The following is a 144179-nucleotide window of genomic DNA, read 5'->3' as shown; positions in this document are numbered from 1 at the left end:
TTATTTCAAGTGGGCTCTAGAATTAGCTTCTGTTTTCTCCTGGCAGCCAAGGCAATAAGAAAAATACTGTAAATATAGATTTCATTGTTGGACAAATGGGAATATTAAAGTGCATTTTGAAAGCAAATACATTCTTTGTACTCAAGTCCGTGCAGCACCCACACTGTGCTTCCTAACATCATAGTGAGTAGGGTTTTCAGATACGATTTTGTAACAGATACAGAATCATTTCTAAAAAGGCCATGTCTTCTAATAAGCACTGATAGATAAAGCTCAGGACATGAAACTAAGTGATAACTCAAGAACGACTTTGTATGAGCAACTAAAATAGTATCCAGGTATTTTAATTTATCATGATCTAAATTAATACAAGGGATGTGTTTAGGAAAAAACTACTTTCTAAAGAGGATAACATAATTGACCTGTTTTTTACATTCTTTCTTTCAGATATCACATGTTTACAGAGGTTTTGGCAAGCACTGGATTACATAAGATTTAAAGTTCAAATTTCTATTTCTATAGCTTTCATGGAAAATGGTTGCAATAATCATATCTTATATTTTCATAGTTCTTTAAATTTTACAAAACACTTTCTTTTCTATCATCTCATCCAAAACAAACACACAAAAAAACAAAACAAAAACTCCTTGGATTACAGACATTTTTATTTTCCATTTTACAGATAGAAAAACTGAGGCCTTCAGTAAAAGGTGGATTGCCCAAGATCAGTTTATTTATTAAATTGACATTAAGAATCTATCCACTGCCTTCTTTTTCTCATCCTAGGCACGGTGTTTGCAGTGGGGATACATTAATGATGACAAGACAGACGTGGTCTCTAAGGTGGACCCTCCATGCAGATCTCTCATTCATCAACCACATTATCTGAATTCCCTCTGCAAGTCTCAACACAACCCTTATGTAAAGGCCATGCTCAAACACCTACAGAGAGATCGGAGATAAAGCACCAAGGGACATTTACTGAAAGTTTGTCTCTTTTTTTTCCATCTAAGATCAAGTAATTATTTTTTATTGGTAAGGACCAATAAAAGTCCTGTTTTTCACCTAATTTCTTCACAGCCTTGTGAATGTGAACAGCAAATCTTTACAGGAAGATTCTTCTATTCAAGTCTGAGGTAAGCCACTCTTACCAACTTTCCAAAGTATGAGAATATGATTTTATATACCCAAGATTCAATGACCTCAAGTAAAAAAGCAGATATTAATACTATCTTTTTCATGATCAGATCTAATATATTTAAAACTTAAATCATCAGGCACACAGTAAATGCTCATTAAAACTAAATGCTTATATTAGCCTCTGCCTCCATCACAGCAGTACCTGTGAATCTTAGCTCATGTTAGAATTTAATTTTCTCCAATTCAGCTTAATTGTTTACTCCAAATCCATTCTGCTCAGATGGCTAAACACGTTCTCCTTCTCACCCCTACACCAGCATTGTGCCAGCGGCCTAGAGCCATCTGTGGGGGCGGGCTCTTGGTTAAGGGAGAAGGCTGAGGATATAAGGTCCTCTGTCATCAACTGTCTATATTAACTCTTTTGTGTTATGCTTGTGGCAGGGAAATCATGGTCACGGCTGCCTTGGATTCTGACATTTTCCCTGCCACCATCCCTCTCTTGGGTTTTGTTACCTCTCTGTTCTAGGACCTACGTATTTCCATGTACTTCCCCTTCCATTCTTCCACTACCAAAAGTGACTTTTTTCTAAGCAAGAAAAAATATCGTTTCCATCTCATAACACTAGTTGTAAATTCTCTTCTCACTCTAGGGTTTAATTATTTGGAGAAAAACTATCACAGAGACCACTATTTTCCCGTTTCTTCTAAATAAAGGAAAGAGGGAAAACGTATCCTATAATGCCTCAAAATATTATTTGATCTTATAATTTGGGTCCTTCAAAGTCTGAGACCCAGTGGCTAAGTGTACCACTCTCTGTGGCTAGCTTTCCCTGATGCCTACTGGTACTCCACCTCCATTTAAAAACAGTGTCGAGGGGCACCCGGGTGGCTCAATCGGTTAAGCATCTGCTTCAGCTCTGGTCACAATCTTGGGGTCCTGGGATTGAGCTCTCATCGGGCTCTCTGCTCAGCAGAGCGTCTGCTTCTCCCTCTCCCTCTGTGATCTCTCTCACTCTTGCTTTCTTTTAAATAAATCTTTTTAAAAAATAAAGAAAATTAAAAAATAAAAACAGTGTCGATTCCCAATTGTCTGCCGTATCATCTGCCTGCCTGAGACAAGAACACTGCACCACGCTTGCCTCTGAGAAGTCCGGCTCTAAGCTAAAATTCTGTGTAGAATTTCTCAGGCTTAACCGTGGGCAGTCAGGAGGGCATTAGATGGCAGTTCTCCTGGGGGCACCTTCCCCACCTTCCCCACAGACCTGTGCACAGCCAGTGCATCGCGGTCCCCAGTGCTGCACTGAGGTTTCAGCTACCCCCCACTGCACTCTCCCCGGCCAGCAGTGCTACATTCCTAACCCAGACACCTTCATTCACAGGCCTCTTTATAGGGGCCTTCAGTTGAGGCCTCCCCCAGGTGCATCCACTGAGACCTCCTCATGGGGAAGGGAGTATCTAGAAGCACTTTTCTCCACTCTCAGTGCTCAGTTAGCCCTTCTCTCTCCCTCTGATCAGCCCACAGGTCTATTAAATGGTCTTTTGTGCAGGGCTCCCTTGAAGGTGAATTGATGCACTCCACCTGGGTGCTGATCCACCCGCTTCTCATTTGGTGATACAGCATGAGGAAAAGTAAACACTGTGGGAGCCAGCACCCTCTCCTGTTCAGCCTCTTGCTTATACTGTATCAGTAAGTGATTAAAGGTGTGGCTGTGACTTTCATTTTGGCTGGTTGCCTTAATCAACTACTCTGATACTTGGCAGCTCAGCTCTCTCCAGTTCAGCCAAACTCTTGACAACCCCCATGCGTACAGCAGGTCTGGGCTTCTCTCTATCGCTGTATTCCCTAGAACTACATTTTTTCTACGTTTAAATAACTTAATCTAAATAGTCTTTACACCTGCTACTGTACCTGTGGCCTCTTCTACTCTCCCTATATATTAATCTGAATTTCAGTCCCAGGGTGGTTTGTCCTCTCCTCTGCAGAAGCCAGAGACCTCACCAGTGCTGCCATGAGATTACAGTATGTGGGAGAATAAGAGGTTCTCTTCCAACTCCACCATTTTTCATCTATAAAAAAACACATATGCTCTAGATATCATAAAGTCCCTTTATGTCTTGAAAGCATAGTCAAAAATTATATGGGCCTATTCTCTGTAGGAAATAATACCTTTTTTTTTTTTTCCTCCAGGGAATTTCTCATGTAGTCTCTTGGGTTGAAATTTATATTTGCTTTGGAATCAGAGCAATGTGGATTCTGATCTCAGCTCCTCCACCTCCTGGAGTAACTTTCTTGAGTCTCAATTTTCTTAAATGTAAAAATGATTAATACCCCTTCCGTAGGATTGCTAAAACTAAATAAAAATAAAAATAAATAAAATCAGTAGCATATGTAATATACCTAGGAATGCACTTAACCTTAAGTAAACACTCAACAAATGTTACTAACATTTTGTTTCCTTAAATTGCAAGTAAATAAATATGTATAAGAGAGATGATTAGAATTTTTATATGAGGAGAGGAAGTTTTATTAATTTATTATCTTATCAATAAAATAACTTGTTGAACCATTGTTTTTTTTTTTTAAGATTTTATTTATTTATTTGACAGAGTTAGAGACAGCCAGCGAGAGAGGGAACACAAGCAGGGGTAGTGGGAGAGGAAGAAGCAGGCTCATAGCGGAGGAGCCTGATGTGGGGCTCGATCCCGTAACGCCGGGATCACGCCCTGAGCCAAAGGCAGACGCTTAACCGCTGCGCCACCCAGGCGCCCCGACCCGTTGATTTTTGATGGTGCTCTATCCTAAAGTGTCCATAAGGATGAATTAACTATAAATACACTCTCAAATGCACTTTTGAATTAACATTTTAGATAGATTATTTTTCACTGATGCTCACCTAGGTGTTGAAGAATAACTGCCCCCAAATTTTTTTAGTGGAGTTGACTTGAATTTTCTCTCTGATTGTAATATGGTCACCTCTGTAGTTACGTTTTAAGTACACATTTAGTTCTTCATGATAAAGTATGTCTTTAGTACACAGGGGGATACATGTAATATCTATATACATGCACTTTCTATATATAATCATATGGAGAAATCATTTTGGTTCTTTTAGTAGTTATCTCAGAATCTGCAGATACAAGTTAAAAGAAAGAAAGACTAAGGAACCACCCAGTTCCATACCATGCTAAATTAAAGCATAAAGTCTCAAAGACTTCTTTCCAACTCTCGATCTTGATATTATGGTACTTGGTTTGAAGAATAATTGAACCCTTATCCAGGACCATAAAGCTTGACCAAAAGACAGGCCCAATATATGGAATTGATGAAAAAAAAAGTCAAGAAATATTTTAAATATTCTTATCTGGGACACCTGGGTGGCTCGGCCAGTTAAGCATCTGCCTTTGGCTTAAGTCATGATCCCAGGGCCCTGGGATCAAGTCCTTCATCCGGCTTCTTGCTTAGCCAGGAGCCTGCTTCTCCCTCTGCCTGCTGCTCCACCTGCTTGTGCTCTCTCTCTTTTTCTCTCTGACAAATAAGTAAATAAAATCTTTTTAAAATTTTTAAAAACATATTCTTATCTGCTTTGTGGTTGAGATGAGATGGAGTATGATAGTCACTCTTAAGTAGAATTCCACCTATAAATATATTTGCAATCAACAACAATTTAATAAACTTCTTAATAAAAATAACTTACTAAGCAAAATGATATTTTAATGGATATACATTTTAAAGTGGTTCTAGAAGTTAATGCAATGTCAGATATGTTTTGGCAGTTAACCCCACACCAGGCCTTCAGATCCAGGGAGAGAATGGGCTTTCTACAATTACTGAACTCTGGATCACACTTACCTCTTATTTTTTCAGCAATAGGCACAGTAAGGGCTTCCTGTAATTATTAAAGTCTAAAGTCTCATCCTCTCTTTTGCTTCTCATACCCTTCCAATACTTTTACAACCAATTCTCCATGATAAATTTTTCCATTTTTAATTTGTATAATTGTTTTTGTTTTTCTATCTGGATAATGACAGATGTACTGTGGTAGTTGGTGGGCAATATATAACATCACATCATCTATATCTACCATAAAGGGATTACATGCAAGAGGTTAGGAATAATGTTTGTCAATGTAAAATTAAATGAATTTAGTCTTGTTGGTTTATAAAGTAATTCTCCAAATATTATTTTATTTGTTTTTTATACTGTTTGGAGGATATGATAATAAGTAATATTTATAAATAGGCAAATTGATATGTATGACCCTCAAGAGATTAATTGACCTGCTGATGATCATACAGCTAATTCATTTATGAAATAACTATGGCATCGAGCACTTTCTACCACCAGACATTGAATGCTTCCCTTGGCATCACAGCACATCTGCAACTGGGAACAGGTGGCTGCCCCTCCATGACCAAGTTGAATGCTCCACCTTCCCTGTCCCCATACAGACCTGAGAGCTAGTAACAAGTCCTATATTCATGTTTCAGCTGCCATAAAGTTTGAAGGGTCTTGCTTAGGTTGCAGGTGGGCTCTACCCAACTAAGGCAAATAGAGTAGAAAATTCTCCAAACATAAGAAAGGGATTCATATACTGAATTGAAAAAAAAAAAAAGAAGTGAGAGAGGGAAGGAAGGAGAGAAGGAGGAGAAAGAAGAAAGAAAGAAAGAAAGAAAGAAAGAAAGAAAGAAAGAAAGAAAGAAAGAAAGAAAAAGAGAGAAAAGAAATGGACAATTGTCCTCTATAGCTATTTAACACCAAAGCCTGGGTTTTTCATCTGAAGGTGAAAAGATGAGTAAAACATCATTGCTACATCAATGCTTTTAGCAAGCATTTGAGGGTGGGAATGTTACCTTACTCACCTCTTATATTACCAAACAATTTAATCCTAGGACCAATCACCATACTTAGGGATTTCCTATAGAAATGATATCCAAGTTCTGTTATTCTGTATGAGGATAAACTTTGAACAGATTAAACTGTATTTATCTTCTTTTTTTTTCTCTTAGCATCTAAGTCTACTGAGTTTTTCTGTGTTTCTAGATTCTAATAAAAAAGAGCTGATAAACATAGTGAGTCAAAATAGAAAACTTTTTTTTTTCTGTCATGTAATAACCAGCAAACTAAGTGTTTCAGATGTAATCGTTGGGTAATATATTATTCTTGCCTGGAAAACTGTTCCTCCATGTCACCATTATCAGTCTAGCTGAGTTTTATAGCACATAAAAAGGACTTAACGTCTCTCCCTTCTTTCATTCTCTTTTCATCTTTTCTTCCAATACATAAAATAAATAGGGAGTATTTTGCACAAAATATTACTCTGGAAAGATGTCTGATTTCATTGCAAACATAGTGGGGATTTAAGTACAAACAAGTGCTCTCTAACAGTCATTGAAGCCTATCCATTATTTTAATGATGTTATTTATATTCAATCACACCTGGAATTCCTCATTCAGAAACTGTCATCTCAATAGGTTTAGAGCCTACAATAGTTATTTTCTTTTCTCTAAATTACATTTCATTTTTGTACTAACCGTATAAACATATTACTAATAATAATATAATAATTAGACTTGATTGTTAATAACTTTTGCAATAGAAAATTCCAATTCATATTATAAAAATAATTTTTTGACTAAAACGTATTTTCTTTAAACAGTATTGGCTTTGGAAATAACTCCTAAGTACATATTTTGTTGTGTGGTTTTTAAAACCAGTCTCATTTGATAACACTGTATATCATGGTTGTAGTATTCAAAATATGTAAAATGAATCTCTTAGCTTTAATATACATCTAATCTGAAACTGACTTATTTAAGGTCATATTCCAATCCTGTCTAATTGATTCTGGTCCTGTTTCTAGTTATCTCAAAATACATATCTACCAATAAAAGACAAATATAAATATAGCAAAAGAGAAAAGAAAAGAAAATGGAGTCAAGAAAATAAATGATATAGTCCTGCCATTACATAGACAGCTATTTAACCTCAGAACCTTCACGCCTCCTGGCTAGATTTCTCCGAGAGACAACATCTTGAAAACTAATTCCATTTCCTTAGAACTCTCTAAAAGCTTCAATTAAATTGTGTACATATGCAGAAGCTGAACCAAAGGTCACCTACCCAAGCAAACAGGGAAAACACATAATTGTAAAACATTCGATAAATGTGTTTTAAACAACTGCGGAATGTGTCAGGTTAACTTCCAAATTATATAGTAGAGTGAGGGGCTAGCCTAGAAAACCAGCACATATTTGGTTTTCCCCCTTTCTAATTGAGCCTAGGTTGTTTCTCAATCATTAAGAAATTCCCATCACTATTTAATGTGCTTCTTCGAAATCCAATGAATCATGTCCATTAGCTTCATCTAGATAAGCTCATTAATGAATATATTATCATTATAATTGGCTTTGGACTCCTGAAACAAATAAGAGTGAAACATTGAATCTTTAAGTACCTGGTGTTCTATATTGTGCTGGATCGCTGAAATATGTACTGTTTCATAATCAAACAAAAACTCATTTCAACAAATTCAAGAAGGAGGAAAACTAAATAGATGGGCAGAAAAAACATAACAATCTCTTTCCACAGCAACTGTTTTTACAATATTTGGAAGATCAGAGAGCTGTCACTTTCTCAAACTTTATTTGCAATTTTCTGTAGCCAAGCCTGTTTTATCTACTTTGTTAGTGAAGTATTTGTTTTTGCAAAGCCACGGCAATAAAGACAAAATATGACTAAATGCATCACATTGCAGGCCTACTGTTTTGTCATCTCACACATGTGACAACAGAAATAGAGTTTATATTTTAGAAAGTTAATTTTTCAAGTTGTGTAAGTATGGGCAGTTTTACAAGCAAATTTTACACAACTCTCATTGTTCAATAATTAGGGGCAAAAATGTGAGAAAATGTTGTTTTGGGAAGGGAGTTTAAACAAAACTTTAAAAATATGGTACATCTGGATGGCTCAGTCGGTTAAGCGTCAAACTCTTAATTTCAGCTCAGGTCATGATCACAGGGTCATGAGATCCAAACCGGTGTTAGACTCCACACTCAGCAGGGAGTCTGCTTCTCTCACTCTCCTTCTGCCCCTCCCCCCACTCATGCTCTCTCTCTTTATCTCAAATAAATAAATAAGTCTTTAAAAAAATAAAAATAAAATTGAAGCGTGAATATGAAAATGAGAGATCACATTGCCATGAATAGATATAATCAGTTTAGAATGCATTCCTTGAGGATTTCTGAAGGCCTATGGACTTCTATATGTTAAAGAGAACTGGCATGAGCTACTTATTTCCTTTTAAATCAATCTGGAGAAGCTACAGAAACCAGAGAAGAGCTTGGACTTAAACTCGGAATTAAAGTTATGGACAACAACAAAAACCCAGCAACAACAGAAATGACAAATCCCTATGGAGACAGACAATTTTCTTCAACTGGTATGTGCTAGATGCAACAAGAATGAGGGCCAACCCAGAGGTAAGGACAATCATAGATGGCAGGAAGAGGTTGAAAACAGAGTTTTACATTCTGTTTTTCCCTCTCCCCAGCACAGACTTTAGACATTCATACCTGGCCCTTTCCATCAGAGCAATCAACAGCAGCAGTACAGACAGAGGCACAGAAGTCCATGGGAGAACCATGAAGTGAGCACAAGTCCTGCTCCCTACTGAGATGAGAAGTTGAAGGAAATATGAGAGGATTGATGAGAATACCATGAAAATTCATTCCTCCACACTACTTCCCTTTGAAATATCTGGTATGACTGATTTCAGCCTGGAGACAATACTCCTACAAAGCTGCTTCTCTATAAGGATTTATAATGATAACTTCACTCAAGGCAATTTGGGGCATGTTGTGGCTTTGGAGTCAGGAGTCAGCCACCCTGGCACTCAGTGTTCACTTCTCCCTAAACTCCATGTGACCAACATAGATAATTCCTGGCTTTAGTCCTTTCTAATAAGCTGATATTTCTCCCTAGAAGGGCATGAATCCACCAGCCAAAGTAATTGAACCCTTGAGGTATATGACTACCTTATATATAAAACAACTTACTGGAAAACTTTTTATTCAAAACAGAGTTACTGAAAGGGATGCATAAACACTTTAAAATAATAAATTTGTACTTAAGAAAAGATCAGTGAAAGTAATCTATTGCATAAGTAACAAGATGGAATCTGCTGAAGAACAAATTAGTGAGTTAGAAGATCAGATGCATGAACTCTCCTAAAGGTAGCAGGAAGGGCTTAAGAGACATAGAGGACATACATGGCGAGATAGACAGGCCAATTATCAGATAACAGGAGTCCCAGAAAACTAAAAGCATAAAAATAGACAAATTAAAGATGAAAAATCCCAAATTTAAGTGTTCTATACATTGACAAAGAGGATAGATAATGTGAAATGTGAAAACACTAAAGACAAAAGAAAATTCTGTAAGCCCACAGAAAGGGATCACCTATAAAAGTGCAAGGATCAAAGAATGTCAAATGTCAGTGGATACAGGAAGACAGTATAATATTCCTAAAATAGAAAAGGAAAATATTATTGAGCCAATAATTTGTTATATACCTTAAAAATAATTTAAATGGGTGGCATAACAACAGCAACAGCAACAACAACAAAAATCCCTGACATACAAGGCCTTAGAAAATGTGCCATACAGAGACTTGAACTGGAAATACTTTGGAAATAAACCCTCAAATAATAAGAAAACTTAGAAGACTTAAATATTTGCGCTGGTATTTGAACCTCAGTCAGCCTGCTTATAAAGTTCTATTCTTTTCACTCTATCATACTGACTCTATATTAATAGTAATATTATCTATTTTGAATGTCTTTGTATTTAAAGCATGGTGCAGATGCAAAACTCTAACAGTGGTTTTAAATTCTTACTAGGAGTTACATAATTATTAAAATTAAATTCACTTAAATGACATGACTTCTTTACATATTAATTAGAACACCTTTCACTATATTGATGGAATTATAACATTATGATCATACTGGCTTATACAGACAGTATGTGTCTGAGAATGAATGTGAGATCCCCAAAATCATTAGGCGGAGAAGCAGACTTTCCTATTGAATTGACTATACCGTGTGTGTAGCCCTGATCATGTGCAAGACATTGTGGTGGTATATAATGTGACTGAGAGGACATGATGGTTATGATGGCATAGTGATAAAAAAGATGGTCATATTAACTCTTATCTGCCAGCCCACATAAATCCTATTTGTTCACCATCAAAATATATCCTAAATATAATCACTTCTTACAACTCCACTGGCACCATTTTGTTTTTCACTGCTTCTATGGTAGTAATCTTCTAACTCTTCTCCCTACATCAACACATCTCTTTCTTCTGTATATTTTTCCAGTATCAGCTTGAGTGGTCATTTTAACACTTTGATCAGATGACAGCATTCTCCTACTCAGTCTTCTCCAGTGGCTTTCCATACATTAAAATAAGTACTTTCCACGTACACAGCACTGCTCTCCGTGCGGACATGCACCAACTCATTTGTTCCTGAAACATACCTAGGATCCTGATAAGTAAATTAAGGTATAGAGAAATTAAGCATCTTACCTAAAGTCATCTAACCAGTAGGTAGCAGTCAACTTTGGAATTCATGGTCTTTCCTTCTACTTCATTCAGCTCTATCCAGTCTGCCTTATTGATGAATATATTCTCCTCCACCATCCCATTCCTGTTACTGCTGCTCTCTTGGTATTAGACTCCCACTTTTCTAGACCCGTGGATGCTTCAGATAAAGACCACACTGCCTAGCCTCTCGTGGGGCTAGTTATGGCCATGTGCCCAAGTTATGGCTGAAAAGATTGTAAGAATAAATTTTCTGAGGAAGCTAAATGAGAAACTTCCTCACCAGATGTCAAGAGGGTCCCTTTGACTCTTCTTTTCCATCTCCTCATCCTTTCTCATCTTTTGAGTGCCGACATGATGGCAGGTGCTTGAGTAGTCATCTTGGAGCTGGTAGAAGAGACCTAGACTTTGAGGATTAAAGAGAAAGTCAGAAAGGGCCTGGGCCCTGGATCATAATCAGCCTTGGATATCCTACCTCCAGACTTCTCTTACCTTAAGACAAAAAAAAAAACAAACAAAAACATAAACAAACCCCTATATATTGCTTATGTACTGTTATTTATGTGGGGTTTTTTTTTTTTGGTCACATGTGACCAAATCAACCCTAACTAAAGAATATTCAAATGGAAATGTTGAATGTTGAAGTTAGATATAAGAGAAGTTGAGGCCATTTACATTAGATATGAGTTAGCTGTGTAATACTGAGATATAAATAGCACATAGATACTATTCAAAGTCATGAAATGGATGAACATTTAGAATCCATACAGACATCATTATGACATTTCCTAAACTAATGAAATAAATACATGGATGAGGTTATTATGTTCAAGATATTATGATAAATCAGGATGTTTATAATATCTTTTTCATTTCTGAGATGGTTATTAAATCTAATAAAAATAAAACATATATTAAGGACTTACTTGTGCTGGGTACTTTTACACTGATTATAGGGATTGAGTTTTTTTTTTTTTTTTTATTTACAACAACCCATTGAGGAAGGGATGACTTTTATCTCCATTTGAAACAGGAAACGGAGGCTCAGAGAGGTGAAAAACTAAAAATTACAGTGTTTACAAATACTGGAAGTTGCGGTTGAGCCCCAGCCATCCGACATTGTGTACATACATGTTTGATGCCTCTGTCAGAGAATGCGTAATTCTGGTTTATCATAATTACTTGTTCAGTGTCGGTTTCTCCTTAGCGTGTGATATTCTCCTAGCTAAGAAACAAGCCTTATGCAGCAGCAACTTCAGAACCAATAAAGTACCTGGCACTCAGGAGTCACTGAATAAATGGCTTTGAGTGAATGAAGGGGTTAATTGAGGCAAGTATCCCAATTCTCCCTTTATTAAATATAACCAAAAGAATAGGTTCTAAAGCCATTTCTATTTCCAATATTAAACAGTTGGATTTCCAACATTTACATTGGTTTTTTGGGTTTGTTTTTCTTTTTTTTTTTTTTTTAAGACTGCAGTAAGTCTATTCCTTACCATCAGCGAAGTGAACTAACACGTAACTCACGTAGCACCCTGCTTGACACAATCAAAAATTATCCTGGAGTTTTCATTTAAGAATGCAAATCTGTGTACACTAAGCATTAAAGTCTGATTTCAATTAAACTATGCAACTTGATTACAAGATAGTGTAAAGGAAAAGTTTGCTCCAGATAAAAACCCTGTCAGTAGCATCTCTATGATGCTTATTGCTTTTAAGATAAGAGCAGCATGATAGACGGTCATACATTCAGTTCCGGTTTTGTGGATTTTTAGACATTGGCTTTCTTCCTCTTCTGAATCCTTTTTTTTTTTTTTCAGTCCTGCTTCCTATGGAGGCAACTCCATTAATCTAGCGAAGATCTGAAAGATGCTGAGATTTTTGTTCGTTTTTGCCCATTTGCTCAGTTTTATACCCACTTCCATGCATATATCCACAGAGTCACACAGCTAGATTTTTGGAGATGCCAGTTAATTGCACGGTCCCCTCATAGTAAATAAGAGGCGACATACCACTCATTACTTCCCTCTCTGCCTTTGTTCACAGACTTGCATATGTGGAAGCAAAAACAGCCAGTCTGTGTTGTCAAAAGTCAAATGCTTTCAAGCAGTTGCCCTGGCTCAATTCCTACCTCCCAGCAGATGTAGGAATATTTTTCCAGCCCTCCATTACAAATCAGAAACTGCATACTGCCAAACGGAGCCAACAAATTCCAGACCCAAATTCCAGAAACTGAAGAATGAAAGAATCACGAAATTGAATAAAGCGAAAGTGGGGTTCCCAGCAAGATGGTCTAACCTTTACCATGGTTCACCTGACCCATTCCAGGTATAAACACCTCTGACTAGTGCAGAGGCCAGGCAAAACACAGGCAGAAGTGAAATAAAAAGGCCTTCCATGACCCATTCAGAAAATCCTAATAAAATCTTCATGACCCCCATTTGCCAAAACATGAACAGGATGAATAAACGCAAAGTATTATACGCACTTAGACTAGCAGCATTTTCAAATGTGAGCACTAAAGAAAAAAGAAAAGAAATGGTTCCCATGGCAAGATTTCCATTTTCTTTCTAAAATGAGTTGTTTGAAATTGTGAGGATTCTTAGATCCCCAGATAAAAGACACTGATTTCATTCAGGCTTGGACTCTATTTTTTTTTTTTTCTTTTCTCGATTTGGACATTGAATAAACACCAGCAAACCTCCACTGGTATCATCACACACATACTTCAGGTTCCCCAGTAGGACCCTTTCTAAAGTTTTCTTGGCAGATCTATACCTAATCTATAGTAGCAGTGATTCTTTTAACGCCAGTTCCCTCCCACTATTACTGTTTAGAGGCCGTACTCACCACAGTTCCATACTTTTCCACCAGCCTTTGAACAATCAAAGTCATGAAGTATGGACAAAGGGAGCCCAGGTCACATCTGCCAAAAACAAAATCGAGGAAGGGACTTTTTATTAAGCACCTACAATGCATACCAGTATCATTCTAAGCATTTGGCATTATATTAAGTAATTAAATCCTCTGAACAATGTCCTAATATGTTTGTCATTTTTATTGTCATTTTTTTTACAGATGAAGAAACTGAGCCCCAGAAAGTTTAAGCTAACACCCAAGATCACAGCAAGTAGTAAGTGTATGTCAGGATTCAAATCCAGGCAGTCTCTTTCCAGAACCAAGACTTTTAACTACTATCTATGCTACTACCTCTCATTAATGATGATAGCTAACATTAGGTCAGCACTTTCTAGGTCTTTCCTAAGTGCTTTGTGGAAGTGGGGTCATAAGGAGCTATCTCTATTCAAGGTACTCAGCAGACTGAGAAAGAACCTTCCTGGATATTCAAGTCATGTTAAAATAGTGGAAACTGGTGTAGTCACCAATATGTTTTTCCATAATGGACTTTAGGAATAGAAAGGCAAAAATGGGGCATAGCTGTACGAAAAAAGTGTCTTTGGTTTACATCCCCAAACCTTGACTTAACCATGTCCTTTACAAAGCTAAGAAAAATAGTTTAATATCAATATTTCGATTCACAATGATTTGCGATTTTGTTAATAATTGCTGTATACCACGTGGCAACCCCTTCTTATATGCCCAGTTTAATATTTAAATATGAAGAGAAAACTACTTTGGGCCATCTGAAGGAAAATTAATCCGAATGCAATGTGGTTCCTGTTCACTGCTTTTTAAACTAAGATTATTCAAAAATGATTTAGATCATTGAGTTCAGAACTTTGATTAAATTATAATTGGAATGAGGATGTGGCTAAGAAATCTCAACACATATGAGAAAGAGGTAACTAGAGATGTAGCAGGATTAAGTATTGCTCTTAAGGAAAGAAAACGGTTTTCATTGCTTTCACTATATTAAACACTTAGTAGAAACTTGCTGAATCCACAACATTAGGAAAGTTGAGATTCTCGTGTCTGAGCATGAGTGAGAGCAAGATAGGAGAGAAAATTTTTCTGCATGAGAAAGTAATAGCAATGTGGAGGACTTGAATTTGGTAGCCTAGCAGAAGTAGCAAAGGATATCAGCTTAGAGAAAGAGGCCCAAGGAGACGGTGACAAGCTGAGGTCTAATGAAGTGATATAGTCAGCAAGAAATTCCTTATGGCATGAAAGACCTGATAAATTTTTAGGTTAGTGGTTTCTATTTGAATTTGAATTTTTTTCTTCCTTGGGCTCTAATTACCCTTTGCTTCCCTGTTGGTAAGTATCGGTAATGGGCAATAACCTCGTATGAGTAATTATGTAGGAAAATGAAGGGAAAAATCAGGCCAACTGGGTTTGGCATGATGGCAGTGACAGAAGTTGACAATGAGGATGAGAAAATGATGAAAATGGTAAACCTGGATGAATGAAGCATCTTGTTAGTGGAGCATTGCAAGCCCCCTGCAAGTGACCGGGGACATAGACATGGCCCCAGAGAGTTAGATCAATTGATCTATATACCTATTTGAGAGGAAAGAAGAAAGAAAGAAAAAAGAAAGAAAGAAACAAAGAAAGAAACAAAGAAAGATGAAGGAAGGAATGGACGAACAAAGGAAAGGTAAAGAAAGAAAAGGAAAGGGTAGGAGAGAATGTTATTTTGCCTAGAAAATTTTAATTATTTTAACAAAGGCACTACAAAGGATGATACACATTCCCCTACCACATGCTCACCCCCAGGATGATACTGAAATACGAAAACACCCCAAAAACAATTACACTCACAGAGCAGATGATTCCCACAGTAGTTACTGCATCAAAACAGAGATCTTGATCCTAAGCTAGAAATATAATTACATTATCATCTTTTCTCTAATAAAAACAATGACCTCAATCTACTGGTTTTATTCAAAACAGTGGAAACAATTATTGCATTAGGCCTGTAACTGTTCAGTTTTGTCTGCCAATAACAAATAATAGTATCATATACGTGAAGGAAAGGAAACAAATTTTAAACAGAGTTGACACTTTTAAAGTCTGGCTGTGCACCAGCTTTCATTTAGTGACTACCATGCCTATGAGCACATGCATAAATAGAGTAACAAGAATACATTTTTGAACTGATGGTGGGGATCTTTTAGGCATGTTAGATAGAATAGAACCATACAGAGCAAACAGTTTCTGTCTAGGAGATAAGAGGAAGGAAGAAGTATATACTATTAGATTTACAAGGTCATGAAACCAGGGCATATAGACAAAAACCCAGCTTTAAATCACTGATGGAAGAAAGAAAAAGAAAGAAGAAAGAAAGAAAGAAAGAAAGAAAGAAAGAAAGAAAGAAAGACAAGAAAGAAGGAAAGAAAGAAAGAAAGAAAGAAGGAAAGAAAGAAAGAAAAGAAAGAAAGAAAGAAAGAAAGAAAGAAAGAAAGAAAGAAAGGGAAAGAAGAAAAGAAAAGAAGGAAGGAAAGGAAAGGAAAGGAAAGGAAAGGAAAGGAAAGGAAAGGAAAGGAAAGGAAAGGAAAGGAAAGGAGGAAAGGAAAGGAGAGGAGGAAGGAAAGAGATTTTTATCTGCAAACGTCCATTTTTTCAGGGCTCATAGCATGGTAAAGAATAGGCCAAGATAATACACAGAACTTGCTGAATAGACTTGCTGAATTCTACATATGTATTAGAATTGCATAACTTAGACTCTAACCACACCAAGGTGGATTGTGTTTTAGTCTGTTCTGGCTGTTATAACAAAACTACTATAGTTTGGGGGCTTAAACAGCAGACATTTGCTTCTCATGGTTCTGGAGGCTGGAAAATCAAGATGAAGTTGCCAGCAGTTTCCATGTCTGGTCAGAGTCCAGTTCCTGGCTCCCAGATAGCTCTCTGCTGCTGTGTCCTCACATGGCACAAGGGGCAGGAGAGCTCTCTGGGGTGTCTTTTACAAGGCACTAGATCTTTCTAACCCTCCATGAGGGTTCCATTATCATGACCTAATCACCTCCAAAAGGCCCTGGCTCCTCGTACAATCACACTGAGGGTCAAGGTTTTAACATGTGAATTTTAGAAGGACACAAACATTCAGTTTATAATAAATGACACATGAATAGACATGAAGTTATCAGTCAGTTTCTAGCGAAAGAACATGCAGATGAGTCAAAGCCTCACCTACCAGGGATAACGTGACTGCCCATAGCATGGGGGTAAAACTGATAATTGCCTGTAATTTAGCAAGGAGCCAGGCTTTTCCTAACTCACTGAAAACACAAGCAACTCAGTGAATATGACTTTTCCTGCAGTTTCATATCATTTCAAAATGAGGAATTATCTTTAGTCATGTGTCCTGGCCCATCCTTTACTCTAGTGACTGAATGTTACTGAAGATTCAGTTTCTGAATCTTTAAGAGAGTGCTGAGTCCTCATTTCATCAAGAAGATATACAGTCTTTCTTTTCAGGGATTCAAATATATGTCAGCAGTTTTGTGTTCATCAACCCTGGAAAGAGTTTGTGTTTCTTCTCACTATATAAGACCTAAGTCTCACATGTCTCCTACTCATGGTAATTTGGAGATGAAGAATTAGTTCATAATAATTTAAATTTTATTTTACAAATCCATAGCCACAAATGCTAATGCTGCAGGCCTTGTCTCTGCCTCCGTAATATTCAGGACAAATTACGTATAATCACTTAGAAGAAAGATTTGGTTATATATATATATATATATAGATATATCCTATGACACAATAATTCTACTTCTAGATATTTCCAAACAGAAATAAAAATATGGGCAGTATCCAAAAAACTTGTTCACAATAATTATAGTAGCTCTATCCTCAATTCCAAAAAGTGTGAACAACCCATGTGGTACATTCATATGAGAGAGTAGTACGCAACAATGAAATCAATTCATAGATAGATACATTAATAAATCTCACAGACATTATGCAGAAACAAGCCATACCCAAATGAGTAATACTGTATGATTCAATTTATATGAAGCCCTCAAACAGGAAAAATTAATCTATGGTGAAAAAATAAGAAAAGTATATGTCTCAGGGGATGGGTTATATTTGAAGAGGTAAGAGAACTTTCTGAGTAATAAATTCTATTAACTTCCTACCTGTCTTCTTCCTAATAAATCTTTTTATTTTTCATTTTTGTTTATTCACTTACTTATTGTTATCTCTCTCATTCCTAGTTCCAGAGAGTGATCCCAAGGACTGTAATTGTTGAAAAGGCAACTCAAGTGGACCAAACATGCTTAAAAAGGGAATGGTTATCCAGGCTTGGGCTAGAGCCTTCTCTCTTGCTTTTCTACTGGACACAGACAAATACATATTGCCATAGATATTTCTAGCAGCCGTTTTAAGAATATGATGGGAACCAGTATCAAAATGACGTCTACAAGTAGGGTGATAGAATAGAGATGTAGAAAGAACTCGAATTTTTGGTCACAGTCCAAACCATTAACCCAGCCAACTCTGGAGACTGCCCTAGTCTGTACTTCTTATTGGAACCTTTACATTTTCTAAACTTTACAGCAATCTGAATGAGATATTCTGCTGCAGACAGCTAAAGCATGCTAAATGAAATGGCTTCATTTTTTATTTGAGATTCCTGTTAAATTAGTTCACTAAAAATATTCTGGAACTTGGGTTTCTATTTTGTATTGCCTCATGCAAGATTTCCTCAACTTCAAGGAACTATCTACACTTCAGAATTTTAGATTATGGCCTGACCCAACCAATCTTTAGACAAGAATGGGGGGAAATTTATCTTTATAACCCCAAACCAGCTTCTAAATGCAATTTTCCTTGCCTTTGTAAATCATATCTCCATACTTTCAATTGCCTCTGCCAAAATCTCTAGAAATATCTTTGACTTTTGGGCACCTTGAGTGGCTCAGTCGGTTAAGCGTCTGCCTTTGGCTCAGGTCATGATATCTGGGTCCTAGGATCAAGTCCCACATCAAGCTCCTTGCTCAGCAGGGAGTCTGCTTCTCCCTCTGCCTGCCTCTCCCCCTGCTTGTGCTATCTCTCTGTCTCTAGCAAATAAATGAATAAAATATTTTTTAAGAATTTAGAAAAAAAAAAGAAATATCTTTGACTTTCTTTTACATCCCACAGACAACCCATCAGGAAATCTTCCCACTTCTGCATCCAAAATATTTCCATATTGTTATTATGTAGGTGACTGTTCTTATCCTTAGGAGCTGTACACTGAAGTGTTTAGGAGTGACATACTGTGATTTTTCTATAAAATAATGTTAAGTAAGTTGGGCGGAAAAAAACAGTCGAATGTGTATGTATGTATACATACATACTTACATACATACATAAATGGCTGTGCCAGGATTTATGACCTGATTTGTCTGACTTGGAATCCATTATGCTGAATACTTAATAGAGTACTTTCCTGGTCCAGGTGAGATGTGATGAGGCTAGGAATCAAAGTAATAGAAATGTGACTGGAAAGGAGAGGCCTGATTTGTCATTGGCAAATTCTGAAGAATAATTAGATATGGAAATGAAAGATAAGTTAATGTTCAAGATGGCCTTAATGTTTTAAACCAGAGTGACTATAACATCATTGGCAGAGATCACAAGAGCAGAAGGATTAAGAGCATGGAGGTGAGGTCGATAATGATTTAAAACGTGTTTCTCAAAATATTCATTCCTGATGAAGTAGAATGTAAATTATAGTAAGGCAATTGGAAAGAAAATGTGAAATTAAAGAAAGGGAAGAGAATAGCTTGAGATATATTAATAGGTTATATAAAGAAATATATAAAATATAAAATCACTATTGCTCAGATAATGTACTTGTGCTTATGCGAAGAGGAAAACCACAAATCTTCTCTCTGAACGATTGTTTATAAGATGTACTAACTTACAAGTGGCATGAATAGAATAAATGATCAATATAATATTTGTGGTTGATGATGATGCTTTTTTGGAGGAAATATCTATATCCAATATTTTCTTGAAAAAATACCTTGAAGACAAAGCTTTACATTTTTCCCCTCCTCCAAGAAGCTTAAATTCTAGACTTAATTTCTGGGCAACAGATCTGTAGTGATTAGGCTTTACTATTTTAGATTTACAAAGTTAATTTATTGCTCAGCTAGAGTGGTGGATCATATTCCCTTGGCCATAAAGAGCAAGAATGTAAACCAAATGCTATTTCCACACACACTGGTGTCAATGTGCCCTTCTTAGTCAAATATGACATACATTCTGGCTTTTGAACTTGCTTGTCCAGGTCCATCTGCCACGATGGCAGTGTGCCCATTCACGAGATGCTCTGCCAGGTTTATCTGGACAAAGGTACAGCCAAGGAGAGGTTAGACAGGGAGTTTGTTTCACATGCAAATGGACATATGAAGGTAATAAAATGTGCCTGATCTTTGAAGATCCTACATCTGAACTGTGAACACTGAAAACATTTCACACCACTTGATCAATGTAAGCACTAGCTTTCAAAATTCTTGAAGATCCAATTTGTTCCCTAATGTGTTAATCACAAGTCTCTTTATTTAAACTGCAGGAACTAACTGCTGACTCTTCAGCACATCACTTTGGACTTTAAGAGCAGTAAGTCCTCATAAAAGAAAAATCTATATAATAAAATAAAAGTTATTATGTAAAATTAGTAGTGTTGTAGAACAATAACAGAAAACTCAACAATCACATTCTTCTTGGCAGTGTTGAGAGGATAGTGTTTAAACTGGACATTCTATGTTCTGCATTTTTTGGTTGCTCCTTTTGCCATTTACAATTATATTAGTTCCTCACCTTATTTATCTATCATATGAGGTCATAGGAATTCCACCACCATAAATATGTCACAGAATTTCTAATGAAAGTATAACATTCATTTGAGTAATATTTTACTGGAGCATCTACGTTTTCTGAGAGATAATCAGCATCCCCTTTTCTTTAAGGAAAAAAAAAAGGTTCCTTATGGTATTTGGATGTAACAATTATGTAGGTAGCCAGTTACCAGAAATAAGTCATTATTGCTGGCTCTTCTCTGTTTTCAGGATCATATTTTATCAGTTGACTAAATATCCACCAGTTTCTGCCAAGTTATAGGTTTTACTTATTTAACCACTCTTTTATTTAACTATTATTTTGCTAGTAACTTCAAAACTCACCAGAAGTTCTTAGCGCATCAAGCACATTTTCACCTTCAAACCTACAAAAATGCATCCCCCATCTTCCTACTACCTAGTTTCTTTTCATACTTCAGAGACCCTCTTCCGATCTAAGTGGCTTCTTCTTTTATTATATCACTTCATCTTCCCGATTTTCTTCAAAGCACTAATTATTATTTGAGCATATATTTATTTATTCGCTTGTTACTCTCTCTATATAGGTTTTAGCTTCCATATCTAGGGCTGATGTCTATTTTAATTCACCAGTTTATGCGCAGCATCTAACCAGTGTTTTATGCTCAATAATTATTTTGAATGAATACACATATGAATAAAGATGATCTTATATTAAGAAATTTTAATGAGTCTCCTGTCTTTCAATGTTCAAAATTGCTGTATTACTTCAGGATTCTTAGTCGTAGGTAACAAACTCCACTCTATTTGATTTAAGCAGAAGTACCCTTATTGTAATCTGTTACTAACTCTTAGAATTTTGGGGAAGTCCAGGAGACTAAACTTGATACTAAACAGCCAAAATGATCCATCTAGAAAATATGCCTAACACTATCACCAGAGATGTCACTGATGCTACCATCTGCTGCTTGACAGTTATGAAAACCAAATGCTAATACATTCATACAGCAGGTTCTTCTTACAGATGTAGGAATAAAAGCCCTCCAAGACTATTTTCATTTGTCCCAAATGTTTATTTTTGCCTTCCTAGTCTCATATTTGTGTATCTATTTGGTGGAAGAAAGTCTCGTTGGAATCCTGTTGCATTGAAATCTAATAAATATGGTCTTTAGTTTTTTTAGACTCTGGTTTAGAGGAAGGTGTGCTATGAGAGAGACAACAGGCATTGAATGAGCCAATCTACAATATTTTCCACAATCTCTGTGGTTGAAAAGGGTGTAATGCAATCAAAAATGGAAAGAAAGCCAATGTAGTTGAGGCACAATGAGAGTAATTGTGCACTCTACATACATCTTCTCACTAAATTCTCCCCACAATCCTCTAAATCAGGCAATCAACTATTTAAACCCATCTATACTCCAGAACTGAATACCTAGAAACTCACCTGTATTTCTTGTATTATTATTATTACTAAATTGGACAACACACTTAGAAATTACTTCCATGTTATATAAAAATATAGAAAAAATAGATGTCTTGGGACATTAATAACTTAAAAAAATTCCCATTATGTTAGACTTCTTTTTCCAGTCCCCTAGTTGTCCTCTATTTTAGAATCTAAATTTTTAAATCCCCGTTATTGCCCATTTGTAAGCCCTGAGTAGTCCCACATGATTCCAGAAAATAAGCTGTCAACGCTAGCTCGTCTTGTGGGAAACAGTCCAAAAGTATCCTGTTGGTCTACTTAAACTCAGTCATGCATAATTTATTGGATAATCACTAGTGTCCTAATCAATATCTCTATCTACCTACTCACTAATCCAGTTCAAGAACTATATGATTTAACATGCAACAGACTCAGAACTAGCCCCTGGCAAAATTGAAATGTGTCTGTGGTATCTTCACTTTTCTCTTTACCAACCATCTTTCCCCAAACTCAGACTATTACTCTCATAAAACTTAAAGCAAAGAAAAAAGACTTCAAAGGAAATTTTTTCAAGTCCTCTCTCTTAATGTGAGGAAATCAAGGTTTAGAAGGTGTTATTGGTCTAAGGCCATTAAATTAAACAATGACAAGGTCAAAGCTAACAATCTATGCTTAGAGCATTCTTTTTTTTTTTTACTGATTTGTTTATTTTAGAGAGAGTGCATGCACATGTGCATGGGGGTGAGGGTGGGAGCAGAGGGAGAGAATCTTCAAGCAGACTCCCTGCTGAGCACAGAGCCCAACCTGGGGCTCCATGTCACAACCCATGAGATCATGACCTGAGCCAAAACCAAGAGTTGGATACTCAACCGACTGAGTCACCCAGATACCCCTGTCTAGAGCATTCTGATTCCACATTCCATAACACTGCCCCTGGTCCCTCTCTAAAATGTTCCTAGGATTGTCCGTGAGTCCTGGTTGGCTCTTTGACATTGCTCACCAGTTTAAAAAAGAATAAAGGGGAAAAAAGTAAATCCCTGACAGTGGGTGATGGGATAAGTAAAGTTCTACCCATTCCATTTAAGTTCCAGCTGAAGAAATACACATTTGCCTTAATGCAGCCTGGAATACTTGAAAAAAAAGTCATTGAGATTCTAGTCTAGCTCTGGAACTAACCAGCTCTTATCTTGGGCAAGTAATTTCATCTCTCTGGGACTTAAAAGTAAAATATTTTAAAAACAAAATATTGGAATTGATGGCCTCTAAATTCTCTCCCAGCTTAAGAAATTGATGAAACAGTAGCACTGCTGCTATATTCACTAAAAAATGACCTCAGGCCAATGATGGCAAATCCACATTCTATGTCTGAAAACCATTTATCTCAGTTTGATAAAGACAATATTAGTTTACACGTGTTGTCCCCATGTAATCAAACACTTTCATTCTCAAAATTCTTCTGGTTTTAAAGATAAATTATAAGAATAACATTATATGTACATGTAGGAGTGATCTATACCGGGTCAGACCAATGTATGTATGTATCATGTAGAGTACTGATAATAACATAATTTCTACCGTTACAAGAGCAAATGTGATGTCTTGCACAATTTTTGTACATAACCCCATTTCAGAAATACAGTGTTCTTGCTAAGAGGAATAACTCATGTTTCAGACTGCCAAACCATATTACTATTTCCAAACAAGTATATGAGATAGATCATATTAGACCTATTTTTACAGACTCTCCATCTGAAGTTTCTGGGAGGTTTAAAATCTTACCTAAAAGGTGGCATATTTTCCTTCATTCAACTTTCTACTGAGCTGTCTCTTTCTTGTCATGGGACTTACAGATTCCACTCCCATTGCCTCAATCACTCTTCTTGCCAGTTTCCAAATGGCTGCCTCCATTACGATTCAGAGTCTCAAGTTAAATGCCCCTTCATCAGAAAAGTACTGTCTCATCCATTGATACCAACTGAGCTGCAAACCCCAAATCCTATTACTTTCTTTCACATCACTCTATTCTTCATGGCATGGATCTCAATATTCAGTTATATTTATTTGATTGGCTGCCACCTGGTAGCCATCTCTCCACGAGACTGGACACTCAAGGAGGTCAAAATTCTAGTCAATCTCTTTCATTATGGCATATAAAGTATTAAACAGAGTACCTGGAGCATAGTAAGCACTTTAATGAATTTTTAAAGGGAGTTTGGGTACCCATTTGTTCAATGAATAGATAACTTGTAAGTGCCTAATTTAGGGTTTACATCTGCATCTACTCTTCTCAAGTTCTGTCCCCACTATGCAACATGCTTTGTTTAGTGCCTTCATCACACTGCACCTCTACGTTAATTGATTCATTCCAGAAATCCTGTGGAACCATTAGAAAACCATTAGAACTAAGCTTACAACTAGATTCTTTAAAACACAATTCCTATTTAATCCTCTAGTCTGTCCACACACAGGACAAGAAATAGTTGTATTAGGTTTAGCCACATAAAGATGCCATTTTGTAAGTCAATATCAGTTAAATAATTTCTAGCCCAGAAGGATTATTCATCTCTTTATAAAGATGTCTCTTCTTGGGATTCAATTTTCCACTATATATATAGCTAATATGGTTAGAAAAATAAAATGATTTAGAGGCAGAGAATGAACAAATAAATAAGGGCAAAAANAAAATGATTTAGAGGCAGAGAAATAAATAAGGGCAAAAGGAAATTCTGCAGAAGTGGGTATTTATCGCAAGTCCCTGGGAATAAACTAAAGAAATTATTTTTTTCTAAATCTTCTTTGAGATTTTACATTTGTGAAAATAATACTGTTATGAATTATAACTTTTTTTTGCTTTATTCTGATTTATTTAGGTTAGATTAAGAGACAATGTCTGTATTAATATTGCATTCACGTAATAGGAGAATCATTACTACATGAATGACTAAAATAAACTAAGGCAATTATATCTGAATAAACAATATTTAATGACTAAAAATGAGTAATATATGAGATGGTCATGATTTTACCTATTTTTTAGGAAACATTACTTTTGGTCCTCTATTTTTTAGTAGGCAGTTGGCAACCTAGTTTCATGGTCTCCTTGGGACTGGGGTTCTTTAAATAAAGATTAAATTAGATACTGCAGCTGATTCCTGTGTTTAAGACAATTTATTTCTACATTTTCCCTAATTCTCCACATCATACTTAGTTTAGATCCTAGCATCTTGAATGCTGTACATTTTATATTTTAAACAGATAATTGAATAAAATTGCAACTACAAATTAATTAAATCTTTGAAATGATCTCTCTCCTTCCTGTTCTTCCATGAATCATACACCGGAAGAAACATCCTCTGCAGGATGGGAAGATTAGCAGGAGAGACTGTTTAGTCAGTTTTCACATTAACAGGCAGGCCAGTTGAAATTACTCCCCAGACTTGATTTGGCCTGCAGCCAGATGGTTGATACTGTTAATAGAGAAAACATCTGTTTACCCTAATGTGTTAGTTTACTGTGCTTGGAGGCCATCAACATGAGCTGCTGTGCACAGGTCTTATGAAAGGAGTGAATAATATTTTTTCATTTGGAAGTCAATAACAGATAGAAGAATCTTGTTTTATAGTCCCCACATTAGACATGCTCACACTGAAGATAAAGAATTACAGATAAACCAGGGACCACACAGTGTGCTCCTTAATGCTAAATAAGCATTTCCTTTCTTATGATCCTGAGTGAAATCAGAAGACTTTATATTCTTATGCAATTGGGTAAAATAAAGCAATTAATAAGAAAAATGTATACACTACACATATCAGCAAATTCAACAAAATCACCTATTATTTAGTTCTGTGACTTCTTCTGAATTAGCCTTAGAACATCAGCCTGGAATTTTTTTGCATCTAAAAGAGAAATGCCTAATTTAAATGTTTTCAGAGGCCTCCTCAAATTCACTGGTAGTGCCAGAAAGTCATCACTAGGAATAGAGGCAGCACTGCAACTGTACAATTGTGTGAGAAAAAGACGATGAAGCGGAATATCTCCTCAGAAACTTGGAAATAACCTGTTCAAAGAAGTTCTTATGAAGGTCATAATGTGACCAAACTCCTGTGCTATCTTAGGTAATTATGCAAACCTTCATAAATAATTATTAGTTATTGAAGTACAAGGAAAACAAGTTTGAGTTTATATGGAGAAGGTCATTACTTAAATGTAGACCGTCTCATTGCTTTGTGGGATAGGCTAATGAAAAATGTACTTGCTCACCGCAGCAAGAATCAGGGCATGAACTAAAGTCATAAAACTTTTATGGAGCCTTTCCACAGATACCACAGTGCTTTCTTTGCCTTTGCTCTTTGCAGTACACTTGATAGGAAAAAGCTAAGTGCAGTACCAACATTTCAAAAGGATTGCTCAAACTTAAATTATTTTGCTTTGGGGCTGAAGCAAAGAGTCCTTCTGACAGTTTTACTGACTGCAGGTTTGGTGGGAGGTAAAGCCACGCTTCATGTAGTGTTGCAAGTATGAAGTATAAATCAGGTTTCATAAATATGCCCATTTGGTGTACTCAATTGACTGTAAAATAATTATGCTCTGCTGTGTAATTGTTGTGCTGTGGAAGAAAGCAGGACTTCTAAACATTTAATGGAAAATGATTATGCAACCTGAATTAAGACTGTATTTTCTCCCACCATCTTCTGTAGTGCAACAAAAGCATTTTGTAACAACTTCATCTTGAATATGTAGGGTGCAAGTCTGCCTAGGTATTAGTAGTGGTTTTTCTTTTTGTGTCTTTTCATAATTCTTTTTGGGTGTCTATTCATCCTCCTGTCCTACAATTTTAGATCTAGGACACAATTGTAGCACATTTTAGTGAAAGTATCAGAATTTCTTTTCTCTAGCAACAGCTTACTGACCAACTAAAGGGTGAGATGTAAGGTTTGGGGAGAAAATATTTTTATTAGCTAAAAATTTTGTTTAGTCCTTTTGTTCTGCTTTTTAAAAAGATAAAAACCTTATGCTGGAAATTTGATAGCTCGTATTTCAAAGACTACTCTTCCATCTGGGAACCTTTGGACATATTAACAATATAAACATTTCAGATACACCTTGAAATGTGTGCCCAATGATATAGCAACATCTATTTACTTATCATGGTATAGTCTAAGAAATGTTCAAGTTCTGTGCATTTTGTTATTTTTCCAGATATTTCTATTGAACCAGGTAGGAAAAAAATTACAGTAGAAAACAAGTGAGAGTTTTCGATTGTAAAATGTTCTGCCTCTCTTGTATTCTCTTTTTTGATCAATAAGAACTCATTGTACAAGGGGCACCTGGGTGGCACAGCGGTTAAGCGTCTGCCTTCGGCTCAGGGCGTGATCCCGGCGTTCTGGGATCGAGCCCCACATCAGGCTCCTCTGCTATGAGCCTGCTTCTTTCTCTCCCACTACCCCTGCTTGTGTTCCCTCTCTCGCTGGCTGTCTCTATCTCTGTGAAATAAATAAATAAAATCTCTTTTAAAAAAAGAACTAATTGTACAAAACATATTGCAAGTTACCCACAATCCTATTGTTAATATTCCTATTTGCCAAATGTACATTTTAATATGAAGATATTTTTCCCACATCAAATCATCAGGTTCTGAACATTTGCCAGTCAGTATGTGGTCATTTTTCTCAGTACACTGAGCAATGGTCCGAAAGTGAACCATAGTGTAGCATGTCCTCGTTTATAAATGCAATTATATGGGTATATTAAAGTCCCTTTAGAAATGTTATTTCATTCCCTAGCTTTTCATGCTTAAATTTGGCATATGTTTTTATATTTTTCTCATGAATCCAGAACAGAAAATTAGGAAAACAGCAACATGAGAGCTCTTCTGTCCATTACTGTTAGTTTCCTTAAAAAAAAAAAAAAAAAGAATCTCTCCGGCCGAAGTTTATTGACTCTATTTTATGATCTCTGTTATGACCTGCTACCAGTTGCAACCAATATAATATGGAAATCTTAGGGCTTTGACATTTAATTGCTCCATATATGAAAATCCTATCTCAACCTTTATCTTATTCACCTTAAATTTTGAGTGGCTGAAGAACTTCGGAATGTTTAGTTTGAAGCCATTATTCTCATGTCTAGGTTTCTTCAAAGACCATCACAATCTATGGGATGGTGCTTTGAAGTTTATCTTTTTTTCTACTTGTCCTTTGAATCTTCAGAGGCCTAGCATTTAATATTTCTTTAATCTAAAGCCAAAAAGACTTCCTGCTCCAGTGTTGGCCTAAATTATGGTGCTAGAAAATTATCTTCTCTTAATTAAAGGAATCACAGTGCTATCTTGAAGCCCTGAACATTAAATTTCAAGGGGAGGGATGACCATCTTCAGGTAAATGTAAAATATTTTGTTTTTATATGATTTCTGGCAAGGTTTTTGAAATAAAGATCATTTCCGAGTATTTAATATGTAAATAACACATGTAAATATCTAGAAATCATCTAATTAAAAGGACAGAGGCTAGAGATTCAAAAGAGGGTAGAGGCAAAAACCCAGTTCTCATAGTAATAGTTAATTTACTTAAATTGAATGTGTTATTTTTCTGGAAAAAGAGTATAACACTAGACTAAATTTCAGGAAAGTTATTAGAATTATCTGGTGATAATGCAAGATTGCTGCTCATTTGGACATCGTTTGATAATTTATAGAAGGCTTACAATATGCAAAGTAATATCTGGTATTAAATGGTTGGTTCACCAATTTTCCTAAATATTATTCCCTTAAGAGAAATATTTGTCTTTAGAGGCATCTTCATTTTTATAATCTCAGTTCTTCAGTAAAGTTCTATTAAGTATATTCATGTTCAGTATTTCTGTTACAGTAGTATTCTCCAATGAAATTTCTGTGATTATGGAAATGTTCTATAATCTGTGCTGTTCAATATAGTAACCCTTGGCACATGTAGCTATTATGCACTTGAAACGTGGCTATAGTACAACTAAGGAACAGAATGTTTACTTTTTTTTGGTTAACTATAATTTAAATTTAAATAGTCACATAGCAGCTAGTACTATACTGGATAGTGCAGAGTTAAAAGACATCCATACAAATTCTCAGCAGCTCATGCAGGCATGATCCTTAAGAAAAATCAGTAAAATATTTTCTCTGTGTTTAAAGACCCATCTATACGCTGCCTACACATTTTAGATCTAAAGACACCTGCAGATTGAAAGTGAGAGGATGGAGAAGCATCTATCATGCAAATAGATGGCAAAAGAAAGCCAGAGTAGCAATACTTACATCAGATAAAATGGACTTTAAAACACTGACTGTAACAAGAGACAAAAGAAGGGCACTAGATAGTAATAAAGGAGTCAATCCAACAAGAAGATACAACAATTATAAATACTTATGCACCCAACATAGGAGCAAACAAATACATTAAACAGTTAAAAACAAACATAAAGGAAGGAACTAATCGATAATAATACAATAACAGTAGGGGAATTTAACACTGCACCTCCATCAATGGACAGATCATCTAAACCAAACAACAAGGAAACAATGGCTGTGAATGACACACTGAAACAGATGGACTTAACAGATATATTCAGAACATTCCATCCTAAAACAGCAGAATACACATTCTTTTCAAGTGCACACAGAATATTCTCCAGAATAGATCACGTACTAGCCCACAAAACAAACCTAGACAAATTCAAGTATCTCAAAATAATACCAAGCATATTTTCTGACGACATTATGAAACTAGAAGTCAACCACAAGAACAATTCTAGAAAGACCACAAACACATGGAGCTTAAATAACATGCTACCAAGCAATGAATGGATCAATCAGGAATAAAAGAAGAAATTAAAAAGTACATGGAAACAAATGAAAATGAAAACACAATAGTCCAAAACCTCTGGGATGCAGCAAAGTTCCAAGAGGGAAGTTTATAGCAGTACAGACTACTCTAGAAGCAAGAAAAAGCTCAAATAAACAACCTAGCCATATACCTAAAGGAACTAGAAAAAGAACAACAAACAAAACCTAAAATCAGCAGAAGGTAGGGAATAATAAAGATTAGAGCAGAAAGAAATGATGTAGAAACTAAAAAGCAATAGAAAAGATCAATGAAATTAGGAGCTGGTTCTTTGAAAAAACAAATTAATAAATTGGATAAACCTTTAACCAGACTTATCATGAAAAAAAGAGAAAGGGCTCAAATAAATAAAATCACACATTGAAAACTAATGAGGTACTGTATGGTGACTAGGATATCATGATAAATAAATAAATAAATAAATAAATAAATAAATAAATAAATAAATAAATAAAAAGTAAAATCACAAATGAGGGAGGAGTGATAACAACCAACACCACAGAAATATGAACAATTATAAGAGAATATTGTGAAAAAGTATATGCCAACAAATTGAACAACCTAGAAGAAAAGGATAAAATCCTAGAAATATATAAACTACCAAAGCTGAAACAGGAAGAAATAGAAAATTTGAACATACTGATTAGCAACATGGTGATTGAATCAGTCATCAAAAAACTCCCAACAAACAAAAGTCCAGGACCAGATGGCTTCACAGACAAATTCTACCAAATACTTAAAGAAGAGTTAATACCTATTCTTCTCAAACTACTCCAAAAAATAGAAAAGGAAGGAAAACTTCCAAATTCATTCTATGAGGCCAGCATTACCCTCATATCAAAACCAGTTTTAGACCGCTAAAAATGAAAACTACAGGCCAATATTCTGATGAACATGGATGTGAAAATTCTCAATAAAATACTAGCAAACCAAATTCAACAATACATTAAAAAAATCATTCACCATGATCAAGTGGGATTTATTCCTGGGTTGCAACGGTGGTTCAACATTCACAAATCAATCAACATGATACATCACATAAATAAGAGAAAGGATAAGAACCATATGATTATTTCAATAGATGCAGAAAAAACATTTGACAAAGTACAACATCCATTTGTGATAAAAACCCTTAACAAAATAGGTTTGGAGGGGACATACCTCAACATAATAAAGGCCATATATGAAAAACCAATATTTAACATCATCCTTAATGGGGAAAAACTGAGAGCTTTCCCCCAAAGGTCTGGCACAAGACAGGGATGTCTACTTTCACCACTTTTATTCAACATAGTACTAGAAGTACTAGCCACAGCAATGAGACAACAAAAAGAAATAAAAGAAATCCAAATCAATAAGGGAAAAGTAAAGCTTTCACTGTTTGCTGATGATATAATACTATATATAAAAAACTAAAGACTTCACCAAAAAAGTGCTAGAACTGATAAATTCAGTGAAGATACAAAATCAATGTACAGAAATCTGTTGCATTTCTATACACCAATAACAAAGTAGTATAAAGAGAAATTAAGGAAAAAATCCCACTTACAATTACACCGAAAATAACAAGATACATAGGAATAAACCTAACCAAAGAGGTGAAAGATCTATACTCTGAAAACTATAAAACACGGATGAAAGAAATTGAGTGAGACACAAAGAAATGGAAAGACATTCCATGATCATGGATTGGAAGAACAAATATTGTTAAAATGTCTATACTACTCAAAGCAATCTACAGATTTAATGCAATCCCTATCAAAACACCAACAGCATTTTTCACAGAGTTAGAAGAAAAAATCCTAAAATATGTATGGAACCACAAAAGACCCTTAATAGCCAAAGTAATCTTGAAGAAAGAAAGAAAGAAAGAAAGAAAGAAAGAAAGAAAGAAAGAAAGAAGAAAGAAAGAGAAAAAGAAAAGGGAAAAGGAAAAGGAAAAAAGAAAGAAAAAAGAAAACCTGGAAGCATCACAATTCTGGACTTGAAGTTATATNAAAAAGGAAAAGGAAAAGGAAAAAAGAAAGAAAAAAGAAAACCTGGAAGCATCACAATTCTGGACTTGAAGTTATATTACAAAGCTGTAGTAATCAAAACAGTAAGGTACTGGCACAAAAATAGACACATTGATCAATAGAACAGAATAGAACATTCAGAAAGAAGCATACAATTATATGGTCAATTAATCTTTGACAAAGCACAGAATATTCAATGGGAAAAAAATCTTTTCAACAAATGGTGTTGGGAACACTGGGCAGCTACATGTAAAAGAATGAAACTGGAGCACTTTCGTACACCATACACAAGAATAAACTTAAAATGGATTTAAGACCTACATGTGAGACCTGAAATCATAAAAATCCTAGAAGAGAACATAGGGAGTAACTTCTTTGACATCGGCTGTAGCAACTTCTTTCTAGATATCTAGAAAGCAAGGGAAACAAAAGCAAAAGGAACTATTGGGACTATATCAAAACAAAAAGTTTCTGCACAGCAAAGGAAACAATAGTCAAAACTAAAAGGCAACCTACAAAATGGGAGAATATATTTGCAAGTAATATATTTGATAAGGGGTTAACATCCAAAATATATAAAGAATTTATAAAACTCAACACTCCCCCTAAATAATTCAATTAAAAAATGGGCAAAAGACATGAACAGAAATTTCTCCAAAGAAGACATACAGATGGCCAACAGACACATGAAAAGATGCTCACCATCACTTATCATCAGGGAAACACAAATCAAAACTACAATGAGGTATCACCATACATGTGTCAGAATGGCTAAAACCAATAACGTAATAACAACAAGTGTTGGTGAGGATGTGAAGAAAAAGGAACGCTCTTGCACTGTTGGTGGGAATGCAAACTTGTGCAACCATTGTGGGAAACAGTATGGAGGTTCTTCAAAAAGTTAAAAATAGAACTACCTTATAATCCAGAAATCACACTATTGTGTATTTACCCAAAGAATGCAAGAACATTAATTCAAAGGGACACATGATCCCCTATGTTTATAGCAGCATTATTTATAATAGCCATGTTTCAGAAGCAGCCCACGTGTCCACGAATTGATGACTAGATAAAGAGGTGGTATATATACATGTATGTATGTATGTTTACACACACACACACATATATATAATGGAATATTATCCAAACATAAAAAAGAATAAAATCTTGCCATTTGCAATTACATGGATGGAGCCAGAGAGTATTATGCTAAGCAAAATAAGTCAGAGAAAGACAAATACCATATGATTTCACTCATATGTGGAATTTAAGGAACAAAACAAATGAGCAAAGGGGAGAAAGAGAGAGAAAGAGGGAGGGAGGGAGAGAGAGACAAAGCAAGAAATAGATTCTTAATAATAGAGAACAATCTGATGGTTACCAAAGGGGAAATAAGTGATGGGGATTAAGGAGTGCAATTGCTGTGTGGGCATAGGGTGATATACAGAACTGTTGAATTACTGTATAGCATACTTGAAAAATATAATGCTGTATGTTGACTAACTGGAATTTAAATAAAAACTTAAAAAATATTTTGTGTGTTTAATCATAAATGTACAAGTATACTCCACAGCAGTTACATTCTATTTATTTATTTCATATTGTACTATTCTAAACATAAGAATTAATGACAGATTAAGATCCTCATCTATGACTTATACTGAGACTTTCTTAGGAACTGAGTGGCTTGGCAGAATCAGATCAGATTCTGAACACCTGATCAGAACACTTTTGGATAACATTTTAAATCAGAAACCCAGATGACTCATTAAGCTTGGATGAATTTTCATAACATAAACATATATTTACATGTGGTAAAATTTAAAGTAAATGTATTTAAGATAAATTACACTTGAGAGAGACTAAAACATGTCTTATTAATAAAAAAAAGGCAATTCTTAATTGTTCTCCTTCACCTTTCTTGAACATAAAATACAATGACAGGGTCTTGGCACAGGCCATTTGCTCCACCTTTCCCTCAAAGTTCCAAGTCTTACTACCTATCTCTTTTAAATCTGTACCAATATCACCTTCTCAGTGAGGTCAACTCTAACCACCCTATTCAAGAGCAAATCTCACTTGCCCCCCAAATCTTCCCAAGTCCAATATCCTGCTCCATTTTTCTCCATAGCATTTATTACTTTCTAACATACTATATAATTTATTCAATTTATTCATCTACTACTCTATTTTTGTGTCCTCTAAATAACCTCTAAATGAGATTCATAAAGGCAAATAATCTGGGTCATTCTTCCTCACTGACGTATCCCCAGCTCCAGGACATTGCCAGATGGTCTGTAGCCCTCAGTAAATATTAGCTACTATTCAAAAGACTTAATGAATTGTCTAAATCACAGATTGGTAAAGGTGAACTTTTCTATAAAGGGCAGATAGTATATATTTTAGGTTTTACAGGACACACTTGTTGTCTGTGGCAAATTCTTTAAAAATATAAATGCTTTCTTAGCTGGCAGACCATATAAAAACAAACTGTGGGTCAGATTTGAACAATGGGCCATTGTTTGCCAATCTTGGTCCAATTTAATAGAGAGATGCAACAGGACAATACCCACAAGATGATTAGCCATAGAATTGTTTGTGTTTGATATTGTGAAAATTTTTGTGATTATGTGTGTCATGTCCAACTTTTCTTTCAGCTAAAAAGGAAATACCGTTGTGGCAAATTCAGTCAGAATGGCCGGAAAGCAATCTAACTTGGAAACCTACATCCTTTCCTTCCCCAGTCTATCAGAAAATTGTTATTCTGTCTTTTATAAAACATTAATACTAAAGCACTGTTTGGTTCTTAGCTTTTAAATAGATCATGAACCCCACTTAAGAAACCAATAAAGGTTATAAACTCTTTTCTCACGGAAAGTGTGCGTATACCCATAATTTTGCATACTGATTTTAAGGGCTTATGAATTAAGCCCTTTTCTAAAGAACCCCTTTTCTTCTCCCTAGATTTGTTGTCTCTGTGGCTCTGTGGCTCGTATTTGCTTTGTGTATTTAAAAGAATGCACTAATTTGCTTTAAATGGCCTTTCCTTCCAACTTATTGTTAAATGGCATGGTAGAAAATGTCAAAAGAAATTTAATCAAATACAGTACCTAGTAATTCATCAAATACTTAAAAGCATACATGGCCTGAAATGATATTTCAGACAAATAATTCCTTCAGTAATCAGGATTTCATTGTAATGGGAAAATTTTTTTTTTTTGCTTTTGTTTGATTGTAGTTACTAATCAAGCCCATAGCATCTTTGGACTCCTCCAGGTTGATAAGATCCTCATTCTTTCATTTTGAGAGTTTAAAGTCATAGTATAAACAAAAACAAGAGCATAATGTGTAAGTATTCTTTCAGTACTTTACCGGCATCACCAAAAAGCTTAGGAACTGAACTTCTCTTTTCCCTATTTTCCTAACATGAACCATTACTAATTTCATAACAGCATATTCTATAAAAGAGGTATGTAATGGTAGCCATTTGACCAATCTCTAAGTTTTCAGTGTTGAGGCAGTCTTAGATATCATCTACAGGCACAATTCTCAACCATGGGTAAGGTACTGGTGTGCTACACTGGTGATAGAGGGGCATGTTAATTGTTTACTGATCGTATTCAAAGCATTGCCTTTCCCAAATAATTTACTTTGCAAAAAAGTGTTTAAATAAAGCTATTTGTGGTTATTACAATAATAGTAATTCATTGCCATTTATTTGGAAATTCATGAATGAGTAGGGTGAGTGGACTCACATGGACGATTGAAAGTCCTCCAATGTAACTCCGGGGGAATATTTTTGTCATGAGAGTATGAGCTGTGAAGCGTGTTTCTGCAGAAAATAATAAATGATGAGGACCTCTGATCTACAGAAATTATCTTTACTTATAGAAAATATATACTCAGTGTCCTTGTTAAGGAAAAATGCTACATATATTCACTAATATTAATGGGCATCCTGTTTAATAATTACCCAAGATATAAGAAGTAATCTGAATGCTTAGGCTCAAAAAATATGAGCTGAAAATTATTCTGTTTCCTGATTAATCACAATCTATTTACTAAGGCTATGAGGGAGGAAATGAAGATAAAGTTGTGGCAAAGCACAGCCAGGATTAACGATGCCAAGGTCAAATTCACATGTATTGCTTGGAAATGATGGAAGTTACAATAAGAAGAAAAACTATGACAGAACTAGGATAATGACAATCTTTTCAACAGAAATGGATTGCTGCCAAGAAAGAAAGAAAGAGAAAAAGAAAAAGAAGAAAGAAAAGAAAGCTGATTTTCCTATTTGATGATTCATAAATCCCATTGCCCTTTAGAAAGACATCTCTTAGTCTTCTTTGTCACATTTTTAGATAAAGAAAAAACAAAATATACCCCATTAGCCAAATACTAGATAACATTAAAAGATCAAAATTTGAGAGCATAGCAGTCACAGAAGGCCCAATAAATTATGGGTAGAGGGGATTCTAAACAAGCTATCTCTTCTCTCTTCCAAATATAATAAATTTTTTAAGATCAGAGTATATATCACATGAAGTTAATAAAGTAGAAAATGACACTCTTTACCTTCATCAAATAATATGTCAAGAAATTTATAGCTCAGCTCCTTGGAAATCTGTCTTATTTAGTCTGCTATTTTGTGTAACATTTTAATAGCCAGAAGCAAATGGAGAACATAAAGCATGTTAGGCCAAGAAAAGTTTTTAACACATTATTTACTTTATTTACTGATTTCTTATGAAACGTTATTCTTATTTTTTTCCTGTGGGTGGCACCTGTCACTATCACAAAAATTAACATGTAGTATTGAGTCATTGGAAATGGGAGAGTTGCATGGTAAATAACTAGCTAAACCACCAAAGGCAGAGATAATTGGCACGATGACTTCAGGAATAAGACTTGCCATCATTATTCCAGATCTGTCTGCAGGCTATTGCATGTCCCCAAGAACACCAGGCTAAAGGTCATATCTCAAAGAATGCCTGTTTTCCTGATCATAAAAGGAAAGGATTTGCCATTCCAAATCATATTAATGATTAATTTAGTCTACCATACTTTTTATGGAGGTGGTCAATTTTTAAAAAGGAGTTGGGGAGGGGAAGAGAATCCTACTAATACCATTTTTTCATTGTCTTAGAGGAGTGGATTCTATCTAAACTCAGTAAGAGAAACATAAATTCACTGTTCGTACCATGAAATAAGAGCTATTTCTTGTTTTATCCTGCATTGTGACTTACAGCAACAACAAAAAACAAACACAAAAGCAAACAAACTTAGTCTCTCTTAGTATTATATCAAATCATATAATTATATAATGTTGAACAAATAAAAAGAAACTCATAGTTTACAAATATTTTAAATCATTCCTTAGAAATTATGTGGCATTTTTAAGCTTCAGGATTTTTTCTTTGTTAGTTAATCCTCATTACCTGTTCATGTGGTAAATGCTTTTCAATACCAGTTTTATAAATGCAGACATTGAGATTGAAATGAGTCAGAAAAATCTTAACACATAAATAATATTCTGGCAGGTCCATTTGTACTATATCATTTCAGGATTCTATTAACAGTCATGTGACAGCTAAACGCCCACTCAGTGGTATTATAAACTATGTGTGGCTAAACATCTCTTGAGTTGACCCCACCACCACCACTGCCACTCTGGGCATTCATTCAGTCTTTTGACATAGCTGAATTTTAGAAGCTGTTTTTCTTTATTTAGAACTATATCTAATCCCTAATTATAATGTTGTCTCGTGGTGTCATATACAAGTGTAAACTTGTTTTTAAATAATGTTTTTGTATATTTGAGCTGCCCACATTGGTGAAGTAATCAGGAATTTTCTATAAGATATATTTTAATGTGTACCTTTTTAACATAACAAAACATTTCATTAAAAGTATGAAATTATTTCAAGATACAGATGCCTTCTCTTACATATTTTAGTAACTAGTAGATTGTTTGGTACTATATTACTTAGAGCTGGTTAATTGAAACAAATAGTTCCATATTTAAATAATGTCTCAAACACAATACAAATTTGTTTGTTGCTCACAAGGAATTTCTATGTCAGCAGAAATGTTCTCCTCCACACATTGATTTCGGGACATGGATTGATGGTGTGTCTGGAATCTTCAACTCATGGCTATAAAAGTTGGTCATGGAAAAAACATCCAACTGACAAAAAAGGAAGAGCATGTAAGCCTTAATAGAAAGAACTTTTTTGTTCAAATCACAAATCACTTCTGCTCACACCATATTGGCTAGAACTCAGCCACATGGCCATACCTAACTATAAAGGAGGCTGAGAATTGCAATCTGTCTGCCAAGGAAGAAGAGAACAATAATTCTGGTGTGTAGCTGCTAGAATTTACTGCCACAGACATATGGCAGGCACAGGAATAAAAGAGAATTGAATGGCAAACTAGCCCTTGGAATCAGGATTCTATATGGAGCTTTTTAAAAAAAAAATACAAATTCCTGAACCGCTATCCCAAACCTTTTAAATCTAAATATCCAGCTATAAAGTTAAGGAATCTGTATTTAGTTGCTCAGGTGATTTTGCTGTATGGGAAGGGGAATGATTCTACAGGTAATAACCAGACAACTGAACAGCCCTTATACAGAAATGGCAAGCATTCTATGGCACAGACTTAATTATAAGACAAAAAAAATTTGGTTAAATACTAAACAGAATGCAAAAGTTGATCTATCTCATTAAAAACACAATAAATGAATGTTAGACTCAACACTTCAGAAACTCTTCATTGTTTTGCACATTTTCTTAAACTTCCAACTGTAATAAACACATACTACACATTACTAACTGAAGTATAAACTCTCCGAGGACTTGTTTCTTAATTTCCTTTTCCCCTTTAGAGCATCTCTAGCAATAATTAGTACTTACTTGGGATCAATAAATATCAAAGGATCAAGTTCTATCATTTGCCCTTTGCTTTGTAATAGGTTTGTGTAGAGGACTAAATATAAATATAAATGACTTGAGAAGAAGAATAAGTGGCTTTACTTTTTATATCTCTTTGGTTACATTATTTATGTGCAAATCAGGCCTCATGTTTGTTTCTGCTCTACTCTTGTATTCCTCAATCACTTCAGGGCCACCTAATTGGTTTATAACCTGTAATCAATTTAGCCTTTCATATTCCAATGTGAAAACATTTATTCACAAGTGGCAATAAGTCATACAGAACACTAGACTACACTATATTGCTACTGTGTTCACTGAGTTCTCTGGCCTTCTGTCAGTTAACTGGAATAAATATTGAATAAAGACAGGCATGAATACACAAAAATATACTGTTTTTTTATTTTTTTAAATTCTCTTAAATATTTTATTTATTTATTTATTTGGCAGAGAGAGAGCACAACTAGGGGGAGCAGCAGGCATAGGGAGAGAGAGAAGTGGGCTCCCTGCTGAGCAAGGAGCCCAATGCGGGACTCAGTCCCAGGACGCTGACCTAAGACAAAGTCATACACTTAACCTACTGAGCCACCCAGGCACCCCATATAATGGTTTTTTAAATAATAGCTAATTAAGCATAAGATAAGCCTATGTCCAGTTCAAATAATTTTGTTCACTATACTGAAAACCATGAATCATTACCCATTTTATCTGCAATAGCAACAGTGAGTTATTCAAATTTTCAAAATGATTATTCTATTTTTTTTATTATGATCTCATCTCAAAGCCTTTAAAGTATTTCTGGACATGGAACATTTTACTCAAATCTATACTGCTGTTTGGATTGGTCCCAAGCTTACAGAAAGATGTGGTAGGTCAGGTCCTTTGTGAAAGCACTGTTAAAATATACTTGTTTCATAGAGATGTGGTATTGATTTGTCATTGAAGCTTGAAGAGTTACATGGCAATGGATTTCTACTTTTTGTCTAGATGGAGCTAAAGCCATGGCCATGGAGGCACTTTTTATAAAAGGCTAGATGTTAACAATAATGAAAATGCTAAAGAAAATTGTAAAAAGATTAGTGTAATAGAAGGGAGGAGAACCACAATTATTGTACATCTATGTACTGGGTTTTAGGATACTACTTTTTGTTTTGTTTTTTTTTAAATAATTTTTATTTTGTTATATTAGTCAACATATAGTACATCCCCAGTTTTTGATGTAGTGTCCCATGATTCATTATTTGCGTATAACACCCAAGGCACCATGCAATATGTGCCCTTCTTAATATTTTGTTTTGTTTTAAACATGTGGCAGTTATAATAAAGTGAACCAAAAAATATCTAAGAAGACCAAATAACACTCTTTAAAAACTTCAGGAAGTAAAAGGGCTTTGGTCAATTTCTTCATTTAAGGATCCAGTCTTCAGCTTGGCAGTTTTATAAATTCAATGGTTGAACCAAAGGATTGAACAAGTTCACAGAAATAATTCATGAAAAACAAGTGCAAATGGAAGTTAAGTGAATAATAGAATTGAACAATATTGTTTTCATTAGCTACAGGTGCAAGAATACTTACTATAACAAGGCAATCAGGCAATTAAAAATTATTACTCAAAATACTATATGGTATGCATGGATGCAATATTCTTTCATACATTACTGGTGCATCTACTTACAAAAACTGTCAGTGTCTACCAAAATAATATATGTACTCAGTCAGCCAGCAATTCTGTCTTTAGCTATGTACCCAATAAAAATGTATGTATGTAATCAAAATGACAACAAAATGTATAAGAATATTCAGAGAACCTCTACATGTAAGATCCAAAAACTGAAAACAGTCTAAATGTTCATTAACACCAGAATCAATCAACAAATTATAGTATTCATACAATGAAATATTAAATAGNAATGACAACAAAATGTATAAGAATATTCAGAGCACCTCTACATGTAAGATCCAAAAACTGAATACAGTCTAAATGTTCATTAACACCAGAATCAATCAACAAATTATAGTATTCATACAATGAAATATTAAATAGCAATCAGATGAACAATTTACCATATGAAACATCACAGGGAAATTAATAAACATATAGTGAACAAAATCATTGGAACGTAAGAGAGGACACCCTATGTGATTCCGTTATATAAGTTTAGCTAAAAATTCATGCATGGTATTTGGAAGGATAGAGATTCCTTTGAGAACATGAGTGGTCTTCTGGGGAGCTAGTAATATTTAAATTCTTGATTGAGATTCTGAATATATACAAATATACACAATGAAACATACAGTATAATGTTTTCATTTTGTGAAAATATATTGGGCTAGATACTTATGATTTGTAGACTTCTCTGTATACATCAACAATATGGTTTAAAAATGTTAATAACTTGGCAGTATGAAGAAGAGGGAAGGAATACACATGAAACAAGATTGGCCATGAGTTGATAACTGTTGAAGGGGGGTGATGAATACATGCAGTTCTCTTCTATTGCATATGGTCAAAATGTTCATAATTTAAAAAATAAAATCAAATTTCTAGAAAAAATCTGGAAAAAACATAGTCATCTTTTGAATTTGTGTTAGGCATTTATCTAAGCTTATGTACGTTATCAAAGCACCATCTACAAAAAAATGATAAATTAGATATAGATTTAGAAACTTCTTCTCTTTTTAAAGATTCTGTTAAGAGAATGAAAAGACAATCCACCACGAGGAGAAAATATTTTCTAACCACCTAGTTGATAAAGAACTTTATCCAGAATATATAAATAATTCTCAAAATTCAATAATAAAACTATAGACAACCCAATTTAGAAATGGGCAAAATACGGGCACCTGGGTGGCTCAGTTGGTGAAGGGCTGACCAACTCTTCATTTTGGCTCAGGTCATTTGGCTCAGGTCATGAGATCAAGCCCTGTGACAGGCTCTGCACTCAACACAAGTCTGTTTGAGACTCTCTTCCTCTCTCTCTCCCTTCCCCGTCTGCCCCTTCCCCTGCTAACTGGTACTCACACTCTCTCTCTCTCAAATAAATAAATTAATTAAATCTTTAAAAAATAATAAATGGGCAAAATATTTGAACAGACAATTCAATACAGATGACATAAGGATGTCAAATAAGCTTATGAAAAGATGCTCAACACCACTAAACATTAGAGAAAAATAAATTAAAACCACAAGATGCCACTATGTATCTATTTAAACAGCTAAAATTTAAAATATTGATCATACCAAATGTTGGTAAGGATGTGGACAACTGGAACTCACCTATGTTGGTGAGAATGTAAAATGGTCCTACCCCATTTAGAAAACATTTTGGAAGTATGTTAAAATGTTAAATATATACATAGCTTTTAACTCAGTATTTTAATTCCCAGGCACTTAACAAGTAAAGTGAAAATATAAGTGCATACAAAGACTTGTGTATAAATTTTCATAATTTGTAATAGTCAAAAACTGAAAACACAAGTATCCACCCACAAACAAATGGATAAAAACATTGTAGTAAATCTGTACAATGGACTATTACTCTATTATATTAAAAAATGAAGTACTTATATATGCAAAATGGAAAATCTGAAAATAATTATGAAAAGTTTTTTAAAAAGCCAGGCAAAATGAGTAATTGCTGCATGAATCCATTTATGAAAAATTATAGGAAATTCAAACTAATTTATAGTGACAGAAATCATAAGACTATTCAATGGTTGGGGGTGGGAGGCAGAGGCAGAAGAGAGAGATAATAGACGAGCATGGAGAAACTTTGGGGGTGATGATTATGATCACTATATTGATTGTTGTGGTGGATTCATGGATGTATACTCATATCAAAACTTACCAAATTTAGGGGCGCCTGGGTGGTGCAGTCTGTCAAGCCTCTGACTCTTCGTTTCAGCTCGGGTCATGATCAGGGTCCTGGGATGGAGCCCTGCTTCAGGCTCCACACTCACACTGCATGGAGTCTGCTTGAGATTCTCTCTCTCACTCTCACTCTGCTCCTCCCACTCATGTTGTCTCTCTCCCTCTCAAATAAATAAATAAAGTCTTAAAAAAAACTTACCAAATTTATACTTTAATGTATGTCATTTTTAGTATGTTGATTACACTTCAATATAGCTGTTAGGAAAAATAAATAACTGCACAATGTTACTTACTTTTCTAGTATGAACTTACACCATATGCATTTCTTCACTTGCAATAAAATAAAATAAACTTGAAAATTTTAGTTATTTTACTCAATTACAATGAAGCCTTGTTATCTATCCCTACTTCTCAACAATCTACACATCTTCAAGGCTCAGAATATTCAAATCCATTTTTATGGACTATCCTGAAAAAAAAATGAGGCTAAATTCTTCCTATTTTAATGCTTCAAATAATTCTGTGATGCTTTCTCTGATGTCAGCTTTTCTCTCTTTCATTAAACAAGGGCTAAAAACTGGAGCATCTACAACTTGATAAGAATTTAAATTTTCCCGTATGCTTAACCATTAAATTATCATTATATAGGCATTTCATTTCCTCTGATAAATCTTACTTACATGTGGATTATCCATAATTTTATTCTTAAAATGTAACCTCATCCTCAAGTTTTGAGGAATAGCACATAATGCCCTTATGCACTGTTAAAATATGTATAATTTAAACTTCACAAACTCTAAAGTTGTTATTTTAACAAACTTTTGCTGATGAAGAACTCAGATTCAGAGTTAAAGCAATTTGCTTAAAATTACACACGTTAAGTTGCTAAGCAAGGACACAATCCCAGATATGACATTTTATCATATTATACCTTTCCAACAAATTAATGTTGTGGGACTTCTAAGATGCTAGAAATTTAAAATTTATTTCCTCCTTTATATTATTTTCTCTCTGAACAAAAATTATTTTAAAGTGACCCATATCTAAGGGCACTTATGTATTAGTACATAATCTTTTGCAGTTGGAAATTCAGTCATTGGCAAAAGTAGTGTGTTTCAGAAGAAAAAAAATTGGGATTTTCAAATCAGACATATGCATGTTCAAATCTAGATGCAGCAACCAACAATGAATGTGAATGTTCTTTGGAAAGTTATTTCAAACCTCTAGATTTCTATTTCCTAAATCTGTAATATTGCAAAATAATACTTACCTTGCTGACTACTGTCAAGTTTCCAGGTAATGCATACAAAGGGTGTAGCATGAAAGTGTGTTCAATAAATGGCTGCTCTAAAAAATAGGATTGATGAGTACAGATACTACCCCAAAAGGCGGTCATTAAATTGCTACTACTTTCTAACCATCATTTACATTTCTGAAGACACATTCTGAAAATGCATTATAAGAACATTGAAGAAGATGAAAAACTTAAGCTGGATGAAAAACTTAAGCTGGATGTATATGTATGTGATACACACACACAAACACAAACATTATTTATGGTAAAACAAAAAACATGTTTTCCAAAGAAATATTTGGAAATTTAGAAGACTCCTCAGATGTGAATCACCATACTCCATTAACTCTACATGTTTATTAGGTAAGGCTAAAAAGATAGGATTTATGAAAATCATGTTTCCACAACCTCTCTACCACCTACGCCTACTTTGTGTGGCTTTGGGCAATTTGCAGCCAAGTTTCCACCTATTATAATATGAGATAATAGAGCAAGATATTCTTTAAACTATATTCAAACCCCAAAATTCTATCCTGACTACATTACTCTTTCTAAATAAATAATATAAAATTAGCACAATTTTGACTATTAATTCCATCCCACAAAATTAACACTCTGTAGGATGATAAATTAATCACTGCCAACCACATTCACAGTACTTATTATTGTAGAAATGTAATGAATCACATTGGCTGGCTTTTTAAGGTTAGTTGTTACAGGATTAATACTGTGTTGGATAGTTCTGAGTTTTGTTCTTAATTTTGCATTGCACCAGCTCAAAATTATCAATTCAGCCAAAAGAAATCCCAATTTCCTGGGATTAGATGCACTCTCTAAAATTTAAACTCTGTGATGATTCTCTTTTCTGCAGGAGTACTGTACTTCCATGGTAGAATTACCAGTAGCATGAAAATAATCTTGAATGAAATAAACTCTCTCTGGACCCCCATGTCCTCCTATAATTGCTACACTTCTTCCCTCTTCATTGGTCCTAGGATTGCTTCTCAGTGTTTATATTATATGGCCACTCAACAATATTTGACACTTCTGGCTATCCTTTCTTTCTTGAAACTTGTTTGTTTTGTTGTGTTTTTCCCTCCAAATATGCAAGATAGCTTTCCTAGTTCTCTTCTTTACTGGCTACCATTTCTCAGTCTCCTATTATACTTGTCTACTTCCACTAGACTTCTCACTGTTCACTGATAAGATCTAAAACCTATTTCTCCAAATCTTCCTTGACAATTTCGTTTAGCTCATGGCTTTAAGTATATTTATGCACCTTTGACTTCTAAATGCATGCATTCAGACTTGAGGTCTTACTTGAATTGCGGACTCATATACTGAACTATCTATTTGATATATCTATTTGGGATTCTAATAGGCATTTCATAATTAACATGTCTAAAGAGGAACTGTGTTCATCATCCCCCAACCCTACACTCAAGAGAGTCTGATGAACTTAACCTTTTATCATCTTTGCTGTTCTCACCCAAGGCATTCATCCTGCATCTAGATTATTGCAAAAAATCTTATAATTGACCTGCTTTCAATCTTGCCCCCTTCCAATCCATTCTCAACAAAGCAAACAGAAGGATTTTGTTTCAAAATATAAATCATATTATATTGTTCCCCTGCTTAAAACCAAAAAAAACTTCCCTTTACACTTAGAATATAACATATGTATTTACAGTACACCTCAGTATCTACTCTTGCCAACTTCTGACCACATCCACTACCACTCTGCCCATTTAACTAAGTACACTCTGACTATACTGACCTTCTTTCTGTTCTTCAAATGTATCAACTTCTTTCAAATCTTAGGCCCTTATCCTAGGATATTAAATAGCTGGCTCCTCAAAATTCAGGAATCAGCTTAAATCCTCAGGGATGCATTTCCTGCCCACTTAATCTCTAGCACACCACCCTGCTTGATATTCAAGATATTGTACTGATTATTTTATATTTATCTATTTGTTTATTGTCTACCTTTCCCCACTAAATATAATCTTTAGACAGAACCTTTTCTATCTTACTCAATTTTTTATACCTAATGCTTAAAACGGTGTTTCCTGATAGGAGACTCTCAATAGATGTTGAAGGAACAAAGTGTAAATCTATGTAGATGTAGCTGTTCACAACAGGCATGAAAATGGTATCAGATATTGGAGTAGAGCTTGGATGGTCTCTTCAAGAGACCATAAAATGGCAGCTTAGCTTAGGCTAAGAAGAGATTTATGTAATTTAGTAATAATCAGAAATCAGTAATTTTTAGTACCTCTGAACATCATAGAAGCTATGAATTTTGTGTCCTTAGAATTTGCATATATTTTTTAACTAGTATAGTTCCCAAACCAAAGCAACTCTAATATGTAGGCAACCACTTAAAGCAATAGGCATTAGGACAAACAGTGTCCAAAGGCCAATAATTGTTGGCCTGTTAATACTGGCACATAACTGTGACTTTTAAGTTAAGTCTGTGGCTCTAACTTAATTTGAATAGGAAGAACTAAATAAGAGAAGTCAGTGCACTCATTTCTTCACAAATTACACTAATAAGCTCTGTTTTGGAGAGCTCTAGGCGCTGGACTAACAGTTTCATCATTTCAGAGGTATATATGGACACAACATAAATCCTGGGGTTTGGGATTAGGCCATATTTCCTAGTCCAGTAGCCAGTTTTTCTATTTTTTTTAAAATCTAGAATTGAATCTAATAATTTATACCATTGCAGGTATATTTTTAGGAATTATTGGTATCATAGGTCACTATTTCCTTAGGAATATTCTAAAGAGTTACTACAGTTAACCTTAGGTATTGGAAACCATATGTGTTCAATCCTGAGTGTCTTTAATAAGCACAGACAAACCCCTTCCCTGCTGTGTAATTCATAGCCACACTAGGCAAAGGAAAACACAGGCAGGAAAAGGTTATTCTTTAGTGACCTGCATCTTCTAAGTACTTGCTTGAATGGCAGTCATCCGACAGAGGTTGCATCCCTGAGGATTCAGGGACATTTGCCTATTTGTAGATTCTCATCCCTATGGATAGCTCACTGTTAGACGATCATTTCAGTAAGTGTAATAGGGCATAGATAACTATCTTTTATTTTCATAGAGAAATTATTTCCCTCCTTATTTTTTTCCTCACCAACAGAAGGAAACAACTGATAACAGAGTTCTTGAATAAGTCTAACCTCATTTATCACTATATGTGCTTTCATTTGATTTATTTAATTATTTTCCATTTTGCTAATTGTGATTATCCATAGTACTACAATTCATCATATTTCTCTACTTTTTAAAAGACTCATTTATAGTTCTTGTTCTTTCATGGCTTCTTATTAACATTCATAATTGCAGCTGCTTTAGAGGACTTTTCATATCTCCTTCTCCTTCTCAAAGTATAGCAGTATTTATGTTTAGTGTCCCTAATCATTTTTCCTAATTTTACTTTTTCATGTTGCCTTGATAAATATATTTTAATCCAGGTTTTTCTGCAAGGGAAATTTGAACCAGTCATTGATTTTCTGTTAAGGCAATAATGACATAAATGTTACCTTGTAGAAAAGTAAAAGCAGATAATCTGCATGTGTTATATAAAAATTAATAAAATGCACTGGATTCAATTCAATGATTTGAATTAAAAATAGACCCTAAATAAATATACAAATGACAATTAAATTCTGCAAAAGAAACATAGATTTTCCAGAACTCAGCATGCAAGGTTTCTAACTTAACATTTGTTGAATTTTAACCATATCTATATTCAAGAAACACATATAGTTAACCCACGAGATTTAGGATGCTATTTTAAGTGGTGATAAAAATTAAGGATGAGTTTCTATATTAAATATGTAGTATCTTTTAGATGTAAAAAGATATAGAGCAATTTCAGGAAGATGAAATGTGCATTAAGAATTCAGAAGTTTCTTCTAGTTAGGAAAATCATGGAAGATTTAGGAAGAGGTATCATTTGAGTTGGAACTTAAATAAGATTTACAGTATTTGCTATAACAACTAACACTTGTACCCCAACAAAGCATATAAGCAGAAAAATATAGGACGCGTTCTGAGGATAGTAATATAGTAGGACTAGAGAAAAAGTCTATAGGGTATGATATACAAGCAAGCCTAAGTGTAAGTTGGGCTTCTATTGCAGAGAAACTGAAATGAAAATTTAGCCCTAGTATGCAATAGAAAAGCACTCAACAATTTAAGTTTGAGAGAAATCTGATTGCCTGTATTCCCTTTATAATAGCAAAACTAATCTTATAATGGAAGGCACTCCAGTTATAAGACTATCACAATAGACTAAGTTAAGCTTAAAGAAGGTGGCAGGAGCTGAAATAGAAGTCAGCTTGATTTAATGCTAACTTTAGGAGATAGAATAAATATATTGGTAACTAATGAAATTAGAACAAGGCTTACGCCAACGCAAGTCCAAGATTCTGCACCCAAGTAACTAACAAAAATATAAATGATGATATCAAAAACTTACTGTGAGGTTGCTAAATTCCAAGTGTCCCAAATGTATTCATTTATTTAATCCTCAGACCATTCCTGTGAAGCTAAGGAACCAGACTGCCATTAAGAGAAATTAGAAATTTTGATGGGGCAATAGGTTCGGAATGAATGATAATGAGTTCCATTTAATTTTGTGGTTTTAGATACAGTTTTAGTCAAGACAAAGTAAGTGATGCTGCAGAAAGTTATCTCTCATATTTTAGAAATCAAATACAATAAGGGCTTATTTTTCACACTCATTAAATTTCCCACACAAAATATCTAGGGACTATGCTTTTATAGTTCGAGGCTGATGAAGTTTCTGCCATCTCAATGAGCATTTTCAACACAGTTCCTCTGACAGTTTCACAGAAGGAGAAAATGTGAATAGAACAGGCACATACATTTTACTGCATCGGCCCAGATAGGACTAACATAATTTCCACTCACAGTTCTTTGTACAGAACTAATCACATGGCTTAAACGTAACTGCAAGGGAAGCTAGGATATGTAGGGGAGCACATGGACTATTTGGTGAGCATCACTACCTCTGCCATAGGCATCATCTTCTCATTTAAAAGACATAGTAGTATAATAGAAATGTAATCCAGAACTAAGTATAGAGTTCTAAACTAATTTTTCCAGTCATGCACTAAATTATTTATAGGTCTTAGATTCCACTATTTTTTAATTGTACTTTTGTCTTCTACCATGTACATTTGCTGAAAATTCCTTCCCTTCCTTGTCCTCATAGTTAAATCCTATTCATTCTTCAAAATACAATTCAATATATTCAAGAGACAGTGCTGTGGTAATTAGTTATCTATATTGAAGGGGAAACAATCATCTGAAATAGAATTAGATTCTGGGTAAAATTAACAGTGAACACAATTTGAGGTACCTGGGTGTTCAAGTCAGTTGATCAGCTGCCTTGGCTCAGGTCATGATCTCAGGGTCCTAGGATGGAGCCCCCATCAGGCTGCCTGCTCAACAGGGAGTCTGCTTCTCCCTCTTCCTCTTCCTCTGCTCCTTCCTCCTCCCCCTTCCTCCCCACCTCCACTCCATTCTCTCTATCCCAAATAAATAAAACCTTAAAAAAAAAAGAGTGGACATAATTTTAAAAGACATAAAATACTGGAAGAAACTATAACTTAGTATTTTGAGTAAATGATAGGAATAGTCTCAAGAAAAAGATGAATTGACACAACTACATAAATATAAAATTTCTAGATATAAAATATATTGGAAGATTTTAAAAAACAAGGAAAACACTTGCAAAAAAAGCAAATATTAAAAAGATTTTACATCTCCACCCCAAAACTATCTCCACCCCACAACTATAAAGAACAAACCAATTCATAAAATAAATATAGATAACCACAAGAAAACTTTAGAAATACAAAATTACTAATTATTAAAGAAATATTTTTTAATTATTAAAGAAATCTTAAAATTCACATAGCAATGAGGCTTATTTTACATTTCTAAAATTGACACTCAGAATTCTAAACATAATGAATGAAAACTCAGACACTTTTATGAGTATCATTACTAGAGACTGTTTCTGGAAAATATTTATTAAGTTCATTGATTCATTCCACAAATATTTGTCCACCTTTTCTGCACTTGATGCTATTATAAGGATTTGAGATACACCAATTAAAATATTAACAATAATAATAATATATAGTAGTAATAAAAGAAAAAATCCTCTTCTTCATGAAACTTACACTCTAGTTGATATCTTAGTTTGTGTTACCTCAAAAGCATATCCTGAATGTGAATTCAAATAATTTATTGAGTAGATATTTTGGAAAGCATAATAGTAGGCAACTGAATTAGGGATATAAAGGCAACCAATCAATGATATATTGTTTTGTTTTGTTTTGTTTTGTTTTAAGATTTTATTCATTTATTTGACAGAGATAGAGACAGCCAGCAAGAGAGAGAACACAAGCAGGGGGAGTGGGAGAGGAAGAAGCAGGCTTATAGTGGAGGAGCCTGATGTGGGGCTCGATCCCATAACGCCGAGATCACGCCCTGAGCCGAAGGCAGACGCTTAACCGCTGTGCCACCCAGGCGCCCCCAATGATATATTGTTATGTAAATTACCATGATGAGATATTGCCAGTTGGTATTGTACAGAAACTCTGGGAAATAAAAATTAAAAACAGCCTTGGGAATTATGCACAAAAGGCCTGAGAGAGCTGTCATAGTCATGGAGTAACTCATGTGAGTTGGTTGAAAACTGCTTTTGGTGTGTTAATTTCTCCACACATTAAGTCTGCCACACATAGAACAGTCTTCTACAGATCCAGAGGGAAGTTATCAAGTCCAAAGATACAGAAACTGGCACTTGGGTATGAGCAGTAATATAGTAAAAAGTCTACTATGTGTAGGTAGGGCACTGGAAGTTATGGTAAACTAGGAAAGACAATAAAGAACAAACATTTTTTAAAAAGTTACAAGTACATTAGAAGGTGACAAATATTACTGACAGAAAAGAAGTGGCATAAGGTGAGAGGGATTGGTATATCCAGGCACAGGAAAGACCAGATCCAGTATTAAGTATGATGATCAGGGTAGACCCCATTAGGAAGATGAGATATATGTACAGATTTGAAGGAGGAGGAAGAATCAACCAAACAGATGTCTGTGCAAGATTATCAGAGGCAGAAAGAACATCTGAGCAAAGGACCCATTGGACTTTGCCTGGAAAGTCTGAGGAACAACAGTGAGGCTAATGTACCTGGAATGAGCCGTAACAGGAAGAGAGGTAATCTATTGGCTTGGAGGGATAGTATGTGAATTGTGTAGGACCCTAGACATGTGTAAGGCCTTTCACTGTGGTTGAAATGGGGATCCACAGCAAGGTTTTGAAAAGAAGAAGACATAAAATATTTTCTCTTTTAAAAGGATTATTCTAGCATTTTCATTCCTGCCCATGAGGAAGTGTCAGACTTTTCCTACTGGAATAAACAAATAAGACACAGACAAAATAGATGAGGTAACTGTTTTACATACAGTGGAGAACAGACAGTCCAAGACTGTGGTCCCTGAGAAAAAGGAAATTTACAAGCTAATGTAAAAACACTTAGGAATAGATTTAATGAATGTCAAGCACAGCCTCTACCTCTACAGACTCTAAAACTATAAAACTCTGTAAAGAGAGATTAAAGGAGGCCCAAATAAATGGATAAATATACCATGTTCATGGATTTTAAGACAGTATTGTTGAGATATCAAATTCCCCAAATTGATCCATGTGTTTCAATATAGTTCCAATCAAAAGCCTAATAAAAATTTTGTATCAATTTAGAAACTAAATCAAAGTTTATATAGAAATGCAAAGATCTTGCATAAACAAAATCACTTTTTTAAAAAGTCTCCAGCTTTACTGAGATAAAATTGGTGTATAATATTGCATAAGTTTCAGGCATACAATATGATGATTTAATTTATGTATATGCCACAAAATGATCACCACAATAAGGTTAGTTAACACATATATCATCACAAAAAGTTACAATTTTTATATGTGTGTTAAAAACTTTCAAGATCTACTCTCAGCGACTTTCTAGTGTACAATACAATATTGATAACTATAATCAACACAATGCACATTACATCCCCAGAACTTATTTATCTTCTAACAGTCAAAACCTTTGTAAAAAATAATATATTTGAAGGATTTTCATTGCCTGATTTCAATAATTTCTAAAAAGGTATTGTAATTACAATATAATGTATTGCTGTAAGGACAGAAAATAGTTCAATAGACCCAAATAGAGAGTTCAGAAATAAAACTCACAGAAACTTATTTTTTATCAGAGATGCAATGCAAATACTACTAAGCAATTTACAAAATGAACTATTAATTCAGCCAACGACATGGAAGAATCTTTAAAATAATTAGACAGCTATATACAGAAAAATGAAACTCGACCATTCTCTTATACCATACACAAAGATAAACTCTAAATGGATGAAAGACCTCAATGTGAGACAGGAATCCATCAAAATCCTAGAGGAGAACATAGGCAGTAACCTCCTCAACACCGGCCACAGTAACTTCTTTCATGACACATCTCCAAAGTCAAGGGAAACAAAAGCAAAAATGAACTTTTGGGATTTCATCAAGATAAAAGCTTCTGCACAGCAAAGGAAACAATCAACAAAACAAAAAGGCAAACCATGGAATGGGAGAAGATATTTGCAAATGACACTACAGATAAAGGGCTGATATCCAAGATCTATAAAGAACTTCTCAAAATCAACACCCAAAAAAACAAATAATCAAGTCCAAAAATGGGCAGAAGACATGAACAGACACTTTTCCAAAGAAGACATACAAATGGCTAACAGACACATGAAAAAATGTTCAACATCATCAGCCATCAGGGAAATTCAAATCAAAACCACGTTGAGATACTACATTACACTAGTTAGAATGGCAAAAAAAAAAAAACAAAAAACAAAAAAAAAAAAAACAAGGCAGGAAACAACAAATGTTGGAGAGGATGTGGAGAAAGGGGAACCCTCTTACACTTTTGGTGGGAATGCAAGTTGGTACAGCCACTTTGGAAAACAGTGTGGAGTTTCCTCAAAAAGTTAAAAATAGAGCTACCCTATGACCCAATGATTGCACTACTGGGTATTTACCCCAAAGATACAGATGTAGTGAAAAGAAGGGCCATATGCACCCCAATGTTCATAGCAGCAATGTCCACAATAGCCAAACTGTGGAAGGAGCCAAGATGCCCTTAAACAGATGCATGGATAAAGAAGACATGGTCCATACATACAATGGAATATTACTTATACATCAGAAAGGATGATTACTCAACATTTCCATCAACATGGATGGAACTTGGAGGAGATTATGCTAAGTGAAATAAGTCAAGCAGAGAAAGACAATTATCATATGGTTTCATTCATTTGTGGAACATGAGGAATAGCAGGGAGGACATTAGGAGAAGGAAGGGGAAAACGAAGGGGGGGAAATCAGAGGGGGAGATAAACCATGAGACTATGGACTCTGGGAAACAAACTGAGGGTTTTAGAGGAGAGGGGGGTGGGGGGGATGGTTTAGCCCGGTGATGGGTATTAAGGAAGGCATGTATTGCATGGGTGTTATATGCAAACAGTGAATCATGGAACACTACATCAAAAACTAATGATGTAATGTATGGTGACTAACATAACATAATAAAAAGAAACGTCTTTGGTCTAAATTCCCTTTAATTACAGAGCTTCATGGCCAAAGATGGCCATGAAGTATTTTATAATATTCTTTCAGATCAGATTATTCAAATACATTTTTTTCTCAACTCTGCATTTATGATGTCATAGAAAGTACTAAAGCTGTCTGAAAGAAGGGTAGAGTTACACATTTTTTTGTTGTTGTTGCTTTCTCTCAGCATAACAATACATTCCAGGCTTCTGCAGTGTCTAAAACTAACTCTGCCTCCTGAATGTCGTTTAAGGGATGACTTAAGGGATATCTGTGTTGTTCTGAAGTTTTGGGTGCAAACATAATGGTATTAGAGAGAAACATAGGGAAGGACAAGCTAGAAGTATTAGAGAGAAACGTAGGGAAGGACAATCCAAAGATTCAGAAAAGTGTGGGGTTTCAAAGTTTTTGACTTTCTTGCTTAAGTATATATTATTATTAACTCATTTCACCATAATTCATGTTTGAGATGGAGGTTTTGTTGAAGGCAGAGGAAGGTATAATCTACTTTGCCTCATGAGCCCAAGATTCTTTGGCATATTTCTTATCACAAACCTAAAATCCAGATGGACAATAGGACTTTTTTATAAAAAGAAATGGCTGCTGAAGTTGGAAATAAAAGTCTCTAGTAAAATCTTACTTATTGTGCTCAGACTCATGTTTAAAAGGGGCAACTCTGTTAGGAATTAAAACATCCTTCATATCGTTCTTTCCCATTTGCTCAATATGACCTGAATTGGACTTGGAGCCAGAGTTGATGTAAATGATTCTAAACTCCAGGAACAAAAGCTAACAAGCAAGATCTCTGGATCCTCCCTGAGAGCCCAAACTGAGCATAGTCCTCACAAAGATCAAGAATTCTCCTCCTATTCTGCCTGATTTCAATAACTATGGATAGGGATTGGAAGATAAATGGAGACTGATTCAGGTATACTCTGTGGCTCTTCCTTCTGAGCTCCCAAGTCTCCCACTGAGGATCTTAATTCCTTTTAATTACAGCAACTTTAGTCTGTCCACCATTTCCTGTATTTCCCAATTGCAAACCTTTATTATATAAAGCTTTTAAAGGAGGCCCACATAATCCTGAAATGAAGACAAATAGGACTCAGCTCTCTAAAACTTTGAATTCTTGAAGGAAAAAAACCCTCAGATGGAAAGAAATAAGGACCCAATGCTGCAGCTACCTATAAAATCAGGGAAAGTATGTTAAGTGGGTGTCCTTACAAGGAGTTCGATGGAAACACAAACTGTGAAAACAACAGGGTTTGCTTTCGATTTCCATGTAGTTTTTGCTGTTGCTATTTTTAGGCCCACAGGTACATGCACAGGTGCTGCATCAAGGAGCAGCTGAACCAGAAGGGATCCGAGGTTTACTGGAGTGTATCGGTAAGGATCATAGCTCCATCAATAGATCTTGGAAATTTCAAGGGCTTATGATTGTCAGTAGCCATGCTGACATTGCTGAAGTTTGCAGAGACAAGCTGTTCATCTTCTGATGCATCTCTCTGTTGTTCAATGTCCATTATGTCTTGGGAGTACAAGGCCATTGTCATTGGTGAACAACATTCAAATTGATTTATTGTTTTTCTGCTGATATTTAGACTTTCGCTGCTCTGTATTATTTCCAAAAGCACAGGTTTCTATGTGTCCTGGTGTATTCTGATGTTCAAAATGACCTGAACTGGAAAGGCAGAAAAAGTGGGCAAAGAAGTCTACTGAGCTATAAAAGGCAATTTTAACTTTATGGTAAGGGGCTGCAAAAGTTCATCAAGATCATCTCTTTTTTTGAAACAGAACTTAATCTAAAAAACTTTATTTCTCACCTAATAAAACAGTCTAAGGACTTTTAATAATCAGAAATATCGTGTCATCTCTTGTCAGTGTCAAAGCCTCCACTCCCAGCCAACATTAATTAAATTTCTACCTGTCCCTCCCCTATTGAAAATGTGATACAAGTGATCATCTTCATTCTTTCTGTTTCTCTCCCTTTCTTCCTTTCTCTCTGTCTCTGTCTCTGTCTCTCTCTCTCTCTCTCTCTCTCTCACACACACACACACACACACACACACTCCTGCTCAAAAAGCTTATATTTTCTCTTGAATACTGGTACTATAATAGCAGCGGCACCAACAGCATTGTTCTAAAAAAGGTACATATAGAAATATGCATGTGAACGTATCTCAATAATCTCCTTCCACTATAAAAATTAAGATTTTTCTCAGTTTTTACATGTACAACACCCAATTCCCAAAGGCATTGTTCTGGTTTTCCTCAAAAGGTGGCGGCAAACACAATGCTATTATCCCTTCTGTTAACTGCTCGATTTTGTGCTGGGCTTTCATACTACATGAGGGTGGGGATGGGGAATGGTGCCTAATCTTGGCCAGTGTGGATCCCATTACAGGGGATTAGGTTGACACTAATGGGGTTGATTCTGCAGCCTGTTCATCCTGTCTGCCAATAGTGAGAGTGAGCAGCCAGAGAACAGCACATCTGAGTGTTCGTGCCAAGACAACTGCAGTAACTGAGGCTTGCTGCTATCTATGCCTCTGCAGAATGGAGACAGAAGGGAATGTGGACAAGAGGAGAGCAGCAGCAGGGTTTTCAGATTTGCCTGGCACGAAGGGACCAACAGAATGTCAGGTACCTTATTCTGTTGTCAACACTTCTTGTTTAGGAAGAGTTGATTCTGACTCAAGTATGCCCCTCAGGCTATAAAGGTTGGTTTACAGGCAAGCCCAGGATTATCACAGATTCAATAAATAAGGTTTTCTGCTATGCTCTGGAAGAATTGTTCCTATATTTGGTGTGCTATAGATAAGATTGCTTTCATATTTTTTTTGTTGGCACGAAATCTGGCAAAGAGGTAGAATTTGTGCCCCAAATGGAAAGTTTCTATATATTTCCACATGAGCCTTCTTTGGTGCCAGTTGGTGCAGCCACAGCTGAAATCCACTGCAGATAACAAGAGCCAATTCTCAGAAGCGAAAAAGAGGTAAAATTATGTCCAAAAGCAGACTCTAAATGTTTGGTCTCAAACTTTCAAAGATGTCACAGAATCATTTCACAGTATATAGTCCATGGTTTATTTTTGTAAGACAAAAAGAAGAGGCTTTTTCTCAAAATCAGAGAACCAAGGTAATAGTGCCTTGATTGGGCAATTGGCATTTTAGGTTCAGGTCCTTCAATGTCACGATATTGTCCCACCTATCCAACCTTGATGAGAGAGTTAAAACTAGCACACTGTCATGTTAATATTGCTTCAAATATCAGAAATGACCATCTCTAATCTTTTTTAAATGTTTATTATATGCCAAGTACTTTACAAAGTACTTCAAAGTTTATTATTTTTGCATTTAATTTTGGATCTGAATATTTGTTTATCTTTTTAGTCATTTCCTTGAAACTGCTATACAAATTCGTGAGCCCCCACTCAGTTCTTGGTGTCAGTGATTATGACTTTCTTTCCCTGATATTGAGGGTATCAGTATTATTCAAGGATAGGAGTAAGAAGGTGAGGCAAATTACCAGACTGCCAGAGACTAGAATTTCAAATGGGAATTTAAGCTATACTAATGGTTCAAAATACATATGTCTATCAGCATTTGAGTGTGGAGAGATGATAAATAAGATTTGTAATCCCTGCACTTGAGGTGAGAAAGAACAGACATAGTCAATGAAAGTTTAATTATGTGCCTAGACCCTTTCTTATACAATTTAATTTTTTAAAAATTATATACACTTAAATATTTTATTAATGTAACAATTCTTAGCTCTTAAAATATTTTTATTTAGATGATTTCCTATTTCTGTCAAAAAATACATCATGTAAGTAGGACAAGAATAACTATTTTACTGTTTTAGAAGAAGAAACAATCAAATAGAAATTACACATTTAGAAATACATTTAGAAATAGCCAACAGTACTGATTCCTTTTCTAATACTATAATCTTTTCATCATGTTTTCTTCTGCACTGTGCCCTTATTGTAACATGTCACTCATTACCGTGCCTGGTCTGCAATGAAGAACCTCACCAGGCAATTCAAGAAAATACGAATGTGCGGCTAGAATGAGATCACTATTAAAAAAGAGGATTTGTTTTCTTTTGCTTTTTTAACCAAAGAATTGAAATTTGTGCCTTTGGGATCAAGATCAGAAAGCACTTAAGCCCTTCTTCCCATATCTCTAAGGGCTCTTTTAGAAACTGGAATATAGCTTTAAATATGTCTTGGACATCTTAACTAACCAGTGATTCAGTCCTCCTTAGTTAGTAGGATTGTTAGTCACAATCCAGTCTGGCTGTAGAGGTCACACAAGCCATGATAACTGAGAGAATTAAATATAAATAAGTGCTAACCAGGTAGTAAAGAACTGACATGTTTAAAAGAAACACTGAGGTATCCGGAAGTAGTAACTGAGGAAGCAGACGCTAACCCAGGGCCTGGAGAACAAAAGGACAAAGTTGAAATTATTAACCTTTAGAATCTTAGAGAAGGGGCCCAGTGGGACTGCAACTCAAAGCTCTATAAAGGGAACAACGTTCAGATATTATTGGAGTGTCAGGAGGGACCCTAAAGAGTTGGGATTCAGAGCTCTGAAGAGGATGTCTCTTAATGAGACTGGTTTTGCTATTGCTGGGAAAACCGTAACTTGGAATTGGCTTTTTCAACTGTGACAAACTTCTGCGTTTAGGTGAAAACGTGTTGCGTAGTATCAGAAAGTCTCTTCCTCCACCTCCAACCTTCAAGTCTCCCTGTGGCACCCCCTACTGGCAGAACAGGAACCAGAAGGTAAAGGAGAAAACATGGTGTCCAGGGTTTCAGGACCAGCTTCACACAACAGAGTGTGAAAGGGTGGCTTTGAAGCTGAGAACAAGCAGTTTGAAAATTATCACACATAAAGAGAGCATAAAGAAATAAAAAAGATCTTCTGATACCTTATTTTACCAGTATTTAGTCTCCCAATTTCACAGAGGGAGGCTGAAATCTGAAGTTGTATGTTTAGGAACACAAAATACTTATGAATAAGTTTCAAGTTGTTCTCAAACCTGATAAAACATTATTAACCCCTGAAGCAGTTTTTTTTTTTTAAACCACCACAGCCCACTCTGGACAAATTAAATCAGAATTCTTAGAAGCGAGACCTAGATATTATTTTGTTTTGTTTTGTTTTTTAACTTACAAGGTTATTTTCATGTTCAACCTAAGTTAGAAATCATTGGTAATAGTAGATCAAAAGAAGAAATATAAATTAGCAACAAAAATAAGACCTCAAAAATAAATAATAAATAATTCTACTTCTACAATAAAGAATTCAAAGTGTACAAGATATTATTTTTTATCCAAAAATTGGCAGCATTTCTTTTTAATGTAATTTTGTTTTATTCGATGGGTATTTGAAAAACAAATAGCCTCATCCATAGAATTAGAAGTTAAAATAATATTTATGGAAGAAATTTAATTGTTTGCTTCAGAAAACTTAAACTTTTATACCATTTGATCCAGGGATTCTACTTCTAAGAATCCATTCTAAGAATATCCATTCACTTATTTACAAAATATTGTTGAAAGACTATTATATGCTCACTGCTGTTAGAAGAAATAGGAACAGGCAGGATACAAAAAAGATAATGTCACTAAATAATGTGGAATTCGTATTCAAGAAGGCAGAGACATAAAAAATACATAAGCATATATATAATCAGATAATATAGTACTTTTATGAAAATCAGTTCAAATAATGGGTGCAGAATGAAATTACTTTAGCTAGGGTGGTCAAGGGTGGTCTCTGAGGAGCTGGTGTTTATATGGAGTCAAATCTAAACAAATCTGTTATAGTTGAGATACAGGAAGAAATTCAGTGTGGCCAAATTCAACAAGGGCAAATGAGGTAAGAAAAAAGTCAGAGTTACTCAGGAACCAGTTCAAGTAAACCCTTAAAGACGACCATAAGGAGTTTGAACTTTAAGTCCAATGAGAAGTCATTTAAAGAGTTTTAAGGGTAAGTGACATAATCTAATTTTGATTTTAAAATGTCACTCTCAGTGGTGTGGTGGGGAGGAAAGGAGTGGTTAATACAGAATTAGGGTAACTGGTGAGAACCATATTAAAGTTATCTAGGTACAGGGTGCGTGGCTGGCTCATTGGTAAGGCATGTGACTTTTGATCTCAGGGTTGTGAGTTTGAGCTCCACATGGGGTGTAGAGATTACCAAATAATAAACTTAAAAAAAAAATTATCCAAGTGAGAGTTGAGAATGGTTCTAGCTAAGTAGTAGTTGGGGAGGTGTAATAAGTGGATAAATATGGAACATATATTTGAGGTAAAGAATTGGATAATGAATAAGTAAAAAGGAAAAATGCCTATTTTTTTCTTTACTAAGATGAGATCCCGAGACAAAAAAAAAATCTTTGGTTGAAAAATTTTTAAATGCTTATTGTAGATTTTGTTTTAGAGCATATACCAACAAGATAGGTAGGTAAAAAATCTGCCAATGAAGGGACCACATTATAAGAAGAGCTGGGAATCCTTAGCAAATAATGCTAATCAGAGATACTGACAAATGTCTTCACAAGGTTACTCTGGAAAACTTTTGTGTAATGGAAAACCTTGAAAATAATATGATAAAGATTAGCGAGGGAATATAGTGTAGGTAAAAATAGAATCAGATTGACTTCTGATCTATAGCTATCATCATATTTTCTCTAATTAGGTAAAGTTGTAGTGGAATAACAACCTTGTGTGGCTCTGAAGCTACATATATGATTGCAACTAAGAAAAAAATCTGCGTGGCTTATTAATGGTTCATCCATGATCATATAAAGACTACTTAAACAATAAAAACAGAGACAACCTTGATTTACAGGAAAAGTTTTCTGTAAACACAACAACTATACTCCATGTGTTAATGCATCTGCGTTAGAAAGATTTTCATTCTTTCTGGCACATCTTGGTTGAAGTTATGATCAGTTAATTAATTAGCAGTTAATGTCAGATATTTCAGACTTTAAGTATAAAATATGGGCTCTTCTATGTGTTCATATTTAGATCTAATTATTCTATTCTGCCTTCATTTATTATCCTTTATTTGGAATTTTTGCAAAACAAAAGATTTCAGATGCAAGGGATTCACTATGTAAGTGCCAGTGTATATTTCCTGACACAGAGCATCAGACAATGGAGTTCTCACATGTTTTTGTTTTTTAGGTAGGTTTTGTTTTGTTTTGTTTTAGCAATTTAAAACAATGCAAATTTATTATCTCACCTTTCTTTAAGTCAGAAGTCTGGTTTGGCTCGGCTGGTTTCTCTGCTCCACGTTTCATAAGACTGAAATCAAGGTGTGAGCCAACTGGGCTCCTTGGAAGTCTCTGGGAAGAATCTGCTTGTTGGTAGGATCCATTTCCTTGTGACTGTTTTTTCACCAGCTGTTGGCTCGGAGTCAATCTTTGCTCCTAGAGGCTGCCTACATTCCTTCTAATGCTTTCCATGCAGTCCCTCTTCACCAATCAATTGAATTCCTCTCATGCTTCCAAGCTCTCTAATTTCCCTTTCTTACATATCTCTGACTTTTTTTTTTTTGCCTTTCTATTCTGCTTTCAACGATTCATGTGATTACATTGGGCCCACCCAGATAATTCAGGTTAATCTCCCTATTAAAAGGTCAGTTGATTTTGTTTTTTAATAATAGTACTGTAATTCACCTTTTTTACTTTAAATACACACCTGACCTCAAAAGTAAATTACTTACCAATTTGAAACCAATCTAGTTGAAGTAAATTCGATGACTTCTCAATTACACATTTTTAATGATTTTCTTTCGGCACATGCCAGTAGTTAGTAAGATTTACTCACATCTTGCTACTCATATCTGCTTTTATTTTTATTAAGCCATTCATGTGAGATCACTATTATTTAATTATTATTAATATGGGTGTCACAACAAATTAACAAATAATGTTAAATTCCAGCATATCTTCATCAATGAGAGCTATTGCACATACAAGTCTTATCCTTCCTAACGTTTAGTAGTAGTGGAGGTAGAAATAAATTTGCATACTCTTCCAACATTAGCCAGAAACCATTTGTGGTAAAATACTTTGTATTAGCCTTACTTCCATCCAAGTTGGCACTACCTATTCCCTGAATAAAACATTGATATAGACTTCCAGGGTCCCAGACCAAATTTCCTTCCTCTAAGCACTAAGACTTCTAAAGAAAACAAGGAGAATATATACCTCCTGCATAGAAGGAAACTTCAAAATTAATAATGAATTAATGACAGCTAGCTAGTAATAGAAATAAAATAAGCATGACATATTGGAATCAATTCAGGATTTAAAAGAGAATGATTTTTTTTTTTTGGATAGCTTTTTATTCCCCATTTTCCCTAAGCTGCCATAAATTAATCTTATTCTCAGAGAAGACAAGGGGGAAACAAGAAAAGTAAGAAGGAAAGAGATAAAGTAAAAGAGAAAGTTTCCTATTTACTTGGTATGTTTTAGATAGCACAGAAGCAAGAAGACAGGACAAATTTGTCCTTTTTGAAAATTGTCCTATTTTAGGAACTCTCATACATTATTGGTAGGAATGTAGAATGGTACAGGCACTATGAAAAACAGTAGGGAGATTTCCTCAAAAAAAAAATAAATAAAAATAGAATTAGCATATATCCAGCAATACCACTTCTGGGTATTTATCCAAAGAAAATAAAAACCCCAATTTGAAGATATAAAAATCCTTATTTTATTGTAGCATTATTTATAATAACCAAGATATGGAAGCAACCCAAGTGACCACTGATATGTGAATGGATAAAGAAGAAGTGGTATACTGGGATGCCTGGGTGGCTCAGTCAGTTAAGTGTCTGCCTTTGCTCAGGTCATGATCTGAGAGTCCTAGGATCAAGTCCTGCATCGGGGCTCCCTGCTCAGGGGGGAGCCTGCTATTGCCCCTGCTTGTGCACGTTCTCTCTCTTTCTCTCTCTGACAAATAAATAAATAAATAAAATCTTTAAAAAAGAAAGATGTGGTACGTATAAAATGAAATAGTACTCAGCCATAAAAACCAATGAAATCTTGCCATTTGCCACAACATAGAGGGACCTAAAGGGTATATGTTAAGTGAAACAAATCAGACAGAGAAAGACAAGTGCCATATTGATACCACATGATTATGTGTAATCTAAAAAACAAAACAAACAACAAAACAAAACAGAAACAGACTCATAGATACAGAAACAAATGGTTGGTTACCAAAGTAGGGAGGGGTTGGAAGGCAGGCAAAATAGGTGAAAGGGTTGAAGAGGTACAAACTTTCTTTTATAAAGTAAATAAGTCATAGGAATGTAATGTATAGCATAAGAAATACTGTCAATAACACCATAATACCTTCATATGGTTACAGATGGTAACTGAACTTATCATGGGAATCACTTTGTAATGTGTAAAAATATCAAATTACTATAATGTACACCTGAAACTAATAGGATATTGTATGTCAGTTATACTTCAATTACAAAAATTGTTCTGTTTAAAGCTATTCTCTTTGTTTTTCACATGAGATTTTTAAAAAACAACAATAGCTTCATTAATTAACTTGAGGGATCATGCATTTTACCCTAGGTATAATATTCCCTCTAACTTAAAGACTAACTTTCTAAATAATGAAAGCACTTGCAACTACAAGCAGTAAAAAAGAAAGAAAGATAGAAAAAGTAACCTCACTATATAAATAGAACTATCCATTTCCTTATATGAATCCTACTTCTCTATCATATATCTGATATATGATAGTCTTCTTAGAGATACTTTTTCACATTCTTACATACATTGAAGAAAGAATGAAAATTCCGTATCAATTGATTTAGAAAAAGCATATGTTATTCTCTTCATTATCAAAATTACTGAGCAATTATCATTCATGTATATGCACAAGCTATACACAATGAATCTCTGAGCAATAGCTCAGTCTCACAATTCTGTAATAGTAATTCTTATCAATCATTGCATAGCTCCCTAAAAATTCTAGATTCACCACAGGATTGTAAAAACACTCTCACAGTTCTCTTAATGTAGTGTTAAAAAGTTCTTGATATCTAAATCTAAAATACTTACAGAATGCAGAAGAAACTGCTTCTGGTATTTTAGAGCTAATTTCACCAACTCACAAATAGAATAAAACAGAATGATTGGGAAAAGAAAGAACTGGAAAACAATTCTTCCTTAACTAAGCTTCCAGCTCTTGATATTTAAAAAAAGAAGAAAGCAAGCTAGCAACTATATAAGTAATTCAGGTAAAATATTTATTTTATTCTTTCACTTGTTGAACAAAGTCAATAGAGACTACTGAGCTTTTTCTGTGCACAATGTATGGAAAACACAAAGTAGAAGAAACGTCCTGTTCTCACAGCTTAAAATCTGGCTGAAGAATCAGAACACTAGAACATAAATGAATCAGCTGGAAAACAAAACAACTGACGCCATAAAAAAAATACACATAAATGTGTAAGAAATATCAGATAAAGGGCGGTTACTGCAGACTAAAATTCAAGTTAAAATGATTTTGGCAGAGGGAAATGTAAGATTTATTCATTCATATAACCTACTTCATTAAGTACAATTTTGATGATGGTAGGGCTTTTGCTAATCCCAGATAATACCAAACTGAAGAGAAAGCAATCTCTACCTTATATATGTAAACTACTTTTTAAGCCATTTTGTTGTGTGCTATATTCAAGTATGAACCAAAGGTTAGAGAAGTTTAGAAAAAGAACTACTTAGTTATGTCAGGAGATGGCAAAGAATGTATCACATAAAAAGTTATGTTTGTGCCACTGTAAACGATGGTTAATGGAGCATCCTTAGCAGATGAAACCACAAGTCAACAAACACACATAAAATATTGGTAATTCCCTTATGGCTGTTTCCTAGGGAAAATGTGCAGAAGTGTTACAAACACTACAAAGATAAGTAAGATTTGGTCATGAATCCCTTTTTTAAAAATATTTTATTTATTTATTTGACAGAGAAAGAGAACACAAGCAGGGGGAGGAGCAGAGGGAGAGGGAGAAGCAGGCACTGCTTCTGCTTCTCCACTGAACAGGGAGCCTGATGTGGGGCTTGATCCCAGGACCACATGATCATGACCCAGGCCAAAGGCAGACTGATCCACCCAGGTGCCCCAAGTCATGAATCCCTTTTATTTGGTATTAAGAAATTTCTAATTTCTCGTATGAGCTTTGTAGAATCACTGAAGGATTTTAAGACTGGATTGGTAGTATTCACAATTTAAAAGACCAGGCTAGAGGCACTGCAGAAAATAGACTAGATAAAGGAAAGAAGGTAAAAGAATTAGAAAGTATGCTAGACACCTCTTATGAAACAATTCAGATCCACTCAGGCTCAGCTCTCTCTGCGTGGCTCTGTCAGACCTCAGATGTTTGCAATCTGACAGCACTTCCCCAGATGGCCTTGATGGTTGAGCCTTCCCTGTTGACCTTTTGTGGTCCCACTTGACACTCACATTTGTGTGACCCAAAAGTGTGAGCCTGTGAAAGTCCTGGGACAAATCTTTGACTAGCAGGATACAAGAACAGATTGATAAATTCTTCCAACATTTCCTTAACCTCTCACCTTCCCAGTCCTTAAACATAGGCTATAGGATCTCAGAGGATGGGTTCTCAGTGTCTAACAGTCATATTCAGAGGCACCCACCTAGATATTGTGCTCACTGATGCATTCTCTTTCCTTCCCTACTTTATTTCTCCTTACTCCCACTCCTTGTATTCCATAAAAAATATTTACTAGGGAATTTGTTTTAACTATGGCAGTGAAGGAGGAAAGAAAACAGGTTTGAGAGGCATTAAGATAGACTCAGGGTGACCTCATGAGTCACTAGATGTGGTAAATGAGTAGTAGACAGTAGGCTAGAGCAGTTTCTGGATTGTAGTCTCGGCAATTTGTTGTAGAGTAGTACAATTAGACAAATAACAAATGGAAAATACAAATACAGGAAGAAAGGCAGGTTTTGAAACATAGAAATATTTTTGTTTTAGACGTTAAGACATTACTTATCATTGAGGAGGAACTATGAAAAAGTCTATTGGAAATATGAGTATGGAGCTCAGAAAAAAAGATGTTTAGTCTAGGAATTATAATTTGGGAGTCATCAGCTTTGGACTATCCAGGTGAATTTACAGATGAGAAGAGGATCGATGATAGAACTCTTAAGTACTCTATTATTAACGGACATGGAAAAAGAAAAGTCAGAAAGAGTCTCAAGTGGTTGCAAATGAGGAAGGACGAAAAGGAGAAGTAATGTAGGCTTGGAAGCCAAGGAAGGAAAGAATTTCAATATGAGAAGGATCAACTGTATTAAATGTGGCAAAGAGATCCAATAAGAAAAAGAAAGTGGAAAGTGTGAACTGGACTGAAGGATGATGTCATTATTGATTTAACAAAAGCATTTTCAGGAGTAAAAACATAGTGAAAGAAAGAAGTCCATAGAATAAAACTAATAACTGGAAAAATGTAATGAGCCAGGGAAACTGTAAAAACATGTAGGTAGATAGGTATGTAACAGGCATTTCTCAGGCTCTCTCCCCCTTGTTCCATCAGGACTTCCTCCATCAATAACTTCCAGATACTCTAAATGAAAGCAGTCTGGCTGGCAAAGCCCCACTAAAAAAGTGTAATATGGACTTAAGCCTTCCATTGTTCTCTTGGAGATTCACTACTGCTATTATTGGCAATTCTTTCACCTTCTATTTTCCACTGACAAGATTCCTTGTTTTAATCCTTTTATTGACATGGTACCATCAGGAAGACTTATCCATTGTTTTATTTTGAAAGAGTACACCATATTTCCATTGAGATATTTAACCATTTCATTTATTTATCCATTTACCCCTGAGAAATATTTTCACAAAATGCTGGGAAACATTTAGCCCCCAGAGCAGAGCTGCACTGAGATAGACAGAGCCATTTCTCACAACTGCACTGGAAATATATACCCAGGATGTACATGATCCTCAAAATACATAAAAATATGCCACCTACCACCACCTCCATATTCCACCCTCTAACATGGAACCCCAATAAGCCCTAGCATATTTGCCTCTTTTCTCTTCTTTTTCCAGGACATGTTTTTCTTTCACAGTTCTAACTCAAGCATTCCTGTCTTATTTAGGCATTCAGTACCTAAGCAAATAAGAAGAGTATAAAATAATGGGAATCACGTTAACATACTTGAAGCAGCCTTGTTCTTTACTAAGCAAAGACTATATTTCTTAAATCACAAGGACTTCAAGTATTTTAACATGATTCAAATTAGAGAGTATCTTTATGCAAAGTGGAGATTATGATAGAAATAATACTTTATAACTCCAAAGTTATAATTTCAATACATTTAGACAGGTTTTTATTTTCTCACTGAATACATTGGATTGATTTGGGACATCACTGTGAGTATAAGAAAGGCAGAAGAACATTAAAGAATTCATGCAGTATCTTTTCCCAAGAAAAGCAAACCCTCAACACACCAATATGTTAGAAGCCATATATAGAACATACAGGATCAAGTTTAGTAATAATTTGTAATGAGTAAAATAATATTGCTAGGCTATTTCAGCAAAAATAAAATAAAGTTGCCCTGATCTATAAGAATATAGTCTAATGTGTTCTGAGACTCTGGCAGAAATGAGAAAGAATATCCAAAGTACAGATAAAATAACAGACGAGGGATACAGGAGAAGAATGATAAAGAGGTTTGACCTGCTCAGGAATGGTGAAGAAAACTAAAACCTTAATAGTTCTGAATCATACTAAAATACCAGAGATCTGTCTGGTTCAGTAAGGAAATGTAGTTCTTGCTTATTCAAGAACAAAGATTGTGACATGGTCAGCTCTGCTCACTAAACTAAAAGTTAAAAAAGAAAAATTGAGGAGCTCTTTTAAAATGCCAGTGTCAAAGAGCTTCTTGTGGAAAGGTCAAGAAAGGGCCTCCTACAATATCTCTGCAAATATGGTTGCAAAAAATATTCAGCAAAATGCTAGCAAATATAATTCTACCAACATGAAAAAGGATTATATACATTGACCAAGTAGGATTTATCACAGGAATGCAAGGTTTGTTCAACATACAAAATCAATCATTGTAATACATCAAATAACTAAACTTAAAAAATATGTGATCATCTCAATAGATACAGAAAAAAAGCACATGAAAAAAAAATCAACATCCTGTCCCAATAAAAACACTGAAAAACTAAAAACAAAGAGTAACTTCCTCAATCTGATTGATAAAAGAGCATTAAGGAAAAACTCACAGCTAACACTATGCTTTATAGAAAAAGACTGCACCCATTTTTTCTATGATTAAAAAAGACGAGGATCCCTATTCTCACAGCTTCTATTCATCATTGTATTGAAGATTCTACCCACAGCAACTGGGCAAGAAAAATAAATAAAAGGCATCATACTGGAAAGGAAGAAGCAACATAACTCAGAGATGAAAAAGTGAGATCTTGCATTTAGAAAATCCTAACGAATCCACACAAAAACTGTTAGAACTAATAAATAAGCATAGCACTTTTGCAGGATCCTAGATCAACATACAAAAATCAACTGAATTTTTATACACTAGCAATGAACAATCTAAAAAAAAAATTAAGAAAGTATAGTTGACTCTTGAACAACACAGATTTGAAATGCACAGGCCCACTTTTATGTGTTTGTTTTTTCCAAGAAATACAGTTTGGTACCATACGTTATTTTCTCTTTCTTATAATTTTCTTAATAGCATTTTTTTTCTATAGTTTTCTTTATTGTAAGAATACAGTGCATAATACATATAACACAAAAAAATGTATTAATAGACTGCTTGTGTTATTGGTATTCCACTCAATAGTGGGCTACTAGTAGTTAAGTTTTGGGGGAGTCAAACATTATACACAGATTTTTAACTGTATAGAGGGTTGGCATCCCTAATGTCTGCTTTGTTCAAGGACCAACTGTAATTCCATTTATGATAGCATCAAAATAATTAAAAATTCTATGTACAGGATCAGACCAAATATTAGTGACTTGGTGTTATGTCTTAAATTATGTCTACCTAAAATTTCTATGCTGAAACTCGAACTCCCAGCACCACAAAATGTGAATTAATTTGGATATTGGGTTGTTGCATACATAAGTAATCAAATTAAGATGAGGTTATATTGGAATAGGATGGGTTCCTAATCCAATAACCTTGATGTCCTTATAAAAAAGAGTGCCATGTGAATATAAAGAAACGAGTGTAGAAGAAAGACAATATGAAGACAAATGGAGAATACCATCTACAAGGAACCTCAATGATTGTCAGCAAATCACCTACATCTGGGAGAGACACATGGAACAGATTTTACTTCATAGCCTTCAAAAGGGACCGATTCTGCTGACACCTTGATCTCAGACTTCTAGTTTCCAGAACTGTGAGAAAATAAATTTCTGTTGTTTAGGCCAGTCAGGTTGTGGTACTTTGTACAGCAGTTCCAGGAAACTACTACAGTTGGAAATACTCCCAAAATTGATCTGCTGATTCAGTACAACTCCAATAAATATCCCAGCTGCCTTTTTTTTGCAGAAATTGACAAACTGACCCAAAAAGTTTATATAGAAATTTAAGGGGTCCAGTATATCCAAAAAAACTTGAGAAAAGAGGAACAAATTTGTTTCTGATTGCAAAACATACTACAAAGTCATAGTAATTAAGAACAATGTGATACTGACATAAGAACAGATGAATGGAATAGACTGAGAATTCATAAATAAATCCTTAAATTTTTGGTCAACTGATTTTGACAAAGGAGGTAAGATAATTCCAGGGGAAAGACCAGACTTTTCAACAAATGGTGCTGTGAAAACTGGATATCCACCTGCAAAAGAATGAAGTTGTATCCCTTCCTTATACAAAAATGACTCAAAATGGATCATGGAATCAAATATAAAAGCTAAATCTAAGAGATGAAAACATAAGAGCAAACTTCATGATCTTAGATTAGGCATTGGTTTCTCAGACATGACACCAAAAACACAAACAATAAGCTAGATAAATTAAACTACATAAAAATTTAAAACTTTTGTACTTCCTTTTTATATTTAGTCCTTTCATATGTATACATCTCTCAGAATATTTTTAATCATAGCCAAAAAACTTATTATGCACAAAATACTTACTCATTATCCCACCATCATAACATAATTATTTTCATCATAACATCCAATTTTAGGTTTATCCATATAAGTGAAATTATGGTACACACAAATTTATATTTTTATTGTATATTTGTATTTATATTATGTATTTTTATTATCATAACAACTACAATGAAGTGGTCCAAGAAATAACAACCCAGTGGATGGGTATTTACAATCATATCTGATAAAGGAGTTGTATCTACAATATATAAAGAACCATTGTAATTCAACATTAAAAATACAAATAACGAATTTAAAAATTGACATTGAATTAGACATTTCTCCAAAGAAAATATGCAATGGCCAAAAGTACTTAAAAGATGTTCAACATTATTGGGGCGCCTGGGTGGCACAGCGGTTAAGCGTCTGCCTTTGGCTCAGGGCGTGATCCTGGCATTATGGGATCGAACCCCACATCAGGCTCCTCTGCTATGAGCCTGCTTCTTCCTCTCCCACTCCCCCTGCCTGTGTTCCCTCTCTCGCTGGCTGTCTCTATCTCTGTCAAATAAATAATAAAATCTTAAAAAAAATGTTCAACATTTTTATTAGTCACCAGGGAATTATATCAATGCAACAATGACATACTACTTCACATCCATTGGGATGAAAAGACAGATAACAACAAGCATTAGCAAGGATATGGAGAAATTTCGAGTCCTCAGACATTGTTGATGGGGATGTATAATGCTGTAGATGTTTTGGAAAATAGTTTGCCAGAAGTACGCACTCCATAAAATTGAAAATATGTGCCCACACAAAAATTGGGACATAAATGTTCATAAGCAGCATTATTTGTAATAGCCAAAAAAGTGAAAACAACACAAATTCTCATCAATCAGTGAATAGATAAATGAAATATGATATATTCATACAATGGACTATTATTTGGACTTAAATAGGAATGAAGTTCATATTTGCTACAACATGGATGAAACTTGAAGAGGGTTAGCATTTAGCATAATTGTTAAATGAAAGGAATGAGACCAAAGGGCTATGTATTGCATGATTCCATTTACACCATTTATATGAAATGTTAGGAACAGGCAAATCCATAAAAACAGAAACTTAGAATAGCAGCTTTCAGGAGCTGCAAGAAGGGAAGAATGGAGAATGACTGCTTACGTGTGAAGGGTTTCTTTTGGGAGTGATGAAAATGTTCTGGAATTAGACGGTCACAGTTGTACAACTTCATTAATATTCAACACATGTACACTTTAAAATAATACAAGTGAATTGTACATTTTAAAATTAATAATAAAAATAAACTCTTAAAAAATTCCAGCATTCAGCACTACCCCAGACCCATGAAGTCAGAATTTCTAAAGGTAGGCTGATTGTTAATATTTTTGGCAGCTCTTATATAAAAACAAAAAGGTATAGTGTAATATTAGTTTCAGGTGTACAATATAGTGATTCAAAACTTCCATACAACACCCAGTACTCATCACAAGTGCTCGCTCACCTTAATCCTCATCACCTATTTAACCCATCCTCCTACCCACCTCCCCTCTGGTAACCATCAGTTTGTTCTCTATAGTTCAGAGTCTGTTTCTGGGTTTGCCTCTGTCTCTCTTTTTTTCCCTCTTTGATCATTTGTTTTCTTTCTTAAATTCCACATATGAGTGAAATCATATGGTGTTTGTCTTTCTCTGACTGACTTACTTCACTTAGCATAATACTCTCTAGCTCCATTCACATTGTTGGAAATGGCAAGATTTCAGCCCAAATGTTCATCCACTGATGAATGGATAAAGATTATATAGATATATATATAGATATATATATATATAGATATAGATATAGATATATATATATATAATGGAATATTACTTAGCCATAAAAAAAGATTATTTTTTATTTTAAGGGGAAAAAAGTTATAAATGCTCAAAAATGTTTAATTATTCATCATTCCACCATTCATTCCATCATTCCAACAGTTATCTTCATTTTAACATTCTCTTTAATCCTTAACCTTTTCCATATAAGGGATATTATGATACACACAAGGTTTTATATTTTTATCATTGTATGAGTATAATGTGCTAAAATTAACAGATGAATTATCCATTACTAATCAAATTAATGATATTTCAATGATAAAGATAATGCTAAAATTAGAATCTCAGTACCCACAAATTTTCTTTCTGCTCTTGACTTTTTTCTTAAGACTATCTTCCAGAAGAGGGATTTTTGAGTTTTAGTATTTGTATGGCATACCACTCTCCATTCCAGAAAGGCTGGTACTAATTTATATGTTTTGGTGTTCATGTAAAATTTTTTTCACATTTGACAAGTGTATTATTTTATCATGGCAGTCAGTTTTTGTTTTTGCTGGTTTAATGTTATAATAGTGTTTAAAGGTCAAATCTCTATTATTTGTTTTGTTGTTGTTTACACAGGAGTAAAGTTAGGCCCTCCTACAGGGTTGGTCATCTAGTGCCAGATGATAATATGCCGACACAATAGTAGGTTAATTAAACTAGCAGTACTCCAGAATAATTTTTAATACCATCTGTTTGAGGAATCATCACAGGTGAACCTTCCAACCTACGTACTAGATTCATAAAACCTTCATTAATGGGCCACACTAAATTTATCTCATAGCCACCCTGTGACATTCAGAGAGCAGTTCTGAGTAAAATTATGAAAACTGTAAGAATGTAAGAATCAATGTCTCCTATAAAAGACCTCTTCCTACTTAATGGCCCTCTTTTCCCCCCACTCTATTTTTAATTTTCATTTTTTATTGTACTTTGTTACAAAAAATACGTATTTATTATGATAAAATGCAAAAAAATATAAATTTTAAAATCACTTATCCATCCCTTTTCATCATGCCAGCCAAATCCCAATTTCATGATAACCAATATTAACAGCCTAGTGTGTATCTTTCAGTTGTTTCCTTGGTGTTCATACAACATCTGTACAAATACTGAAATGTTCAACAACTTTTTTTTTCCCCTCTAAGATTGCTGGGACTCTCATAATCCACAAACTCCCACTAAAAAAAGTCCTCCACTTTTAAAATGTACATGAATGACTAATCATTTAAGGTATTAATCTCCCAACATAATTATTGTTAGCAGGCCAAAAAGCTGTAAACAGAAATCAAATTCTGACAGCAGAATTGCAAGCATCAATCAGTGGAAAAAAGAAGATTGGGGACAGTTGGAATAGTGGACGGGGCAATATGTGCCCTTCCTAAACCTCAGAAATATCTTTGAGTTCTTACCCTTTCTTATATATAAGGCAGTCTTGAAGGAATTCTTATTCATTAAGCATATGTGATCTGGAAGGTTTCAGTTTACAGAAAGATGTTGAAACAACCTCATAGTCGCATGCATACATAAATATGTACCTAGTTACTCCTTCATCGATTGCAGAATATACTAGTCCTTGCATGTTGCTGAAGAGCCATACATGTTCATCAATGAAAAGTGTCTTTGTTGTTTATGCACTGACTTTTTATACGAGGACAAACCAGGTGGAAAATAACATGTAATGTATTAAACAATAAAGATGATATGAAATAATAGAAAATAATGAGGAAAGAATGAGGTAACACAACAGCAATGTTTAGGCAACTCCTCTCACCCCATCTGCCTCAGGCAATATGTGGGTGAAAGGAATGCAAGGAATATCTAAGCTTTGCTTTTGTCTGGATCTTTGAAGTTCACACCTGCTTGTTACACTTCTGTTCATTGAACTGTATAACTTAATTGAAGCACTTACTGGGATTAGAAAAAAGATAAACACTACCTATACTACATACAGAATATTAATAGTTTTCCTATAACAAAATCAAAATTCTAAAATACCATGGAAAAAAATACCATAGTTCTGGAAACTGTAATAAACACAGTTTAAGTACTGAAATGAGACCTCACCAAATGTCATGGGAGTATTGTTTGGAGACTCTCAAAATAGATAATCTTAGAAATGATTAACATTTCATGCATTCCTCTAGGAGTATTTTTACTTACATTTCTCTGGAGAAACCACTGAAACAACTTCATGAAACTAATATTATTGCGCCCTCATAAAATCAACATAAATTCTTGACATTAAAGGTAGCTGAGTTTACTTGAGTTATGCATGTTTTCATTCTAAATATCGAAACAACATTTCAACACTGAAAATCTATGATTTAATTTCATGAATTACTTTGTGTATTATTTCTCTAAAATATTGCTGGGTGTTTCAATCTTGCACCCATTTTCCCATTTTTCTTGCTTAACATAAACCCACTTTGTTTTAAAGAAACTATACAAATCTTAGTCAAAGAGGAAAGCCAAAGCTGAAGACAAGAGAAATAGTACTAAAACTCAAGTTTGAGGGATGAAGTAAAATACAAGGCATTAAAAGTGTTCTCGATATTAGCAACTGAGGATTTTGGAAACAGGTTGGAATGTAGAACACAAAGCAGAATAAGGTAATAGTTAATATTGGTGACCAGGTACATTACAAAAGAACCAGTGGATGGATATTATTGTCTGGCAGCTAACAGCCCCAGGATGGATCTTCAAGGTTAACACAGCTATAAAACTGGATTTCTATGTCAGATTAGGGCATTATTTGTGAATATCCACTATTAAGCTTACTTGACCTAATATTTTACGGTCATTAGTATATTAAAAATTGATTTATTATGTAATCTTTGGAAATGGGACACAAAATATGTGGTAGAGGTAAAGGTTAGAGCCAGAAGATAAATCATACATATGCAAGGTGAGACATCAAAAACATGGTACCTGGGAATTCCCGGGGCAAGCATAATGTAATTGATATCTCAAAGGACAAAATGCAAACATGATTAAAGTCATTTTACACTGAGTAAAAATATATATTTTACTCAATGTACACAATAATAGTTTTCCTTAAATATTTTTAGAAGTGAAAATGTCCTTAATAAAAATCTAATCAGATTACAAAAAGAATTTGGGAAATAATATTTTTAAAAACATAACAAATTTTCAAATATGCTTTTTTAAAAAGATCAAGTACCAGATTTAAACATATCCTCAAAATTTCAATAGAACACATTGCAAAGGTTTTAAATGCTGTCGTGAATTGTTTTTCAAACAAATAAAAACTATGCACAAAATCTAGTATAATTCTACCAAAAATTAGTTCATGATTCGAATGAAGTATAAAATTTAACTAGAAGATACATGTCCACTATCTACATGTACAAAAATATACTAGCATTATGCTTCACAGAAAATAGAAAAAACTATTATTTCCTGATGAAATAGATGTAATTATCTAAATTTTAATTTATTCTGATCCATGGGAGGGAAATGAACACCCAGAGGCCAATGAAGAATTACAACAATTAGAAATGTTAAAGCTTTGACATGGTTATTAGATTTTAGACATTAATGAATGGACCACTATGATGACAAATCTGATTTGTTTAATCTCTGAAGTAAAATAAATATTAATTATACAGACCAATTTTTGACATTGTTAAATATTTCTAGTTTTGATTAGCTAAAAAGTTAGCCTGCATATTTGAATTTATAGTTTCTTAGGTTTAAAATATTAAAGAAATTCAGTTGTTTAACTATTAAGGAAAAATAACAAAAGAAGTTAACAAGAATTGCAACTTATTAAGTTTAAAAAATTGTGCTTAGCATACCAAAGAACCACCTTGTCACTCTTAGGATCTGATGGCACTGAAACTGACCTGAAGTATGTAAAAAGAAGTGGGTTTTTTTCTGAAGGTAAACACTCTCCTTGACATTGCCTCAAGCTATTTGCTTAAAACTCCTCCTCTTCACAGTTGGGTCTAAGTAAACCATAATCTAACCCTTGTTCCTATTACTACAATTAGAGAAGGTTGATGGAGTGACAAGGGTACTGAAAGGAAATGTGGGAGAAACACCCACCTGGGTGCAGGTCATTGCTTATTAGTTTTCTGTAATGCTTTGGTCTCATCACCTAAATCTTCGACTCTTAATTGTTTTCATCTCTACAGTGAGTGAATTAGATAAGAGAATCTATTAGGATTCTTCCAGCCTAACTGGTAAAGTACTAGTTAATAAAAAATAACTGTGATAGACTTCTACTTGATTTAATACTCTATCATACACTGATGTTTTGATAAATCAACCAAGACAGTTGGTAGTAGATAAAATGTAATATAAGACTTATGCTTAAACTTTTAATAGTTGTTTGATATATCTTAACTATATTTAATTGTCAGCTTTTGTTAGCACAATACAACCTTATGCTTTTTAAAAATATCTAAGATAGAGGTTAAAAACCAACAGCCAATGGTGCCTGTGTGGTTCAGTCCTTAAGGGTCTGCCTTTGGGTAAGGGCATGATCCCAGGGTCCTGGGATGGAGCCCCACATCAGGCTTCTCCGCTGGGAGCCTGCTTCTTCCTCTCTCACTCCCCCTGCTTGTGTTCCCTCTCTCGCTGGCTGTCTCTCTGTCAAATAAATAAATAAAATCTTAAAAAAAAATAAGCCAACAACCAATGAATTAAACCTCTTTAGCAGTTAATGTTCAGTGTTCCCTGTGTTTGTTTAAAAGAAAGAACACATCAATATTTTTAAGTTAGGAAACCTATAACTTAAAAAATATGGATATCTGGAAATCTAACTTCTTTAAAAAAAAAGTGGAATATTTGGGAACACTGCTCCACTCATTAGTGGAAAAAACTATTGCCTGTTGGTGAGGAACTGGGGCCCTTCCATGGGCAGGAGTTCCCACCTCAGTCCCCACCCAGTCTCACTTTCTCATTTACATTGTAGGCTCCGGGGTCTTAATCTAAATCTATTTCAGAGATTCATCAAGGGATTAATTTGAGTTGTGAGAATAAAATAACATGAAACTTGGTCCTCGAGAGTTTCTTTGGGGAGAGCTCTGTCTTTCAGGATTTTGAGCAGAATACTTAAAATCAGCAATCCTGACTATTACTATTACATTTTTCTATTAGGCACTAAGAAACATATCATCCTACTCATATGCCATCAAAATTTCTTCCCCCAAATATGTGCAAACAAAAGGGCATCAGCCTATTTTTTTTAATTTGTTGGATAGAATATACACCCAAGCTGTATATAGTTTTGAATTGTAGCTGTAAAAAATTAGCTGTGTGAACAGGAGCCAAGAGACAGACTGTGCACTATATTTCCTGCTCATATGTTGTCTCAGCTGTTTTGCACTTTACAGTTTCAGCTGAAGAATGTCCATTTATCACGTAATGCTAATCAGTTATCATTCTACTCTACATTTTGTACAAAACGTTGCTGGGAAGTCTGTTCTGGATTTGATGGATAGCCAGAACGGGACAGCACATAACCAAAAAAGGCATAAATACTCACAGATGTCTGGTCATACAGATGAGTTAAAATCAAAGAAAATTAGAGCTGGATAAGACGACGTGATCATAGAGCACATCAGGGGAGCATAAACTTGCTTTTTCTTCACCTTTCTCATCCAAATGGGCTTTCTTCTCATTAAAATAAATATTCAAACCAGAAGGTCTTCCATTTGTTTCCTTAAACTAGTAGGTTTTCCCCAAAATGTAAACCCTGCATCAAGAAGACAAAAAGCAGAAGTCCTTTTTACTACCAAAGACTTCTAAAAGCTGTCCAAATCCAAATTAGAGCATATGGTGCAAATTCCCCCTCTTAATATCCTTCAATATTCCCTACTCCATCTTGCTTCCCTCATCCCACTATTGTTCTGGTTTGGGAAATTTGCTTTTATTTCCTTATTCAAGAGCCACTGAATAAATCATTTTTGCTGTACAAAATAATTGGCTAGCTAAAAATAGAGCAGAAATTTTACTCACTTTTCTTATTTTCTTCTATTTCCTAGTTTATTTACTCCATCTATGCTTGTTTGTTTTTGTCAACTGATATCTGATTATTATGTTTCTCACATATTAATTTTTATTGTTGAATATTATTCTTTTCATGTATTGTTATCTGTGTAGCAACATTTTGTTTGTTCATCACTATGGTATCCTTTTCATGCCTACCAACTATTACTCTCATAGCCACCTATGAAAATTATTCCATATTAACTAGACACAGCCTGATCTTATTTCTATAGCTTTAATATTTTTTGTCTATAAACCTAAATAATTTTTGTTGTTTTCTTTTGTATCCCTTTAACTAATAAAAATTTAAAATTAAAGAATGGCAGTTGTTTTCTTCTTCGGAATTGTCCTTTTTCATTGCGATACTTCAAAATACAAAGTAAATATATTTTACTTGGATATTCTGCAATACAATTAATTTTCAATTCACCCATAAATATAAAATGCAGCACTATTGAAGTTGTATTGTATTTTAGATTTTCTTAATTGGTTTATAACATCATAATATTTAACTAAATGGAAGATAATGTCAAAATATTGAATATTTAACAAATATGTCAATATTTCAAATAGAGTGATGATGGCAATCCAAGAAAAAGTGTTGAAGAATAGGAAAGCTCTGCAGATTTGAACTCCTCACACTAGATTTTTAATGGGCAGTCTGGTGACTTCAGCAGACTTATAAAGACCTAGGTAAGGTTGTAACAGAGAAGGCTCAAAGTATTCATCCACTTCAAATTGATGTTTTCTGAAATAATTTCTGAGCATAGATTTTCAAATATAAATTTCTCCATATTTTATTTTGAGTTGGACTTGCTAGCAGGAAATTGACTTTAATTCATATATAACTGTACTTTCCTTCCAAGAAAGAACAATGCCAACACATTTTAAGCAGAAAAAAAAGTGCAAATGTAGCAGCCCACTCCTCACAAAGATGACCACTAATTCTATTTCTATTCTTTAACAGAATCGTACAACTCTTGCCAATAATTTTAAATGAGTTAACAAGTAAAAACCATACCCTTTTCTTCAAATTCTAATATCTAAAAAAAGATAAAGGGAAAATAGCAAATGAAAAACATAGCAATTGAAAAGAATCGTATAAAAATCTAAAATAACCAAAAAATTATGAATTTTAGACTCACCTCTTCAAAATTTAAAACAATCATTTGATGATTTATATATAAATTTAAGACATAGCCTACTTAGTTCATGTATCCATTTAAAATTTCATCTATTCAATACACAATTACTTAGTAACTCTTACGTCTGAAGTACTTCACTAACGTGAAAACGTGTTATTAGTATCTAGTATTGGAGAGTCAAGGCAAATTAATTTCAGCTTGATTTGAAGGCACAGAGAATATACCTTACTGCTCCCCATTTGAGAAAAGATAGGTTTAAGGCAATCAGAAATATAAATTCAAGGTCAGTATTAATTCCCTAGTCCTGGACATGTCACCTATAAAGGCTAACAACACAATTGTCTATGCAAAAAGCAGTGCAATTAATTTCATTTGAAAAAAATTGAAGGAAAAATATATAACCCCAATGCTTCATAATAATGGTTTTTACTGTTTTGACAAACACCTTAAATGTATTAATTCATCATTAATTTTGTTCACAAATGTTTATGGAACACCTAAAATATGGCATATTTCTGTGTTAGCTGTGGTAAATAAGCATAAAAATCCAACAAACTAGAGGGAAAGACAGGCAATTCATTATAAGGTGATGAATTAAGGGAGGCATCCCAGAGAAGATGGAGAGGGGCGCCATGCTTAGGAATTTCAGGAATTATTCTGAACACAGTAGGAAGGTGCTGAGGGTATATAAGCTGGGAAGAAATTTAATATATTTTGCACTTTTAAAAGATCACTCTTAAAGTTTGAAAAAATGGAAAATCTAATAGAAAACCATAAGGCTAGGTGCAAGAAGACCAGTTGTAAGATTCTTTCCAGAAATAAGATAAAAAAAGAATAGTATCTGGAACTAAGTCCGTGATTATAAGGATGGAAAGAAGTGATTTGATAGGAGGTGAATCAAAAGAGATAGAAAGATATGCTAAAGTGACTGATTTGATGTTAAGTTTGGTGAGATTATAGTTGACATTGATGAATCTCCATGTGATTCCAATTCACCATATATAAGACTCATTCATTTTTATGAGCACTCATCATAAATATTTACAATTTCTGTGTCAAAAATTATATTACTAATTTGATATATAGGTACTCCCCCTTTCGGATATTGATCTTCATTTATGCATTCATTCAGTTATTAACTTGTGAAGCATTTATTAAAAATGTTCTGAGTGTTCCACACTGTAATAAGATAAATAGGACATAACCAGTTGAAAGGGGTAGGAGAATGGAGGGAAAACCATGTGTCATTGCGACTAGAGGGATCCAGCATGTACAATGAACTATAATAAGGTAGAAGATTAGAACTGAAACTCAAAGGAAATATGATGCAAGAAGGAGCTGCTTGAGAGACCATACTAAGACTTATATTCAATATATTGATTACTGTTAATCTAAGACAAACTGACAAACTTCAATGAATTTTAAACAGAGGAAGAAAAATAGTGCCGTTACTATATTTGTGTTTTGAAAAGATTATTCTGGCTGCAGTGTGAAAAAATGGATTGGGGTTGTAAGGATATAAATAGGAGAGTGCTTTTTAGGAGATATACTTAAGGGCAATTAACAGCAGGATAATGAACTGAACGTTATGGAGGAAAATAAAGATGTGTAGGAGATAAAAGCTACAAAGCTTGGAAAAAATGTAAAAGGAAGGGCAAGGGGAGTATCTAGATTTCTATCTTATTATTTAGACAGAGGTACCACTCATTGAGTAGGGAACATTGGAAGGAGGAAGTTTTGTTTGGGGAAATGAAACTTCATATTTTTCAAGTTCCTTTGAAAGCTACAAGAAGAAAGGTCGCATAGGCAGTGGATATACAGGTGTGTTCAAAATAGATTGGTATGCTGAACCTGAAAAAAGGTAAGTGATTCTATTTTCTTTGTACAGTGGAAGATAAGGTCAGGAATGGAGCAGAAAATAAAGGAAGTTGGGGTTTGTGAAGAGTAAAAAAAAAATTAAATATTTGAATGAATGAATGAATTGGTGAGGAAATCGAATAAAGTTGACAGGCATTGTGGAGTTAAGTATCACAGATTTACAGTGGAATTTGTGTTCGCTGGACTTTCTCCATGCTGGGATATAGCCAAGATATAACTGGGTTCATCCATGGCTGGGGAGTTGTCATACAGGTATAGTTTTAAAAAAGTGAGAAACAGGACACCTGGGTGGCTCAGTCAGTTAAGCATCTGTCTTTGGCTTGGATCATGATCCTGGGGTCCTGGGATCAAGCCCCACACTGGGCTCCTTGCTCAGCAGGGAGCCTGCTTCTCCCTCTCCCTCTGCTGCTGCCCCTGCTCATGTTCTTTCTGTCAAATAAATAAATAAAATCTTTTTTAAAAAAATGAGAAACAAGGATATTTGGTATATTTGCGTGAGTACAATTGAAATTATTAACCATGAAATCTAATTTGGATAAGGAGAAAAAGGAAGAAGCCTGAAATATTGGAAAAAATTAGAGTTACAAATGTTTTCTCATGATTCTGAGAAAGAGTTTAACTGGCAGTAGAAGAATAAACAAGATGAAAGAGAGCAAAATGACATACTTAATTTAGGATTGTGAAGATAGAGCAGGTATGGGTGATGATAGGGTTTAAAGTGTGATTGTGGGAGAAAGAAACAAGAAATCAAAGAACATAGAAAAACCAGATTATTGGAGGGTGAGACATTGATGTGGCTTTGAAATAATTCAAGATGAGAACAACACTCATAATTAAGGTGTTTACATTTTTGCTAAATAAAGAAGAATAATCGGGTTGGAGATTATCAGCAGCCAAGAAAGAAACATGTAGTAGAAACTTGAAAGTTAGGGGAAGAAAGGGATAAAGAAAGGGGGGGGTAAACAGAAGGGGGAATGAAGCATGAGAGACTATGGACTCTGAGAAACAAACTGAGGGCTTCAGAGGGGAGGGGGGTGGGGGAATGGGATAGGCTGGTGATGGGTCGTAAGGAGGGCACGTATTGCGTGGTGCACTGGGTGTTATACGCAACTAATGAATCATTGAACTTTACATCAGAAACCAGGGATGTACTGTATGGTGGCTAACTTAATACAATAAAAAAACATTAAAATAAATAAATAAACAAATAAATGAATAAATAAATGAAGCTTGAAAGGTGCAAGAATGAATCGGAGGGTGTTATGAACTGAATTGTTCCTTTCCCATCACCAATTCATGTGTTGAAGTCCTAATTCCTAGTACCTCAGAACGTAACTGTATTTGGACGTAAATATTTTAAAGAGGCAATTAAGGTTAAATGAGGTCATTAGAGCAAGTCCTAATTCAGTATGACTGGTGTCATAAGAAGCAGCAATTAGATCACAGATGCCCATAGTGGGAGCAAGATATGAAGATCCAGGGAAAAGGCAGCCATAAATACATCAAGGAGAGTGGCCTCAGAAGAAACAACTCTGCTGACACATTGATCTGGGACTTCTAGCCTCCAGAACCATAACAGTAAATTTCTGTTGTTTAAGCTGCTCAGTCTGTGGTACTTTGTTATGTCAGCAAACGAATACAGAGGAATCGAGGAGGATGGCTGGGAAGCAGCAATAGAGAGCTACCAACCTCTATTCTTGGCCCTGAGGTTCGTGGAATATCGTAAAAGAAATTACACCCACTTAAAAGAACTACAGAGAAAATTAGTCCACAATAGGGGAAATTACTCTCAATATGGGTACCTTTCTATTTCCAACAACTGGAACTCAATTCCAAGAAAGAAAGCAATCAAAAGAAATCAAACTCTGCTAGCATCTGAGGTCAGGATATCAGCTGGTGTGCATCAAGTGCATCAACACTTCTAATAGGCACGCCTAAGTACAAACTAAGTAGTTTAATTAAGTGCACTCTTCAGATCAATCCAGATTTAGATAGCCAGTTTAGATAGTAGCTGGTCTAGCATAGAACAGAGAGAAAACTGACAATCTCCAGCTTTGCATTTCTTCTATTTTCATACTGAGTAAGACACGGGCTATCAAACAAAAAAAATGTTATTATTCTCAATAAGAATAATGGGACAGGGAAATAAAAAATGAATGCAGACACACTGGCATGTGGAAAGACAAATTTTCTTAGGAGAAAGTTGAGAAGTCTTAGATGACAAGCTTGATAGACATGAAAAAGAAACAATGGAATACCCAATCATAAATGTTTTTTAAAAAGAGTATGGAAAAGTTAAGATATCTTAATTGTTTTCTTAGAGAATGTGCCCAAGATTGAAGATGATTTAATAGGATGTGGTAAGATTTCATAAAGGAAACTGAACGGACTTCTCAAGAGGAAGACAAGACGAAGAAAATTTTTAGTCTGCCTCCGAAAGCACAGAACAGAGTTAATAACTGGAGCAATTGGGGAACTTACTCTTCATGAATGGGTCAATTTCTTTAGATGTGAATATATTTGAAAAAGAACGTTAGAAAGATCAGATAAGAATACTTCGGAAACCATTTAGTAACTTCAAAGGGATCAAGGTATTGTACCTGGGCAAGCAGTTCTGCCCTGTGTGAAGGTTCAGGGAAGCTGAAAAGAAAATACAGGAAAGATTAAATCCACACACACACCAAAAAATACCAGATGAAATCATTTGTCAAAGCCCATTATAAAAATCTAACTCCCAAGCAAAATGCCACAATCAGGAAGAGGGTAATAGCAAAGTGTTTCATTTTGTTTCATGCTGTTTGTTTAAATTAACAGATGATTTGGAGAGACCTCGTGGTACTTGGCTTTTGAAGAAACTACAGCAGAATATAGAAGAGTATGATCCAGGAGTAAATATCTAAACCTGAAACAAAAAAAAAAAAAGGGGGGGGGGATTAAAAAAAATTCTACCAGCAAAATGTTGTTCCTCCTATCAAAAACAGAAAAGAAACATGGGCAATTAAAAAGTAGTTTGGACTTTTTTTTTTTTTAAGTTAAACTTTTGGGAGGATTGGGGTAAATCAGGGGAAAATTGAAGACTTAGGGAACCATTGCTTTAAAAGTATAGGAGGTTGCAGTTCTTTTCTCATGCCTCTGAAATAACTAATAAAAGATATTATAGCTTGGAAAATTAAAACTCTGAAAGGAAACACAATATGTGGAGCAGCTAAAAAAATATATTTTTTCATCCCCTGAGTCGCTGAACATGTACATTTAGAAATGTCAATAACAGCACCTTAAATTCAGAAATCTATTGACAGTGGCCCTCTTGCTAATTCAACGAGGGTACCAGGAGAAAGCCTTCTCAGAAAGTACCAGTGGTAGTCCCTATAGCACAATGCAAAAACTGGAAATCCCATTTGTGTAGGAAAAGTACAGACAAAAGCGTAAAGTTTGGTCACGTGTGGAATCAAGACAATTAATGTCATTACAGAGTTGACTGCTATGTAGTCAAATGTGAAGTGCCCTATTCACAAGTGAAGGTAGAAGCGCTGGTACCAGAAGGAGCTCATGATAAACCCAGCTTTGGAGTGGGAAGGTGATACAGAACCGTTTTTATTTCTTATTCGTCCATGAGAATTTTGGAACAGTGAAAAACACAAGTTTGAGATGAGTTTAATTCCCTTTAGGAATGGGAGAAGCCTTAGGGTAAAGCTATGATTATTAGCACACAACAAGCCCTCTGTTGCTGAAAGGGTTAATCAGTAGGCATGAATTCAGGTTTAACATCTTTGAATTTTAATTGCTTTAATTATGAGGGGAAATTCATTTTTATATTCTGATTTCTATCTGAAAATGAAATTGTGAGATGTAAGTCATGCTGCCAATGGCCCTTTTACATGGTATAATTGGATTTATTTCAAAGCTCTCAAATTGGTGGACCAAGATGGGTAGCAAGACTTTTCAAAAGTTGAAATATTGAATCCAACAGAGTTTAAATTTTCAGCCTAATGTACAATATTTCTTTGAATTTGATATAATTAATGTCTTAAGTTCTGTTTCAAAACTTCAGAAAACTAGAACAGAACCACTACCCATGTTTGTATCCTCAATTTGTATATTTATTATTTATATTATTTTATGTATATATTTCCAACAGAAAAAAAAGGAAAGGAATGGACATCTTTGGGTGTGTACTTCTCCAGTCTTTGAACATTCACTGGTATTCCAACATGGATTACATAAAATAAGTACTCAATATTAAAGTACTTTTATAACCTCAGAAAGATGAGGAAATGTATGTAGAACCAGTCGATTTACGAAAGGGTAGGAAAATTGCAAATTGGATAGCCCTCGGTGAAGAAGAAAGAACTACAGGGAGACATATGGTGGTGTTAAGAGAAGCTTTGAGAAAAATTTACCTATGTTCCAATTCTTATTGGTAGCTACGCTTACTCTTTAAATTTTGGGGTGTCTTGCATCACTTAGAGTAACCCATGGCAAGTCAGACTGAAGAAAATAGTCTCCTGATGTGAATAAGCCAATATAGCTCTCACCTATATATCCCACACTAGTGTTAAAATTATGTACATTGATATCTTGTTTTGTACCTGTTACTAGAATGGAGCATCTAATTCCTGGTATTTTTTCTGATATCCAAAGTTAGCACCTGTCATTTCTGTAGGCAATTTCAACAATAAAACAACATCAAGCAATGTAATTGCTGCATAACTGCTGAAAGATACAATTAAGAATCTTACACACAAAAACAAATAAAAGGGGAAAAAACCTCTCCCACTCAACCACCAGCCTCTTCTCACAATTCTGTTCCCCTTCCTTGTTGTTACCTTACTAAGGTAAGCAAAAGTTCTGTATCTAAAACTCAAAGCAAGCTTAAATTAAACTATGTACATGCAACAAAAAGCTAGCCTTTCACTTCCCATGACTTCCATATTTAATGCATTTTCCTTTTTTAACAAACGGCTTGCATTTGTATTAAATGGATAAAATTGAGTTCTCATTATAAATCACTTGATGGAGGTGTATATGTGTACACGTGTGTTTAATTTATTACATAGAGTAGCACTGGGTATGCAAGATAAAGTATTCTGGTCAACATAAGGCTTCTAAAAGACACCAGCTGTAGAGTAAATGTTCAATACTTTTGTCTATATGGCAAATAACTTTGACTAATAGCAATAAATGTTATAAATATCTACTCATGAACTAGTCTTTAAATCGTTTTACCATTCCAAATTGTCCAGATATGCAAACGTTTTCTTATTCGGAAAAAATGGAATACAGTACTGGGTAGCTATCAAACTGCCTATGATGTAGCCAAAAAATACAAATAGTTACACTTACCAAGGCCTCTCATGAGGATTCTAAAGACCACAATTTGCTGCCTTCTAATTCTGGATTTCTGGCATAAAAATAAGACATCTTTGGAATGGGGGAGGTTTATAATCTATCCGTAAGACTATTGCCAGAAATAAAGCTTATTTAATTTCATTTAACATTCAGAGCGACATTGCTTTATGAGAAATTTAGTCTTACTGAAATTATATGGCAATATTTTGTTGAGTTTGAATCCTGTAGGAAGAGATCATTCCACTGTACATTTGTCTAATTGAATATTTTCCACTGACAGTCAAACTAAGATTATATTGTTTGGCCAACAGCCAGATGTAGACTTTTGAAGTATTGTGTCATGTTCAGAACACTCCAAGATTGCAGTAAACTTATGAGGCCAAGTCTTGCAAGACTGACATGGGCTCAGGAAATCCACTGTTGAAACTTAATGATTTGTAGTAACTTCTGTGTTCTCAAGATATGAACTATATGACTCTGGACAAAGCTGTTTGCTGTATCAGGTGATTATCATTAGAAGCACATTCTGATAATTGAAGGAAAATCTGACTTTTTCTCTCAGAAGCATATTTCCAAACCACATACACATACACACACTCATACCCATGTATTCATGGTTGGTGGAGCATTATATGTAAAAATGTGTGTGTGTGTGTGTGTGTGTGTGTGTGTGTGAGAGAGATTCATATTTTTTGATATGCATTACATAATCTATATTTATATATATTACATATTTATATAACAGCATGTATATGCATAGATAATTCTGGAAAGATACACTAGAAATCATTATATAGAAAATACTTTGGGAAGTGTGACTGGGGAATTGGGGATTTAAGAGAGAAATCTTTATTTTTCACCATAGACCTCTGAACTATTAAATTTTTTTGAGCAACATTTACAATCTTATAATTTTAAAAGCTAGTTGTAAATATTTATGTATGAGATTAAAGAAAAGACATTATTAATCTTGACTTCAGATAAATATGCAATTAATTTTTTATAAAAATCAAGAAAAATTAATTCCCAAGAAAAATCTTCACCATATTTATAGATTTAAATGTGCTGAGCAAGAAATTCAGAAATTCAGTTTGACTTTTTATGTTATATACAAACTTAATACAAATGCAGCTTTTATATAAAACTTTTATTTTAACTTTTATAGGCTATTTAACCCAGAGAGCACAGACTCACACAAATGTTTAGACATCCTGAAGACAATGTTCTCCTACTCTTAGCTAACTTAGCCGTATTTTCTAACAGTGAAGTAGTTACTCTTTAAACTTCATTCCTTGCAGAGGATTCACAAATGAATTAATGACAACCAGGAGTGTCTCCAAGATAATGCTATTTTAAGTAATCTAAGGACTGTTCCCATAAGAATTTGGCTCAAAAGGGGTAAATACGGGCTGAGTTGGGCTACAACTGGTGAATTCCAGGGATCTCAAACACTTTAATAAAATACCCTCAAATACCCTCAAGGGTAGACTTCAGATAGAAGTCAAAGGGGTGTGCCTCTATTTCACAGAATACGCTCTTTGCTTTAAGAGATCTGTGAAGAACATAAAAATGATTTCCCTTCAGATAATCTGTGAGGAGACAGTCCAAAGTGCAGTGACAAATATTGGAGTGATATCTCACAAAGACAAGAAACCAGTCTCCATTACGATCCTTTGCAGCAAGATTATAGTCCACCAAACCTCAACCCGGAAACTAACTCTTTTAGTAGACTCCAAAATCTCTGTATCAGTCTAGCTGACCACTAACCTCTGTGGTTAGAACATTACTTTCAACTAGCAAGACTACAAATCTATGAACCTTTTTTTTCTCAGAGAATTCCCATATACCCCTTTCCTCCCTCTTCACAGTTTCCCCTGTTGTTAACATCATGCATAGTGTGGTACATTTGTTACAATTGACAAACCAGTACTGATACACTATTATTAGCTGAAGTCCACAGACTACATTAGGATTCACTCTTTGTGTTGTAGTTCTATGGGTTTTGACAAATGCATGATGTCATTTATCTACCATACAGTATCATACAGAATAGTTTCAGCCCTAAAAATCACCCATGCTGCACCTTTCTGCTCTTCCCTTCTCTCTCCTTCCTCCAAAGCTCTGGCAATCACTGATCTTTTTACTGGATCTATAATTTTGCCTTTTCCAGAATGGCAGACAGTTAAAATCACACAGTAGGTAACCTTGTTAGCCTGGCTTCTTTCCCTAAGCAAATATGCATGTAAGCTTCCTCTGTTTTTTGTGGCTTAATAACTCATTTCCCTTTATCACTGAATAATATTCCATTGAATGGCTTTACTACAGTTTGTCTATCCATTCAGCTTTAGAAGGACATCTTGGCTCCTTATAGATATATGCACTTCTAATAAGTAAACTTTCTGCCAGCCCTCCTCTGAGTTTAACTGGTATTTCGAGTGGGTGATGGACAGCTACATTATTCTTTCTTCCTGCCTTTTGTTGGGAAACTCAGTTACAAATGATATAGCTTTACTTTCTCACATCCAATATGGCCTGTGTTTTCCTTATTGTTTCTGCTTGTTGGCACCTCCTGACTGAAATGGTATCGCTGGAGACACTTGGACATCTGCTTGCTCCAAAGACCACTTTCTGCATCTTGACACTACAGTCTATGCCTGAAATGGGGGTAAATCTGCTTTTAAAAGTATTCTTCGAAAGAAATATGAGACCTCTTAATATTACTTTTGGCTTTCCAGATTTAGGTGCATCTATCTATGCTCACTGAAACCATAAGTCTTAAACTTGGACATCTTAAATCAGGAGTGTAGAATTTGGACCCAAAAATGCTGGGAAAGAGAAATAGGGAGAAAAAAACAGCATAAACTTCAAGTTTCTCATATAGATCTTAAGTAAAAGGAGTTTAGGGCTAACACCCTGTAGAGAAAGTGGGTCAGAGGATATTACTTATCCATTTAAGAAATATATATCAAACAAGCACATATTTTAGCACCAGCCAAGTTCTTTAGTAGATAAGATTCTCTTTGAAGGTATAGACCTTTGTTAATATTGTTCTAAAAGGTTACCATGCAAATTAATTTATTAAGGTGTTCTGTAAAGTTATATATTAATAGTAATGTCCTGATATTCTAAAATTAACATATTGCTATAACTAAGTCTTCGTATATATCTAACTTCTACTTTGAAATTTCTCATAGGATGGTGTCAGAGAAGTCATTCAATAAATATTGATGACTTATTTATCCTTAGTCTTGCACTTAAAATCTGCCAAGCAAGTAACAGTAACTTATATTTGTGAATTAAAAATTTCCAAATGACAGGAAATCAGAAAAATCTTAATCTGTTCATATCTTATTTTGGTATGATATAACTCAATAATGGGCAATTACAGACCAAAAAGGAAAAAACCCTACAAAATTGGGGAAAGAGATATGGCAAGCAAAATATGCATAAACACATGCACACATGCCACCCAAAGACGTCATAATATCTTAATCCCTTGAACCTATAAACACGTTACCTAACATAGCAAGAGGGACTTTTCTATACTAAGTTAAGGATCTTGAAAAGGGGAGAATATTGTGATTTATCCAGGTAGACCCAATGGAAACACAAGAGTCCTTATAATAGGGAGGCAGGAGGACCAGAGTTTAAAAAAGAAATGTAAGGATGGAATCATAGATCAGACTGATGTGGTCATAAGCCAAGGAATGTAAATAGCTTCTAGAAGCTCAAAAAAGCAAGGAATATATTCTCCTTTAAAGTCTCTGGGAGAATTCAGTTGCATAGACACCTTTATTTTAGCCCCATAAGACCCATTTTGGACTCTGACCACCAGAACTATAAGATAATAGACTTGTTATTTTAACCCACTAAAGTTATGGTAATTTGTTGTAACAGCAACAGAAAACTAATACAAAGAATAACAGCCTCTACCAATCATTTGCTTGTTTCCTCTCAGAACCATCTTATGGTCTACCCTATCTCCAGCTCTTTTTACTCCAGCTTCTAAAAAAAAAAAAAATGTGGCCAGGGGCACCTGGGTGGCTCGGTTGGTTGAATGTCTGACTGTTGGATTTGGCTCAGGTCATAATCTCAGGGCCCCAAGATCAAGCCCTAAGTTGGGCTCCTCACTCAGTGGGGGTCTGTTTGAGATTCTTTCCTTCTCCCTCTGCCCCTTCCCCCACTCATGCACTCTTTCTCTCTCAAATAAATAAATCTTTAAAAAATAAATAATAAAAGTAAATAAATAATTAATTACAATAATGTAGCCAATGGAAGGGTAGGTGGGTACTAGAGAGCAGGTGGAAGAAAGAAACCAAAGGACTCCACTCTCTGATTCCAGAGAGTTCCATCCAGGGCTTCCCCCTTCTATGATGCCAACTCCTGCTGGAAGGTTCATCCCTACTTATTTAAAATTGTAAGTAACAATTCAAATAGCCTAGAAAGATTGGTATTTTGAGACCAGGTATTTTAAGGCATTTATAGATTTATTTTAGTACTAGCTTACTAGCTATCTTTTAATTGTATGTAAAATTATTTAAAACAAATTTTTATAATTACATAAATTATATATATATGTGCAAATTATAAAAAATTATAATCCCAAACCTATATTCTTGAGCTACCCAGTTTTGGATTTTTATAACTTGTCACCAGTTCTCAGCTTATGTTTTAGCTTGAAATTTCCAACAGCCCCTCCCAGTTGCATTCATAATCTAGTGCATCCCATCTCCTTTCCACTTTAATGCCACCTTTTAACAGACCACATCCTACTCAAATTTGAATTGGCAATACTTTCAGGCTACCAGTCCATTGAATATTATTTCCAGCTTTCATTCTGGTGCTCCATTAAGGCAATTGGTCTTAAAAGCTATGACACATGCAATTTTTTAAAAAGATACAGAGATATTTTTCATATTGTATAAGCTGTTAATAAAGGCTAGAGCAAAATACCCAACAATCTCATAAAATTATGGTATAGTGATGCAAATGTGCCACTGTTTCTTGATATTTTAATAGACAGCTATTAAATATGTATTTTAATAGACATTTTAATAGGAAATAATGAAGAGTAACACCAACAAAAATAAAAGAGCAGTAAGTCTGCAGATGTCAATGAGTTGTCCAGGTCCTATATTTTTCAAGGCAGCTTGCCTGCCCTGATTTTTTAAATACTAAAAAAATTCCTTAGAAATATCAATAATTTTTGAATTTTTATTCTAAATGTTTTCAGAAATTTTTAAAAATGAAATATTTTACCAATAATATAAATGAAATTTTTCTACCAGATTTTTCTACCATAAAAAAGCATTTTTAAAAAGTTAACATTAGGGGCACCTGGATGGTGCAGTGGGTTAAGTGACCGATTCTTGGTTCAGATCAGGTCATGATCTCAGGGTCATGAGATTAAGCCCCATGCTGGGCTTCATGCCCAGTGTGAAGTCTGCTTGAGATTCTCTCTCCCTCTCCCTCTGCCCCTGCTGCTTGTGCACACGCTCTCTCTCTCTCTCTTTCTCTCAAATATACAAATAAGTCTTAAAAAAAGTTAGTATTATTTTCTTTTTCTATTCACAAATGACTAATAACCTTCCCAGATATGAATTAAAATTCTATGTTATCTTCATAACATGGAAGAATGCATTATTCACAGCCTAAATACATCATCAATGCCTTCTCTGCTTCCTCTCAAAGTGAACTGGGATTTCACAGTAGTATACTCTCACAGATTATTTCTTTTTCTAACTAAGCCCATATGAATGTATTACTTGCAGGCAAAAATAAAAGTAACATTGAGCTGTATTCAATTTGAATCCAATTTGAAAAAAAACCCTCCGAACAAACAGTATTGCACAATTTGCATAGTGCTCTTGGAAAAGCAGCAGGATGTCCAAGTATGATTGAGATTGGTCCCCTAAATCACAAAATCACATCAACTCCAGGAGTTATGGTTACTTTCATCAGAAAGGTGAAAGTTGCCTGCTCAGTCAGATTACTTTCAGCAATATGCCAGAGCTTGTTGGCCATATGTTTCAAGTTGTAAGATGTCCTGTTAGAGTTATGGATGCGGTTTTGCACTCAGGAAAATGACAAATTTCTCTCCCTTGAAGACATTAACTTTATTCCACTTTGTTCTAACACTATGTGCAGACAATGAGAATGATATAGTAGTCCCCTGTTTTCTCAATGAATATAATTCAAGATGAGCCTATTTCTATATTCTCACATGGCTCCTCTCTGACCTTATGAATTCCAACTTACTCTCAGCCTTGATTCCCACCAGTGTTGTCTCACTTATGTCATTCTCTTATTCATTTCTTATTCTTTCAGTATTAATGAATTATTATTCATTCAGTAATAAAAAGTATTATTTATTATTATTGATGGTAGCCATAGTAGAGTTAATAAACAAATACATATTAAATAAAAACTTAGACAACTAAAAAACACAATTTATAACTGTTTTCATATAAAACAGTTCACACTGATAATGAAAGTTCAAAATATGTCAGTTGTTTAGTAATATAACATGCATTTATATATTAATCCAGAGAGGCCTCTTTCTTTACAACCTAAATTTTTTTGTTTAATCCAAATGCACCTATCCTTTAACTTACATTTTATGTCCTTAACTATTCATCCTTAGACAAACATGCACTTAAAAATTTCTTGGCCCTAGGATCATGCCAACTCCCCAATCTTTCTATTCTACTTAGACTTTTTTTTTTTGCACTACCTTGCAAATTTTGCTTCTTTGATTCATGTCAATTAACAAATAAATTTTTGTTTTTTGTTTTTTGTTTTTACTAAACTCTAAGTCAAAGATCTATCCCCTTTTCTTTTTCTTCCCATCTTTATTCAGTTATAACTGACAAATGAAAATTCTATATACTAAAAGTGTACAACATAATGTTTTGATATACTCTATTTCTTTTTCTTAAATCATTTCTTTATATTTGTCCGTGCTTTTTTAAAAGATTTTATTTGTTTATTTGACAGAGAGAGACAGCCAGCGAGAGAGGGAACACAGCAGGGGGAGTGGGAGAGGAAGAAGCAGGCTCCTAGCGGAGAAGCCTGATGTGGGGCTCAATCCCAGTACACTGGGCTCACACCCTGAGTGGAAGGCAGATGCTTAATGACTGCTCCACCCAGGCGCCCCATCAGTGTTTGTTTTATCCACTTAAAATTGTAAACAATTGAAGAGCCCAGTCGTATATTGATTTTCCCCAGAGAGTCCTGTGCTTTAGCAGATACTTAATAAATGGAGTATGATGGTGAAATGCCACCTTTGGAAGTAATATTGAGTCATCATGGAGTTTCATTTCATTTATTTAACAAGTACTGTGCACCTACTACGTGTCAGGCACTGTTCCAGCCATGGTAAATATGGCAGAAAAGATGCGTGTCATCACAGAGCTTACATTCCGACATTCTAGTTGTAGAAGACAGGCAATGAACATAAAATGGATTACATAAAATCAAAATGCAAAAAATCGTTCATATACAAAACATGTTTGAAATACATAAAACAAGATGTTGTGCTAGAAAGTGAATGGGAATGGGACACTACATTAGTCTGAGGATGAAAAGAGGTCTTTCTGAGAAGATAACATCTAAGCTGAAGCGTGAATGATAAAAAAGATACCAACTGTGCAAAGATCTTGCACATGAGCATTCAGGTAGCAAGAAAGCTAATATAAAGGACCTAAGGCAGAAAGTAATGCTTTCAAAACAGCAACCAGATACAATATCAATATACAAATATCTGTTGCATTTCTATATACTAACAGGAAGCAGCAGAAAGAGCAATTAAGAAAACACTCCCTTTTATATTTTCATTAAAAGAATAAAATACCAGGAATAAATTTAACCAAGGAGGTGAAAGACCTGTATTCTGAAAACTATAAAACATTGATGAAAGAAATTGAAGACAATACAAACAAATAGAAAGATAGTCCATGCTCATGGATTGGAAGAATTAATATTGTTAAAATGTCCATACTACCCAATGCAATCTATACATTCAGCGCAATCCCTAGCAAAATTCCAATGGCATTTGTCACAGAAATAGAACAAACAATTCTAAAATTTGTATGGATCCACAAAAGACCCCAAATAACCAAAGCAATCTTAAAAAGGAAGAACAAACCTGGAGGCATCACACTCCCTGATTTCAAGTTACATTAAAAGCTATGGTAGTCAAAATAGTACTGTCATAAAAACAGACACATAGATCCATGGAACAAAACAGAGAGTCCAGAAGTAAATCCATGCATCTATGATCAGTTAGTTTATGACAAAAAAGCCAAGAATTTACAATGGGAAAAGGACAGTGTCTTCAATCTATGTGGTGTTGGGAAAACTGGATATCCACAGGCAAAAAAAAAAAAAAAAAAAAAAAAAAAAAAAAAGAAAAGAAAAGAAAAAAGAAACTGGACCACTATCTTACACCATACACAAAAATTAACTCAAAATGGAATAAATAGTTGAAAGTGAGACCTTCAACCATAAAACCCTTAGAACAAAACACAAATAAATCTCCTTAACATCAGTCTTGGCAATGATTTATTGGATTTGATGCAAAAAGCAAAGGTAACAAAAGTAAAAAAAGTGGGGCTACAGCAAACTAAAAAGTTTCTGCACAGCAAAAGAAAACTTCAACAGAATGAAAAGGCAACCTACGAAATAGGAGAAAATATGCAAATTGTATATCTGATAAGGGGTTAATATCCAAAATATATAAAAACTCACTTAACTCAACACCAAAAAAAAAAAAATCCAAATAAAAAAATGGGCAGATGATCTGAATAGATATTTTTCCAAAAAGACATACAGATGACCAACAGGTACATGAAAAGGTGCTCAACATCACTAATTATCAGGAATTGCAAATCAAAATCACAATGAGATATCCCTCATAACTGTTAGAATGACTATTATCAAAAATACAAAAAGTAAGAAATGTTGGCAAAGTTGTGGAGAAAAGAGAACCCTTGCACACTATTGGTGGGAAGGAAAATTGGTGCAGCCATTATGGAAAACAGTATGGAGGTTGCTCAAAATATAAAAAAATGGAACTACCATATGATCCTGCTATTCCACTTGTGAATATTTATCTGAAAAACCATGAAAATACTAACTCAAAAATATATTTGCTTTCATGTTCACTGCAGCATTAGTTACAAGATATGGAAATAACTCAAGTGTCCATCGATGGATGAATGGATTAAGAAAAATGTGGAATACTATTTGGATTACTACTGAGCCATTAAAAAAGAATGAAATCTTACCACTCATGACAACATGGATGAACCTTGAGGGCATTACCCTAAATGAAACAACTCTAACAGAGAAGGACAAATACCACATGATCTCACCTGTATGTAGACTCTAAAAAAAACTGTTTTTGATTAAAAAAAAAAAAAGCTCACTCATCCAAAGAACAGATTCGTGGTTGCCAGAGATCAGTGGGGGAGGAGTTTGAGAGAAATGGGTGAAGAGGGACAAAAATTAAAAACTCCAGTTATAAAATAAATAAGTCATGGGGAGGAAATGTACATCATAGTGACTATAGTTAATAATACTGCATTGCACATTTAAAAGTTGTAAAGATAGATCTCAAAAGTTCTCATCACAAGGAAAAAAAGTTAGTAGCAATGTATTGCCCAAGATGTTTTCTAGACTTATTGTGGTGATTGGTTCACAATATAAATAAATATCAAATCATTATTTTGTACACTGAAACTAATGTAATGTTAGATGTCAATTACAGCTCAATAAAAAATAAATACATAAATACACAAATAAAATAAAACAGCTATTCCTGCAGCATAGGAGACGGGAAGAGTGACAAAAAAGACTGGAAGGGAAAGTGGATAGGGATCATTGCAAGGCTTATAGTCCCATGGTAAACAGTTAGGTTTATTCTATACATAGTAAGAGTCCTTTAATTAAGTGAGGTGACATGATTTGACTGACTGTTTAAAAGGATCACTCTGGAAAATGAAAGATATGCTGGCAAGATTGAAACAAGCAAGTCAACTGGGAGGTTATTATAAGAACCAAAAAGTTCAGTTATAAAAGAGATTGAAAAAAATCAGAGGGGTGCAAATTATATTTCATTGCAATACTCTCCCAAACTGTTTATGTCTTCGGCACTGGACTATATTACTCTCTACCTTGGACGACTTTCATTGGTTAACATTTATCACTAATTCTTCCACAACCCAAATGAACTCTTTTTGGTTGGTTTATATATCCATATCCTTCCCAGTGAAACAGAGTGGAATACATGTGTTATATTAATTGTATTTTAAAACTGCAACATTCTACTGATGTAAGCATTTTTTCCTTTCTGTATCTATATGGAGTCGGTTAAAGAACAGCGAATCATAGGTAAAGACGATTAAAAAGAGAATGTCCCGCTCTGTCTCAGCCTTCAAGTGTACAACTGCTACCATATCTACGAACACTTTAGAGCTATGTTTGAGACCTGATTTCATCGATTTTAATCTGTACATTCATGTATTTTCTATATAAACTGTCAGAACTCTGACTCTGCCTGTTAAGCTAATGTTAGGTTATTATTAAACAGTGTTTTATAAAGAAGAATATTTTCTTAGAAATTTGTGTTTTTGGAAAGAAATGGGTCTGAAAGCAAGATGGGGAAAAATAGCTTTTTTTCATCTAGCAGTCAAGCTAAAGATAATTGTATTGATTTAATGTGGTGACATTCTTATGCCTTCAAAACACAGAATTATTAATTTACACTTTAGAAGAGAAAGGAATTGATTGTTCTTATTGTGAACACCACCCATAATTCTGAAAGAATTTAAATTTTTTTTCTCAACAATTTAATTTTCTTCTGAGGATAGCTTTTTTCTTTGAATTTATTGTCTTAAGGCAGATTGATTAATTAAGTATTTGATCTTGAAACTAGTGTGAAGTATCCAACTTTCATTCAAATCTTCCAATCTCATAGGACAAGACCGGGGAAAGGAGATAAGCCTGTATAATGCCTAATGCCAAGACCCTCCCTGACATTCACAGTAATGACTAAAGCAGAGGAAATTTCACATTCCTGTTAGGAGTGAAACTGAGTAGAGTGGTGTATTTGGGAACTAGGGACAAACTAACAGGAAGAGCCTTTGTAGTGAAGGAACATGCAACTGGATTTAGTTACAAATCTCTAATGAAGGCCAGGAGTCTAGGTGGAGGTCACTTCTAAGCAGTAGTAAGTTATATAGCAAGATTTCCATGTCCTCTTTCCTACTGCTGCAATAACGAATTTGTTGCAGATAAAATTCAAGCAAGAATGAAGTATAATTGACCTTGTCTGAGACCCATCATCACCCCATTTTACCCATCAGATACTCAGAACTGAAATTCTTTCATCCAACCTTCCTAGAGCGTTGACAGAGGGGAGAAGAGAAAACCCCCTTTCTTAAGTTCAACAGTCATATGCAGATCTGGAGGGGAAAAGGACAGCAGCAACCACATGGAACTGCTTTCCAATGTAGCAAGCACACCAAGTTAAGAACTAGCAACTGACTTCGACTCTGCCATGAATTTTAATTAACAAAAAAAATAAGGGGTTTATTCATCTACCAGGGTTTGTATTGTATGCTAATTCTTCTGAAAGAAATAAGAAAGAAAAGTTATAGTAATAGGCTAGTTTTCTTAATATGCCTTATGTAGAAGGAATTCTGGAATATGTCTGGGACTTGATTTTGCTTTTAATTCATTCCTGAGTTGAGGGAAAGAGAAACAAATGCTTCAACAATTTTTCTTTTTTTCTGGTTGATGTTGGTGGGAAAGGAGCCTTACAAATATCTATGGCAAATTAGTTGCTGACACAATGGTGACTAAAGCTGGTCTTGTGTTATAGCAATACAACATAAGTTTATAAAATTACAAAGCCAATATTTACTCGTGGTTAGATGTCATACAAAGGTGCATATAATGTTAAATAAACATTCTCTATCTTCCGTATTTCCTTTGCATGATCTCTAGTCACATAACCCAATGGTAGCCATTAATAACACTTCCTAGTGTATTCTTCCAGAATTTTGCTATGCATGTTCAACATATATAAGGATACTGCTTTTATGAGCACTGGGTGCTATATGCAACTAATGAATTACTGAACACTACACAAAAACTAATGATGTACTATATGTCGGCTAATAGAACTTAAATAAAAAATTTAAAGAATGAAATTAAAAACAGTACTCACTTATTCATTAATAACATTTAGAAACATAAATGTGTCTATGCTTCTATTAAACTAAATTACCAAAATAAAGGCTGCATTTTTATATGGCTGCATCAAAAGGCAATGCTAGAAACTCACAAATTTATTGAAACAGAGGTGTTTTCAATATTTAAACCTATCTATAATTTTTAAGTTAGTAAATAAATTAAAGGAAAAATAAAAGAAATTTGAAATTTTAACCCAGAAAATTACAAAGGAAAAAAAAAAACAAAAATCCAACCACTCACTCAAAATATGTCTAAATATTTGCAAATGTGGAAATAAGGACCAATGTGGAATTTTAAGAGGAATACTATATTTACTGGGTTGAAAAATAGTTAAATAGAGATATTGGCTAAATGAAGTGAGGAAAAGCTAATGACACCATTGGTTAGATTCTCTTAGTACATAAGTTACTCTCCAGAAATTTAAGTGTTTTGACAGAAACATAAACTCAGCATCCTGCAGCTGGAACATAGTCCCAGGAGTGAAATTTACACACAGAATTTCTGGCTCACCATCAAGAAAACTTTTATCCAAATAAATCAAAAAAATTATAGTACTGGAAGGGACAATAGAATTCCCAAAAGAGATATAGTCCATTCCCCTACATTGAGACATTCCATACTTTCCAAAAGCATTTACCTTCCTTGCTTTTAAAAATCACCAGCATCAGTATTTCTCCCATATCTTTGTATGATGCAGTCTATAACCTCACACCCTTATGGTTAGAATCGTATGGCTTTCTGGAAGTCTAATTGCAAATTATTTCAGCTACAATTCAGTCGATTCATCCTCTGTTCTTAATGAAAGAGAACTGAACACAACCTCGCAGTTCATTTAGTTTAAGAAGATTATTAGCATGTGTTAGTCTACAATATTCTCTAGAGAAATATTTTTTCCAGTTTACCATAGTGCACCCAAAAGTTTCAGCAATAGCTTTGTAAAAGCATCTGCACTATTTGCATGTGCTGTACACAGCTGGGTGAAAACACATTTTTGATCACTGCTCTAGTATCCCTTACATGACAGGAAGCAGGAGAGAGTATATAAAATGGGAGATCTCATCCCTTCCTGAGATCTGTTTACTCTGTGGTAGGGAAGAAGTAAAAGTCATTTTGAAATGTTTGTTGCTGCCCCAGAAGAAATAGGTTTGAAATAAAATAAAACAGCAGAAGAGCCTTCATTCTGAATGGAATGTGGATCTGTTGGTTCCAAAACAAAAATCTTACAGAAGGTCCTTAAAGAGCAGCCAAACAAACCCCAGGAGGAAAAAGGCACAGTGGGATAAATGTGTGTTCTGCTAAAGGAAATACATTGAAAAAATGGAGTTGTAAGTGGGATAAGGCCAAGGAGAAAACATAAGTATTCATGGGTTGATTTCAGGGAATTCAAAGAAATAAACTTTTATGTGAAGTTGTAAATGAGCCATATGAAGGACCAGGGAAACGCAGAAAATGATCAAAGACCGAAAAAAAAAAAGGTACATAGGATATTAACCTTGCAGAAACAGCCTGTTTGATTTAAAGAACACATGAAAACGATCCAGAAAGCAAAGGCAGAAAATGAAATGGGGACTACAAAGGGCATCGAGATAGAGAATAAAAGGTTTTACAGATAAATAAAGCAGCAATAAGCCTATGAGAGCCACAGTTGCCTCTTGAGAAACCAAAAGGCAACTGGGTAATGGAACAGGGAGATAGCGTGGGATGAGTTATCCCCCTTTCCTCCATCAGAAAGCAGAAGAAAACATGTTCATAGTAGATTCATTTCTTCCAAGCAAATGAGACACAGGGAAAAAAAATAGAAATTGAGAGTAGCTCAAAAACATGTTAAGAAAATTCTAAAGCCAGCTGAAACTAGAAATCTGAAGGGACTACTAGTAATAGGAGAAGAAATAAATATTTGCATGCACTGACTAGTCCTAGAAAACCAAATGTACAGTTACAGTCCATTTTTATATGGGCTAACAATTTTTTCTGCCATTAAACATAGTAATATTTTTCAATATGGTACAAGATGTGTTAGCAGAACAAAATATAATTTCCTTTCTATTTGAAAGAAATGGAAATAAAAGATTGATCATTTTTTTGAAGTATCCTCATGACATAATTTTACTTCAAATTTAGTACATCTCTAACTTTTTGCACCATAGCAATGGTATAATCTTCTAACAATGTAGAAAATAATTATCAACATAGCTCTTGTAGAGATATCATGGAGCCCTGCTTACCAAATATCTTTGTTAACTGCTTGCTAACGTTATTTCTATTGTGCTATGTTGTTTAGAAAATTTCTATAAATATCTGAATACTTTCTGTCCCTTGATGTTCCACTTTAAATTCATAACAAAGTAAAGGTAGTCATCATTTTAAGTCAGTATGGTGAGTTCTATAGAAGCATATTCACGTTTCTTCATTGTGCTTCATTCCTATCAAATGCACACAGATGACCAGAAAGCAGTTTGCAGTTAAATCTGAATAACAATTGCAAAAGTAAGAATATATACTTTCTATTCACATTGTCTAGTCCACATCTCCATATCCTCCAATTCTCTGTATCTGGTGGCATCATATTTTCCTTCTCATTTCCAAAGAATTAATTGCCTACTTTGAATCTAGTGTTGTGTACAACCCTTGCTTGATCCAGGTCATTAAACCCAGATACGTAAGATTATCTCCATTACTTTTTATCCACCAGAAGCAAGAAAGGGAAAGAAGTTTAGAAGTTTTCAAGTTCTTACCACTTTTTTATATAAAAATTAATTTGTTAACTCATTGTTACAACATACAAGTCCAAGAAGGATTTATTACATGGTATTCTCCTATTTTAAAAGCTTAACACCAATAGTATTCTTTTCGTGACAGCATGAGAATATTGCAGATATACACCAGATTTAACAGAAAACTTGGGAAACTAACTCTAATATATTCTTCTGAGCGTCACCTCACTATCAGTAGAACATTACCCGAATGAGTGGTTTTTCTTTAATAATAAGTTTTACAAGCTGTACAGAAAATGTTTTCAATTGCAGCATAATTGTAATGGAAACACAGATATCAGGACATTAGTCCTTTCGTCTCTCAACCATGAATAATTTCACTAAGGCTTAGAAGTGTTGCATTCAAAGAGGAGACCTCTGTTGACCATTCAATCTTAAATTATTTCCCATCAGTAAGTGCTCTATTAAGGTAATACAGTTTATACAATCTACACTGTGGCACAGTGTTGATTTTAAATTGATTCAACTGTATAATGCATACATTACCATCAAAACAAATATTCCAAAATGGATAGGCTGATATAATGCAATACTCTATTGATATAATTAGCAATATAAACAATTTACCCTGCAATGTCGAGCCATGCAGCTAGTAGATTCTGAAGACATGAACTGATCCTTTTCTGCGATGGATGATGAGCATCTGATTTCTGCCAAATACAGCATTAATTTCAGTGCCAAAGTGACACACAGTGCCAATTCTTCAGTAATCTTTATTTGATAATTAGCTTACTATCAAAAATACAAAATGGTTGAGCTTCTGAATAGCGTCATTCAGACTCCTCTGATCTTACTTTGCCTTTTAATCAACAAGTTTAACTCCACCTTGTAATTCAAATAGCAGAAATGAATTGGGTTGTGAGGTATCTTATTTGCATGTCTTTCTAGCGTCAGTCAATTTAGTAAGGCTGACCTTGTCAAATTACTTAAAGCTTAGGGAAATGACTTTAAAAAACAGGAATTTCTGCTAAAACTAGATTATTTGCTATAAGCAAAAATATTTAATATCATGGTGAAATAAAAAACACAATCATGTCTCCTGTTACATCATTGAAAAGTATATCAGAAACAATATTTTTAGGGAAAAAAGGCAATAGAAATTACCTTATTTTTTTAAGATTTTATTTATTCATGTATTAGAGAGGGAGCACATGCAAGCAGGGGGAGGGACAGAAAGGGAAGAAGAGGGAGAGGGAGAATATCTCAAGCGGACTCCATATTTAGTGTGGAGCCCTGAATGGGGCTTGATCTCACAACCCTGAGATTCCAACCTGAGCCGAAGCCAAGAGTCAGACATTTAACAGACTCAGCCCCCCAGGTGTCCCAGAAACTATCTTACTTTTTTATTAAATTTTATTTTGTTTCACTAGTATCTAGATTACCCTTAGTTTCTAAAAATACATACTTAACTGAAAATGCTATTAATTTAATATCACTATTACCTTTTGGAATGGTTCACCCCCAAATAAGCAAGGCAAAAACATTACCACAATAATATTTTAAAGCCCAGGCAAAAAAAAAAAAAAAAAAAAAAAAAAAAAAAAAGCTCAAGCAGCTTTACAGTGTGAAGCAAATCTAGGATCCAAAATATTATAGATGCTCCCCAACTGATGTGTTCCACGTGCTATGAACTATATTCACCAGGTACTCTGTGAGGAGGCCAAATAAGTATGGACTGAACAGAAGCATATAATTTCTATAAGACAAATTCTAAAGACTTCCTGTGATATCTCTAAAATTAAAATCATTCTCACATGGGAACACCCTCTATTGCCTTTGACATTCCAAAGGCTAAGTTCACTATTTTGCATACTATGCTCAGCATATAAAATTGAGGAGTAGAAAAGACCAGATCTGCTTTTAATACCAGAAGGGAAATTATCTTGGAAACCTGGGTTAGATACATCAATTAAAAATAAGATAAAGGTTGAAAGACACCTAGATAGTTTAGAAAACAAATACTGAATAGATAAATACATATACAGTTTAAATGCATAGAAAATATTTGGCAATGCTATTTTTTCCCCCAAAGCTTTGTGGTTAAAAGTATTCATTTAACATAAGTCCAACTTTTAAATGCCAAACAAAGAGAGTGACATTGTTTCCAGATGTAGCTTTTAGCAGATCATGTCTTGAGTAATTAAGTGCAGTCAGATCTGAAAAGACTAGTAATTGAACCAGGATAGAATACAATTTATTGCCAAACAATTCCAGACACTAGGAAAAAAGTAGAATTAAAGAATTAAAGCTTCAAACATCAGACTCCATGTTCTTGGAAGCTGATTGTATGTCTTCAAGTAACAACATTCATTTTGTTTTAATACACACACACACATAGACAATAAATAAATAATAATGGTAGAGGACGTTAAGAGATAGGGGAAGTTCCTGGAAATATATCATTCACCCCACCCCCTGCCCTGGGGGCTAGCCATTGCTTTCGTGTTATGTCCTTTTATTTTGTCATACATATATATGATATTATTTAGTGCAGTTAATAGCACACATAATGAAAACACCAGATGTTCACTTTACCCTGCCCTACTTAGTCCAATGGACAGACAGTTTGACTCCAAACTTGAACATCATTAGCTCTTAACTCTCAGCTCTGATATACTCAAAAAAGTTTATGCCCATGTATAAACTGAACCATCAGAAATAGGACCTCAATTCATTAAAAGATCAGAAGATCAAGGTCACAGTGAGGCAATGTCCGAATTTCCAAGTGCAGAGCCTGCATCATTGTCAGAGTCTCAGGATTATTTAGGTGAGTTGATTTACTAACATGGCAGCCAACAAGATTTGTGTTCTTGGGGGTTGATTTATAAAATCAGTTCATTGCATGCCACAAACTGTAAATAATATCTACTTAGAAACAAAATTTCAAAAAGACCACTTTTAAATATCAAAGAACTATACAAAAGTCCTCAAATGTATTATTTCTGCTCAGGGATGGATGTGAGAGCCCTAGGCAAAATCTGTTTTAGCATATTTTCCCTGAAAGAACTAAAGTGATGAAAATAGATTTTTCTATTCTTTATAACTTTCATTTCTCACTCTGATTCTTTTTGAAAACACAACTGACCATAATAGAAAATATATATGTATGAGAAAGATTTTTCCACTTTATTATACTCTTAATCTTTACTACATATTTTATAATTAAATACTAATGTCTATCTATAAGCTTCTGGGAAATCTAATCTATCAAAGGTCAATGTATTATTTCTACTTATAGATGTAATGATTTAATTCCAATTGGGTTGAGTCTATATCCAATTTTCTTTCACATTCAAAAGTATTTGGAAAAGGTTAAATTTTAATTTTTGCCTGGTATTTCTGGATATGAAGATACTTCAGGATAATTGTGGGCCAAACCTTATGCATTGCTTAAATAATAAATTTGGATTTGAGAATTTTTATATTTGTCTCTTGTATATAAAAGATGAAGAGGTAAATTCATACTTGTCAACAGAGTAGCCATCACCTACATATTATGACTTGAACATTGCAGGTAAAATGTACATGAGTGGGATAACAAAAACTATCTATTAAAGTACATTTGTCTAAACTGTTAAAGAATTAAATTATTCATTTAGCAAAGCCTTAATTAAAAATGAAACAGCACTAGTTTTGGCAAGAAATAGGTAGGAGAAATATATTTTGACCTTTATTTCTAACATACCTTTGTTTTCATCTAATAGCATTCCTGCTTTTCTAAGGGGTCACCGTTTTCTGTACCTTACCCTTACAAATGACCATATGACCTAAGGCTCAGAGAAGAGGAATATTCCTCGGGAAGGCTATTGGCTCAAAACAGGTGTATAGCCAATGCAAGCCAATCACAATCCTCCCATCCAGACTACCTAAGATATTCAATAAGCTGTTCGTTTTGTTTTGTTTTGTTTTGTTTTGTTTTGTTTTGTTTTGTTTCGTTTCTCCTAAGATTACCAGCCTGGCAGAATGTAAGTCTTAGGAAATCAAAAAATTTTTATCTCATCATGGCAGTCAAGCATGTCCAACAGGTGAGGAGGAAAATGGAGCCCTGCTGCTCTTTGATCCCCAGAGTCCAGGCATATCAGAATTAAATTAGTCACTGGTTTATCTCATTATGTGAAACAATAAATATCTTTTTTTTGTTGTTAATTAGAATTGGGTAATTTTTCTTATAACTAAAAGAATTTTGACTTATACTAATATTAGAATATGTGACATCTAAATATTAACACCACAGTTTAATTGGACTGTCCAAAATTCCTTTTTAATTACTAAGTTTACTGGGGGCTCCTTTGATAATGTTTTTTAGGTAGGATACATTATAGGACAAAAGGAATTTAGGAATTCGTGCATTCCATAATAATTAGTGATCCTTTACCAGAAGCCAAAGAAACTACATCAGCATGGTCTCTAGTTGGACTTTACATTACAGTGAGGAAGATAAACAAAAACAAAAACAAAAAAACAAAAAAAACTATTAATTTTGTAAGTTTTATGAAAGAACTATAAGAGGGCTGGGTGCTTAATTTAAAGAGGAAGATCAGCAAAGATCTCTCTGAAACATTCATATTAAGGATGAGATAGACTCACCATTTGGAGAGAGAAGGAAAAATATTCCAGGTGAAAGGAATGATGTATACAAATACCCTAAGACAGAATAGAGAATGCCTTGTCCCAGACATGGAGAAAAGTCTGGCTTGATTGGACACAGTCAGCAAGAAAGAGAACAATAGCAAGAGATAACTTTGGAAAGAGAATGAGGATTCACAAAACAAGCAGGATTTTGTAGATTATCATTATTATTTTGGAATATTTTAATTTTTACGACATTGCAAAACTATTAAAGATGTTTAAGCTGGGAATAACATGATTAGATTTATGTTTAATAAAAATCACTCGATATTGTACAGATGAATTTTAGTAAGTGTAGAGGGAAATGAGGCAAGTCAGAAAACTGTTACATAATCTAGGTGAAAGATAATGGTTTCTTAGAATAAGGAAATAGTAGTGCTCTATAGGAAACATCTTGAAGGTGAAATTGGTGGACTTGTTGATGGACTTGGATATTAGAAGAGAGGGAAAGGGAAGGACCTAGATTTCTAACCAATGTAATTATGTGGTTGCTCGTATCATATATTCACACAGAGAATAATACTCAGTGAGGGGAGGATATGGGGGACAGAAATGTGTAAGAGAAACATAAGAGTTTTAGACATGGTAACTCAGAAGAATCTATACTTACACTGATTGCTTATTATGAACCAAGTAAGCTCAAAGTGTTTATATTATGGTGAGGAAGAACAAAACAAAAACAAATATACAAAAAATGAAATAACTATGAATTCTGTAAGTTTCATGAAAAAAAAATTAAAATGTGCAAGAGAATGCGGAGTGGACAGATACAGCCTAAAGATATCAATTTGAGGGTCAAACTGAGAGATTTGGCCTGAAGATATCAATTAGAGAATGACCAGCATGAAGATTATGTTTGAATTTGTTGCACTGAATAAAATCACATGGGAAGAAGGGGAACATGGATCAGAAGAAGGGCATAGAGAATGCAACAGGGAGACACTGAAGGAAAAATTAACTTCTTACACTATGCAATCAAATATTTCCAATTTTGTGGTCAATAATTCAGAAAATGCCAGTGAAAAAGTGCAATCTTTTGATACAGCTTTAGTCATATTTCATTGCATTTTCATACTCTTTAATCTTTGTCCATTTGAAAGATATTTCATGTGTATTATTTTATTATTTATGCTTCCTTGACATGTCAGGTCTATATAAATAAGAAGGTAGTCATAATTTGTCTAAGAGTTCTCAGTCAAGGTGTGAGAGATCAAAAACCAAAACAAGAACTCTGACATCTCATTCTAATGTATACATTCCCCAGATCCCATATACTTTTGAGCGCTTTGTCTTGCCTCCATTACAGACAACTAGATGATAAAATTTCGATAAGTAGAATTAAGGTTCACTAAGCCCTTTGTGAAATACCGTTGGGTACTTTGGATATTTATTTAAAATTGATCAAAAGATCAATGGCTTGGTTTCTGAATGTACAATAAATAATAGTAGATTTTTGGAAACATGAGTCTTTTTACTGAGTGGTAAAACCACAATATATATTTATTGCCAATGGGGAGTCACACTTAAAAAAATCTGTGCCTTTCACTTTGAACCATGACAACTGAGGCACAGAATTTTTGCAGACAGGTTTGAGCTGAGGTTATATATGTGGGGAGAAATATATTTAACTTTACAATGTGTCACCATTTAAAATATATGTCATTCTAACTAACACCAAGTTTGAACATAAACTATTTTATATACAAGCATATAATATCTAAGAAGCCATTTAGCAGATAGAAATATGACTGAGGCTTATCCCCTGTATTTTTTTTACAAGATAAAATTTTTTTTCTTCCTTGGTGTTTCTATCTTTAGAAAGCCATTATTATAATCACCTTTAGAATAAACAAATAAATAGTAATGACTTTGGTCTAAAACGCATTCATTTGCTTTCTGCAGAATTATACCACAAAATCTTGACAGTAAATTTTAAACTGAATCACTTATATTAAAATTAATTGGTAGATTCTCATTACAGATAAATCCATAAAACTGAATCCGAATTAAACTATGTTTTCAAAGAATGCAAAGTAAGTTTTTTGGCTCCCATGATGTTGGATGAGGCTTTATAATGATCTGGTCCCATTTTTAAAAGTGCAGCAAAAGATATTCAGAATGAACCTTCAGGGTTTCTTTTTTTTTTTAAGAATAATTTTTATTATGTTATGTTAGTCACCATACAGTACATCCTTAGTTTTTGATGTAGTGTTCCATTCCCTTCCTCCTCCTACCAATCTTCCTGCTATTTCTTATACTCCATAAATGAGTGAAACCATATGATAATTGTCTTTTTCTGCTTGACTTATTTCACTTAGCATAATCTCCTCCAGTCTTGTCCATGTCGCTGCAAATGCTGGGTAATCATTCTTTCTGATGGCTGAGAAATATTCCATTGTATATGTGGACCACATCTTCTTAGTCCAGTCATCTGTTGAAGGGCATCTCGGCTCCTTCCACAATTTAGCTATTGTGGACCATGCTGCTATGAACATTGGGGTGCATATGGCCCTTCTCTTCACTACGTCTGTATCTTTGGGGTAAACACCCAGTAGTGCAATTGCTGGATCATAGGGTAGCTCTATTTTTAACTTTTTAGGGGACCTCCACACTGTTTACCAAAGTGGCGGTACCAACTTGCATTCCCACCAACAGTGTAAGAGGGATCCCCCTTCTCCACATCCCCTCCAACATTTGTTGTTATTTGTCTTGTCAATTTTGCCATTCTAACTTGAGTAAGGTGGTATCTCAAGGTGGTTTTGATTTGAATTTCCCTGATGGCTAATGATTTTGAACATTTTTTCATGTGTCTGTTAGCCATTTGTATGTCTTCATTGGAAAGGTGTCTGTTCATATCTTCTGCCCATTTTTTGATTTGATTATTTGTTTCTCGTGTACTGAGTTTGAGAAGTTCTTTGTAGATCTTGGATACCAGTCTTTTATCCGTAGTGTCATTTGCAAATATCTTCTCCCATTCCATGGGCTGCCTCTTAGTTTTTTTGACTGTTTCCTTGGCTGTGCAGAAGCTTTTTATCTTGATGAAGTCCCACAAGTTTATTTTATCTTTTGTTTCTCTTGCCTTTGGATATGTGTCATGAAAAAGGTTGCTGTGGCCGATGTCAAAGATGTTACAGCCTATGTTCTCCTCTATGATTTTGATGGATTCCTGTCTCATGCCGAGGTCTTTCATCCATTTAGAGTTTATCTTTGTGTATGGTGTGAGAGAGTGGTCAGGTTTCATTCTTCCACCTTCCCCCTAAAATGGAACTGGTAAATGGTAGGCAGTAGTTGGCTATTGCTAAATTTATTAAAAAAAAAAAAAGGATGATGAGTGAATAGTTCTCACTCTTAAAAAAGACTTATAGAGAGTTATGTTTTACTTAGGAAGGTGCTAGATGTCATCACCAATTCATTTTTATTGCACTCTAAATTCTCAGAAAGTCTAACGAGACATTCCAACCAAGCATGTGGCAATGAATGCATTTTGCACAAACATGTCTATGTTTGCTTTCTGATGAATGATATTTACAATTGTTTAACTCCCATTACACGTCACCCAAAAACTTCATCATAGTTTAGATCTGATAAAACATGACAATTGAGTATACTAAGATACGACGTCTATTCCTGAGCCTGATTCTGATAGACTTGAGGTAGAAAACGTTCTTTGATGTGCATCCTGAGTACAAGACAATGTCAAAATAAGTTTCTAAGGCAGATTAGATATTGCCATGAACACCAATATAAAATCCATAATGCTTTAAAACATTATAGCAGCACGCTGTATATTGTTTTTCCTTTCATGCTCCTTAAACACTGGACTCATTTTCTGAGTCAATCTTCTTTACTCCTTTATATGCCTTTGGCAGATATTGTTTTTCTCCATGCTATTTACAAGCTGAATTTCCTTGCTTGTCTTTGAGATTCTCAGTTTTTTTCTTTGGTTTCCCTCGGTCTTTTTATTATTATTATTATTATTATTATTTTAATGTTGAATCAGGTATATTTGAGCTTGTGTAATAAAATCTCTTAAATATCTTGGCTATAAATAGATTGAAACCTAAAATAAAATATGAATACATTTTCAATCTATAAATACATTAATAAGGCACATATTTAGGCATTTATTCTAAATAGCATATAGATATATATCTATACATCTATACATTTTGCTTAATTCATCTTTCTCATCACACTCACTAACAAAGTTTACTTAAAATCTCTTATGCAAAATCCATTTCCTCACTTTATTATCATCATCAACGTAAGCATTACTTATTTACGCTATGTTAATAATTCTAAATTCCACCTATGCCTCTTGTTCCATAGCAGTACTACTCTGAGAACTTTGGCTAATAACATGGGGTCCATGGGAAAATGCTAGATGCTGCTATAGGAGAGAAAACTTTTCAGCAATTGGCACTTTAAAGCCAAGATGAGACCTTCCAGGGGCTTCCCCACAGTAGGTACACAATGAGTATATTATTATTATTTTTACCATAGCTACACTTTATGTTTTAAAATACTATGACAGTTACAATGCATGCTTTCAAAATATGTCTTATTTGTTATTTCATATAATTTTTTGAAACTTTTTTGAAACATAGAGGCCGATTATCTGTTTAGATTTTCTTGGTCCCAAATTAATTCTCCTCAAGGGCAGGGACAATATCATAGCCAAAGACATGGCGCTATCATCTAATCATGTGATCATTTACATGGTAGTTCAAAATCAAGTAAATAAATTTAATTGAGAACACTAACAAATAGAAAAATAGGAGTTTTGCCCAACATCACACTGTTCAAAAAAATGAGAAAGCAAGAAGGTGATTCCAGAAGGTCAGACACCCAAACTTCCCCTCCACTAGAATATAGTTTCAAGGTATGTTATTTATCTGGGGGGAGAGAGCAGGAAGAGTTCACTGCCTAGCATCTGAAAATATATATGTATCCCATGTCAAAATCCAAGCAAAATGAAAATCTATGTTGTCAACCCACAAAATCCAAAGTTGAATGCTTTTGGTGCTATTATCTCCTGCTGAATGAAGAATATCTTACCCAGGAAATAACTACCTGTTTAGGGATTTGCTTCCAGGTAATTCATCAATTCCCAGACTAGTTGACCAAGGATGTGTCTCTAATTGTGAAGCATGACAGCAGTCTTTGACCGCAGTAGGCTGAATCTCTGTGGCTGTATTCACATAACCATTAGGATCCACGCTGCCTCCTCTCATTTGCCCATCCTGGGATCATGAAATTAATTAGAAAGTCGAGACACTAAGAATCACTCTTACTCTTTGAAGGTACAACTGTCATTGGGCATTAGAGAATCTACTCTCCTAGGGTTTGTCTATTTTCTTCTTATTCTCATTGTGACATCTCATTCACCAAAAATAAAGTTATTTACTCTTTTTCTTGCTCAAATGATACCACGACTGCTATTGATTAAAACATGAAATTGACATTTTTAAGGGTTAAAAATGTAGTTCAATCGAATATGTTTACTTAGTACCTGCTAATTCAATATAAAGATTCACTTTATATGTATCATACTGTAATGGTTAAGAGTATAGATATGAAATTAAACTGCCTGGGTTCAAATTCTGGGTTCCCTACTTATCCACTGTGACTTTTAGTAAAGTGATTAATTTGCTATGTGTGTAAATTTTCTATGTATCGGTTTCCTCAATTTTAAAATGAGAATAATAACAGTCTTTACTTAATAGGATTATTTTAGATATTAAATGAGTTCACATTTATAAAGAATTTAGAACAATGTCTGGACAAAGAGTATTTGTTGATTAAAGTGTGTGTGTGAGAGAGACACACAGAGAGAGAGAATATATATATATACATACACACATACACACACATATATATAGATGATATAGTTTTTTTATATATGTATGTTATATATATAACATGTAATTCATTTCTAGACATTTTAAGCTCATTTTATAGATCTAAAATTGGTAAGTTGACCATGAATTAATTAATCTATTCATTCATCAAATTTACACTGACACTTTACATTCTGGATACTGTGGTTACTAAAAGGTTTCTACAGAGTAGTGGAGCAGTGAAGATACGTGTTTTTTTTAAAAGAGTTAGTTTTATGAAGAATATGAGAAAGAAGCACAGAAAACAAAAAACAATCTGAATGGCAGTTCATTAAAAATATATTTTTTTAATAGCAAGTACTGGAATTCATGACCTTTCTATTTTCACACAATTGTCAGAATATCTGCCTATCTATATTTAGGACAATTTAAAAGATTGTTAAACAACACAGAAATTTGAGGGAAAATTGGGCTTCCTGGAAAAGGTCATTTTTGTAAACCATGCCTTTACATGAGAGCAGGGTCAATGACTAGGAGAAATAATCTGGTGACATCCAAACCGTGCTGCTCCAGTTTTTTGTGGTTTTTTAAAGATTTTAAGTAATCTCTACCCCCAACATGGGGCTCGAACTCACAATTCCAAGATTAAGTGTCACGTGCTCCTCTGCCTGAGCCAACCAGGCATCCTTCCATTTTTGCTTTTCTATCTACTCTGATTTATAACTATCAAAAAAATGAGATATTTAAAAATTTACACATTTACAAACAGTGTAAGGATAGAGTGAGAAATTGTATTTTATCTTGAAAGGACCATTTAGCTCTAATTTATTAAACTATAAGGATGAACTCTTATTCCTCAACTTAAAACAACAATGGGCAAGATTTTACAAGAGTAGGTGGGACCAGAAATATTGTTGAAATCATTATTTGGAAACCGTCTACCACAGTCTATTTTCTGGTCATGATAATTCTTATCCCTCTCATGTGCAAAATACAGTTATCCCTCCTTCAAGATCTCCCAAAGTCTTATCCCATTATGGCATTAGTTTCAGGATTGAGGTCCAGGATCTCATGATCAAAATGAGATCCAATTGTAGATGAAATTCATCAGGTGTAATTTGTCAGGTACAGCTTCTAGAGAATAATTCTTACTGATCCAAAGACCTATAAACTAAAGAGACAGGGTATCTGTACCCCATAACCCCAACACACCATGCTATAGATCCTTCAGTTTAAAAGGGAGAAAAATTTGGGGCACCTGGTAGCTCAGTTGATTAAGCGTTGGACTCTTGATTTTGGCTCAGGTCCTGATCTCAGGGTCATGGGGTGGAGCCCCTCCTCCAGCTCCATGCTCAGCAGGTAGTCTGCTTAGGATTCTCTCTCTTCCTCTCCCTCTTCCCCTCTCCGTGCTTTCTCTCTCTTTCTCTCTCAAATAAATAGATCTTTAAAAGGGAGAAAAATGTAAGGCATCAAGGAATCACAGGTCCATATAAATTTTGAATTCCACCTGGGCACACATTACCAGAAATGATTCTCCATAGCTCTTGGCTTTGCATTCTAGGTTTTGGTAGCTTCCTCTATGTTATTCTTCCCTTGCCGTAAAACAACAACAACAAGAAAATGGTTAGTGTTTGTAAAATAATTGTTTTTCTTTTTTTTAGCCTGTCTCCTACCTATATAAGTTTAAGGATTCAAATCATCTTTTTTTTTTAATTTTAGAAACATTTTAAAGTTTTCAAAATAAAACATTCATAGGAGGGCATATATTATAAGTGTACAATTCTTTGAATTGTAACTAAACTAAACTAAACTCACCCATGTAACTAGCACCCACATCAATAAAAAAGATTCCCCATATCCCAGACAGCTTTTCTCATACCCCATCCAGTCACTTATCCCCTTAAGTATATACCCAGTCTCCTGACTTATAACTGAATAGTTTTGCCTGGTTTCATATTTCATATAAAGAGAATCATACAGTATGTACTATTTTGTTTTTTAGTTATTAGGCTCAGCATTATGTTTTTGAGATTTGTCCATTCTGCTGTCTTTAAGTTATATGTGAATTTTCATTGTTTATGATAACTCTTTGCATGAATATACCATGATTTATCTATCTATTTGACTGTTGATGAGTAACTGAAGAGTTTTCAGCTTTATGCTATTACAAAGAATACTTTTATGAATATTCCAGCTCGTGAATATTATGGATAGAATTGTGTCATCCTCCAAAAAAATATGTGAAGTACTAACATCCAGTACCTGTGAATGTGACCCTATTTGGAAAGAAAGTCTCTGTAGATTTAATCTGCCAAGTTAAAATGAGGTCATACTTGATTAGGAAGGGCCCTAATTCATATGACAGTGGTCCTTATAAGAGAAGAGACACAGTGATGGAGGAAACAGGGAGAAGATGGCCACATGGAAACAAGGTATATGGAATAAAGCATCTATAAGCCAAGGAAAGCTAAGGATTGCTGACCATCTCTAGAAGTCATCTTTTCATTTGACAATACCTCTGTGTCCTTTCATCTAAGTTGGCACCAACATTATTTTCTTAAAGAGTCTATGGATTTCTTATAAATCTTATCATGGTTTACTCCATTGGATAAAATCCACAGTCACAAGTCTTCTTAAAATAAGACTTCCTGTATCGTAGATTATCTATAAAGGTATTTTAGGGCCATGTTCACTATAGTCTTAGGATCCTTATTTTTTTAACAGAGGATCAATGAGATATGAAAAGGAATTTTTGCCTGACCAGAGTACTGCCTTAAATCCTGAACACTTAAAAAAGGGCCACAGAGTTATATTCTGTCTTCATTTATAGATTAAGTTTTTATGACAATACACTGATAATGATCTTTATTAAATTTATTGAATTTAGTATTATTTTCATCTGGAGAGCTGGGAATGGGGAACAAGTTAATTTTCAAACTCGACAAATACTTGCTTATTTGTATTTACCAGTTCCTTCTGAGTTTATCTTTTTCCTCTTGAACATTGCAATAGGTAATGAAATGAAGCCAAGAAGTACCTTTATTACTCTGCCTGGAAATTTCCTTAGCTAGGTGATCATTAGTTATATTTTCTACCACATTTCTGCAGGCAACTGCTATAGAACTTTCTATACTACACAAGTTTTTCCTGGTTTCCAGCTTCCAGTAACATTGTACTCACTTTCCTTTAAGCTATCATCAAAAGCCGACTCAAATACCATCAGGCTTTTTGTCTTTTGTTCTTCCAGCTTTTGCCTGTCCCACAATCCTGAGTAAGTTTGAGATTTCCTTACATCAATAATTCTGGTTAAAAAATTGTGTGTGTGTGTGCGTATTCTAGTTATCTATTACTATTCTGTCATAACTTTTTATTTTCTGTATTTTTATGCTTTGACGTCTGGGGCCTTGCAGTCCCTAGAGCCCCTCCCAGAGCTAGTCAATTCCTAGAGGCACTCTTGAGTGTGCCTTTTAAATGCAAATCAAGCAATCTAGAGCCCATACTTGCAACCAGAGCCACTATTCCTGTGCTCTAATCACCCTAGGACCAGGTACCAGACGATTAATGACAGTACCTGTGTTCCAGAGCCCCCTGAAATTATTCAAACTAGCCAAACTTACCCCTGCTTATGTTACACACTCCTTCCTGTGGAACCACAATAAAGTCTCTTGCCCACATTTTCTTCTCGTTCCCTCTGTCTCCAGACAGATCCTGCTGTTTCCCTATGTGCCTTTCTGTGGTATGGTGGGCCCCTTCCTTTTGGAAACTGTGCATATAACAATGTTTTCAATGACAATCCTCTTTTGGTTTTGCCATACCTAGATAAAAATAAAACTTATATATATATTTTTAAAAACTTATATAACAAATCATATCAAAGGTAGTAACTTAAAGCAACACACAGCTCAATTGAATTTTGCAAGGCCCGCTAGGTTTAGCTTTTGAATTAGTAGACAAGCACGTGGGACCAGAATGGTGAGGAAGACATTTCTGAGAAGTAAAATCACTCCCATAGGTCACAATTTGAGAAAGAAAAAAGAAAAAGAAAAGAAAAGAAAAGAAAGAAAGAAAAGAAAAGAAAGAAAAGAAAGAAAAGAAAAGAAAAGAAAAGAAGAAAAGAGAAAAGAAAAGAAAGAAAAGAAAAAAGAAAAGAAAAAAAAGAAAAGAAAAGAAAAGAAAAGAAAAGAAAAGAAAAGAAAAGAAAGAAAAGAAAAAAAACTAAACTAAGGCACATTTTTTTTTCTTTTTCTAATGCTGGTAAGTCTACAGAATAAGCCAACTTAAATGTTTGATACTCACTATTAAAAGCAATGGCATTCCTAAAAACCAGATATGCAAAATATTGTTAAAATTTGAATTAGAGTAAATTATTTTGGTTCATGAGATACTCCTCTTGCAACTACTATTTCATACACTTAGTGTTTCCATTCTGGATGTTTTAGTCCACAACTTTGTCCTGTACAAATGTTAGATCATTTGTATAAACTGGGAAAACTGTCCCTTTGTCATCTACACCCACAAAGTGGGTGACAAGTAAGTTTTTTTAACTGAATCTTTCTACCAAATTATTTTTACATTAATTTTTTTTACTGAATTATTCTACTAAATTATTTTTAGATTTTATTTTTTAAGCCACCCCTATAAATTCACAAATGCTAATTTATTACCCAACTTTACAAAAAAATGGGATTGAATATTATGGAGTCTTTCTGATAATCAAAGTTTTCACCTCAAGTGCCATGCATTCATTTATTCAACAGGTGAGAGTAAATGGTGGCTTTCCTTACAATTTGGTTCCTAGGATCATACAAATTATCATAGATCTTTAATTTAAATTCTGAATTCACATTGAAATTTACTGATGTTTGATTTCAAAAATGGTTTGATGCTGTATATTTTAAATTGAATTTAAATTAATTTTTCCTGTTGAGGTTGGAAATTTTATTCCATCTCTCAAATAATCAAACATCCCCTAGGGGTACTACAACAGCCATCAATTAAGTATTCACAGAATTACTGTTCTAATAAAATTTTAATTAGTTTCTATCTCTTCCTGTCTTAAGTGGTTGCTGGTGTTACCATCAGAATTATCTAGTAGGTTCTGAAATTTTTATTTTTTCATATGTTCAAGAAGAAACATCTGGGAGAAAGCAGTGCCCTGATTAGGCATATGATACATACTTGAGAATTCCACATGTATAAATTGTTTACTTCCAATAATAAATGTTAGAAATATCAATTTAATTTATAAGTTTACCTTATAAATTAATAACTAAATGAAAAATTAATAAAATGAAATAAAATTTAAAAGAAAATAAAATTTAGAAGAAGACTTTTTTGTTATTATTTCTCTAGTCAAGTCTGAAAAGATGGCGATGCAGTACATAAATGCTGATTCTTATTTTGAGTGAATAAAAACACCTAAGAAGTCTTGAAATCATTATAAGAACTCTGATTTAAGGCTATCTACATACAATACCTACATTGCTGACCTGTTATAGGAATTTCCTGGTGGTATATGGAAGGTTGCATTGTTGTTATTTTGAAGTATATACTGAAAAGGCAAAAAGACTTTTTAAACAATAGAAATCAGTTATTTAATTTGTAAAAGAAGGTTACTGTAGGCAGAAAGTGGAATCCTGAACTTCCACCTGTAGAGAGTAAACCAAAGGAGAAAGAAGGTGTCCTACAAGTCACATTCAAGAATTTAGCACAATGTGAGCTCCATGGAAGATAATGAGTGCAAATCATGATAGCTGTTCAAGAAAGTTAACTTACCATGTCAACAGGAGAACATTTGTTCCTTTTATGCAGGATCACCTTTGCTTCGGGCAATTCAAAGCAGAGCAATTGATAAATCAGCATGTATTCAGGCACTGCTTTGAGAGAAGTATTTACATTTTTATTTCTGATGCGGTCAAATGTAGGTAATAGATTTTAAAAGAAAAATCTCATTTCAAGGTATTTGGGAAATAATAGTTTCCTAATAATTTAGAAGATAGTAGAATGATGATTAATCTGTATTTTGAAACACAAAAGAAACATAATTAATGATAATAATTTCAAATTTTTCTTTTTTCTTGAAACCCTCCTTGTTTATGGTTTTCTCAAAACTGCACTTCTCTTACTAGATCCATAGTATCAAGGGCCTATCCTTACTCTGCTGTCCTTTTTCTATACTGACTCTCTTAGCTCACTTATTTTCAAATCCTCAAAGGAGGATATCTTTGTTTTATACTGATATTAGTAGGGAAACCATTCAGGGAGGTAACTGCATGCAACAAATATGGTCTTTCAAGCAACCTACAGAGAAAATCCAAAGACTGAGCAAAAGATTCAAAAAATTCAACTAGCTTACTAAATCTCATGACTACACCAACCAAACACTCTTCAGATCCCAAATTAACATCAATCTAGAACTTAAATCACTTTATATTATGGATTCATAGAATAATGTTTAGCATGAGGAGAAACTATTTCCTAAATTATTTATAAGAAGTCTGCAAAAACTAAAAGCGTAGATATAAAACTGAGGATATTCAACTCAAATGTAATCATATTACTAACCTACAGCTGCAAGAACTGGAAAGAAACGAAAATCTTACACAAGAGACTGGATGGCTTTGAAAACAAGTGCAATGGAAGATATTCTACTGGAACAAAACCAATTTACTGCAACAGATAATCTAAGGAAATAACCATTGAGAACTCTGTCTCTACCAAAACTAGAAACAAGCACAAACTTACTTAAGCCAACTATTCCAGATGTCCAACCACAGGCACAGAGCCGCAAAATCAGATGGTATGACCTGAGTGCCAAAGAAAAACCTTAAAAAACACCATGAACAGGAAAAAAGCGGGGGGCAGTTGATCTTAATGCCATACAACAGATGGCAATAAAATGTAGAAACAATTATTTTTCACACCTTGTGCCAAGGTTGAAGTGGAAAGGAGGCAATAAATATTCTCATTTGTGGTAAGAAGTATATTGTTGTCAGGTCAAATCTAGAATATTCTGCAGTCCTTTTCAAAAAGAGTAAAATACTGAGAATTAAACATTTTAAACTAGATCATACATTTTAATTGAACAAAATTGTAAAGATTTATTTATTTATTTGAGAGAGAGAGAGAGATTGAGCAGGAGCAGGAGGGGCAGAGGGAGAAAGAATCTCAGACTCTGCATGGAGGGTGGAGCCCAACGCTGGGCTCCATCTCACAACCACGAGATCATGAGCTGAGATGAAACCAAGAGTCAGACGCTTAACCAACTGCACCACCCAGGCGCCTCTTGAGCAAAATTATATACAATGAGGTCATATTTCTTTGCCTATAACCAATACATTTTACAGGGTTTGATGATGCTTGGAAAACCATCTCTAAAATGTAACAACTAGCACAATGAGAGGAGATATGTATGGAATTAACTCTAGTCATGGGATAGATGATGGAATTTTTTATCACACTTTATTTCTTTACTTCATAATCTTCACAATGTAGTTACCATTCATCATATGCAGAGCTGGGTACCAAGATTTATGTTTTCCTCAATGTTCACTTCAGGTGGGCAATGCCATAACACAGGTGCAGATGGTGTGAAACTACAGTGGACCAGTTTAACATCATCTTAGAGTCATTTGGTAATATGGATGGACAAGAACATATAACTTATACTTTATGACTCAGATATGAGGAGTCCATGGAATCATTTAATAATGCCCATAGTACTTTGGCACTCAGAATACCACTTTCCTATCATCTCCTGGTACTTATTCAGAGAGGGCAAAATAATGGTGATATTACTCAAAGTAAAATGACAATAGAAAAACATATATATAGAACAACTAGACAAACACATAATGCATACCAAAACAAAATGACAAAGCCTTTTGATTTATCTGTTGCTTTGATTATGTGCCATTGTTTTCCAATGTATTATCTAATTAGAGTACAATAACAGACCCAGCACATGAAGTGCTTCCTACGTGCCATACACATTGTACCTATTCTCTTTATGCTCATACCTCTTTCTAGAAGAGTAAACTGATGTTTATTGAGATAACTTAAATTGACTAAAGCAACACAAACAATAAGTCATATGACAGAAATTTAAAATTATCCATACATGTCATCAATCTAAGGAGAACCCAGGAAAATGTAAGGAAGCTTCTATATACCTAACTCTGAAATAGTGAATGAGATCTCCTATATTCATTCTGTCTGCAGCAGCATGTTGTTGGAAATCTTGAAGATATCCAATGTGAATTATAAATTTCTTCACAAATATTCTAACAGGTATCAATATCAATGATTTGTTAGGATACACATGGTTTTAAAACTGAGTTTTATCCTTGAACACTTAATTAGGCCAGATGGTTGATTCAACTGGACTGAATTTCTAAGCTGCAAGGCAGCTAATATTTTTATTATCAAAAGTATCTCTCTGGCAAAATAAACTAAGAGTGATGCCCCAGAAATTACAGACTATAGGAATAATGTATGTGTAAACAAATGGCTTATGAGGAATTTCATGTTGTAATATTTTGAGTTTTTAATATGTCTTTGCTTATTTCATATTTTGACATCTTAAGTAGCTTTGCAGGTTTGCAAGTAAAAATGCCTTATATTACCAGGCAGGTAATATAAATATATGTACAGGCTGATATCATACAACAAAGAGTGGTAGATAGTCTAAATAATACTATTATTTAGTATTTTGAAATCATTATTCAGAGCATTAATAATAATATAATTTAGGATAATATAATATATATGCACATACAACAAACATTTTACACATTCCATTGGAATTAACCTCATTTTATAGATATAATAATAAATAACTTGACCATGAATTAATCTACTCATTTATAAAATTTATATTAAATTTTTATATCCTAAATTCCATGGTTCCTGAGACCCCATCCAGAAGGATGATTCTGCCTTATATGAAGCCACCACAAATAATTTAAGAATCTGGATATTTTATGGAAATTTCATTGATTACCATTTGGAGTTTAAAATATTATGTTTTCACTATATACTCCATATTGATATAATGCCATGAATACCATAAGTCCCCCAAAATGTGTGATAATTCATTTAAACATTTAATTGGTCATCTACTATGGTGTTATGCTGAGGATCAATATCAAATGTGCAGGGATCCCCGTGATTTATTAACAGTAAGGTGATAATGGCAACATATATTCTTTAAAATATAATTCGTTCAGGGGCGCCTGGGTGGCACAGCGGTTAAGCATCTGCCTTCGGCTCAGGGTGTGATTCCGGCGCTATGGGATCGAGCCCCACATCAGGCTCCTTCACTATGAGCCTGTTTCTTCCTCTCCCACTCCCCCTGCTTGTGTTCCCTCTCTTGCTGGCTGTCTGTATCTCTGTCGAATAAATAAATAAAATCTTTAAAAAAAATAAAATAAAATAAAATATAATTCGTTCAAAGAATTTAATGTCAGTAACTCCATTATAGCTTTGAGCAGGATATATCAGATAACAATGAATAGCAAATTTTGAATGCTGAGGAGGAAGAGAATATAATAAACCAGTCTCATCCTACTAGGCGCTGTTTTACTGTATACTAATTTACAAAGAATTCAGTTCAGAATAGGCACTATAAGGTTAGCAGGATGTGATCTCGCTGTTGATAGCTCTAACCAGTAATTGAAGTCTGCTTCGTTCTGTACCATCTGTATACTCCATTTGGTCCTAGAACATAGAAAGCAGAATCGGACCCTTAAGCATGGATTAATCAATGTTACTCCATGGTCTGTCATAATTCACTGCAGTTACAAATGTTTTGGAGGAAAATTGGTATAATATTACTCTTTCAAATAAAATACAAAGAGCAATATAATCTACAAATTATAAAGACCAATACTTTAGAAGCATTTGTGCAATTTCAAGCATGTTAATGTCTAATCTCTAAATTATTGGAATATTTTCTTCTAGTGTGTCATTTTTGTGTTTTTATAAAGTAATATTTCTTTTTGTTTCCTTCCCCACTCCTCCTCTGTTTCCCCTCAGCTTGGATACCAGACAATGCAACCAAGTCTGATAATTTTATTAGTTGTTGTTTTTGTTGCCCCCAATTTCTGATACCAAATCAGCTGTATAACAAAGGATAAAGGAAAAGGTATCTGGGAAATTGGCTTTTAATCCCTTTTGGGATAGCCGTCATCTACACCTTCACCGTTTCTTAAAAGAATAATCAATTCTCCGCAAAAACCCAGCACTTGTAACTCCTGACGTGTACCCAGAATGGAACAGTTCACAAGTACAGAATTTTACCTGGGAATTTGTGAGAAACAACTGCTCCCACTTGAGCTATTCAGAGATGACTACAATTATTAGTGAGCTTATTGGACTCCAGAAGCTGCAATATGTGAGCACATTCCATAACAACTTGGAAAGTGAAAATATCATGGAAATTGTTTTGCTCCCCCTGCTTTTGAGCCCCATGGGGATTTTTGGTCAAACACCCATTCCTGCTTAAAACATTCCTCCCACAGACCAATCACCTGGATAATTGCATTTCTACTCTGAAACATGCAAGGGGGAAAACAACAAAAAATAACACACAGTAACTCGGAGCCATTAAAAGAAATATTTCTGATTTGGTTTCATATTTACCATACATATTTCTAAAGGCCTTGGATCTTACGTTAAACTATATTGAGCAAGCACCTTTATTGTCATTGGGTGTGTGTGTGTGTGTGTGTGTGTTGCCAAGATACTCAGTATGATAAATTCCAGTAGGTAGACTGAAAGGCAAAAAATGAAATTTTTTTACTTTTTAAGTCTTGGCTAGATAACTATGAATGGAGAATATATCTCTCCCACCCTGAAGAGGCATAAATAATAGCCCTGACAAGGGGAAAGTACACAAGCCACCCTCTCATAGGCTGAATTCCTTCTAGCAAGGTCTTCTTGGTGATTTTTTTCTGAGCCCAGGTGCAAGCTATTACCCTGTTTGTGACAACAAAACATGTGATCTTAGCCTGAATATTTACAAACGAGTACAGGTGGCATTACAAAATAGGCTTTGGAATAGATATTAGAAAGCAGAAAAACAGCAGTCTGTCAAAGAGATCAGCTTCAAAATTGTTTCACTTACAATTACAATTTTTTGTCATTCAAAGAATGTATTTTCTTCCTGAAACCATTATCATTATTGTCAACATTACTGTTACATATTATTATTTATCTTATTACAAGAATGTTCACCAAAGCCACCAATGTTTTCATTATATTTACACAGATAAAAAATGGTAACAAAGTAATAAAATCTGAAATTAAGGCAAACTTTAATGACTAACCCTTTTTCAAGGTTATTAATTGTGAATAGAGTTTGTTTCCACAGAAATGATTTGGGGATATCAACACAGAAGAAGAGATCAACTATCAGTAAAATGATTTGAAAATGAGGATCAGTCAGTAACCTAGATCCTTATATATCTCTTTTTCTCTCTTATTCTTAATCCATTGAACCACATCATAAATATCACATATGACAAACTGCCTGGCACTGTCCCTGGTTAAGAGTCACTGCACTACAGATACTAGTTTTTTTTAATTCAAGCAATTTTGCCCCAAAAGAGTATTATTCACATATATCCAACTTTAGTTTTTTTCCAAAAAAATCCAATCAAATTTTCTTCTTTTAAAAAATTAAGAAAGGGCACTGAAAAAGAGTGTTTTATAGCATTGATTGAAGATTATCTAAAATTAATATGCAGTTGGCCCTTGAACAACACAGGTTTGAACAGCATGAATCCACTTATACATGGATTTCTTTCAATACAGGGCAATAATTGTATTTTCTCTTCCTTATGATTTTCTTAATAACATTTTCTTTTCTCTAGCTTAGCATATTGTAAGAATACAGTATGTAATACATATATAAAATATGTGTTAATCAACTGTTTATGTTATTGGTAAGGCTTCCAGTCACCAGTAGGCTATTACTAGTTAAGTTTTGGGGAAGTCAAAAGTTATAATGGAATTTTGACTGTGTAGGAGGTCAGTTCCCCTAACCCCCATATTGTTTGAAGTTCAACTATATGCTGTCCAACTCTGACCTATAAATTTTTTAAATCTCTTTAGTGTATTTTATAAAATGTTTGTGGTTTTTCAAAGCTACAGTTAACTAATGGAAACAGTTTGGGAGTAAATATGTGGTAGAATACTTTGTTCTTGAATGTCTAAATCAGCAGATTGTACTACTAAAGATTGTCATACCACAGTTTATAAAACTGTTTGTAAAATAAATGACAATGTAAATTAGTCCTGGATTCAAAAATTTGCTTTAAATCATGTTTAATTTCTAGCTAAGAGAATTGTTTTTGAAGATAACCCACTATTCCAAGACCATCATTCAACCTTTGCTTTTAAGATAACTTACCTCAAAAAAGGCATACATTTGAGAAGCTTTAAGAAAAATTACATTATTCTTCAAACACTAAAAAAAAATCAACACTGCAGAGCATTTTATAAAATATTAAATAAAAATAATTCTTAGTACCTAGTAGCAACTCATTAAACATAAATTTCCAAATTTTGTTATATCAAGTAACCACTTTGAGTTTGAACTCATAAATAAGTAATTAAATAAATACATTGATTTTTTAAAAAATCAAGGGTATTGTTTAATTTTAAAATGTCCTAGAACTAGAGCTATTTGTTTACTTTTTCACTATCTATTCATTCTCCTTTTCCATGAAAAATATCTATCAGATGTTTTCTATTTCTCCAACTAGTATGCAAATAAACCTTTCAAAACTCACAGCTATTCAAAATTTTGAAAATCAGCTGAATAACTCAAGATGATAATGTGTGTTCATGTGCCTTTTTTATGATTTTGAAATATAAATATGAACTATTGAGCTATAAGTCACACAACATCCATAAAAATTGAATGCAAATCAGAGGGTAAAGAGTCTTAGTAAACTTGGTTAACTAGAAAGATCTTTTTCCCCATGATACTTAAATACAAAGAACAATTTACTAAATGTGATATTATAAATTATCTAATCCCAAAATGAATCTGATGACCAAGATATTGCATAAAAAGCTAAAATTGGAGACTATTTAAGATATTTTTAAAAGTGTAGAAAGATCTCAATTTATCAAACTATAATTAGTTTATCAATCAATAAATGAAATAAATCTCATCCATATCTCTATAAAGAGAAAGATTATGACTTCCACTTAGATTTGTCTTATTCTTCATTTCATAGATGCATGTGTACACCCACATTTTTACACAAAACCACCACCTTTCACTGTCCCTAGCTCCCTTCCACCACTATCATTTAAAAAATATTTTAAGGGAATATAAACTTACTAGAATTTCAAAAGAGAATGCCATCAGTTGAAAATATCCATATTGTCTGTCATCATTCAAGGATAATGTAAACAAAAGCCAATAGTAGAGTTACATTAATAACAACAAGAGCTATAAAATTATATAAAAACCAGCACATCTCACAAGGGAATTAACATTACCAATTGAATATTTATGGTAATACTAAAAAGATCATTGAATAAAAGCATGAATTATAAGAAACACTGATTATAATAAAAGCAAATCAACTACTCGGTTATAATTTTAGATTGCTTGTGTAAAATAAGTCTTTTTTGATAACTATACCCTTCTGATGTTTAGTAAGTTCAAATACTTCTCAATTTCCTATTTTATATCTTTTGCTGTAAACTATTCTTGTAATAGTATGATGAATTTAAAACCACACCCATGAAAATTACTGGCTGATGGTGAGAATTTTTATGTGAACTTATTTAATATATAATATAGTTCATCTATTTTTCAGTATTTTGCTTTATTATTCCAAATTCATTTTCTCACACACATAAAGATTTTCCCAACATGCAGAGTTTGGAAATGGAATTAAATAATTTTTGAAAGAACTACAGTAGAAAATTTTTAATATCTCATTGAATAAAGTAAACAAGTCACAGTATTGACTTGACATATGCTTATATTGTTAAAAAAAGAAACAGATGGTAAAAAATTTTAACTCTTTTTAATTAATGAATAAAAGTAGGAGAGATAAATATTCCTTGATCTCACAAACTAGAAATAAAAAACAATGGCTGTGTTTTTTTTCCAGAATTGTTGACTAGCACATGCTGTGCTCGCAGTTACAGTTTGAGATGGTGGATTTTGTCCCTGTTATATAAGGAAAACCCCTTCCTGATGTGAGAGAACAGTGGCAAATTCCTGAGGGAAGCAATGCTTTGGTTGTATTAAATTTAATACAAAGAAGAAAATGAGCTAAAATACCTATTTGCCAATTTCTAAATTCACACTCCTACTTGCAGAAAGTAAAAACATTTCAGTAAGGACAATGTAGAAGATCTAGCTACAAAAGTAAAATTATCTAATGAGATATATAGATATATATATCATTTTCTAAAAGAGTCTATCAGTTTTTTGCTGTAAAGCCGACCTCTCAGGAACTCGGTAGCCTGAAACAACAGACTTTAGTTCACTGTTCTGTGGTCACCTAGGGCCAGGTGCTGCTAGGCAGTTCCTTGTATTCCAGTTGGGCTCATTCGCATGTCTGCCGTCAGTGAGGCAGTTGTGCTTTTGAGGGTAGGCTGACTGTTGCATGGAAGACAAGGTAGTCAGCACCATGGCAATCTTATCATCTGGCAGGTCTTTGCTCAGCATTGTGCCTGTGGCCGTTGAACAGGTTTTCCAGGGAGGTCCCTGTGTGTAAGGCATCTGGAGGCTTATTCTTAGAGCTGACGCAGTATTGCTTCTGCCACATCTCTCCTCCAACAAAAGTAACAATGCCAAGTTAGATTCAAGGACTGTAGAAATAGACTGCAACACATATAGAGAAAAGCTACAAAGTTATAGTGCAAGGAACATGGATACAACTACAGAAAATTTTATGGCCCTTTTTTTTTTTTTGCAAACTACTATGGTAGATTGAATATATTAACCATCCCATGATGACTTGTTGATTGAATGAATAAGTACATGACTAAGTGAATAATTGAATACTGAGGGGCAGTATTACTTCTTCTCAGTAAGGTAACATCTTCGTTAACCGGGTTTGCTCCAGGCCATAGAAGTTAATAATATTTTGTAGTCATCTTTACTTATAGAGATAAACTGTCTTGACTAAATTGAGTATTTGTTTGCTTTTTCTAATATTTTTATTGCATAGATTTTTTTCTGAGTTTTACTTTTCTGAACTGTTAATATAATTCAGTTATTACTAAAGAATGTAGTTGTTCAAATTCTTTTTTGAATAAAATGTTACACACTTGTTTTATTGTAATTGACCTCATTGAATTCTCTATGGCCTTTCAGTAGTTTCTTTTTTTTTTTAGTCTAATTTTATCAAACTAAAAACTGAAAATTTATAAAAATTAAAACCGATGTTTATGTATATAAATAAGACTAATTGCTAACAAATATAAGATGTCTTACATTAAAAACCTTACTTTCAGGGAAGCTTTCACTATATTTTCAGTATCTATTCTTCCTTCTACCTCAAAATAAGAATTATTTGAATATGTCTTTTTTTATCTAAATTGCATCTTCATTTCTGCTGGTGTATTTTTGTAAAATGAAGAGGACTCTGATAATGAGTTTTAAAAAAATAACAACTGGAAATCATCCCAAATTAGACATCTGCCCACATGCAACACATCTCAAGAGAAAGGCACAGATCTGTGAGGGCAGAAATGATGCAAAGATAATTCAATATAGAAGTAATTTTCATACGAACTTCTAAAATTTTGTTAATTTGACAATGTAGACCCCAGAAGTATGATGGTAAATACTTGCTCAAATGCAATTGTTAAATGCATTAGTTCAGAATGCATGCAGAATATGAACTTGATTTTGTCTGGGTTTCTACTTTGGTAGATCCACATGGTAAATTAGGTTCAATCTCATAATTGCACTCGCAGTTAGCATAGCAGTACAAAAAGATCAATACTAGGTTACTGTTCAAGCACAGATAAGGTGCAAGGTTTTATGGTCCCTTAGCTTGCTTCACTGTGTGACACTATTAAAATTTCCACAGAGCACAGCATTATACAGAGCTCAATCAGAAAAAGGGTAATGCCCCTTTGAGGGAGTTAGCTCATTTTCTTTTTATTGGTTGTAATGTGTGTGGTGCCAAGCCACTGGTTTCATCTTCATTGCTTTAAAGAAAAAAGCTCATCTAAGTCAACATGTAAATTAAAATGCAACTACATCTACTAAGTTCTTTTGGCTTTTTTCTACAAAAAAATTTTAGGTTTTGTGGTAAAATAATCTATTTGTTTCATTTCATTGCAATGGTGCCTCACAGCTGCCTCCTATGCCCTAGAGCTGGAAGAAAAACAAAATTTGAGATTACAAAGAATCTTAAAATTCTCCATAAATGAATCCATTTGAATTAAACTCAAATTAGGAGTAACAAGACTCTTTGCAGTAACTTTGATACTATATATGCAGTCAATAAATATCATTCAGAGATCCTCTCTGGCTACACATAGGAAATTTGTGTGTAGCATCATGGTGCTACTTGCACATACAAATCATGCAGCATATGTTCATTACTTTGCTACTTTACTATGGTTACAACTCAAGACTTTATTATTACAAATAGAACTCTTCCCTCTAATTCAAGCTATAATAATATATTTTGTTTATGATGTACATTCAAATTAATATTTTTCTACTTGATAACTCCATTGGGAAAGTTGGTAAGTTTGCATAAGTGAAGAAAAACGGCTTTAACGTTAGGGAACTATCTGAAAATACCCACACAGGAAGGTCAACCTGGGAATAATCATTGAATATATGATTATTTTTTTTCAAAGAACTTGAAAAAGTCAATAGTTAATAATTTTTTCCATATGAGGATTCTTACACTCAGAAGCATGATTTCTCAAAGCATCAAAGGATAGAGAATCAAAATTTCCTCTCTCTCTGTCAACTGATCTCTTCACTCAGACTCACTGCAACAACAATTTGAAAGGTTGCTTTATCAATGTCATCTATGCTTTGCTTTTGGGCACCGCTCAGAATTACTTTACAGCAACATTAATTAGCATAAAATATAAAGTAACAGCTTCTTAATAACAAATAAGAGACTATTTAAGATACAATATGTGTTATTTTAATTTCTATAAATTATGATAGTCTTATATTTTATTTTTCTCCCAGCATCATTAAAGTATAATTGATAAACAAAATATAACCTATATTTTCAATATTTATTTTCTCAAGCAGGAAGCGTTTTTCTAAAACTTTTTGGAAATGGCAGGATCTTCAGTGTGGAAATGAACTGTTAGGATTTTCTCCTTGAATCTCCCATTCATTCTAGGATTCCCTTATATAAGACCATTAGTGTTTGCTTTTAAAAATCATTTGGGAATAGGAATTCATTATTTCATTTAGGAAGACCATGCTAACTCTTTTTCCAAGTTCTTATACTGAGTTAATCTTCCTAACTTTAAGCCTAACCCACCATTAATAGTTGTGCCATATGAAATCGGAGCTCTTGACTTTTCTTCCACACAACTTCTTTCTAAATATTTAGTAGTACGTTAAGAACAATAATAAAAACCAAAATGTATTGAGCACAATGCTCCAGGAAAGGTTCTATATGCTTACTGCATATCTTTTAATGAATGCTAACAACAATCCTAAAAATTAAGCCCAGCTGCCAATGCTTTTGTGCAGATGTGGGAAAAGAGGAGAAGGATATTGACAAAATCTACCAAAGGTTAAATAACTTTCCAAGTGGCAATGGATCAAACCCAAGAAGCCTGGTTGCACAGCTCTTCAAGCTAACTATTGTGCTATAATAATCCAACTATCATATTATCTTTCCTTCTCAAAGAAGTAAATTTCATTAAACCAATTTTCAAATATCTTGAATTAGAGTGTCCTCACTATCCTTTGTATTTTCCTATTAGTAAACTCCAACTTTTCAAAACTGAATACAATAGGTCAGATGTGGTATAACTGGGCCATATCCTTGAGGATCAATTTTCCCACTTCATCTGAAGACTATTAATGTAGTATTAATACTAGTATTAAGGTAGCTTAAGTTGGCATAAGCTTGGGTAGACAGTATTACTAATGTTATTGCTCTAGTGAAGCAAAAGAAAAATACAAAAAACCCAAAACTCACTCACATGAACTTTGGCCAATCAGATCTCCCTGTCTTTACTTTGTAGATATATTACAAATTATTACTTTGTAGATATATTATTAAATCTATATATATTAAATATATTAAGTCATACATTTATACACAGTAAATTTTGTTCCATTCAATTTAGCCTGTCCAAGGCCTTTTGAACTCTGTTCTTTCACCCTAGCTATTAGCTATCTTTTTAGCACTGTGTGGTTTATCTTATTGCTATCATCAAACAATTTCTGTTCATTAATATTTCATTTTTGAACTAAAACAATGTTTTCGGTCTAATGGTCAGCCTAAGGTTACCCAAATATCTTTTATTAATTTTCACAAAAGCAGTCAGGCAAAACTTATTAAAACTTAAAATAGTTTTGAAAACTCATTTGCCTTTCATTCATTTTCCATTAAAATTGCAAAGGAATTGCTTACTTGGTAAGGACTCTTCCTTTCTGACTTATTTTTCCTATTTTTTTCCAATTCATGAGATTCCTAGATGAAGAACAAACCTTTCCTAGCAGAGAATAAATGTAGTTTCACTTGAAAGTAGGAAACTCTATTCTCACGTGTGCTCCAATAGGAAAAACATAAAAGAGAATAAAGTCACCGTGATTGGAGAAATTTCACTCATTTTGTTGTTGCAAACTCTGCAGAATTCCCATCGGCATAGTCATTTTTCTTGAAGTCACTTGGAACTTCGATTGTTTCTATGGCTTCCTTCTGGGATTATTTAAAAATGCATATGAGAAACTAAAAAAAGTAATGGAAAAACAATTTAAACTAATCAGTGCCTTTATTGAGTTAGTATTACATTTCCAAAGTTTTCCCAGAATACTTTCAGAAAACACATTTATCTTGTTCCAGTGATAAGTCTTGGTATTCACCAGTTAGAGAAAGAAAAAGTCAAATGTACTACAGGAAAATATAGAATAGTGCAGGAAGACCAGGTTTTTATTTTATGTGAAGCTGGCACATAGTAATTTTTTACCTGATATAGCGGTCTGAAAAATAAGTGAAAATACAAGTCGTAAATTAATGTATACCAAGATCAATCTATTCTTTGGTAGAAGCTGGACTTGTGTAAAGCCTTTAATAATATAATTAAGAATTCAACAATGCCTCTGTATGTAATTCACAGCTCCAAATGTCTACAGCTCTAATTCTGACCTTTCAAAACCCCATTAAGCTATGTAAATACAGTACAAAGAAATGTGTACTGTGCATAAACAGTATTCTAATGTCAACTAGACAAGGACACATTGCTTCACTGTTGTCCCCAGTGCTTATAAGGGCACTGTTGAGGCATTAATACATCCTTGATATTGATTTGTATATGACAGATCTACCATGGGACTCATGTTGTGGCCTTTCTGTTCAATATGTGGTTTGAGGGTGACCCCTACTTATATTATTCTGATATATTAGACAGATTTGCGATGGTTATTTGGTGTCAACCTGACTGGGCTGGGGGATGCTTGGATAGCTGCTAAGACATTATTTCTTGGTGTGTTTAGGAGGGCGTTTGTGGAAGAAATTAGCCTTTGATTCAGTAGGCTGAGTAAGAGATCTGCCCTCACAAACATGGGTGGGCATCATTCAATCTGTTGAGGGCTGAATAAACAAAAAGGCAAAGGAAGGGTGAATTTTCTTTTTCTCTTCTTGAGTTGTTGATGTCCACCTTTTCCTGCCTTCAGATATTGGAGATCCTGGCTCTCCAGTCTTCAGACGCTGGGACCTACATCACCTGCCCCCTGGTTCTCAGACCTCTAAACCCAGATTAAATTATATCACCAGCTTTCCTGATTCCCCAGCTTAAAGATAGCAGACTGTAGGATTCCTGGCTTCCAGAGTCATGTGAGCCAATTCCTATAATAAATCTCTTCTTACATATACCTATTTATGTCCTATTGAATCTATTTCTCTGAAGAACTCCAATACATATATATTACAAATGTTTTTAGAGTTCAATGAAAATAACAATGAAATTTTTTGAAAAGGGAAAGAAAATAAAACTAAAGGTCCAGGACCTCATACTTAATATCATGAAAATTCTGGTAGGACAGCATTTTATTAGCTTCCTATGCATATATTTTTAAACTATACAATATTCACTATAGAAAATAAGAAAATATAAATCACCTCAATTGTACCAATTCTCAAAAATTTCCATTGACATTTTGGTATTTAACTTGCCAAGTATCATCGGTGCATACAGTGTGTGAATGCATATATGCTTGCAATCATATAAACACATATCTAGAATAAAAAGGAATCAAGCCCTGAATACATTTAGAACCTATTTTTCTTTGTTTAACAATATATTGGGACCATATTTCTATGTCAAGAAATACACTAAAATATCTACTAAAATATCATTTTGATGAATAATCAACATTTTATTTTGTGTGCAATCCAAGTAAAACACCTTCTTACCCCTGCCTTAAGGCTTAACCATGTTACATGATGAATTCAAAAAAAGCAAAAGTAGAATTTGTTTAAGTCTTGGCAAAGAATGTAAAGAAAACACCACTTATCCAACTATATTAGTTTTAAGTCTCTGTGGAACAAATTACTATATACATAATAACTTAAAACAACACTGACTATTATCTCAGTGAGATAATAGTTCCTGTGAGTCAGCACTGTTAGCTGGGTCCTATGTTCAGGGTCTCCAAAGCTGAAATCAAAGTGTCAGCTAACCTGTGTTCTCATCTTCACTCAGTAAATATTTGTCTCCAAGCTTACTTGGGTTTTGGCAGAATTCATCTCCTTGCAGCTTTGGGACTGAGGTCCTTGCTTTCTTGTTGGCTTTGCTGTGAGTTGCTCTCAGGCCCTAGAGGCCACACACCGTTCCTTAACACATGACCATCTTAGACAGTTCAACACCTGGTAGTTCAGGTCGTCAGGATCAGGAGGAGGGTTTCTCTCCAACTTCTCTGCTACCTGCCAGAGAAAAGTGTTTGCTTTTAAAGAACTTACTTGATTAGGTTAGGTCCAATCTGGAAAAGCTCCTTTTTACTGTACGATATAACATAATCAGGAAAGTGATATCTTATATTTGCAGGTTCATACGGAGGACATTCACAGGGAAGACATTACACAAGGGCTAGGGTTATTGGGTATAATCTTAGAATTCTGCTTACTATATCAACATAAATGGGACCAGTAGTTACTAAATTATTTGGAAACAAGTCATATACATAAATAACAAATAAGTTATCCACATATATAACAAATAAGTTCATACATGTTTGTAATTTTACCCAAAACAAAAAAAAATCATATTTATTCACCAACATTTTGTTATGCAGTCATATTATCTTTCTTAATAAATCATGCATCTATCTAGTTTTGAATGCTTTACAATGGAGAAAAGCTTGACTCACATTTAAAATTATAATTTGTATTTCTTCTTTTACCCAGTAGATTTTTAAATTTATTATTTATTTTTTCAAAAATTAACTTGTAAATCTGTATAATATAAAACATGACTTACACAATCTTGAATTTGTATAAATTACTAGGACTTTCTTTATGGCCTGTAAAAAAAAAAAGCTTCATAAGTATTGCCTACATGTTTAGAGGGAAATGGAATTTAGGTTTTATAATTTAAAAAACTGATTTTGATAAAAGAGTACTTTTGAATTACATAACTTAGGTTTGTTGCACATAACATAGTGTTATGACCACTGTTATAGATTAAAAAAATATCTCTTCCATCTGGCCAAGCTCTTTCAAAAGCCTCCGTTTCCTTCTTGTTCCTGGTTCTTTCTTTCCCACTTTCTATTTTCAGTCCCTTGTACTCTGTAACAGCAGTTGAATGATTTCTAGGTGTGCAGTTTTTCTTTCTTTCTTTCTTTCTTTCTTTCTTTCTTTCTTTCTTTCTTTCTTTCTCTTTCTTTCTTTCTTTCTTTCTTCTTTCTTCTTTCTTTCTTTCTTTCTTTCTTTTTTTTGTTATGGTTTGGTCATCTGTAAAAACCCTCTTTCTCCTGCTTGGTTTATCCCAGCAGTACACTCTTCTCCTAGGAAACCCCCACCAACTTTGACCCACTACAAATATTTGAGCTTCATCAATATGAAATGACTAATTACTTGCCTTTTTTTCAAAAGAACCATCTCCCTAGCTATATACTATGCGGAAAATTCTCTAAAGGAAAATACAATGTTTATTTTTTTGTAGCTTTTCTCAGTGACTTGTCTAGCTGCATTAATGTTAGTAAGACTCTCCATTTATTTCAACAGCCCAAGAATTCTGAAAATAGCCATGAAGTCAAAGAATTTCATATTCTTATATAGAACTCAATGGGAACAAGTGACTGCACACCTTAAAGTATACACCAGAGAATTCTTGATAATTTCTGGTACTCTCAAGTCAAGGTTTCTTTTGTATCTCTATAAATATAAAGGGAATTTCAAATGCAATGGCTTTTGAATCATCTGCATATTAGGAATATAACTTGATAAATTGTCAATAAAATGCAAGGCATAAAATTGTGTTACTATGTGTATTGCAAGAATGAAGTCTCAGTCAAAACCATTAGAGTATAAAGAGTAAACTCAGGTATATTTTCCATCACATTAAAGATGAAGTAAGAGACATATTTTACCTGTGATTTTAAGGTTAAATATCTTTTTGCCAAGTTCCCAGAAGCAGAACTTGATTTGAAGATCTATATGCAAATGATTTGTAAGGAAATGCTTTTGAGAAAACCAATAAAGTCGTAGGGGAAGCGAGAGAAGTAAGAGTAGGCAGGCCATCTGAGCCTGAGTCCCACAATGGTAGGTAGCTTCAGCCTGACCCTGCAGAGATATTCTGGAGTACAAGCTGTTCTTGAGTCGTCTTGAGCCAAGACAAGGGATCTGGGGCTTGTGGACTCCTGCCCCCACTGGTTATTACTTAAGAAGCATCATCCATATTATTTTGGTAAAGAGGCCTCTAAAATGCAAAGGCAGTCCTCTGTAAATGCCTCAAGTTATTGAAAGCAAAAGCAAACAAAAGGGCACCCTCCATACACAGAAACATGAGGAAAAGGAATGCTGGGAGATCTGTAAAAAGCATGCAAAACAATTCTTATTTCCATTCTAAGATGTAAATTGGATAATTATAACATTTCATATGACTAAAATTAGGCAGACAGAATATGAAAAATGTTGCTGAAGAACAAACTTTTCCAGTAGCTATTTGTCATAGTTGGAATATATATGTATATAGTTTTACTCCCTCTCTTTCTAACAAATAACAAAGCCTATATATCTATTAGAGACTCCAAAAGGAAAGATATGATCATAGTATGATTAAGCTCTCTGAGAAACATGAATCAGTAATGCTCTCACAAAAAATTTGGAATTGTTCATTATGGTCTAGGGTCAAAACATTTTGATGATAAGTCTCAGTTTGAAACTGAAGTAGCCAACTGAGGCAATAACAAGCCAGCAGCTAAAGTATTAGACTCAGTATTGGCCAGAGCATTATAAGTTTCACTTACTTATGTATGTTTAAGTTTTAAAGTTAGCATGGATAATGTTATTAATAACAACAGGGAACTTTATATCAGGCTTCCCCCAGACACTTTCCTGGTAATTTATTTTACACTCTCAGGCTTACATAGACCAAATAAACATAGGTAAACTCTGGCTCATTTTGACATCCAGAGCCAATTTGAAAAGGATGTTGAGTGTATGAAGGCATATTCAGAAGGAACATACTGAGCCTAGGAATGGATGATTTATTTTAGTTGTAGGGAAAATTCTATCTATATTAGTAATTTTTTAAAGATTTACTTTTTTATTTATTTTAGAGAGAGAGAGTGGGTAGGCGGAGAGGGTAGGAGGAGAGGGAGAGGGAGAGAGAGAATCTCAAGCAGCCATCCTGGTGAGCATGCAGCCCAATACGGAACTCAATTCCACAACCCTGAGATCATGACCTGAACTGAAATCAAGAGTTGGAGGCTTAACCAACTGAGCCGCCCAAGTGCCCCTAATTTACTAAGTTCTAAAAAGTATTCTGGGAATTATATTTTCCTTTATTTCCTCTTTCTCCATGACTCCCAATACTCTCCATCCAGTCATTCTGGCCATTCTGTATTCTTTGCCTCAGAGAATAGCTATAATTGCAGATAAAAGAGGATATGTCTCTTTTCCTCTTTTATGTTTCTAATGTGCAGGCTTTAAGAAACCAGAAAGGAGGGGCGCCTGGGTGGCACAGCGGTTAAGCGTCTGCCTTCAGCTCAGGGCGTGATCCCGGCGTTATGGGATCGAGCCCCACATCAGGCTCTTCCGCTATGAGCCTGCTTCTTCCTCTCCCATTCCCCCTGCTTGTGTTCCCTCTCTCGCTGGCTGTCTCTATCTCTGTCAAATAAATAAATAAAAATCTTTAAAAAAAAAAAAAAAGAAAGAAAAAAGAAACCAGAAAGGACACTTGACTGAGAAAAAAAAAATGATCATACAGAAAATATTGTGAATAAAATGTTGAATAAATGAGTAAAGGATATATAATTTAATTTTTTTAATAAAAAATTTGGTTAATAGAAGTGCAGTACATAATTGAGAGGTATAGGAATCTATTGTCATTTTTGTTGGCTTGAGTTCTGGAACTCCTAGCCACACTGAATTTTAAAAAGAAAATGACTCAAAGTTTTCTATTTGCTAATGAACACCCTTTTCAAAGTCATGTATTTATATATATATACAAACATACACACGTGTGTGCATGCACACACATATTTAAACTTTGTATCCTATAGTTAGAGAATACATATTTTCTCAAATTCACATGAAATAAGGTGACAAATTAGCCATAAATATGTTCTCAACAAATTTCAAAACTTGTCATAGAAATCACATTCTATAACCATTATGAAATAAGGTTAGTGTGATGGTTAATTTTATGTGTCAACTTGACTGGGCCACAAGTTACCCAGACACCTGGTCAAACATTATTCTGGGTGTATCTGAGAAGATGTTTCTGGAAGAGATTAACATTTGAATAGGTAGACTAAGTAAATAAAGCAAGAGGCCATCCCTAATCTGGGTAGGCTACATCCAATAAAACAAAAGCCCAGATAGAACAAAAGGCTGACCCTTTCCCTACTAAAGAAGGATTCTTCCTGATTGACAGTCTATAATCTAGGACATCAACTTTTTCCTGCCTTCCTACTCAATTGAAACATTGGTTCTCCGGGATCTCCTGCTTGCTGACTGACCCTGCGCATCCTGGGATTTTTCAGGCTCCAAAATCATATGAGCTATACCTACATCCTATCAGTTCTGTTTATGTGGAGAACACTGATATAATTAGATACTAATAATTTTAATTTTTAAAAATTCTTCATACATTTGTAAAATAAGAACTATATGACTGAACAATTCTTGAATAAAAAAAGAAGTCATAGTGAAAACTAAACTATTTACAACTAAATGATTCTGATAATATCATATATGAAAACTTATGGAATAACTGTGAGGAATTCCCGCTTCCCCTAGCCATCAAAATTCATTATGGTGCAAAAACAGCAATTTTGTTTTCCATTTTAATAACTACATTTGAAATACTTCAGAAGAGCTCCTCACTAATTGAATATTTGTTTATAATTTCCATTGCTTGCTTTGGTAAAGATATTAATTTTTAACTGTGCTCCTATACTACCTTTTATCCCCTGTGTTGTACCTATGACACTAGATTATAAATTGCCTGTTTTATGTATCTGTTTCTCACTAAAATATGAGCTTGATGGGTTTAGAGTTAAGATTATGAGTTATTCAACCTCTTTGTCACAGCATATAACATATAGTAGAAAAAAACTCAATGGATTGGTTATAACTATTTCGAAGTTCTAAAAATAAAATATTTGTCAGTCCTCTTAAGAGAGCTAGAGGAGTAGACTTGCAGAATTTAATGAAATCAGTACCAATTTATGGTCTTAAATGGTTATATTCCAAAAGAAAGATATGGGAAAATCAATAAAATAAATACCCAAGTTGAGATGTCAGAGAAATAACAGAGTATATGCAAAGAAAGTAAAAAGAGGAAGATAGTAAAGCTAAGAACAGAAATAAAATATCTAAAAGCAAAGATAAAATAAAGTCAAAACTTGATAATGGAAGGAATAATATAATAGGCAAAAACTGGGAAAGTCTGATGAGGAAAATAGGAGACATCACCTCTAAACAACATAAGGAAAACAAGAGTATATAGATACAGATGCAGCAGAGAATACAAAGAAAATAAAATGAGATTAACAATTTTATGTCATTCATTTGAATACTTACATGCAATTACTAGATTCTTATATAATTAAAACATCAAACCTGACTTAAAACTACATCATCCTCTAACAATTATAGGCTCTGAAGCAATAGTTAAATATATGCACACACATACAGATAGATATACCCTCCAGGATCATATAGTTTTGGGGGAGAACTCTATCAAACTTTAAAGAAATATGTCTTTCCATCATTATAAAAAGTCTTCCAGAAGGTAAAAAGTGTGACATTCTCCACTAATTTCATAAAAGCAAAATCCGAAAAGGACAGTAAAGAAAGACAGACACAGGCCAAGTTAATTCAAAACATAGCTAGAAATTAATTTCTTTAAACTGATAAAGATTTGTTACCAAACCCTTGCAGCAAATATTCTTAATGGAGAAACACTAAAATCTTTTACATTAATTTCACAAACAAGTCAAAGATGACCCTTGATTCATCTATTCATTCATTTACTGACTAAAAACATGTTGATTAAAACTATAACCAGGCACTCTTCTAGGCATTTGTGATATATAAGTGAATAAAACATAAAGATCCCCAGTTTCAAGTAACTTACATCCTTCTAATGGATAATAGAAAACAAACAATAAGTAAAATTAATAACTACATAGATGATAGAATCTGAAAATGTGATAAAGATTTATAAATGTTAAATAAATATGATAAATGTTATAATCTGAACTATGATTTTAAAAGAGAAAATAGAGCAGATTAAAGAAAGTCAGGAGCACATGGGTAGAAGGGTGGTGTGTGAGACAGCTTGTAGCATTAAATAGGTCATCATGCCCTAAATGTGAGACCTGAAACCCTGAAAATCCTAGAGGAGAACACAGGTAGCAACATCTTTGACATTGGCCGTAGCAACTTCTTACTAGATATGTCTCCTGAGGCAAGGGAAACAAAAGCAAAAATGCACTATCAGGACTTCATCAAAATAGAAAGCTTCTGCACAACAAAAGAAGCAATCAACAAAACTAAAAGGCAGCTTAGGAATGGGAGAAGATATTTTCAAACATATCTGATAAAAGGTTAGTATCCAAAATATATAAAGAACTTAAAAACTCATCACTCAAAAAAACCAAACAATCCAATTAAAAACGTGCAGAAGACATTAACAGACATTTCTCCAAAGAAGACACACAGATGGTGAACAGACACATGAAAGATGCTCATCATCACTGATCATCAGAGAAATCATCAACCTGTCAGAATGCCTAAAATCCACCACACAAGAAGTAACAGGTGTTGGCGAGGATGTGGAGAAAGGGGAAACTATTTGCAATGCTGGTGGGAATACAAACTGGTGCAGCCACTCAGGGAAACAGTATGGAGGTTCCTCACAAAATTAAAAATAAACCTACCCTTTGATCTAGCAATTGCATTACTAGGTATTTACCAAAAGAATATAAAAATGCTAATTCAAAGGGATACACACATTGCAATGTTTATAGCAGCATTCTTTACAATAGCCAAATTATGGAAACAGCCCGTGTCCATTGACTGATGAATGGATAAAGAAGAAGTGGTATATATAGATATACAATGGAGTATTACTTAGCCATAAAAAAACATGAAATCTTGACTTTTGCAAGAAGTGGATAGAGCTAGAGAATATTATGCTAAGTGAAGTAAGTCAGAGAAAGACAAATACCGTATTATTTTATTCATATGTGGAATTTAAGAAACAAAACAAAATGAGTAAAGGGAAAAAAAGAGAGAGAGGCAAACCAAGAAACAAACTCTTAACTATAGAGAAGAAACTGATGTTTACCAGAGGGGAGGTGGGGGGGATGGGATAAATTGGTCATGGAGATTAAGGAGAGCACTTGTGATTAACATTAGGTGTTGTATGGAAGTGCTGAATCACTAAATTTTACCCCTGAAATTAATATTACAATGTATGTTAACTAACTGGAATTTAAAAAAAACTTTAAAAAAATATATAGGTAGTCATGCTAAGCCTCATTAAGAAGAAAATATTTAGGAATCATATGAAAGCTGTGAAGGAAATCAAACAAATATCTGAAGGAAAAGAATTCCTGATGGAGAAACTGTGGTAAGGCAGTAACATGCCCTTATGTTTGAGAAGTAGCAAAGTGGCCAGCACAGCCAAAGCAGTATTCTAGACTGAGTTTCCCTGATATTAATCCCCTTATCAAGGATCTGCATACTCATAGTTTATTTGAGAGGTGATCCTGAGGATCATGCAAAAGAATGGGAAGAACGTAAGGCAGAGGAAAAAATGGCTAATAAAAGGTAAGTTGATGAATCTCAATCCTACTAAGGACTAGCCATGGATGCATGTACATGACATCTTAGAATCCCCCGCAAGAGAGAGGGAAGCGGGAATATTTGCCCACTGATTTCCATCCTCCACAGGTTAAGGGATGAAGTTGGAGCATCATATACCCAGCTCTTCCGGGGTGCCCTGAAGTGGGCCCAGCAATCTTCCGGCTGCCAGAGTCAGTCTATGGGGCAGAGAAACTAAGGTCAAGGCACACAGTATTTGAAGTAGGATGGTATTAGTGGGCATTTGAAATACCCATTACCACAGCTATGAGTGAAGTAGGAGGTAAGTCTATGTGGTATGGGTGGGGAATTAACAGCGTTTGCTGCAAGCAGTGAAAACAAGGGAAATGGAGATAAGGTGAGGGGAAGGGGATTAAGGGAAGCCTGATCTTATAGAGCATTGTATGTCTTGTATTGAGTTGGTTTTTTACTCTATATTAAATGTGGAGATTTGCAAAACCATTAGAAAGTTGTAAAACCACCTGGCTGTGCGATTGAGGGTAAACTGTAGTGACAGACTAGGAGAAAGGTAAGGGCAAACTTTTGGAAGCCATTAAAGTAATCCTTACAAGAAATAAAGATGTCTTAGACCAGACTGCTACTAAGCAATTGAGACAAAGTCAGATTCTGCATATATTACATATGGTGAAGTCTTTTTCTGTCTTAAATTGTGCTAAATGTTCTTAACATTAAGGCGAGAAAAATAAAGACTTAACATTGGAAAGTAAAGAGTCATCTTATGTGATGACTTGACTGTCTATATGGAAAATTCAAAATACTCTGGAATCTAAATAAGCATAGAGTCTGACAAGTTAGATAGCTAGAAGATTTACACATTAAAAACCAATTGCATTTCTATATATCACCAACACATAATTATTTTAAAATAAACACTGTATATTAGCAACTGATGGGGTACCTAGGAATATGTCCAAAAGGTGTATGGAAAAAAAGGCCTATGGAGAAATATCTCGTGTTTATGGACAAAAACATTAAATTCAGGAAAAGATATAAAGTTACACCAAATTACAAAAATCAACTCAATTTCTTTTTTTTTAAGAAAGATTTATTTATCTATTTATTTATTTATTCATTCATTTATTCATTTTAGAGAGCGAGCAAGCATGGCACAGGGGCAGAGGCAGAGAAATCCCAAGCAGACTCCATGGGAGTGCAGAGCTCACACCAGGGCTCCATCTCAGAACCCTAGATCATGACCTGAGTCAAAACCAAGAGTCAGATGCTTAATCAACTGAAGCCACCCAGGCACCCGAATTCAATCAAATTCTAACAAGAATTTCAAATGCAGATCCTAAAATTTTTGTGGAAGTATAAAAAAAGAAAAATTGACACAAAGATAGAAAAATAAAGCAAGGGGAATTCTCTTTCCGGATATCAAAACCCACCACAAAGCTATGGTGTTTGGACATGTACCATATGTGCCAAGAGATAAAAACCAAGCAATGCAACGGCTTAGAGAGCTTGGAACAGGGATACATTCAAACACAGTATCCAGACTGGGGGGAAAGAAGTAAGAAGGGAGAAGAAGAGATGTCAATACATGTTGTCAGCACAACTGGTGAATCCATTTAATAAAAAAAAGGATTCCTACCTCACACTTATTTAGAATCAATTTCGGATGGATTAGGGGAACCTGTGTGGCTCAGTCGGTTAAGCATCCAACTCTTGATTTCAGCTCAGGTCATGAGTTCAGGGTTATGAGATCAAGCCCCAAGTTGGGCTCTGCCCTGGGTGTGGAGCCAGCTTAAGATTCTCTCTCTCCCTCTCCCCCTCTCTGTCCTCTCTTTCTCCCTCTCTCCCTACCTCTCAAAAAAAAAAAAAAAAAACAACCAAAAAACCAAAAAAACCCCAACTCAGATGGATTAAATAATTAAGTGTAGAAAAGAAAAAACAGAATGTTTATGCATAAAACCATAGAATAATATCGTTCTAATTTGAGATGAGGAAATCAGTTTTTAAATATGACCTCCTCACACACACACACACACACACACACACACACAAAATATTAACTTGACTACTTAAATTCAGTTTGTCAAAAATACATCAAAGAATGTGAAAAAATGAGCCATAAAGTGGGAGAAGATACTTGTTAACACATGACTGACAAAAATGTAATACCCGGAATAAAGAATGCTTACATATCATAAGTAAAAGACAAATAGATCCTACTTCATATCAACTTGCTTGGCAAAATTTAATGAAAGGATGTGAATCAATGGAAACACCTATACATTACTCATGAGATGCAAAGCAGCATTATATGGAAAAATTGAGCATTCCTGCTACCCAGTACTTTCATTCCAGGGTATATTCCAAGAAACTCATTCACATGTATACTAAGACACATGTACAGGAAGGATTATATAAGTACTCAAAACATTGAATACAAAGTAAATGTCCATAAACGAGAGAATAAATTTAAAATTACAGTATTATAGTAATACACTGGCATATTGCAGAGCAGTGATAATAAACGACAGCTATATTTCAACAGCACAGATGAACCATTAAGGCATAATTTAGGGTTTAAAAATAAGTTTTAAAAAACTAAAGCTATATGCAAGTATGATAAATCTCTACAAAGTTAAAAAAAATAAGTAAAACAAAACAGTCCTATACTCAAAGTCTACTGGTGCAAACGTTCATTCTATACAAAAATAAAAACTTCACGGACACGGAATGAAATATCTGTGTACTATGACCTAATGAAGTTGACACATAATATTGGCCACCACAATAAGTTATTACCAATATCATTTTGTATGTATCACATACATTATTTGAAAAAAAGCAAACATAGAAAGAAAAATGTGTTAGAGATTAAGGTGAGAGAAGGGGCTATAGTTGAAAAGAAAGTAGAAGAAATGAAGGGGATATTGCAACTGAAAGGAGAATTTTTAATGAGATGGGTCTCTCTCTGGACTATGAATTCAAATGTTCTTAGGGCATATTGAAGTTAACTCATGAATTTTAAAAGTCCAGTATTTCCAACCAGCCACTTAATCTAATTTACTGTGTGCAAATTACTTAAGCTCTCAGTGCCTCCGTTTCTCACACATCAAATGAGAATAATAATAGTTATTTTAAAAAGAAGAGTAATAATACTTATTCATCTATTAAAACTGTTTTCACAATTACACAGGTTTTCACAATTATATCAGGTAATATTATAAAACCTAAACAACAGTGCTTGGAATCTCGTAAATGTAAAATGCTACCATTATCATTAGTAAGATTAGTATTTATATTTATACCTTTATGCATACCATATTTATTATTGTTGCTGTTGTTGTTAAATAGAGGTCTGAAGATGGTAAACTTTCTTCATGAATGCTGAGTGGAAGCTTTTGACTTCCTTCTCAATTGGGAGAACCCATTCTACACAGAAAGCATCTATGTACCCAGTAGGTGCTACAAAACAAAGGGTAAGCCATACTAATATGTTTCATTCTTGTTTGCTGTGTGTAGTCACCTTATTCTGTTCACTCTTATATCCTTGGCTAAAATGAATCAAGAGGTTATGGTTGGTGTGTGGGTAATCACTTCCTACCACTCCATATTCCACCAGATGTATATTACATATGTAAAATATTGTATGTATTTCCTTACTTTGTAAAATAAAAGTATTTTTAAAGCCATCACAGAATAACAACCTAAGTAAATATCTTTGTATTACTTAAAATCCAGGATTCAGAAGGTGGAGATAATTTTTAAGATTTTATTTGCAAATGTGTATATAAAAAACTGTGGAGATAAAGAACTCACTTCTGTGATCTCCCAGGTCCTTGAAAATGAGACTGATCATTTAGAGTACAATAATCTCAAAAAGTATTATATATCTTGCTGAATCACAATT

Source organism: Ailuropoda melanoleuca, chromosome 11 (genome assembly GCF_002007445.2).
Source record: "Ailuropoda melanoleuca isolate Jingjing chromosome 11, ASM200744v2, whole genome shotgun sequence".
NCBI lineage: Eukaryota > Metazoa > Chordata > Mammalia > Carnivora > Ursidae > Ailuropoda > Ailuropoda melanoleuca.
The sequence above is the reverse complement of the archived record's forward strand: the minus strand, read 5'-3'. Positions refer to the sequence as shown.